General features: G+C 40.0%; 8 protein-coding genes and 1 long non-coding RNA gene across 12 annotated transcripts; 5 read left to right on the top strand and 4 right to left on the bottom strand.

Annotated features, from left to right (window-relative positions):
* Positions 1–1,997: 1,997 nt before the first annotated feature.
* LOC131448806 (uncharacterized) lies at positions 1,998–4,119 on the bottom strand. Its single transcript, XR_009234230.1, has 3 exons — positions 4,050–4,119; positions 3,608–3,665; positions 1,998–2,232 (listed from the first exon to the last, which is right to left on the bottom strand). It is a non-coding gene; the product is annotated as an uncharacterized LOC131448806 (long non-coding RNA).
* A 1,848-nt stretch (positions 4,120–5,967) lies between these two features.
* Positions 5,968–22,397, bottom strand: tom1l2 (target of myb1 like 2 membrane trafficking protein). 2 transcript variants are annotated; one of them, XM_058621038.1, is made up of 15 exons: positions 22,240–22,397; positions 21,710–21,794; positions 19,438–19,516; positions 18,990–19,139; positions 17,545–17,679; positions 17,311–17,460; positions 16,807–16,923; positions 16,556–16,689; positions 15,643–15,697; positions 13,203–13,362; positions 12,687–12,816; positions 12,308–12,380; positions 10,955–11,014; positions 10,569–10,605; positions 5,968–9,757 (listed from the first exon to the last, which is right to left on the bottom strand). In XM_058621038.1, the coding sequence occupies exons 1-15, from the start codon at positions 22,289–22,291 to the stop codon at positions 9,609–9,611; spliced, it is 1,566 nt and encodes a 521-aa protein (XP_058477021.1). In that variant the 5' UTR covers positions 22,292–22,397; the 3' UTR covers positions 5,968–9,608. The 2 variants fall into 2 exon arrangements, with proteins under 2 accessions (XP_058477021.1, XP_058477022.1); XM_058621039.1 differs by lacking the exon at positions 10,955–11,014.
* A 584-nt stretch (positions 22,398–22,981) lies between these two features.
* atpaf2 (ATP synthase mitochondrial F1 complex assembly factor 2) lies at positions 22,982–27,178 on the bottom strand. The gene is made up of 8 exons (XM_058621151.1): positions 26,799–27,178; positions 26,656–26,700; positions 25,629–25,777; positions 25,377–25,474; positions 24,973–25,053; positions 24,772–24,884; positions 24,504–24,619; positions 22,982–23,716 (listed from the first exon to the last, which is right to left on the bottom strand). The coding sequence occupies exons 1-8, from the start codon at positions 26,914–26,916 to the stop codon at positions 23,579–23,581; spliced, it is 858 nt and encodes a 285-aa protein (XP_058477134.1). The 5' UTR covers positions 26,917–27,178; the 3' UTR covers positions 22,982–23,578.
* Positions 27,179–27,356: 178 nt separating this feature from the next.
* LOC131448688 (glucose-induced degradation protein 4 homolog) lies at positions 27,357–32,774 on the top strand. The gene is made up of 6 exons (XM_058621346.1): positions 27,357–27,744; positions 28,897–28,956; positions 30,143–30,250; positions 30,341–30,442; positions 30,545–30,675; positions 31,357–32,774. The coding sequence occupies exons 1-6, from the start codon at positions 27,553–27,555 to the stop codon at positions 31,418–31,420; spliced, it is 657 nt and encodes a 218-aa protein (XP_058477329.1). The 5' UTR covers positions 27,357–27,552; the 3' UTR covers positions 31,421–32,774.
* A 16,503-nt stretch (positions 32,775–49,277) lies between these two features.
* Positions 49,278–53,965, top strand: noxo1b (NADPH oxidase organizer 1b). Its single transcript, XM_058621345.1, has 8 exons — positions 49,278–49,413; positions 49,521–49,601; positions 49,701–49,773; positions 49,892–50,075; positions 50,818–51,020; positions 51,103–51,210; positions 51,418–51,535; positions 52,180–53,965. The coding sequence occupies exons 1-8, from the start codon at positions 49,339–49,341 to the stop codon at positions 52,844–52,846; spliced, it is 1,509 nt and encodes a 502-aa protein (XP_058477328.1). The 5' UTR covers positions 49,278–49,338; the 3' UTR covers positions 52,847–53,965.
* Positions 53,966–57,341: 3,376 nt separating this feature from the next.
* Positions 57,342–71,905, bottom strand: tex2l (testis expressed 2, like). Of its 2 annotated transcripts, none has more exons than XM_058620207.1 (12): positions 71,066–71,905; positions 69,248–70,671; positions 66,758–66,958; positions 65,644–65,941; positions 64,164–64,438; positions 63,933–64,082; positions 62,552–62,651; positions 61,422–61,554; positions 61,102–61,239; positions 59,858–60,067; positions 59,636–59,756; positions 57,342–58,884 (listed from the first exon to the last, which is right to left on the bottom strand). In XM_058620207.1, exons 2-12 carry the CDS (start codon positions 70,628–70,630, stop codon positions 58,720–58,722), a joined length of 3,174 nt encoding a protein of 1,057 aa, XP_058476190.1. In that variant the 5' UTR covers positions 70,631–70,671; positions 71,066–71,905; the 3' UTR covers positions 57,342–58,719. The 2 variants fall into 2 exon arrangements, with proteins under 2 accessions (XP_058476190.1, XP_058476191.1); XM_058620208.1 differs by having other exon boundaries at positions 71,836–71,893.
* Positions 71,906–81,385: 9,480 nt separating this feature from the next.
* Positions 81,386–82,764, top strand: neurl2 (neuralized E3 ubiquitin protein ligase 2). Its single transcript, XM_058621383.1, has 3 exons — positions 81,386–81,511; positions 81,601–82,359; positions 82,572–82,764. The coding sequence occupies exons 2-3, from the start codon at positions 81,630–81,632 to the stop codon at positions 82,685–82,687; spliced, it is 846 nt and encodes a 281-aa protein (XP_058477366.1). The 5' UTR covers positions 81,386–81,511; positions 81,601–81,629; the 3' UTR covers positions 82,688–82,764.
* A 710-nt stretch (positions 82,765–83,474) lies between these two features.
* On the top strand, positions 83,475–85,953 carry msrb1b (methionine sulfoxide reductase B1b). 2 transcript variants are annotated; one of them, XM_058621309.1, is made up of 4 exons: positions 83,475–83,618; positions 84,548–84,690; positions 85,038–85,155; positions 85,293–85,953. In XM_058621309.1, the coding sequence occupies exons 1-4, from the start codon at positions 83,564–83,566 to the stop codon at positions 85,295–85,297; spliced, it is 321 nt and encodes a 106-aa protein (XP_058477292.1). In that variant the 5' UTR covers positions 83,475–83,563; the 3' UTR covers positions 85,298–85,953. The 2 variants fall into 2 exon arrangements, with proteins under 2 accessions (XP_058477292.1, XP_058477290.1); XM_058621307.1 differs by lacking the exon at positions 85,293–85,953 and having other exon boundaries at positions 85,038–85,169.
* A 26,113-nt stretch (positions 85,954–112,066) lies between these two features.
* On the top strand, positions 112,067–130,823 carry si:dkey-121b10.7 (heparan sulfate glucosamine 3-O-sulfotransferase 6). Its single transcript, XM_058622006.1, has 2 exons — positions 112,067–112,923; positions 128,983–130,823. The coding sequence occupies exons 1-2, from the start codon at positions 112,415–112,417 to the stop codon at positions 129,599–129,601; spliced, it is 1,128 nt and encodes a 375-aa protein (XP_058477989.1). The 5' UTR covers positions 112,067–112,414; the 3' UTR covers positions 129,602–130,823.
* Positions 130,824–144,179: the final 13,356 nt, after the last annotated feature.

Below are 144,179 nucleotides of genomic sequence, written 5' to 3'. Positions count from 1 at the left end.
TTTCAACACACTTAACATGAGTGGCATTTAATATAGCATAACACTTGCAAGGTGAGGCCGAAATGTGACCCTATTTAAATACAGTGGGGCCCCCGACTATGAGTCTGTGAGCCTCCGCGGCAGCAGCCCCTCCCCCCACAACACACACACACACACACACACACACGCTCACCTCAGATGCAATTATAATTAAACACCTTATGCCTCCTTTGCAAATGCCCCCTTCATCGATCTGAGGGTTCTTAACATTCGCCCCCCAGCAAACGTCGGTGGCGGCGCAAACGTTTATGGATCAGCAAGTTTCCATTAACAAAGTTGTTGATGTTGAATCGGCTGCCGCGGCGACGTCGTGGATAATATTTGGGTAAATTAACTTAGCATAAAGTGCTCTGAGGCTACAGTGGAGAAATGTGTGCTCGTGTTATGGAAATATGAAGCGACTGGAACAGCGTTCCCATGAATGGCCTCAATTAAAACCACTGTAAACTCATGTGTTTAGAGATGATCCAATAACAGATTTATTATCAGAATTATCGCTCCAATATTGGCCCAAATCACAGGACTGGATGTCAAAAATAATAATAAACTCTAAAATATGGCGTAAATGCTTTACTAAACAAAGACTGTCACGTGACCAGAATTACACTCTTTAATTGGGCTACTGTTCTCTTTTTGACAACTTTATTAATGGATTTTACAGAATATCATATAGATCAACTTAAACTGAAGAAACACTTTTCACTGTCCCTTAAGATTCCTACATGGACTCCTCCAGTCATGTGAGTTCTTTTGTATTCTGTTAAAAGCACTTTGAGACGTTTGTGGCTCGTGTAGGACATGTTTTTGTCTTATTTCAAGGAGAAACAAATGCTAATATTGTGTAACCTTTTTGATTTAATGCAAACTGTGGGCATGACGCAAACTGCCGATTTTTGCGAAACTGAATTTCCACCCCACTGGTAGGTGGCGTATTAAGCAGAAAAAACATTTCCACAACAGAAGTAGTCGTCAAGAATAGTCATGCGAGCACCGACCTTGCGACCCTTGAACCGGCTGACACCCCGGGCCTTTCATCTGTGAACCAGGTGCGTCCGAGGGAGCTGTAAAAAGTTGAAAAATATCAGTTAAAAATACTTGTTCCTAAATAATTAAATTAAGAACGGGACGATACCACGTTTTTGTGTCCGCTACTCTACCGATACTGATATTAATCCGATAACAGCCATTTCTAGACCATTTATGAACGTATGAAGACATTAACAACACATTTGTGTGACTTTTTATTTGCATGTTTACAGCCTGTGCACATACAGTATATTCAACATAATGTATAAATGATTTTTGGATTGTATTAGATTTTCCATTTTTTTCTGTCCGATATCCGATCCAGTGATTATGACCAATATCGGACTGATACTGACCGATACCGATTCCCATCTCTATCTTAAATACGATATAATATGTCCGCGCAAAATATCGCGATATTTCACTGTATCGGTTCCCAGCATCCCTAATATGAAAGTGGTTACAAATGTCTTATTAACATTAAAGTTGTAAAAAACTGTATCGGACTGATACTGGAGAGAATTCTTGGTTGCGATATCGGCATCGTTATCACTTGTAATGACGACACAGTTTATAAACACGAGCGTTTCTCATTTACAGCCGTGGTTGTTGTTTTTCCCGTGTTTTTTTTTTTGACATTTGTTTTGTTTGAGACTTCATTACAGCTCACGTTCACCGTCAGGAACGACGAGCAGCTCAGGGCGAGGAAAGAAAGGAAGAAAAAAACCCCGAGTGGAAGTTTGCAGGCAGAGGGAAAGCGGTGATCTGCAACGTTTGATATCAAATGAATCATAAACACAAACAGGTCGTTTAATCTGGGCTGCGTTTGAGAGGATTTTAGCACGAGGACTGTTTGAGTCTGTTTCCTTTGAGGCCGGAGGACGAAAGACGCTGCTATCGCTACGAGCTAATGAAGATCAGTGAAACAGCCCGAGGACTCCGACGTACACACGCGTGTCCCACCTTTGACATTTCCGTGGCGCGTGTGCCTGAGTGCAAGTTAGCGCAGGAATATGCTATTATTTTTAAATGGCTTCCAGTGTGTGTGTGTGTGTGTGTGTGTGTGTGTGAGTAATGAGAAAATCAACACAGCATGTCAATCACCGGCAGTTGGAGGATGTGTTTTCTTGTCCCTTCCAGGAGTTTGAGTGAGTGAAGTGACTCTGACTGCAGAAGATGGAAAAAACAGGTGTTTTAATAAAGGTTTGACATTCAAAAAATAACACAGAGAAATCTGCCAGACAGCTGTTTAAAACTTTCATTTTATTTGATAAACACGCACCTGTGGGGACGTTTTATACAAAATACAGAGAACTCTTGTAGATAAGGTGATTCATATACTTCTTTATTGTCAAAAATACACAATAATCTGTGTAATCTAGTAAAATAATCTCACAGAACAGAAAAACTGCACTAAACACTCACACACTAACACAGCCACTTTATTAGGAACACCTGTTCAACTGCTTTACAACACAAATATAATAAGGAATCAATCAATGAAGCAACTCAGTGTATTCAGTCATTAAAAAAGAGCTGCTGAAGTTCAAAGGAAGCATCAGAATGACGAAGAAATGTGGTTTCATTTGGTCTGACTGTTTCAGGAACAGATTATCTCGAGGGATTTTAACAAGCAAAAGGTTTGAAAAAGAGAAATCGAGCAGCAGGTCGGCCTGTTGATGTCAGAGGTCAGAGGAGAATGACCAGACTGCTCCAAGATGATAGAAAGAGACTCTAATAATGACCTTTTATGATCAAAGTATGAGGAAGTCTGAGGAAGTCTGAAGGTTCAACACAGCAGCAGAAAACCACCTCAGGTTCCACTCCTGACACTTTATCATGCCTCATGTCAACCGAACAGAAATGAGCCAATACAATACTCAGTATCAGTAGGGGTGACGGTGGCTCAGCGGTAGAGAAAGTCATCGTTCAACAGAAAGGTTGTGGGTTCCTTAATAAACTTAAATATTTCAAAAGATGTCAAAAGATGTGGCATCAAGAAGTCATTGTTAGGTATCAAAAGGATCAGATATCAGACAGATAATACTGGAAAATCTAATTCAAACCAAAAATCCATATATATATATACATATATATATATATATGACACAGTAGAAGAATTATTATGTCTTTGAAATGAAGCTTCATAAATGGTCTAAAATGACGGTTATCGGACTGATATCGGTCTCGATTCTCGAGTTTGTGATATCGGTGTCGGACACAAAGGAGGTCTATGGACGTCATTAGTTCCTACTGAAAATATGAATCTTTAAAAGGCAGGTCGTACATTTACTATTCTGTGTTCAAATAATAGAAGTCATATAACAGTTGGACACTATTTGTGTTAAACCTTACGCACTTTTCACAGAAGTAGATAAAGACACAGTTGCTGTTGCTCGAGTCGCGTTCAGGTCGAGCTCTGTGTCGCAGAGCAGATCCATCGCACTGAGTCAACATCACATGCAATGCAACTACAATGCACCACAGCTCCCGACTCACACTCTGACCTCTGCCGCACGACCACCAGGGGGCGCCAGCTCACCGTGTGTGAGAGAATGTGGATCGTCCATGTTTCTTCTCTTCTCTCGTGTCCAACACGTCTGCAACACAAGTTTTCATGTTAATATGATGCTAATAAGTGTATAATTTACATTTAAAGTCTAAAGTGAGTCATTTTTAACTATCTAAAGCAGTAAATATGTCAATAAACTAACGATTCATCTGTTACTTTTAATGTTTTCTTCTATAATAATAGAAAACAAAAATATTCATGTAAAAAATGAGTGTATAGGGAGAAACTGCTACGCAACAGGTTATTTGACTCAAGCTTTTGAATATTTTTCCTCAAACAGCAACAAATAAATCATAATAAGTAACAAAATTAAAGTTAAACTCTAAAACGATAAAAAAGTAAAAGTAACCACATTTTTTAACTTTTACCGAACATAGTGCTCTAAACTGCAAATATAAAAGTAAGAATTTACCTCACAGGGAAAAAATGCACCCGCTCCAGAACCAAATACACGTGTGTGTGTGTTCTGGTGTGAGTCCAGTCCACTCACTGTGTGACACAGACATGGACACAGGCATGGACATGGACATGGACCTGGACACACCCCCTGGCTCTGTTTGACCGGGAAAAAAACGCACACGCTCCAGTGACTGAGGCAGAATGTGAGGGGCCATGTTGTGGGATGAGGCGATTCCTGACGACCAATGGTAGAAGTCCGTGGTGTGTGAGGGGCCCACGGGGCCTCCAGAGAGGAGACGAGGGGAGGAGGAGGAGGAGGAGGAGGAGGACATGACGGGTTTACTATAGGTCAAGCTCAGGGATTACCACCAGAGGAGGAATCCCAGTGTGAAAAGAGTTGATATTTTTGTAAAAAACAGACTTCATTTCTGCTATGGATGCAAAAATTCATGGATTACTAACAAATTACTAAACTATTTTGATAATATAATGATCAGTTTAAGGGTTGTTGTTTTTTCAATAATCACAACAATTTCTCAGATTTTTCAGCTTCTGGGTTTCTTTTCTACGGAGAGCCGAAAGGGACATAATTACAAAAAAAAGAAGAAGAACTCACTCACATTTTACTGCTTTATCCTCCACATGAGGGTCATGGGAGGCGCTGGTGCAAATCCCAGCTGACATAGGGCAAAAAGGCGGGGTCAAACCCTGGACATGTCACCTGTCCATCACAGGAACACATGGAGACAAACAACCATTCACTCTCACACTTTCACACCTACGGTCAATTTAGAGTTTCCACTTTGCCTAATCACAAAATGAACTGCATATATAAATTTGTATACATATGTGTGTGTGTATCTGGATGTCCCTTCCGGGGCTCCGTATTTTACTCCATGTAAAACAGAAATCGACACAAATTAATCCTTTTTCTTGCCAGTATTGACCTTTAACCCACGTAGCACCGCCTTCCTCACACTGACCTCACATGAGATTAAACCGCGGCCATTAAAAAAGCGACTAAAAATAAAAATAAAACAAGCAGTGAACATAAATACAGATTTCCGTATTTAAAAAGCATCTGAGACATTTTCGCCACAAAAAGATTCACTTATGACAACATTTAAAACAGTAGCCTACAGCACAATGTTACATACTATAGCTTTAATGTTGTAGTTTTTAATATATTGATGTGTGTGTGTGTGTGTGTGTGAAGCAGAGGCGGCCTAAAGGCAAAAGTGAACTAAGCGCCTGTTTAGGGCCCAGTGACCACAAAAGGGGGCCCTACTAGAGAATTTAATTATCTCATTATTATAATTTTATTTAGCCGTTTGTGCATGATGATAACATAACAGCATCTTATTATTCAACAAATGAAATGATTAACTTCAAGTTCTGTCCAGGATCTAACAAAAATCACACAAAGAGGAACATTTTTAAACAAATATCATTAATATAAAAAAAAATCAAAGTCAAAAGTAATAATTAATTCAAGCAAATAGATAAAGGGCCCAAAAAAATCATACTTGAGCTGTTTTTTTTTTTTTTGAATAATCACAACAATTCTCTGATTTTCCAGCTTCTTCAATGTGAATATTTACTGGTTTCCTTGCTACGGAGAGCCAAAAGGGACAAAACTGCTGGTGCCTATCCCAGCTGACACAGGTCAAAAAGGTAGATATTTATATATAAGAAACGTCATTTCAGTAGAGACGAGAAATGGTCCTCCATTATATTATCAAAAATGCCACCAAAATAAAAATAAAGCAATCGTCAAACTTGGCTTACAACCTCATGAAGTCTTGGCGTTAAGCAATTTCTAAAGAGTTATGTTTTATTTCAATAAAAATAGCAATAAAGATTAATTGATAGATTGATGTATGTGGACAAACGCGCGCGTACACTCACACACACACACACACAGAGAAGACTGTGGTTCACACACTGCTGAAGTTTTATTAGAGTTCATGCACAAGTTCAAACAACACAAAGAGAAACGAGGCAAACGGAGGAAAAGCAGCAGTCACGCACGGCACAGCCTCCTTCATCAGCACCTCCTCCTCCTCCTCCTCCTCTTATATCTGTGTATCCAGTGAATTTTAAACTTTAAACAGAAGAAATAACAAAAACAGGCCTGAGATGGCAGCAGTGTTTCCCTCCTACATTCAATCTGCAGCAGTGTCCTAGTGTCACATGCAGTCGCTCATGATTCCAGCACCGAAAGCTGCAAATTAAAAATGATTATTACATCATTTCATTGAATAAAAACTAACTTGACTTGAACAGCGGAGATCAAACGTCACACACACAAACACGGAGGTTTAACACTAACAAAAATAAAGAAATAAAAAAAGGAGGTTCTTCCTTTTTTCTAATGTGCAACGTTGACGCTTCTTTCCAGCAAAGTCACTTAAACATCAGCTAATTCATCCTTCATGAAACGACCGCTTTGATTCTGTCTCGGCTACAAACTGCTGATTCTGATCTGATCAGAGACCATAAACGGCCAAAAATGATTATTAACCACAAAAACAATACGGTAAAGACACATTAGCCAGCAGTAATGTATACAAAGGGAAAATCGGAAAAACAAAAGCCAAAAAAACCACTAAAACATCACAAGACAACTCACTTTCAGTTTTTAACTTTTCTCTTTTAAATAACCCGATTAAAAATGTTGACGTGGAAAAGAAACACAAAAATATTTCCACACCTTTGCCGAAATATTCCCAAAATAAAAGGTTTAATCTGGACGATACTGGCTTTAAAATGTAGCATCAGATATCATCAGGCTCCCCATTTTTATTTATTCTGCACAAATGTATGCAAATCTACACCTGAACACCTCAAATGTCTTGTTTTGTCCACAAACCCAAAAATATAAATTTTTAATGATTCCTTTTTCATACGGAGCAAAGAAACCAGAAAATATCCTCTAAACAAAAAGAAAAGTGTTTTAATTAGTGAAAAAATCACTCAAAATAGTTGATAATTTAGTAATGGACTAATAATCAATTGCTCGTAGCAGCGCTGGACACACGTATGAAAAATTATTCTATTAATTTCACTACAGAAGAGGCTAAATGACCTTAAAAAAGTATGTATATCTGTGTTGGTTATCGGTCCAAGCTCTCCAGCTGTATCAGCATATCGTGCGTCCGTAATCTGGTTAAGTTGTTCTGATTCATTCTCTCGGGAGCAGAGAGGGGAAACGCTGCTTGTTTCCAGCTTGTTGTGATTGTGTAACACGTCACATTTATGACTGTCATGGGGAGTAAAATGATTTCTCATTTGTCGCGCTGCGTCTGCGGCGAGCTCATTTCTGAAAACAAATGTCGTGTTGAAAGGTCAGGCTTTTTTTTTTTTATAAAAAGGTGTCGGGCGTCAAGAAAGAAAGAAAAAAGAAAAAAGGAGAAAATAATTTCAAAGAAATAATGTGCTCTCTTGTCGTGTCATGACATCCCTACATGTATACAGCAGAGCTCGGAGTTCTGACATGGACCAGGATTTTCCCTTCAACATCCAGGAAAACAGCACAAAAAATCTGGTCCCTTTAACAGAAAACATACAGTATCTTATCTGACTGTGATCTCTCGTCAACACATTCAAAAAGCACAAAAATATCTTTGCATCCATCTTCAGCACAAATAGACATAATTACATCTACAGCGATAATCCAGACGGTGGAAATAAGATCGACGACAGCAGCTTCAGTTTAATCTCAGCAAAAAAAATAATCTCAATAAATCTGGTCTCAACACGTACACCATCAAACATCCACGCTTAGATTTGTGAGAGAGAACGATGCTAGGGATGAGCCGATAATACTTGGTATGAGTTTCAATTTCACACAGTACTTGTTTACGTACTCGGTATCACTATCGGTCAAATAAATTACTCAGTATTAGTGCAAAATAATACCTAGTATCGTTGTCTGTCTAACAGCAATAATCGGACCAATATAATACCCAGTATTGTTGTCTTTCCAGTACGATACCCAGAAACGATGTCAATCTGATACGATACTCTCTATCGTTACTGGTGCAGTATCGTTGTCTGTTATAGGATACCCAGTATCACCATCGGACCGATACAGTACCCAGCATCGTTGTCTGTCTGTATCGGACCGATACAGTGCCCAGTAACGCCGTCTGTCCATACCTGACCAATACAGTACCCAGTATCGATATTGGACTGATACAGTACCCAGTATCTTTGCCTTTCTAGTACGATACCCAGAAACAATGTTAATCTCTCTATCGTTATTGGTCAATACGACACTCTGTCTTACTATTGGTGCGATAAGATACTAAGCATCGGGGGTGTGATTCCACATATGGTATCGGTGAGACACGATACTCAGTATCGATTTATCGATCACATACAATACTTAGTATCACTACTGATTTGATACAATACGCAGTATCGTTGTCAGTCCGATGCGATTCTCAGTATTGATATCACTTTGACATGATACTCAGTATTGGTCTGATACAATACTCAATATCAGCACCAAACTGGCCAAAAATAACTGAATCAGAAATCAGGAAAAAGAAAATAATGAGTCCAATATGATCCATCAAATCATAAATATGATGTAAATGCTTAACGAAGCACACGTTACATGCTACATACGAGATATCCTGTTCAGGCAGGTGGCGTGTTATCGTTTATCGGATGGTTTAAGTCAGACGGTAAAGAGGGCGGACATTTTTTTAACCCAACGAGAAACTTAAAATCTAGCTCAAGTTCAAAATATACAGTCTAGCTGCTTAAAGAGGAGAAAGACCGCATCAGACGGAATTCAAGGTTTCGATATTGGTATCAGTGTCAAACACAAGTGGTATCGAGTCATCCCTATAATCTACGACAGGATTATTCTGTATGTGTTGATTTGTGATTCTACCAAATCTGAAAAAACGTTGTCTTTTTCCTGATTTAAAGCACGTCCCTTTTCTTGTACCCGCTCAGGTACGTCCCCTCGTGTCGGAGTGGCTGCAGACATCAGCAAATCTACATTTAAATCAACATCTCTTTCGTACATATTTGTAGCTTAAATATACACACGACTAATAAACGTGACTTTCTGTCATTTACAGATTTACAATTTCAAACTCAAGACTGATACAAACACTGAAAACTCTAACCGGGACGTAATGCTCAGTATTATTGTTTCTGACCCTTGTTTGGCTCTTAAAACTGTAAAATTATAGAGTGTGGGTTGCATTAATTCATGCTCTGAGGGCTCGGAAACAGAACAAGGAATCTTTGTTTATAAAAGTCTACATCTGATCATCAGGATTAGCTGCAACAAGAAGCTCTGCAGTCCACAGGAGGTTCTCCGCATGTAAAGAAGAAGAAGGAATAAGCAGGCTGCCTCATCGCCTCTGACACAGGGTGACATCTATTTGACTGCTGATGAAAATAGTGTTTTTGTTTTTCTGATGGGGGAAAATGAACAGAGCGTATGAATAGCTGTAGTGTAACTTCACTGCGTTGTGGACTAGCATGTGGTCAGTCCGTCTGCGGGTGATGCTGCTCAGGTCGTCAGGGCCAGAGGTGAAAGAAAGGTCTACATGGCAAACAAAGCGTCCTCTGGTCTGTCTGGCTTCTTACGGCTGGGGGTTCCCTGTGTTGCCCCCGGGTCGCCACTGGGGGGTGACGGTAGGCCGGGGGTCATCTCGGCAGCTTTGGCTCTCTCCTCGAGGAACTTGTCGAACTCTGCATGAATTACGGAAACAGACAGTGAGGATGTTAAAGTGAAAACTGGTAAAAACTTATATGCAAGACTTTTTAACCCAGGTGAAGCCACTAAAAAGATGAATATCACCATTATCATTAACAATGTTTAGAGCTCAGTGATGATGTTAGTACACATACACATTTAACTTAGTAGTACACAACTCAATAGTGAGTAAACGATTGTGTATCACTAATAAAATGACGAAAGATGGTAAAATCATTCATGACTAACAGCCTAGAGATGAATGTGCATCTTAGACATTATCCACACATAAATTTTCCCTTTTTTAAAAAGGTTTTCAAAGAAATGACATGAAACTCCCTGAAAACCACTGTAATGCTGTAGTATATATGCCAGGCCTGTATGTGGCGCCATAACACTGCTATATTCGTTTGTTCTATATGCGACACAAACAAACCAGTGACGAGTGACTTGTAAAGCACTTACAGCACAAATATTGAAGATTAACACACATTTTCAGGATTTATAAGTCTTTTAACTGATCTACTGTTGGGTTTGACTCGCGTCGGACGTTGTGACTCATGACCAATCAGTGACCGTGCAGTCTGTTAACGTCACATTTTAGTATCGGCTCAGCTCGCTTGGTACCTCGTTAGAGCAGGGACTAAAAGAAGCGACCGATACTATCATGGAAAAACAAAATAGATCCACTGTGTAGTGGGAACACAGTGGAGCCATAAGACAGAATAGTTTGACCTGGGACTGGTCAAGAACTAATTTAAACCCACAATTAAAACAGTTTTATTTCACTGGGAATGTCATCTTCACCTTCACTCGTCACTCCTTCCTCGCCTTCATCTCCCTTCTGTAGAGAAGAAAAAGACAAAGTCATACTGAAGAAATAACTGCCAAACTGGTTTTACTGCAAAACCACTGCAAAACAAGAAAAAACAATCTCATTCTGTTCACGTGTCTGACACCAAAACACCTGTGATTAGATATAATCATGACACACCAACACACACCATTTGTAAGTTAAAAGGTGAACTAGGATGTTAATTTTGATCAAAAAGTGAGGATTGGAAATGTGTTAGTGTTCGTTTAAAAACAAATTTAAAAAAGAAACAAAGGGATGCAACAGAGTGATAAAAGAGAGGGAAAGAGACGGAGAGACTGCAGGCAGAACTAAAATAAAGAAATGATGATGGGCTCACCACATCAGTACACAGCCACTCCTCTATGTCATCCATGACAGAGGACTGACGAGCGACGCCCTACAGAGCAGCGCCACAGATGACCGGAAACAAACACAACAAAAGAAAAAAACCATCCCCAAACAAAACTGAATAAATGACTTAAAAATGCAACTTGAAAAAAAACAACAGTATTTGTGAGTGATAAATAAAAGGAAATAAAAGGAATGGAAATGTTTGTGTATGTTGCCGTGACACGGGATATTTGTGACTTTTATGAGGAGCCTGTTCACAGAAACAAACACAAAAATGTCTCCTGCACATCACCAGGAAGCTGAGCTATTTTGATAATTGATTTATCAGTTTGAGTGGTTTTGTTGTACTATAATCCGTTGTGTTTGTGGACAAAAAAAGAAAATTTGGAGATTTGGGAAACAAATGTCCAACATTTTATGGTCTAAATTATTAATCTATGATGAAAATAATTGTTAAATACAGTTGTAAGCTAAAGTTGTAATGTTGGTGCATAGAAATACAGCAACTAATAAAAAATTCTCACTCTCAGTTTATTGTAGTCTCTGTTAATTGGTCGGTGCGTTCAAAAAAAACACTAAAAATGACAACATTTATCCATAAACTACAGCTTTTTCAGTTTACAATAACAGAGGAACAAAAAAAATCCCCTTACATTTCAGAGGCTATAATCAGAGAATTTTTGATCATTTTTCAAAATGTGATGATTTATTAAGTAGTTGATTAGGGCTGCAATCATTTTCATGATTAAACGAGTACATGTTAGGTCAAAAATAGTCAGATAATGTTGATCACTGTTCCCCAAAACCTAAAAATAACAAAATACTTTGTCCACAATCCAAAATGAATCACTTTTAATGAGTTCTTTGTTTATAGAGCAAAAGAAAAACTCAAAGAGGTTGTTTAATCATCTTTAAAAACACTCAAACCATAAAATTAATTATCAAAGTAGTTTATTAGTTTAGTAATTCATTAATGGCTGTAGCAGCAGCAGCAGCAGCATCATGTCCAACATCACAAGATAAAAATGAGCTGCGTCCTGCAGTGACCTGACCACAAGCTTAATCTACTGTTTAATTATACAAAAACTAGGTATTTAATTACAAAAACAAAGCACCGGAGAGAAACAACATCACAGTGGGTGGTAAAGCAGGCACAATAATGGGCAATAATGTGTTTCCTCTCATATTTGACTGAGTCAGTGAATGAATGCAGATTCAGGACAAAACTAAATGTACAGTGAATCATTCATCACCGTTAGATCATAGTTTACTCTACGTCATGATGGTAAACGGTACATGTCACAATATATACATACATACATGTTTTAAAGACACTCACCCCTCCTGCAGTCGGCTGTACCACGTCCAGAGTGGGCGGGTTACCAGAGGCACGGTTGTCTCCTGCTGCAGTACTGAGTCAGGACACAAGATAAATGTAAAGGACACTTAAATAATAAAATAATAATAAAGATCATAAAAATAGCCATAAAACAGAAAAAAGATCAAAAATAGGACATAGTAAAAACAGAACAATGTAATTACAGAGTATGCAGATTTAAACAGATGAGTTTTTAGTGGACATTTATGTAACAACGTACACTGGGACACTGGGGTTGAGGAAATCTTCTGTCTACTGTCTTAAATATGACTAAATGAGGGGAAAAATGTAGAATCATTGCATAAAAATGACTGAAAAGTGCTGAGTTGACATGTCTTACATCTTGTGTGGTTCAGACACGACTCCAGTCCTGGTCTGAGCGAACACGTCAAAGTCGTCCTGAGCAGGTGGAGGAGGTTTACAGCTGGACAGAGAGCTCAAGGTGCTGCTCACACTGTCTGAACCCATGTCTGCAGCAGAGAAAAACACTCTTTATTCTTAGTTTACACAACTATAAAGCTAATTAAAAGTACATTTTATTATGGAGGTTGTGCCACATATGGGCCAAACAAAAAAACAGAAAATATTCACATTTAAGAAGCTGAAAATTCCGAAAAACTGGAAACGAATAACAAACAAAACATTCAAAATGATAAAATCAATTATCACAATACCTGATTTATTAAATAATCGATTGTTTTTTATGCAACAGAACCGCAGCAGCGTCTCTGTCGCTCACTGCAGCTCAGTTATTGTCTGTTTTTACTTCCAGCTGTTTTTTAAACTCGGTTCAGAACTGCTGAAATTTGGCGATGAAAGTTACACACTAAAGCTTTCATTTTATTAAGTTACATGCCTAGACCAGCAAGGCGAGAGGCTAAGGTGGCCGGTGAGGAGGGTCCACCCGCTGGTGCAGTGACGCTCTGGGCTGGGGCCACATTGGACATGTTGCTGACCACAGCCGGGGAGCCTGGACCGAGGTCGATCAGGTTGTCCTCTGTAGCCTCACTCAGGACCTGGAGAAGGACGAGAGGATGAGACACACGATAGAAGAGCAGAGCGGAGAGTTTGACAATGGGAGGCTAAAGAAAAACCAAATAAAAATGAATACATGACACACAATTACACAGAAACTTGGAAAACATGTTGGTTAGCTCCAGGAAAGCATGAAAATGTCTGTGACTGAGGGAAGCAGGAAAATGACTCTGATAAAGTGTTTCTTAAGGGGCCATAAAAATACTAAAATACTAAGACACACCTTATATGTTGTGGGTTTTTCATTAATACACAACAATCCCCTTAAGAAGGTAGAAACACAGCAGGGATGGAGTCTGTTCCCTCGTCTGAGGGAACACACTGTGTCTTTGCAATCTACTCTACCACGATAGCGTTTCCAAATAAATGCAAGGAATTTCTGTCCAACAGGTCACTCGACAGGCTTCAGAATTATTAAGGTCACCAGTGTGTGCATTGACGACTTTGGCAGTTTTTGGACAAGGAATGCAAGAGATATGTCGCGAAAAGAGCCGCTTTCGCTTCCTACAACCTAATGTTTATTCCATTTATCGGTCTGTTAATCACATACATGTCCAACAGTTTACTTGACAAGCTTCAAAACACTGAAATATTGAGATACTAGATTTTTCAGATCACTGAAAAAGCAGGTGACCTGCTGTGGTGACCCCTAGAGAGGGAGAAACCTAAAAACTGCACTATTTTGTCAAATTGTAAAGCCTGAAAAACCTGACATGATGCAAACACATCATGACTGTGGCTGTGTCACTGTCAGTTTACCTCCAGGTTCATCGTATTATTGGCTGTTGTTGGGGCTGCATAGTCAAAACATGCTATATGGGACAGGAGGGGACAGAGGAGGGTGGGGGATGTATGTGGAGGTCAGGGGCCCATATTTATTCAGCCATGTTTCAACAGTCACTGTGTCGAGTGGACAATTATTATTTTCATACTTGCCTGTCTCAGCTTGACACAGACACAGAAGAACGGAAAAGAACAGAAAGGAAGAAGACAGTGAAAACCATTAACATGTGCAGGGGGACACAGTGTAATGGCTCAGTCACTATGGGACAAAATCCAGGCCGAGTGAAATGGAAGCGCACAGTGGAGCAAAGCAGGCGTCGACTGATGTGGGTTTGTCCTCTATGGCTGATGCTGATTTTTAGAAATCAGGGCAGACTATACATTTATGTAATTGTTTTTGGCCCATATACTTTAATTCTCTTTTTTTCCCTCCAGCTGAACAAAATATATTAATGATAACTAATAATACAAAACGGCTTTACTTCAGTAACCAGATTATGTAAAAAATGCAAAGCTACACCAAAAGAAAACTGATTAATCGGTTGGTCCAAATAATCAAGGCATCGGCCAATTATCATTTATTGTTCATCCAATTATGAAAAATTATGTATATTTGTTCTCAGAAACAAGGACATAATTACAACATCAAACATAGTTTGGAGAGATTATAATGTTGTTCAACAACTGGTTACTGAAGTCATTTTTGTGTTATTTGTTATTAGTGAACAGTTAAACGTTATCAGGAGGAAAATCAGCTAAATATACGGTATAGAAAAACCCACACTGGTCGACCTCTTTACACCAACAGCGCTCTTTTGCTTCATGTTTTCATTTTCATTTCAAGTGATATTGAGCTAAATATGAATCTGAATCAGAATAAATAAAAAAGTATAAAGTATTTTAAGTAGAGATTAAGATATTTTTGTTATTTTTCTAAAACCCCAAGATCAATTTGAGACGTTATAAGACTGGAGAGGACGTCCATCCAGTTTAAACAATAATCTCAGGTCTAAAGCGTTCTTTCTTTTTAGTCTCCAAAAGCTTTGACAACACTGTTGACTGTATGTCACTCTTGTGTGTATAATAATATGAGTAAATATAACCTGCCATGACTTTGCTTGCATTGTCGCAGTCAGTGTTTCCCCCTACTGGACAGGTCTTAATTGCATTATATTCATGTCATGATAAAAAGGATTAAACTTTATTTTAAAAATCCTTTGCCTTTAATGGGTTTCTGTTCCATTTGGCATGCACTTTGAGTAAATCATTAATCGGTGGCTGATAAATAACCACACTTGAAAGACGGACAGTGTTCAGTCTGACTGTACATGTAACGTGCACAAACACGAGTGAAACTGAAAAGCTGTGGACATGAGAGAATAAATACAGTAATAATAATAATAATAATAATAACAACAGAAAAAATAGATTAAACACAGTGATGTTGAATTGAAGACACAAAGCGTTTCTTGACTCACCCCGTTGTTGACAGCAGTCTGAGCTGAAGATCTCCCCGACCTAAACCTCTCATACCTGAGACAAAAAACATGACAACATTAAAGAGATGTAGGAGACAATGTAAAGTTCAGCTGATAAACATCAATGCAAACGTATGGTGCAATCAGAGTAGAGCATGGATACATGACCCAGGATTATCAGGCTCGGGTCAGGTTTAGTCAATTCAACTTCTTTAAGTGAAACAGAGAGTAAAATCGAGTCAGTTTAAATTATTTCAAATTTTAAATTGTGCAATTGAAAATACAGTGGAAACAAAAATCAAAGCATAAATGGATGTATAACAAGTAAAAAGTGATTGACCTAGTTACACCGTTTATAACCAGGTTTACTATTAACTACAGCACATGTTATCTTTTTCCTCCACAGCAACTCAAATTAAACCACAACAGGTGATTTATGTAAAGAGTTATCAGTGGTAACAGTTCAAGAGTTAATAAAGAACAACCAACAGTCATGACAGCCAGTGAAAATAATGCAGTGTTCACAGTGTGTTGAGCTAACAAGATGCATTCAAGAAACCTTGTTTATTTCATCACTTCTGCAAACACACATGAAGTCAGCAGCCACCTTGTGATAATAGATGATCCACAAATAAGCCCATTATTGTAGTAGAAAGACTTGTTTTTATTAATATAATAATTTATATAACATTTGTTTTGTATGTTTTCAAGTTGTGTGTATTTGTGCTTGGGTGTGTGTCCATAGCTGTTTCCTCCTGGGTGTAATGATAAAATACAGAACACTTGTTGGATTTAGACAGACAAATACGACCTGTCCCACACTCTATAACAGATTTTTGAGTTTTGCTTTGTGTGTACTTTTCAGATCGCATATCGCATGTATTTGTAAGTTCTCTCGTTGGCGTTCTCTGACCTTTCGTAGCGTAAGAAAATGTTGTTGAGGTCATCGTTGACGTGCAGCAGCTCCTCAGTCACAGCCTCGTTGGAAACACAGGAGATCAGCTCCATTATTCTGTGCTGCATGGCTCTGCAAGTCCTGTTCAGCTCCTGAGAAAAAACACAGACACATGAAGGTCTAATGTTAAGATTTTATTACTGATTTGTGCTGTGCAAAGATAAAAATTGTTTTTAACATTTGTTTATTGACACTGAGTGATTCCTTACCTGTAGTAGCTCGTAGTCTGAAGCGTCCTCCTGTCCTGGGACCATCTCTGTCAACATCTCCGACATCACCTTAGTGTTTCCGCGAACAACGTCCAACTCACTGCGCAGCCGACAAATCTGGATCAATCGGAGATATATGTGTATACCGTTAGTCATGAAAATGAAGCCATTTAGCTAAAAGTAAAAGATATGTTGTTGTATGTTAAAAATATCCACTTTGAAGTGAATTATAGTACTAAATAACAGATTAGTTTAGGTAGTTGATCGTGACAGTTCTGGGGTAAATTGGACAAAAAAGAGGTTTCCTCACACCAAATACTGTATGTTTACAGAAGGTGACTCAAACTGTCAGGAGCGTTCAATCACTTAGCTTGTTTTGTCAGGTGCACAAAGTACCATTTTGACTTTCTTGATGCTTAAGAACAAACCTGATTATGCAAGTACATTTTTAAGGAAACTGAAATCTCTTTCGGTTTCAGCCCACTTATGGGAGTAACACTGTACCTGTTCAGGTGTGGGATTAATGGCTCCAGAGGCTGGGAGGTTGGGGACCTGAGGGTCAGTGTAGGCCGGCGGGACAGTGTGTGGTGTGGGCTGAGGAGTGGCACTGAACTTGAGTACAGAGGAGTCGCCGCCCTCTGGAGCAGACGCAACCTAGAAGAGAATGTTTCAAAGATAATCTGACTCCGACTGTGGACGTAATCTTCTTCTAACCGAGCTACATTTGATGCTTCCTACCCGCTGAGGCGTGTGTATAGGCGACAGGGTCTCCAGGTCTGACATGGGGAACTCGATACCTTTCCTCTTCATCTCTTCATAGATTTGAACCACTCCCGTGAGGTCTGGACTGCTCCTGAATGCATCGGCCCACGCCTGGAGAGGAAGGCAGAGGAAGAAGAGAGTTCAAAGAAAAAGCCGGGGGAGAGACAGACACAACAATGGCTGACAGCGTAAACAAAGCAGGGGATGTTGGAGGAGTAAACAAGGCCTTTCCCTGTCATCATCTCTGTTTGTGTCCCTTGAATAAATTCAGTCAGTAAAACACAAAGCACCTGACTTCTCTTTGTCTCTGAAGCTTGAATGGGTCATTTACAGCAGCTCAAACTGTAGTAGTAGAGATTTATTATCACCGTACTTCACTTCGTGGAGAACGTTTTTATATCATTACATGTTTTACATATTATGTTGCTTCTCCACAAAGTTAAACATGTACACAAGAATTAAATATTGTATAAACACTGTAAAAGGTTTACATTTAAAACGTATTGCACATTAACAGATAAGACTCTTCAAAAAACAACACCACAAGGACTTTAATGGTGTTTAAGCTTATAATTTTATTTAAATGTACACAACACTACTCTTGTTTTGTTTGAAGATTGTCTGTAATTCCCACACAGTCTTTTCACTTGACTCTTTTGTAACAGACAGAAGAAGTTTTCCTTCCCATGGAACCATGCTGCGACTGTGGTCACATGGCTCCCCTGGAGGAAATAAGAGCAGCTCACATGAGCCTTGGATGGTTACCTGAGCTGTGGCAGCAAGTAACTGGAGCTGCTCCTCCTGGCTGCCACTCTGGAGACACTGAACTTTACCTGAGGCTCTGCCTGAAGGACGACAAGCCACGTCCTGTCACTACTGTACTAACTAATAAACACCTACACTAAAAAAAATACTCCTGCTACTCTTCACTCACACTCGAGCAGACAAAACAGGGCTATATCATTCAAGTTTTTGTTTAAAACACATCAACATGGGGGCTCTGTTTTTAGTCTGGTAAAAACAAAAACTGTGGAAAAAAAGGATGCAATGAAATGCATTCTCTTATTAGCTACAACTCAACTAAGTGCTGTGAATTAAAAAAGCTCCACAACACTAACTTTAAGTCTCAGTTTCACCTCGTTTTTGTACTTTTATTGCAAAAATATTAGTACAGTTGGGGAATTTTACCTTTGACAAATGTGTTTTAACAGCTCTGTAATTTAAAAGGTACAAAATGACTGTATAAGACTGAAAAACTAAATTAGAAAAGTGAAAAGTGAGCCATCCTAGTACAGATGCATATTACTTCTGACTCAGAGCTGAAATGATATCTGGAAGCAGGAAATGCCGTTTTGAAATGAAATCGGATCAGCATGGATGTAGCCAAGGAATCGGTGCATGCAATTAGAACTTTATCTCACCTGAATTAGTGCGAGTACTTTATCTTGAACAATTGTAGGTGGGTTGTTTTTAGGGGAGATGATTTTAACAAGCACGCCGTCAACAAAGTCCCGGCTCGTGACCAATGCATGGAAGCGGTGGCCGCAGTTCTTCACACACGTCTCGAGGACCTGGTGGGAAGAGACAGAAGAGGCTGCTTTTCAGGGAAAAAAAAATCATAAATCAAACATGAATTGTTCTGCAAACCAGACAGGAGCGGAGAGGACACTGAACAGCAGATTCTCTGCATGCAAATCAGTGTGATACAATCAGGACGCAGTAAGTGATTTGAGAACGTTTTCATTTCACCTGTGACTTATTTGCATGATGGTGGCAACACTTAAACTTGACTGTGTGGGAAAAAAACTATTTGAATATTTTGAACATTTAAACAGATTAAAGTGGCCTCCTCTGCCTGCCGACACTCACCGTTAGAGTCAACATCACTTCTCTGTAGTTCCTGTTGCCGTTGAGTCGCTTCTTAACTGCTCTAATGGCATCTTTTGGCCTGTACACACACGTAAAAGCACACATTAAAAACAGGAGGATTGCATAGTACAACTTAATAATTACAATGAAAGTATATCGAAGAAATTAATGGGCAAAAACTGTAATTTTCCTACAGTGTCCAGTCTAATCAGACCATTTTAACAACATTCCCAAAGCAAAAATGCAAATTTGCATTTTTTTACTTTCACAATAAAAAGTATTTTTGCAGTACAGCATTTTTCAACAAGTTCTATTTTGGATTCAGACCTTTGGTGTTCCCAGTCAAAAAATGATCACCATAGGAAATTAATGGGTAAGACCGTACAAACATCCAACCCTGGCAGGTTTGAGCTATTCATTTTTATAATCGCTTAATCGGCTTAAGATGTCAAGACATTTGAGATAATGATTTCAACGTTGGGGAAGCACAGATCAGCATTCCGCAACCATTTCTGGGCCAAACAACTAATCAATTAAAATAATTAGAAATCATCATTAGTTGCAGAGCTGCACTTCACTGCACAATATTCTGATAAACACAATTCACTACACTAAGTAAAGCAGGTTCAGGTGCAGAGAGGGAATAAAAGAAGCTCCAATCCCACAATAATCAAACAGAAACAGTGACCTATCAAGATTTAAAATAAGTTACGTATTGATGCTTTATTTGGCATTTTGCATGGCAATCATCAATGATTCTTGACTTTTCATCTCTCTTGCGTAAGACAGAAATAATAATAAACTTTCGATTTCTTTTAACAGCAGATAACAAAAGCTTCACAGTAATGGGCGTGTGACAGGCCTCACATTCCTCACAGATGAGGAAGAACTAAGACTCGGATGCCTTTTTATAGACTGATGGTGCACTTGGCTTAGACCCACTGAAGTCTGTTTACAACCTTCTAATCAAACAAGACCTGGACTTCATACACAGGCTTCAACATACAGTGCAAGGCTAATGGTGCAGAGAGATAAGCATAGTTCCACCACCATACAGAGAGCCAGAAATGGGCCTCGACACTAATGGCATATTGTGCTAGAGGAATGCTTTGTGTAAACATCACATGAACATGGAAGATGCATATGGAAGAGTTAATCAATAACATACACAAATAGTAAGGGTTCTTTTGGAGTATTAGGAATCATAGATGTTTGTAGAAATTTGTGATTATGAATAACATTTGCAGATCCAAATCTGTCCAGAGTTTGACATTTTTCACAAACAAGGAACAAATGGGTAATAGTTTCATGTGTGTACTCTCAACAGCCACTTTAATAGGCACATATTTGAACTGTTAAAGCATATATCTAATCAGCAAATCACATGGCAGCAACTCCTTGCACTTTGTAATAAGGACACGATCAAGACGAGCTGCTGACGTTCAAACCAAGCAACAGAACAAAGAAGAAACAGTGATTGAAGTGACTTTGAACACAGCCATTCATGAGAGCCAAGATATGCAGAGCAGCAAAAGAGCAATATCTCAAACAGTAAAATCTTAAAGCAGATAGGCTGCAGCAGCAGCAGCAGCAGCACACATGGGACATATCACTGGGTACAAATAAACATGTACAGTATGTGTCCAACCTACCTATCTTATCCCACAATTCTACTGTATTTATCATTGCTTTAGTGTTTCCCAAACTCTCTTCTTGACTAGATTATTTTTAAAACATGGCAAACAATCATGACCCAAATCACAATATCAGTTGTCACACAAGCAAATCAGTGTATTATGTAGAGACTAATTTACAGACGGGTTTTAAGTAGTGCACAAAATCAATAACAATTTCATTTTATGCATGTTATTTAAAACCATATGTACATAAATCATAACCAAAAAGGTTGGGACCCAAACAAATCTCCCAGGTCCCGCCCTAGTCTTTGGGAATCATTAATTTACTTCACTGCAACACACCACTTATTTCCCTAATTGCAAATAGGCCAAACACTGTATAAACTGTAAGATGCCACTGTATATAGTGCAGTTAATTCACAGCAAATACGTTTGAAAACCTCTGTAGCTCAGTTTATATATTAATAAAGTAATTTATCACCTTTTGTTGTCCTTGTTTCTGTGTATTTTGCACACGAAAGTCAACAGTCGAAGGCAAAGTTAATCTCCCTTTATGTTGACTAAATGAGGCAATAAAGCAAATCCTGAATGTTGTGTTTGCAGAAATATGGTAGTGTCGTCCTCTGGCTACTCACCCGTCCTCTGTTTCATTGATTATGTCACATATTTCCATGTTGAGGGTCCAGTCTTCATTTTGCAGGGAGCCATCGGTGGCTCTTTCTGTTAAAAAACACATTATTTTAAATACACTCAAATAAGCTAAACATAAATAAATAAATAAAAGAGGAGTGTCAGTGGAGCATAACAGTCCAGTTACATCACGATACCTGGCGGCTGGCTAACTGTTAGCTGACTTGGTGAATAATCTACCTTTAAGACATATATAATTGTTTTTTATTTTTTATTTTTACAGAGTGACAGTGTCAGGGAAATAGTTAATAACACGTAATGCGAGTACAGTTGACAGCAGGTATCAGTGGTTAGCGGTTGGCTTGCGGTTCCTCTCCAGCTGTTGTCAACTCATTCAGGTGCGTTAGCATGCTAAATTAGCAACACCGCAAGAGACTACCGCACGCGCACAAGACGCCATTTCAAAGGCACATAATAAAAACCGTCAAACTGCACAAACACACTGTCGTTTTCGTTTAAATGTGTGTTTACGCACCAATGCAGTGGCCCACCGGGGTGGTGTAAGGGTTTCCCAACAGGAACTCCATCTTGCTCGACAACAAACAAGTCAGTCCATGGGAGGACGAGGAGGATGACGACGCTGAGGAGACGTGAGGGAAACGTAGAGGAGGTCCCGCCCACACCGCGACGTAATTGGTCGGGAAATCGTGACCTTTAACGTGATTGGACGGTTCCAGCGCCCGTCATTGGAGATGGGCGATTGTAAATGAAAAAGCATCAAAGGTGACAACCATAAAACCCACAAATGACCCTTTTTTATGACAGTGACTCACTCAGACGTGAGATAATGTTCTGCCTAATTTAGGTTTTTAGTTTATATTTAACCTTTATTTCACAAACAAAAACGAGAAATTCAAAAAATGGCTGCAACAAGTCAGATTTTTTTTTAACAGTGAATTAAATGCCTTACTACGGAAGAGGATTAGGTCCAAATGTAAAAAAAAACACCCGAATTCCAGAGGTAGTGCTGTTACTTTAGAATAATGTAACAAATAATTACTTGAGTAAAAGTAATAAGGTATTTAATGAGAACTACTCAAGGACTCAGTAACTGCTGAGTAACGTCTATTAATTATTTTTTACCAAATAGACAAATATATCAGACAAAAATATAAAATAGGAATGTGTAAAATCCACTATTGCCCAACAATAACTAATACAATAATAAATGAAATCTTAATAAAATAAATCTTTATAAAATAAAGGCAAATTCAGGTGACAACGGCAAATGGTAATAAATAAACTCTTTGTTTAAACTCGTAAAACAGCACAACAGGTTCAGCAGGCTGAGATCACATGGAAAAACATGAACTCCATAATGTGTGTGCGTGTGTTTGTGTATGTTAGCCTATCCACAGCCAAAACAATAATAAAAAAAACTACGTGTTTTCTCTAGTTATATTTATTTATCTGCGGCGACATGAGAATGAAAAATGTTAATTTCAGCACAGAAGAGACTAAAATGACCTCTGAGCAGCAAAGAGTCCAATAACGTGCCTCTGTGGAAATACTTCCATATTAGTTACAGATATTTATTTGGATTTATTATATTCTAACAAATGTAAGTGACTACTTCTCAACATGCAGTGTTTTTTGTACAAGACATTGAGTCAATATTCCACCACTGCACAGACAACAGCTGCCAAAGTGAACCGAGCGGAAACGTCAGTGTGGTGGTGTCACACACAGAACTGAACACTGCAGCGGTCACAGCTAAATGGAGGAAACAAGGATTTGTAGAGCTTTTGTCTGCACTGATGTGGGAATCGTGGATAAAGTGATGTTCGTGGTATGTGTGAGTTCCCTGTCCTTCCTCAGTCCTGCAGAAGTTTACGCTTGACAGTCGAGCTCTCGGACGAGAGGTGAACAAACAGAGCTCCGGCGGCGGTCCGTGCCCGCAACTCATACATGTCGTAGTCGTGGGCCCACTCGACGCTTCCCCAGTGCTGAATCTGTGAAGGAGAGTTTGATATATTTAGTGTAATCCTGCTGACAAACAGACAACGTGTGGAAACATATCAATGTTTCAAAGAAGAAAGAACATTGTCTGTACAAAGAGCAGATGGTCTGTTTTGTTCTTTTCCTGAAGGTGACACACACAGTACAATCATTATCACAAGCAAAGAGAGCGTCTACAGTGCACTGTGCATTGTGTGCTGTAAGGTTAATAATCATGGGAAGCAATGAAAACAGAAGAGGGCGCCGTTTCTCTAGAAAGTTTTTTTTCTTCCGGGCACTGACAGATTCGGGACACTGTGATGCTAGAAATACATATACAAGCAATGCTGATCTTTAAAAATAAAAAGTAGAAAAACTGTGGTAAATAATTAGGTGGAAATGTCAAATTATTCTGTGATATCAGTTACTATGAAAGATTCTGCAAAGGTATTTTTGCTGTCCATTGTTTTACCTGACACACACACGTGGAATGTGATTTTTTTCAATCACCTAGTTTTGTACTAGGTGATTTACTAGGTAAAAAAAAATGACATGTAATGTACTGTTGCCTCATAATTAATATTTTATTTATCTGATTCAGAGACTGTCTTAAAAAGTACTATTCAAAGTACTTTGAATTGCCTTGTGTATGAATGCTGTTATATAAATAAACTTGTTTTGCCTTGGGAAAGATACTCAAACCCAAGTTGCTCCTGAAGGCTGTACCGTACCGACAGATTTTGTCACAAGTTTGTAAGACTTTTTTTGGGGGAAAAAATGACTCAGTGAACTCTCTCCCACCTGATATTCCTCCTCCAGTCTGGAGAGCAGCACGGCCTCTTCCACGCTCAGATGTCTGTCAATCATGGCCATCGACAGCACAACAGACTTCAGCTGTGTGATCACATACTCCAGCCCTGCACAGGAGAAACCGCATTACTGCACCTCTGTCCTGCAGCGGTTTACAGTGCGCACGGAGATATGTAGCTCAACACAAAGACATTCCATTAGAGGAATCGAGATGTATTACTCGCGGCTCTTATCTCAGATCAGTTCATGAATGTGTTACCTGTGAGAGACCAGAAATTGTAAGAATTCAGGTGCTGCTGGAACGTGTCTTTGGTGGCCGCCGGGATATCAGGTCCCAGAATACTGGACGAGGAGCCGATGGTTACATTGTACCTGCAAGAAAAAACGTGGGGAAATAAGTATAAGTAGGAAAAAAAGATGGTGCAAATACCTTAATGTGTGTTTTGCCAATGACAAATACCTGTTTTCAATCCACTGCAGCACCGGGTCCCACTCGTTCTTCTGTAGCTCGACTAAACCGTGTGGCTCGTCCACTCTGTAACTACAAGAAACACAAAAACTGTCAACAACTGTAAATAACTAACACTTAACAATGTCTTTATTCATTAATATTGTATTATATCTATTTTTTTTATTATGTTATTGTGCAGTGATTTTCAATGTTTATAAACCTTTAAACAATTTCAAGTAAACATTTAAAGTATTTCTGAATCTGATGCATAAATAATGGTTATACAGAGCTTTTCCTATATCTAAAATGAGCCTTAATCACATGAGGATATACTGAACATTTTAAATTATTAGTATGATCAATCTGATGATATAACAATTGTGATTTATTTAAATTATTTATGAGTTGTGTACCAGACAGTGTCAGTCTCCAGGAACTTCAGAGCAGCAGTGATCATTTGGTCTTTATCACGCTGGGTGGGATTGTCCAGCGCGGTGTTACACAGCGTCGTCTACAGTTCAGTCAAATAACAGACAATATAAGTTTCATCAGCTCGTAACAAAACCTATATTTTTCACATACATTAACAATAACAGTATTTGCTCTTTGTTTCTAGAAACACAGCAGAAATCCCATAATAAGAAACTGTCAATCAAAAACTGTACCAGGTGCATGGTGTAGAACTTGAGTGTGTCTCTCTGCACGTCCCACTCGGTTGCCACAGCAATGGCCAGGGCTTCATTTGGCACAGTGAACAGCTTCCCACCAGGTGTTTTCAGTTTCCTTCTGTCCAGGTTTATCTCATATAGACCACCTATGCAACACAAGTTTGGAGAAGAAACAATGCAATGATGTCAATATACCCGTGCTTAAAAACTCTTCTCTTTTAAACCACTACTTTTTTAATTATATTATTTAAATTTGTGACTATTAGGTGCTTGGGTTGCAATTTTGGTTGATGTTTGGAGATTTACAGCAGCCGGTTGTCTCCTTTCTGTGACTTCTGAACAGTTTATCACAATTTTACATATAATATAAAGAAGGACTGACCGTAAAGAAGAATTAAAAAGAAGGCAGTAATGCAACAGTATAGATAGTATCTGCTTTAAAAACAACAACATATAGTGTATATACTGCCTTGGAGCACCTGAGAGGAACACAAACTCTGAAGAAGAGGAAGAAGGGAAGGAAGGAAAAGTAATAAAGGAACTAACTACCTATTGAGGGTTAAAATAGGAAAACAATTCAAGCAAAGGTTAAAGGAGGCAGTAATGCAACTACCAAAAACAAACCAAAGAAGATGAAAAAATAGGATCAAGTGCACCCTGAGCAAGACAGAGGGAGTGTAAATATGCTGCATCGAAAACTCAGAGGTGCACAGCGTTCAAGCAACAAAATAAACATGGACACAAATCTATCTTGGGATAACCATAACAGATATGACAGAAGTGCTACTAACAGTAAAAGTAGCAGTGTTTATATGCAGATTAGCCATCTTGGCATCCTAACTCGGGTGCTCTGAGTTTCCAAAATCAGACATTACAACCATATTCTACCACTTTCTTCTCCACTAGAATCTCTGGGGGGGGCCAATGGATGATTACATTTCAATTATATCCAGTAATAGTAGTGAGCAGTAATGCATCACTGTGGATGCCAAACAATAACTAAATCATGCTACATGATACATACCTTCACCTTGAGATATGCTGACATCTTGATAAAACCTCCTTCTCTCTGGAGACAAAAGAAAACACCTCACCAGTGAGTTAAGTAGCAGACACAGGTGTTTTTACCACACTACTGTTGTTTTTCCTGCTGTTTTTAAACCTTACCTGCTATTGCTGAGGAGTATTTCCGAGCAAACCATAACTTCTGACTTCTTGTGCACACTTTACTAAGAGAAAGTGTGTTTCCAAAGTGACTTTGAAGTCTCAAAAGGCTCCTAAACATAGTGACAGTGGAGGGATGATGATGGTGTGTTAGCTCACAAGATGCTAGGCTACCTCCAATTTCAGCTCTACTTCGTTAATGAAGTGGATGTAACATTTTAAACGAGTGGCTGTTGTTCGTATAAGCACCAGTCCTATGAAACACTTCCCTGGCTAACTGTATAAAGTCGCTACTTCTATATGAACCACAGCGCGTTCCCGTTTCTGTGTTCAAAAAGCACGCTTCTCTGACCTTCCACTCTGTGCTGTGTTTGACAGACAGCCTACACACTGATAATAGCTGGGAGTTGTAGTGTTTAAGCAATTCCACGCACTCTTACAAAACGAGACAAAAACTACAATTACACACTCCCACAAAGTCTTCCGTGGTTCTAACCAATCAGCGTCAAGGATCTTAGAGCGTAACCTCTTTGGGCCAATGAGAGAGCAGCGTGCTACTTCCTACGTGAGCGCGTCCAAGTCCACTTACTTTTCGGGAGCTTGGTGCCTGGCAAACTCAACTCCAGAGGGGGAAAGTGGGGATTTGAATGTCGGTGGGCTTCACCGCTCGTCCTCCACCTCTCCGTAGACGCCGACAGAGTCCATCGCTGCGACGGCCAGGGACCGCGGTCGGTGTCCAGCCAGCGAAGCGGGAGCCATGCCTGTCCCCGCTGTGTACCTCAGCGAGTCCCCCGCCGCGGCCTTTGCATCCCCGGCCTCGCTTATCCCGCCGCCGCCGATAAACACACAGCAGCCCGGCGTCGTCACGTCGCTGCTGTACAGCGGCTCCAGGTTCAGCGGGCACCAGAAGAGCAAAGGGAACTCATACGATGTGGAGGTCGTGTTGCAGGTGAGACTGCGGAGCTTCTTATTCGACATTATTCGCTGTCCCGCCGAGCTGTCACAGTGTCCGGTGCTCCGTGAGGAACTGACAGCCTGGAAATCAATGGGCCCCTCGGCCCTGACGCTGCTCAGCTCGCTTAGCTTATGGATGTAGCCTACCGCTGTCATTAGCATCCCAATTCAACAGCAGTAGACCGTAAAACTTATTTTATTATTTATGTATTGTCAAAAAACATTATTACGTATTATTTTGAGAAAATGCTTCTTGTTTAGCTGTATTGCAACATTTATTCACATTTTTCAACATATATATCAGCAGGCTTAAGTTCAGATTTTTTTGCCATTTTGACAATTATTACAGATTATTATATAATTATGTAAGTTTTCAGAAGCTTAATACAGTACTCTTATTTAAGTAAAATGACAACTAGTTATTTTAATTACTTGTCATGTGTAATAAATGTTAGTTTATAGTTTATGAGCATAATTATTGTTCAATAAATTAAACAATGCTCTGTGTTCATTTGTTATTAAACTGTTACAGTGTCTCAAATGAAATGGATGAATGGAAGAGAACCAGGCAAAAATATGGATTCAAAACATTAGCATCATATATTTCAAAAGATTGGCATTGGTCAAAAACATCTGTAAATAGAATAGAATAGAAATACTTTAACAATTATTGTACATTTTGAGATTGTGTATAATAGGGCTGAACAATTAAACTAATTAAATTTGATTAAAATTGCAATACATGCTACGGCAATTTTCAAAAAGCAGGAGGTGCCAAAATGTGTGTCAAAATGACTGTTAGGTCAAATGTTGTCCTGGCCTATACAGGTTATACTTCACAGATTACAGACACAGTAATCATTTTAAATATGTTACCCAAATGAAAATGAGAATAATTACTTACTCTCATATTGCGAATCATATCGCAGTTTCAGTCAAAAATAATCCCAATTCGATATTTATTCTAAATAGTTCAGCCCTAGTGTACATGTGGAGACCTATTGACGTCTCAGGGTTTATTCTGGTTTTATATTAAACATTTAAAGCAGTTATTTGTTGCATGCCAGCTGTCTATGACAGTATTTGAAAGGGAAAGTGAAGTGTTTACTGTTGCTTATTTATTTATTGTTGTGTTTTCTTTCTTCAGCATGTCACCATGGAGGATTCATACCTGTGTGGCTACCTGAAGATAAAAGGTCTAACAGAGGTGAGAGAAGTCTGTCCCTGTATTAAACTGCACACACACACACACGCATAAATAAATAATTCACAGTTTTTCTGGCCTCTGCTCACTGTGTCTGTCTTCAAGACACTGGTACAGTCCAGCTCCAGTCGAGCCTCCTGGGCACTGTGTTGTTGTTTATAGTGTCGAGCAGGACTATTCAACAGACATTTTCAAACCAAGAAATGTAGCTGGGCTGGACATTTTCTGCAGCAGGTCATGACAGATTTAAAACGTACAAAAATTGCATTAAATGATAGAAGAATTAGCAATAACACCACACACCTCAAAGTGTGTAAAAAAAGTACACAGTATTAGCTGTAACTATTTTAAATAAAAAATAAATGTGTCTTTGTCATATCAGGTGCATAAAGTGCATATAATCAAAACGATGCACAATATTAGCATTTGTTTCGTCTTTGAAATAAGACAAAAATATGTCACATACGACCCACAGACGTCTCAAAGTGCCTTTAACAGAATACCAAAGAACTGACGCTGCTATCAGATCTATCAGACGGCTGTAGGAGTTGATGTAGGCATCTTGAGGGACAGTGGAAAGTGTTTCTCGAGTTATTTCTTCAGTTCCTTCTGGTGAAACCACAGGCTGGGCCACTATAAAGCTGGTCATGGGCTGCATGTGGCCCACAGGCCTCAATTTGGCAACATTTAAAGCTTTAAAGATATAGTTTTAGGGTTTAATTACGTTATGGACAATATGGCCAAAAACATTTATATTTTTACCAATACTAAACAATTGCCATGATTAATGTCACTTAATATGCCAAATATTGATTGTTTGATTTATTAAAGAGATTTCATTTTACCCAGCTGTTCTGCATTATACGGCATATTATTGTACAAGTAAAGGATGGTGTTTATTAACAAAGATGTTTCATTAGAATGCAGCATATATGACATTTATAGCACATTGACTATGTTTCTGTGCTTTAAATATACTCCCAGCTTCAATAAAACTTTTTTTTTTATTGATAATTCATGTTCCTAGTCCGTTTATAACCACTGAGCAGTGAAGTGTGGTACAGTAGCACTGGGTGTGACAGAGAGGAATGTGTGTGTGTGTGTGTGTGTGAGTGGTTTTCTGTGCCAGAGGGAGCAAAACAAAACATTCCTTTTTGTTTCTCAGCTGTTTATCCTCTCTCTCTTGTAGGAATACCCAACTCTGACTACATTTTTCGCCGGAGAGATCATCAGCCGGAAGCGGCCTTTTCTCACCCGGAAATGGGACGCAGATGAAGACGTGGATCGTAAACACTGGGTACGTTTCAAAGTGTAATTAATAAACATTAAGTTTCTTCTTGCTTTATTGTGATTTTTTAATCTTATTTCTGTGTGTTTTTGTGTGAAGGGCAAGTTCCAGGCCTTCTACCAGTACGCCAAGACGTTCAACTCGGACGATTTCGACTACGAGGATCTAAAGAATTCAGACTATATTTTCATGAGGTGGAAGGTAAGGTGCTGCCGAAGTAGAGCTTGACCACATGCTGTTGAAAAGCGACCTCTGACCTGCAGCTGCTGTCTGTCTGTCTGTCTGCCTGTCTGTCCCGTTCAGGAGCAGTTTCTAGTTCCCGACCACACAATCAAAGACATAAGCGGCGCTTCCTTCGCTGGATTCTACTACATCTGCTTCCAGAAATCCACGGCCACCATCGAGGGTTACTACTACCACCGGAGCTCTGAATGGTAACGCAGTGCATCACTGGTTATTGTCAAGTGAAGCAGTTGTAGTTCAGGAAAGGAAAATGTTGCTGGTTTATATTCCTAATTAAATTAAGTTAGTCTTTTCACATTGTGAAGCACAGACGATTTCCATTTAGAGAATCAACTCAACCTACATAACGTTTTTTAATCATAACCCTGACTTTAATCTCAGAAAAGATAAACAGCTGAGAGACTCAAATCTATTCAGACTTTAATCTCAGAGTTCTGACTTAAATCTCAAATTCTGACTTTAATCTATTGACTTTAATCTCAGTGTTTGTTCTGACTTTAATCTCAGAGTTCCGACTTTAATCTAAGACTCCCGATTTAAATCTGACTTTAATCTCAGAGTTTTGACTTAAATCTCAAATTCTGACTTTAATCTCGAGGGTATTGACTTTAATCTCAGTGTTCGTTCCGACTTTAATCTAAGACTCCCGATTTAAATCAGACTTTAAGAGGTCTCTCTGACTTTAAACTTTAATCTCATAGTTCTGATTTTAATTTCAATTTCTTTCTTACTTTAATCTCAGAATTCTGTTTTATTTTTTGTATATTTTGTTTCCAAAATATTTGTGTGATAGTTGGGGATTAATTTAGTAATTGATAAATAAATTGATTTAAAAATCTTCGTATATCTCTTATAATGTGTTTTCTCTGCAGGTATCAGTCTCTAAACCTCACCCATGTCCCTGAACACAGCGCAGCCATCTACGAGTTCCGGTGACCCCGGTCAGAACCAAGGAATCCTCTTTTCTTCCTTCCTTTTTCGTTTTTTCTTTTCATTCTTTTTTGGACGGACAAAGACTTCTGGACTTCTGAGACTTGTGAGTTCTGCGGACGCTGCCGAGGAGGAAAAACAAGGAGAAGAAGAACTTCAGCATGAGCCTGAGAGGCAAAGTCGTCGCGTGGCCTCTGTGGTTTTTGAGCGGAACCGTGGACGAGTGAATGTACGATGAGTGGACGAGACGGGAAGAAAGAAAGGGAAAAAAAAAAAGAGGTCGGGTTCTGCTCCCTGGCTGGAGTTTGAAGGGTCAGATTCTGGGTCACACTCACCGTGAACCTGATTCTTTTATTTTGTTGTTGTTGTTTTGTTTTAAACTCCTGGTTTTTAAAGAGACGCTTTGCTCAGAGACACTTTATAACCGAGCCCAGCCAACGAGGACGGAGCCGTGCGACGTGTTTGACAAGGACTCCTCTGAGGAGTCTGCTTTTGTGAACACCGTCTCGGATTGGAACTCAAATCGGCCCAGAATAAGCTAGAATAACAGTATTTTTATTAAAAACAAGAGAAAAAGCTAAGCTGGTTCTTTGTTCGATGGACGCAGAGTGGCAGACACAAAACAAACTTTTTACTCCCCTTGTGTTCATAAAGCTTGCTCTGGAGATTATCATTATTATTATTATTATTATTATTATCATTACTACGTAAACATGTGATTGCTGTGGAGCTTGACCCGTTTGATCACATTTGCACAAAGATGGACTTTTAAAAGATGTTATCGATGCTTGCAGTCTGGATTGTTTTACACTCACTACTGGCCCCAGTGCACAAGGTTTTCCGGGCGGCAGAGCAAGCTTTTTTTTGTCTGGTTTTGGAGCCAAAACAATCACATAAAAGTGTTAAAAAAAAAAAAAAGGATTTTCACGCTTTACCTCCTACTGTGTCGTTTTTAAATGAAACCCCCTCCACATCTACATCTCCTCGACTATGCAACCTCTCCAAACTTTAAAAACCTTCAGTTTTCAGAGACAAACATTTTTATTCTATTGTGAAAAGAAGCACATATATACATATATATATATGAAAGTAAAGGGGTATTTTTGTTAAAATTGCCTATTGAGGAAAGAAAAGAAGAAAACAACACTCCTCTCCTCTTGAATCATGTTTTCCCTTCTCCATGTGACAGTGCCATCTTTTTCAACATGATCATCAGAGTTGTATGATAATGATATAATTATAGATCAGACTCAGTGTGTTTGTTTGTTTGAGAATAAGCCTGGATTTTAATGATTGGTTGATGGTGTGACTGTAAAGATGCTGTTCGGGGACAAAAAAGAAAAAAGTCCAATCAAAAACACTCGTTTCTCTGTGTCTTTAATGTGTGACTGACACGTGACCTTTACCACACACATACCAGGGGTCACACAGGTCCTTGAAATCCTGAAAAGATCATTTCAAGGCCCTTTGAAAATTGCCATAAATAGACATTGATCATTGAAAGTGTTTGGATTTTGTGTAAGCTTCCCACAGGTCATTTGAATCCTTGAAAAATGAATTTCAAGGCCCTTGAACGTTTTTGAAAATCACCCCAAACAGACATAGGTCATTGAAGGTGCTTGAATTTTGTACGAGGTTCCCATAGGCCCTTGAAAATTTTTGAAATTGCCCCAAATAGACATGGGTCATTGAAAGTGTTTGAATTCTGTGTAAAGTTCCCACAGGTCCTTGTAAAACTAATTTCAAGGTGCTTGAAAGTTTTTAAAAATTGCCCTAAATAGACATGGGTCATTAAAAGTGCTTAAATCGCTCTTTCAATGACCCATGCCTATTTATTTTATTTTATTTATTGATTGAGTTATTGAGGTTTGTCTCAGTTTGTCCAGAAGGGGGTGTGAGTGTGTTTAGGGTTAGTGTGTTGTTATTTTTTAAATTAGTTTAATTTAAAACCTCACGATGGCACCAGAGGAACGTGCACCAACATCTCAGAACACCAGAGGATTTATATTATAAAACTCATTTGCAAAAACATTTCAGTTCAGATTTATGCACTAATTATTGTTTAAATATATATATATATTATTATTAAATTAATAATTTTATATAACATACATCATTTTCTAGAAAAAAACTGCCTTTACAGGTTAAAGGCAGTGGTTCCCAAACACTGGGTAAGGACCCATTTGTGGGGCTCAGAGGGTTTTTTTTGGGTCCCCAAATAAATTTTCAGGATTATTTTTTTATTTTCTTCTTAATTATTAAATTATTAATTTTAAATTGCATGCATAAGATGAAGTTTAAATTAATAATTTCTTGGGAATGATTTGTTTGCTGATTTGATTTAAAGTTACATCAGTTAAATGAGTGGATACCTCACGATACGATACGCGACACATGGTCCACGATACCAAAAACATCACAATACAACAATTCAGTGATAATCAATACATTCCAGGATGATCATAAATCACGATATCTGTCTAAATGAAGAAAATAAAATTGTCCTATTTGTTCACAACATGTGCACAACAAGTGCATTCATTAACAAGCAGTGGAACAGGTGTGCCTAATAAAGTGGCCAATTTAACCAAACCTATTTTAAGCTTCAAATGAATCACCAGGCTGAACGTGCAGGAGTTTAATAAACAATAGGGATTATTAAACTAAATAAACTGTTCATGAATGGTGTGATTTATTAATAACACGTGGCACAGTATGACTGCCAGACTGTACTTAGAGTAGACTATCAAATAATAAATCCTGTTTTTCAGCTTCTTATCCTTTTGTCTATTGTTAGACACTTTTTTCCTTGCAGGAAGCATTGGTGACATTCACGGAAAAAGTCAAAAGTGTGCCATAGAACGAGGTCAAGAGAAGAGTAATGGAACGGGGCCCAAAGCTTCCTCATCCTTGGTGTGGAGCGGCGCTGAAAACTGGTTTCTGGTTTGAACTGGATTCACACCAGGTTCAGGAAATTCACACGTCTGCATGGAAATAAACTGAATATAAGAGTAAAGGTAACTTTTCTGCACCAGAAATTGATTTTTGTAGTATATTATAAAAACCTTTATACTCGACTGAGTTTCACTTGGCTGGCCCCCTACTGGCCACACTAGGTACTCATTGGCCCCATGCAGGTCATTTGAGTTTGACCTAAAAAAATAGGTCAAATAAATATAATTATATTCATATATAATCATGGACATGAAGACAATCACCTCTAGTAATTCAGAAATAGGCAACAAAAATGTATTTAATTTCAATCTGTCACCGGATAACATGGATGACAGAGTGAATAAAAATCCCATAGTTGTGATATCATGATATTTCCCTATAATAAGTTAGTTTTTTTTAGCTAACGGTTGATAATTGATGCCAATAATTCAACATTTTTGCCAATTTTTCTTTGTTTTTTCTTCCATTTGATACCAACAAATATAATACAAAAAAATAAGGCTTAACAAACTTCATGTCTGCACTGCAGTGTAATTTTATACAGTTTTTTCGATAAAAAAAATGTATAAACTAAATATTTAATGCAATGAATGAAACAGGTCGTCAGGAAAAACACAAAATACTGTTTGGATGGAAAAAAAAGGTTTTGTGACTTTCTGAGAATAAAAATGCATAATTTGTAATAAATGGCTCATTAATAAATTATATGTAATTATTAAAACATGACAAATAGCAAGTTTAATACAGTAAGTGCTTACTTGAAGCACTTGTTTGTACCCAAATGTTTAAATGCACTTATTGTGAGTCACTTTGAATAAAAGTGTCTGCTAAATGACATGTAATGTAATTTCTAAGGTGTGGTACGTTTGACCTACAAAACTCATCCACGAGCTCAACTCCTGTTACAATAGATTATTTAAAAATAACTGTGGGATTATTAGATAAAAACTGTGCTTCTCCATTTCAGAGATACAAAAGAAAAACAATGAAATATCTTCTGTCTACTGTTAGTTAAGTTTCTGACCAGGAAGAATCTGTGTGGCTTTCTGGTAAAAACAACAATGTGTCACATCACCACATAAGCCAGGTCAAAAATAATCCCTGTGTAATAATAAAGCTAATCCGCAATATTACCTGGGATAACATCAAAGCAAAGTTAAAATGCCACTGTGACTGTGTAACACATGTCTGCACAACTATATGACAACATGTGATACTCAGTGTCCATTCTGGTAAAAAATCACTGGCTCTAATATTGAATTGACCTTGAATTTCCTGAACCTGGTGTGAATCCAGAAACCAGTTTTCAGCGCCGCTCCACACCAAGGATGAGGAAGCTTTGGGCCCCGTTCCATTTCTCTTCTCTTGACCTCGTTCTATGGCACACTTTTGACTTTTTCCGTGAATGTCACCAATGCTTCCTGCAAGGAAAAAAGTGTCCAACAATAGACAAAAGGAGAAGAAGCTGAAAAACAGGATTTATTATTTGATAGTCTACTCTAAGTACAGTCTGGCAGTCATACTGTGCCACGTGTTATTAATAAATCACACCATTCATGAACAGTTTATTTAGTTTAATAAACCCTATTGTTTATTAAACTCCTGCACGTTCAGCCTGGTGATTCATTTGAAGCTTAAAATAGGTTTGGTTAAATTGGCCACTTTATTAGGCACACCTGTTCCACTGCTTGTTAATGCATGCACTTGTTGTGCACATGTTGTGAACAAATAGGTCAATTTTATTTTCTTCATTTAGACAGATATCATGATTTATGATCGTCCTGGAATGTATTGATTATCACTGAATCATTGTATTGTGATGTTTTTGGTATCGTGGACCATGTGTCGCGTATCGTATCGTGAGGTATCCACTCATTTAACTGATGTAACTTTAAATTAAATCAGCAAACAAATCATTCCCAAGAAATTATTAATTTAAACTTCATCTTATGCATGTAATTTAAAATTAATAATTTAATAATTAGGAATAAAATAAAATAATAATCCTGCAAATTTCTTTTGGGGCAGCCTGAGACCCACAAATGGGTCCCAACCCAGTGTTTGGGGACCACTGCTTTAACCTGTAAAGGCAACAACAGTAATAATAATAATAATAATAATAAAAATAATAACAATAATAATAATAATAATAAAACAATAATTAACATATACACATTAACCTTCGTTCCAATTTTTGGAAAAATTCTGCAAAAAACAAATTTGGGCCCCCAAAAAATCTCATGTGACCCATTTTTGGCTCTCGGCCCAGTGTTTGGGAACCACCGATTTAGACTGTTCCAATTAAACAAATCTACATGTTTCTGGACTGTTGGATGAAGACGCAGAGAGAAGATGCAAACTCAGGGATCCAAACTGGTGACCTTCTTGCGGTGAGGCAGCAATGCTAGCCACTGCACCCCAGGGCGTGACTCACTTTATGCCTAAAAACATTTCCAACATGTAGAAAAATGTCAGAATTTTTACAATAATACCTCACATAATCATAGAATTGAAGACAAACACGTGTCGTGATGTTCACTGTATTTGAGCTACAGCGAATACGAGGCAAATCTCATCATTCTGACCTTTAAAGGTCGTCATGACGACGTCTACGCGAGTCGATTTCATTTGAACAGTGGAGGAGGTGTACCTAATAATGTGGCAGGCAAGTGAGCACAAACCCAACCTGAGTATCAGTGACAGTTACAGTGTAGTTTCTACAGCGTCAAACAAACCCATTCATTCATTCATTCATTCAGTCAGTCATTTAGGTTTCTTCTCTCTTTTGTTTGAGGTGAAAACAAAACCAAAAGTGTGTGAGTGCAAATTCTCATGTCCCTCATGGAGGACATGCAGGAATGCGTCCAGCCTGAAGGAAGACCAGTGTGCAGGAGGACATGTCACACACACAGGTCCTTGAAAAACTAATTTCAAGGTCCTTGAAAGTTTTTGAAAACTGCCTTAAATAGACATGAGTCATTGAAAGTGTTTGGATTTTGTACAAAATGTCCTTGAAAAACTAATTTCAAGGCCCTTGGAAGTTCTCATCATTCTGACCTTCGAAGGTTGTCATGACAACGTCTACGCGAGTCGCTTTCATTTGAACAGTGGAGGAGGCGTACCTAATAATGTGGCCTGCAGGTCAGCACAAACCCAGCCTGAGTATCAGTGACAGTGACAGTATAGTTTCTATTCATTGTGGCGAGTGCAAATTGTCACGTCCCTCATGGAGGACATGCAGCAGGAATGCTGTCCAGCTTGAAGGAAGACCACAGTGTGCAGGAGGACATGTCACACACGGAGACACTTTTTTAAAAGGGTTTGATAAGAATCTTGTCAGGTTTCCTCACAGACACATTTCCTGGTGCTTTTGTGATTCCACTGTTTTTTTTTTTTAATTTGACTTCGGTCTCTTTTCTTAAAATATTTGACCTAATTGCGTGGCACACTTTTTGTTTTACCAGCAGTCAAATCATGCTTCCTTGCCAGGACGGATGGTGACTAACAACAGACAAAAGAACGGAAGCACGTTTTTCCTCGTCATGTAACAGGAAGTCACTGTGACACGATTCTCTGCAACGTTACATAATCTACTGTAAGAGGAGTTTGTAGGTCACAGCTGATGAGTGTTGTAATGTCACAAAGTACAGACACGTACTGTTACTGTACGTATCTGTACTTTACTTTGTTATTTATACGGTATTTCTCGCACCTTTAACATTTCCTATAACTATCTTTGTTCACACGCTGTGACGTGGGGTTAAGTGTCTTTGCTCAAGGACACATGTAGACTAGTGGAGCCAGGAATTGAACCCACAACCTTCCAGTTTGAAAGACAACTCTCCCTACCACCATGAGTCACCATGGCTCAATCTTAACTCCTCACTTTTTTAAATACTTTTACTTCTATTAATTACTAATCAATTACTTTTTGATACTTAAGTACAATAAACGTCATATACGTTAAGTACTTTTACTTAAGTAATATTATAAAAAAAAAGTGACTTCAACTTCAACACATTTGTACTGTTTTGTAAGAAATTAATGAATAAATATCGTTGGTAAAAAGAACAGAATACGATCAAATCAAGCAACACAAAATAAGGTTAAAAACCTTAAAATGTAGAATGAATTAAAAAAGAAACCAAGCACTGGTTGTTGAATTTAACCACTACACCACAGATTTCTCTCCCCCAATGATCAAATTAAATTAAGTTAAGTTAAGTTAAGTTAAGTTAAGTTAAGTTAAGTTAAGTTAAGTTAAGTTAAATTAAATTAAATTAGTTTTGTTCAGGTGGCAACCAGTCGTGACATCACCCATAATAATCTGAAGTCCCACTTTGAAACCTTGAGGTTCACAATTTGACACAGAACCAGCGTAACTGTCCAGACAGAGCTGGAGAGTTACACTGAAACCAATCAGAATCAAAAACAAGTCAAAAATAATGATGTAAGGACAAACTAAAACCCACATGGACATGGACAGACAGAAGTCCCACACCTGCATGAAGACAACCTGGATCTGAGAGTAAATGAAGCACATTTATATACACACAGACACAGGTGCAAGTAATCAGGGCAATCAGAGTGGGAAAACTTGACAGGATGTGGGGGAAATGAAAACAGACTACCAAAATAAAACAGGAACAAAAAAAACCCCAAACAGAAACAAACAGAGATTGCTACAGTTGAGTTTCTGAAATCGACACATGCCCCGCACAGACCCCACACATCCTATATCAAAATGTGCACTTTGATCGGGAATAGTGTGCTGTGACTTTTCTAAGCGTTTCAAGTAACCACGGCGACAGAATTAGCAAAAAAACTTTAAAGCATTTCCACATACACATGATTTGGAAACGGTTGAAAAAACGATTTCAGCCCAGCCCACTTTGGAGCCTCACAGTGTCGTCAAACTTCAACGTAGAGACGTGGTTGAAACTTTAAACGGGTCACATGACTTGGAACTTTTCTCACCTAAATTCCCATTTTGATACCTACTACTGTTTTAAAACAATCACTGTTTAAGTTTTGCACTTATCTTTGGACCTTGTCAGATTTTATAATGAGAGTGTACGTTAGCGCCGTTAGAGTGGCACATGAAAAATAACCACAACAATCTCTCTTTTTGGCAGTTAGATTGGAAGGGGGAGGGAAGCAAGTTTTCAAGTTTTAAAGGTTTTATCCACCCAAATCGGCACCAAGAAGCAGGCACGATCAAAATTTAGATTTTGATCCTAACCTTACCTCCAACATGCATGTAGTATTTTTATATTCAGGGCAAATTTGCCACAATTTGTTCCATTTGGAGATTCCCAAAAATATTATTTTAAGTGTGCTCCGACTCATTTAATTAGCGTATAGTTTGTTTGCCCAGGCAAACATTCCGTTGTTCTCCGCCTCTGTGACTGTAAACGTGCAGAGTTTCGGTGTCACCAGCCAAACTCACTTCAAATATTTCACCTGTTCCATGACACACTTTTGTGTTACCAGAAAAGACGACGGATGCTTCCTTGCCAGAGCAAAAGACAGGAAGTGACTTTTTATGTCACGGTCTGACTGTAAATCGAGTCCGGTGGACGAGTTTTGTAGGACAAAATGTGCCACGTCTTATAACTATATTACAGTTTTAGAGTTTTACACATGGTCAGTCTCAAGCTAAAATGAATCGTCTCCACTCTTTAGTATAAATTCAAATCCTTGTCCTGTTATCCTTGGGGTCAGTTTGACCCCATTCAGTATTTTACATCTCTAAAAGGATTTTATTTATTTTATTATTTATTTTATTAAGGATATTATTGTCTTCATATTTAATGACCGAAATGAAATGCTATAAATTAAAAAAAATTGTATTGCATATTTTTCCCCAACTGTGTAAAAGGTGTGTTTGAGTTGAGGTATTTTATTTAAAGGGTTATATAGACACTTAAAACACCTGACACATAAACGAAATTGCTGCGGTTAAATTGAATAAAGGATTAAATTTGTTGTCAGCAAATGTGAGGACAACATGAGGCTTAGATGTTGTGATGTGTCAGGTACGGTGGCCTGGAATTGCGTCTTGTAATTTTGTTTCCGTAAGAATTGTGTCTTTTGTTAATTTGTTTTGTAAAAGTGTTTTGTAATAATGGTTTTGCTATTTCACTTCCAGGCCACCGTAGTCAGGTAATGAGTTGAAGTAAAGTTGACTGAAAAGTTGAAACACAGAAGCAGGTGATCATTTATACGTCAGTGAGAAAAAGATCAAATGATTTAAAAACAGCATCCTCACTTAACTTTGACATCTGTCATATAGTGAAAAGAATTAATTGTTTAATTTTATTTTAACTCAAAAACATACATACTTCTAAGTAAAAATGTCTAATGGCCCCAAAATTCCAAAACGAAAGGAAAAATGTGGGATTGGACTGAAGTAAAACTAAAGACAGAATTTATTCCAATCCAATTTCATTTATTTTTAAACAAAAAGTGCAGTGAACAAGATACAACATCAACAGTTATATGACTAAAAAAAATGTATTGACAATTTATATTATTATACTGAATAAATAAAAGGATAAAAGAGCGTGTGTTTATTTCAAGAAATAAAAAAGGGCATTTACATTTACTTTTTCCCACACAATATTAGGCATTTTCTTTTTTATTTTGTGTCCAATCCCTTTGTCTCTTGACGTCAGAGTCTATCAGCTAAAAGTCACCCATAGACCTTTGAGGTAGCATGTTTTTTTTTTTATTATTTTTTAAAAACTTAACAGTTAAACTGTTTTTTTTCTCCTGTCACTCGTATGTTATAAACTCCCCAATGAGATCATAACATAGCTGAATGGTTTCAGGAATGGAAAGAAACATTTATGGGACGTGTGCGGTACATGTGCAACACATTTGTAATTTCCCCTTTGTTTCAATTTTGTCAGGTTCACTGTGTAATAACACACTGTACTGAACGTGAGGTGTGCGTGTGTGCTTTTGTGCGTGCGTGTGTATTTGTGTGGGCGTGTTCTAAACCTACCAACGATTCACAAACTAGCTTCGCTATAACAATGAGGTTTATTGATGGTTGTGTGACTTCCGTCTACTCGTGATAACAACTTTTTCAGGAAAAAGTCAGCGACAGAACTCTTATCTGCCGACTCGCCCCCTCATCTGTGACTGATTGCAGCTACTGGACACAGAACCTTTGACCGTTTCTTACAGAAAAAAAGATTTAACGGCATCACGCAACAGTTTTTCAAGTTGATCGAGTATTTTCATCTGTCGCTTACCTGTGGCACATTTTCACAAGCGTGTGTCATCGTGGCAAAGATCCCAGATCTTAATCACACACACACCTATGACTAATTGATTTTGGCAAGAGGCCCAGTCTCTGCAACAACCTGCAATAATCGCATTATCTTGTTTGTCGTGTATATATCACGCTGAATGATGACATTAAATTGAATGATTTCATAACAGGAGCTTGACGTTTTAAACTCGATGGGAATTAAAATCTTAATTTAAAGGTGAGGCAGTTTCATTTATGTGTTGAACACTGAAGCATTAAGAAATACTGGATTTAAAGAGGCCATAGTGCTATGGCCTCTTTAAGGTTCTTTACTTCTGCAAACACAGCAACACAAGCACAATAGCTCCTAAAACATATACTAGATCAAACATCTACTTAATACACTGATAACATTCTGCACACTCACTCAACAACCCATATCACGTTTGATATATTCATTTGTCATTTAGGTGAACGTTCACTTGTACAGCGGTGAGCGTAAACAGAGCCGGATTAAATAAATGGACTGTACTAGGCAGACTGTATTTTTTGGGCCCCCCTCCATCGATGTTATTTATGAATTGAAATCTGAAACTTACCAAAGTTACTAATAAAAGTTAATTCACATTTTACATAGTGTAATCTTTGGTTACGAAAATAAAATAAGTCATGTGTCGTATATTAAACAGTCTATCAGACTATTTTTTGATTATTATTACTGTATTTATACGTTACTACAAGGCTCTATTAAATGCTATTGAATTATCCTTATCTTATCCATTGAGAGTGTCATCCCCTGGACGTTTTGTGCAGATCAGTCAATATACAGCAACGTCACAGGCCACTTCAAAGCCCGTTCTTGTCTTTGCGAGTCCATCGTGAGGGAGGAAAGCTGTTTCTTTCAGAGGTTCCCCAACTCTGGAGAGAGGTTCCTCCAGCAGAACATTCCTCCAAAGCACATGACCTGTCATGTCCAGCCCAAAACCTCTGGAATGAGGAAGATGGATGGTCAAGTCATAGAGTGTTTGCACCTGGAGAAGCAACATTTCAGTAAATGCCAGGATTCATTATTAACTACAAAAGTACAATTTGAGTATAAACTATTTTCTTTACACTCTTTGAAGGTCTGAACTCGTGGTTTTGACCAGTTTTCATTTTCTGCAAATAGTGAAGAGTGTGGTCTCTTCTGCTAAAGAACATTGTTTGTTGCTTCTCATGCTATGTTTCCTGAAAGGGTTTATCAATGTTTGTCAGAGGCTGTGCTGAGAACCATAAACACTGATTCATGTCATGGCTTACGGGCAGTGAGACATTTATTCTTTTTTTTTCCTTCTGGGTTTGACAATAAACTCAGTTACCTCTAATATGTGTGCACGTCTAATCACAAGAACGCACTTGAACAATTGTCTGTCACTGATTAACACAAAAGACGTCTGATTTCCTCCCCAATCCCAAAAAAAGGCTGGACACACTGAAAATGTTGCTTCCCTTTCCTTGTTCGTCACTTTAAATACAAATGGTCCACATTGTAACTTCATCTTTATTTATTTAAGATGGGAATTTGACAAACATAATGCTCATACCTTGACTAGAGGACAGAGGCTGCACCTGGAGAATTATTCTGACTTCACCACTGTCAGTTTCCAGTTTGCTCTTTAACAAAGAGGTGATTGTGAAGCCAGGGCAAATCAAACCAAATGACTCTGCGTGATGCAATGTGGAGAATCTGGTGCCCACAGACAGGCCCTGTCAGATGGAGGCATTAATATTAATCCTAAGTAGATCCTTTCATTCCCACAAATCCCACAAGATAACAGTGAAATACTCAGACCAGCCCATCTGACCCAACAACCACGCCACATTCAAAGTCACATAAATCACCTTGCTTCCTCATTCTGATGCTAGGTTTGAACTTCAGCAGCCATTCTTGACGGTCTACATGCACCGAGCTGTATATAGTTGTTACACTGAGTGAGACGTAAATGTCACCCAAGAGTCGCAGACGCTGGAACCATGTGGTGGAACAGCCTTCCAATGAGAGTCAGCTTAGGTTTTATAATGATTTATATATTATATATATTAGTGCATTCAGTTTATCCTTAAATTAAAGTGATTTTTTAAAATTACCCGTTGAGCTTCTTGCATTAAGTATTAACCAGCCAGTAAGTCAGTCAAGCAACCAATCAACCATCTAGTCAGTCAACAACCGTCCAACCAATCAACCATCCAATTAGTAAACATCCAAACAGTCAACCAACCAATCAACCATCTAGTCAGTGAACATCCAGTCAGTCAACCAACCATCCAACCAATCAGCTATCTAGTCAGTCATCAACCATCCAACCAATCAACCATCTTGTCAGTCAACCAACCATCCAACCAATCAGCCATCTAGTCAGTCATCAACCATCCAACCAATCAACAATCTAGTCAGTCAACAACCATCCAACCAATCAACCATCTTGTCAGTCAACCAACCATCCATCCAACCAACCAACCATCTGGACAGTCAACAATTATCCAACCAATCAACCATCTTGTCAGTCAACCAACCGATCAACCATCTAGTCAGTGAACATCCAGTCAGTCAGTCAACCACACTTAGTGTTATGTGACATCATGACGTAACTCAGTCATATGTTGTTGTTATGAAACACAATTAAACACACATACCTGTTTGATTATACATATTATACTAATGTTCAGTTTGTATAATATAAAAGTACAATATGTTTCCTGTGTCCCTGAGAGACCTGCATGTCTCACGCTTCTCCTGTGTCATCAACAGACGGACAAATATTCACGTGGTGATCATCCTCAGTGGGGGGGGGGGGGGGGGAACCTCACGTGCCGCTCCACACTCAGGTGTTGATGTCTGCTCAGGTCACACTCTGAAACTGGACAGTCCTGACCTTTTACACTGTGACACATGAGTGTGTGTGTATAAAGTCCTGGCATGGCTTCAGACAAGGACTCTGGAGTAACCCCTCATAAAATCCTCACTTTGATGAAACACCTGCTGGCTCCCATAACATACACACCCTTAGGTATTTTTGAAAAGTCTCAAACACACACACACACACACCTCTCCACACTAGCCCCTGATAAGGAATATTGCTGCCAGATGACAAGTGTAAAGTGACTGCACGTGCCAAATAAGTCCTTCTTATGGGAAGTGAGGATGCACCAGGAAACCAAGGGGGAAAACAGAGCAGCAACACCTGACACTGCAATAAATCAATAAATGTGAGAACCAAAACATGTTTACTTGCTTCAAAGAGACGATTTATAAAAAAAACAACCTCTTCTAAAAGGTCTATTGAAATAAATTGAAAATTGAAATGGTCAGAGAGTGTCGTCATTTAAAAAAAACAAAACAAACAAAAAAAACATGTTATTTGTGATTCCTGTAAGGTCTACTGTCCACAAAAACCTTGATGACTCCTGTTTTGGTTCAATTCTATTTCTATATTAACATTTTAGTATGAAAAAACGTTGGAAACTATTATACAGTTACCCTGATTATCTTTCCGACTGGCTCTAATGGGACATGATTCAGCTGTGAGCAGCAAGACTGTGGATGAAATTACAGAGACGGTTTCTGACTATGTTAAATTTTGTGAGGAGTTATGTATCCATAAAAAATCTATCTCCATTTTTCCTAACAATAAGCCATGGGTCTCAAAATCAGTCAAAAACACTATTAACAAGAGAAACATAAGTTTTAACATAGGTGATATGGATACATACAAGGAGCTACAGAAGCAGGTCAGGAAAGAAAAAAAACTTGCCAAGCAGCAATATAAGGATAGGGTGGAGAACCTGTTCAGCACTGGCAGTGCACGCCCTGCGTGGGAGGGGGTGAAATCCTTGCTGGGGACGCAGCCCCATAAGAGTAATATCTCCCTAAATGTGATGTCTGATCACGACCTGGCAAATGAATTAAATATTTATTCAGACCGTTTTAATGTCCACGATTTTAGCAATGAACTGTCTGCGTTCATGAGCGCTACGCCAGTGCCGGACAGCACTGTGACGGTGCATGTCGACCAGGAGAGGGTACAGCGAGTGTTCCAGAGGGTAAAGGAGAGGAAAAGTCCAGGTCCTGATGGGATTGGAGGTCGGGTCTTGAGGAACTGCGCCGAACAGCTGGCAGGAATCTTCAGCTTTATTTTCTCCTGGTCACTCCAGACTCACAGTGTCCCCCGCCTGTGGAAGGACTCAATTATTGTCCCCGTGCCCAAAAATAAATGCACAAAGACACTGAATGACTTTAGACCCGTTGCTCTTACCTCCTTGGTAATGAAGTCTTTTGAGAGGATTGTGAAAGACGAGCTCATGAACACTGTGCAGGCAAACTTGGACCCTCTCCAGTTTGCGTACCGGGCAGGGAGGGGGGTCGATGATGCAATAATCACTCTTATTAATATGATTGTGGCGCATTTAGAAGAGGCCAAAAGCTTTGTTCGTCTGCTTTTTATTGATTTTACATCTGCCTTTAACTGTATCCAGCCCCATATTTTAGCCGAGCGTCTCTTAAATTATAATATCGACAGGAGTCTTATTTACTGGCTGATGGATTTTTTAACTGTCAGATCACAACGGGTCAGGGCCAATGGCGTTCTGTCTGATGTTCTCTTCTCCTCCACCGGCTCTCCTCAGGGATGCGTCCTCTCCCCTCTCTTATTCGTCCTATACACGAATGCATGCCGGAGCTCACACGAGAAACGCCACATTGTAAAGTTCGCTGATGATTCAGTGATTGTGTCCCTCCTCAGCCATGATGACCCGGTGCCCGGCCCTGTAGTGGAGGATTTTATCCAGTGGTGTAAATCGTCTTTTCTCACCATCAATGTCTCAAAAACGAAGGAAATGACCATTGATTTTAGGAAGTCCCGCCCAGCCACTGTCCCCCTGTCGATCAACGACCAAGCTGTAGAATCTGTCCAGCAGTATAAATATTTGGGGACAGTAATTGATGACAGGCTGTCCTTTGAGCATCAGATTGATGCAGTGTGTAAAAAGGCCAACCAGCGCATGTACTTTCTCCGCAAGCTCAGGAACATAAACATGGACTCTAAATTCATGGAAATGTTTTATTCTTGTTTTATCGAATCTGTCCTGACTTTTGCTTTTATTTGCTGGTTTGGGTCAATTAACCTGAAGAACCGCAACAGACTTCAGGGCATAGTCAGAGTGTGCAGTAAAATTGTTGGTGCTCCACTGAAAGACATTTCCTTGCTGTACAAAACTAGGGCCCTGAATAAAGCCAGACTCGTCCTGACCGACCCTAGCCATCCCTTGGTACCTGAATTTAAACTGCTCCCATCCAGACGCAGATTTCATGTGCCAAGATGCAGGACCAACAGATTTAAAAATACCTGGGTTCCAGTGGCCATTGGCCTTCTTAACAATTGACAGCACTGTGGTCACTTTAAATCCTGTTTCTTCCAGGATGGCATGGTTGCACTTTATTGGTTGTTTTATCTATTTTATTAACTATTGTTAATTGTTGTCCTGTGTATGTATTTTATTGCTACTTCTATTATTAGCGTATGTTGTGTCACTGTTGTACTTGGTTTTTACTGTTGTCTTATGCTGCTGGCTGCACTACAAATTGCCCTCCGGGGACAATAAAGATCTCTTGACTTGACTTGACTTGTGAACAAGAATATTTGCCAACACTTACTTTAAGTACTTTGTTCTCTTTTCTTTGTTTCTTGTTAGTTTGTACTTAACAAATGTCTGCAGAGGAGAAAGATAGACTTTCTGTTCCAACATGACTGTGTCCCAGTGCACAAAGAAAGGGCTATTTTATATTTCATTTATCCGTTATTTAGCCAGGAAGAGATCCGGATATCATATCTTAGTATAAATAGTTACAGAGATGAGACTATTTCAGACATCGAAACTCACAACAGAATATAAAAGTTAAAAGGAGGTCATTCAAAGAAATAAAAAAGAGCAATATAATAAAGTAAAGTGCAGAAAGGATATAAACACACCCACAGTCAGCTATTTAATGCTACCATTGTGCTAATCTAAGTGTCTGCTGACCTCATTAGCTTTAGCCAGAAAGACAATTTAGATATGTTTTCCAAATAAACGACAACAGGAGATCAAAGCAACATGGACGCAAAGCGGCAGGTCTCAGTTCTAAAAAAGAATTAATAGGACATGTTGGCTTACAGGGTGTCTATGTATGTTAGCTGCTGTTAGCTTGTAACGGAAAATTCCCAGGTCGAGACATCATGTCGTCGTCTGCCAATATCTCCATGATGAGAGATACAATCAAAGAATGGAGACATCCTGCGTCATACCACAACTGATAGTACAAAGAAGCTAAAATAGTTTAAAATTGTTTTACTACATTCTGAACATTCTGAAATATAGAGATGGCTAGCTAGCTAGCTAGCTATCTATAACCAGTTGCTAGCTGTTGAAAATTTAAAAAATTCTTTCTTTCTTCTTTTGTTTGTTTGTTTGTTTGTTTCTTTCTTTCTTATTTAACGTGTTTTCAATAACACGTACATTTAAAAAAAATAATAATAAGTTGCTTATTATTATAGTTGTAAAAATTATATATATATATATATGTAAGGTGTTATGGAAAAAGACACATTTGCTCATGATATTATTTACATATATTCTAAATTGAGGAATTGAAGTATTGCTGTAAATAACACAAACAAAACAAACCTACAGTTAGTTTTTTTTGTTGGACATTTGTATGCTAAACGTTAACGGTATTGGACATAGCTGCAATTCAGAAACACTTGGAAATGTCACCCTCCCTTCTTTCTGGCACAGTGGTGTGAGTGACAGATGAGTGAATTCTCACTTTCAGGTGAGCTATCCATCTAAGGTGCGGCCGCTATAGTCTTAACAAGACAGACAGCTCATCAGACCTGTGATGTGCTCCCTCTTGCGTTCCCTATGTGGAAGAGTTTCTGGCACAGGACAAGTAGTCCAATGAAACCTGGTCCTAATGAGGCAGAACTTCATTTTTGAGGAGCTTTTGAGCAAATATTTGAATTGTGGTTAGACATTAACTGGTTATGGTTAAGGTTGGGGATAACACAGTCTTGGTGAGTGTGTGTGTGTGTGTGTTCTTGTATGGTATCTTTGTGAGGACCAAAAAAACATACAGTACCTAAGGACATTTTTGGAAAGTGAGGACATTTTGGCTGGTCCTCAAATTCTGACACCCCAGGGTTTATACCTGGTTTTAGGGTTAGGGTTAGGGTAAGGTTAAAGGGTCAGGCACATAGTTGTGATGATTTAGGTTAGGGTAAGGGGTTAGGGAATGTATTGTGTCTATGAATGTCCTCACTATCAATGCTACACAAACATGTGTGTGTGTGTGTGTGTGTTTGTGTGGCCTACTTGGCATCATTTTTCACCTGAGTTTTTTTTTTCCAGTTCTGCTTCATTCTGCTGACAATGATTGTAAAACATTTCCCTTAAACAGCAGCGGCTGCTGGGGCTGCTGTTTAAGGGCTGGACACGCCTTAAAGATATTTTCATCCTTTCAGTCCTGCAGCCATCAGGTACTACCCGGCTCCTCCTCTGCCTCCTCCTCCTCTAGTGCAGCCTCCTCCCTGTCCAGACTGTATTTAAAGCAGTCGGCAGGAGTGAGGTAGACAAGCAACACAGGGTCTGCAAAGCCTCTAATTCCTCCTGCAACATTCAAAGAGACACACACACAATGACTGCTGACCAGCGCTGTGTGATCACGGCCCGGATCATTGGAGCCGTCCAAAAAACCAAACCAAAACTCAAGGTGAGTCTTTTTATTTTATTATTTCTGATCATTATTTGATAAATTAATGTCACAATTTGCATTTTTTCTGATCCACTGTTAATATGTGTGTGTTTTTTTCCTCCCAGACCTTCATGATCAGTGTGTTATGGTCTGATAACACTGAAGTGATCGTCTACAGGTCCTTCCAGGATTTCAAGACATTCCACGTAAGCAGCAATTCATTCCAGTTGAAACTGGTTTGTCACTGACATTAACATGTATGTAAAATAAGTAATGTTTTTTGCTGCTGTTGTTGTTTTTCACAGAGGGACCTGAAAAAGAGATTCCCCAACATGAACCCTTTTCAGAAAAAGAACAGAGTAATCCCCAAATTTCATGGTAAGATAATCATTATATGTGTTTTAAAAAATCTAGAGCATGTAAGTATTTAGAAAACAATTAAAATTGTATTTTATTCATAAGTAAATGCTTCATAAACATCTTCTCCATTGTCCAGGAAAGGCCAGGAGAAGCAGTCTGCCACAGAAGGGATCCAAGCGATCTGTCCTACGCATGAAGTTTCTGGAGAGTTACTGCGACAAACTGCTCCAGTGCGAACAAAACGTCATCCAGAGCTCGGAGGTGACGTACTTCTTCACACCCAAAGACCAGGACCTGGAGTCAGACTTCACCACCAACAGGTAAAGCCAACAAGTCCAGCAGTGAAAGTTCAGTTTAGAGCGAGTTAGCTAATGTTTAAAGTGAAGTTCAAAGTTGGGGTTCAAATTGAGTTCAGTTCTAGTTTGATAATCGCATTTCACATTGAATTGCATTTTGTGTTTAAAAATCAGTTCAAGTTCAAGTTTAAGTTTCACAAATTGAGTTGAAACTTGAGTTCAAACATTTTTGAAGTTTAAGTTCATCTTTAAAATTCAGTTGGTCAGATGAAGTTTGAGTTTAAAATCAGTTCACTTCAACTTTGAAGTTGAAATTCAGGCTATTTCAAGTTTTAGCTCAAGCTGAAAGCTAAAGCTCAAGTTTGAGTTCAAGTTTCATGTTCACTTGAAATTTGAGTTCTAAATCACTTTGGTTCAAGTTCAAGTGTGAGTTCAAGTTTCAACTTAAGTTTGAGTTTACCTTTTAATGTTTCAGGTGAAGTTCAAATTCAGTTCAAGTTAGAGTTCAAATTCTGTTTAGTTTTAGTTCAAGCTCATGTTTCAGGCAGTTAAAATTCAGGTTCAGTTCAAATTAAGTTCAGTTGAAGTGTGAGTTGAATTTAAGCTTAGATCAAGTTTGAATTCAAGTTCAATTTAGTTTAAATTCAAGTTTCACATTCAGTTTAAGTTCATATCAAGCCACAAATCACGGTTTGCTCATGAAATAGCCTTCAAAAGAAAAGTGACATTTTCTAAGCCAGACTTCTGTCTTCTGTCTCTTACACAGCGTCATGATTCTGCTGTCCGACGACATGCCCAATGGCGGCAGTGGAGGAGACATGAGTCTCCAGCACACAGGCAACGTCTCTCACCCTTTCGTCACCCAGACTTACCGCTGCATCGCCCCCTATGAGACAAAGGACACCAAGAACCGAGCGTTCAACGTTGATGTGGACGAGAGGCTGGATGTCCTGATCAAAGACCCTGCAGGTCAGAACATTAACCAAAAACATTTAAATTAAATACGACTATTATCAGGAAAAAACACTCATGACTGGGTTTCTGTCTTCAGGTTGGTGGCTGGTGGAAAAAGAGGATAGGCGAATGGCCTGGTTTCCTGCTCCGTTTCTGGAGTTATTAGAGGGAGAGGATGACGACGATGCTGGATTCCAGCTGGCAGGTGAGTTATCAAATCATCAGGCTGCGTTCGTGTCGCTGTCTGCAGAGGCACATATTTCAAAGCACATTCCTTTCACGCTGACACGCTTGTTAATGACTGCACTTAGACTCTTGTCAGCAAAAGTCACAAACAAACAAACCTGTTTGGACAATCTTCCACCTCAGCTGCACGAATCCCTGCTTATGTTGTTTTTTATTTGACTCTTAGGTTCCCTGTATTGTGCCGTGAGGAGTTACTCGACCAAGAAGGAGGATGAAGTGTCCGTGCCCATCGGCTCCGTGGTGGAGGTGCTGAGAAAGTCTGACAATGGCTGGTGGCTCATCAGGTACAGGCACTGCAAACAATACATTATAGAGTAAAATATAGAGATGGAGCGATAACTTGGCTACAATAAAACTCATTGGCATTTCAATGACTGAATCAGCTTGGCATTGTTAATTACATTACATTGTCTTTGTCATTCCTGCATCGTTTAGCGTGGAATGCTATGAATATGCATTCACCCTACGGTCTTTAGCATAGCAGTTAGCAAAAAGTAAACAGTGAGCAAACCTCACTTTTTACAACTTGGGTTAGCTCTCAACAACAGCCATCCTTGCAAGGCAATTGCCCCATTTATGGGGGCTTGGGACCAGCACTGGGAATATGGGGGTGTTTATATGGGGGTCAATTTAGCATGTCCAATTAACAATGAGCAATGGGGATCAGTTACCTTGCTCAGGGGGACCCCAGTGCCCTTGATCTAGCAGGGACAGGAACTGGCAACCCTTTGGTTACAAGCAAAGTTCCCTTTCCGCTTGGCCATTTGGGTCAGTCCTCAATACCACCGTAAAACACACCCATAAATACGTGTCTTGGGTGTTGGTGATATTTTCTTCTTCCTCCAACTTGTTCAGTTTACAACACCTGCTAATTTTATTGTGACAGAGTTTACTATAAACTATATCTTTTCCTTGCCATCCTCTCCAGGTTGAATGGAAAGGCAGGGTATGTCCCCGCCATGTACCTGAAGCCCTACAACAACCCACGAGCAGGCATTTTCAGCATGCAGAGAAAGATGCATAGTTCCACCCTCCACCTGGAGAGCCGCAGGGAATCCGAGGCTTCTTATTCGTCAAGCATCACTGAGGAAACCAACCCAGGAAGAGGTCAGCCAACTGTGCCTGGCAGGATCCACAAGGCCCGCTCTCTCGATGTCCTCTCAGAGACCTGGCTGCAGGGACAGGCGGCTAGAGGTGCCTCCACCGCAGACAGTCGCAAGTACAGCGCCAGCACTGAGTCCACCTTCTCTGGGCTCTCCTCGAGCAGCGAATCCAGCCAGTCCCTCTCGCAGAGCCCCGTGTCTGTAGATCTTCCCTCAGTCTCACCGCAGCCCAGTACCAGCTCCCATGGCAACACCAGCCCAGATTTCAGCATCTCGTACCAGAGCGACTCTGACTTGCAGAGGTCCAAGAGCAGCGACGGGGCTCCGAGGGTGCCAGCCAGACCCAGAACTGAGGAGATTCTGACCCGCTGCACCACCTTGACCCGCAAGGCGGCACTGGTGACCAAGACAGTGCTGAGAAACCAACAGTTTGAAGCCTCCATGGCTGACAACTCTCACCACGGCCACTCAGATAAGATACATGTTCTCTGAATCAATAATTTATTAATGTATTTATGGTGAACCAGGATTTACTTGCTTGTACTTTCTAAGAAACAACTCTTGGTAAGCTCAACCTTGAATTTTGAAGGGTTAAATGAGGTACCGAGACAAAGTAAAGACCAAGTCAGAGCAGCCTCATAATACAGATGCCACAAGGTTAATTCATGTAGGTCTTAGTCTCATTGGTCAATGTCGGCTTTAGTACAAGCTGGACGATACCATCAAGAGTTGGTGCAAAGGTGAAGGATGTTTTTGCATTCCCCGTTTCAGGAGATGAAGGATGAAATTGGTTGTATATATTCAATTTAACACTTAACAGTCACATGTTTATTGTTTTTATTTATATATAGATAGATATGCAGAGGCAAATTATGAGTATTCACATGTCATGAATATATTTTTGATAGTTTTTAGGAGATGAGGGCTTGAAATACTCATCATGAAAGAAGACCTGATTATATACGATGTATATATTCCAATTAAGTTGATCTGATATGAAGAGATTGAGTCTGGATGTCACTGTATTTTTTTTCAGTTTTTTTTGTTTTGTTGCATATTTAGATTATATTATATTTATGTTTTGCTGATTTTTATTATGTTTACCTGTAAAAAATTGAACCTCTTTGGCCCCGGACGGTCCTTTAGACGGCTCTATCAATCCAGGACTGTTTTTATTTTAAATCTGTGATTAACGAGAAGAAACACGAAATCCCATCCAGTAGAATCAAAGTGAGCATTGTTATCTTGGGTGTGTGAATATTAGACTAGTGTATTAAACAGATTGTAGCTTCAGTGAAGTATTTATGCAGAGAAAAGGCATGTGACATTAAAGAGATTAAATATTTACACTGGCTGTTGTATAAAGAAATCAGTGCAAGATGAGGAAGTACATTTATAATTCCACCTATATATGTATATATATATATATATATATGTGTATGTATGTATATATTCATTTTTTGTATTTGCTTTATCACTCACAACTGTACCTTCAAAGCTTGTAATAAGATTCCTTTTGATCAAATGCTGAATTTGCCAGTTGTGGTTAACAATATATTATGTAAATTTACCACAAACAAGAGAATAAAGTCACAAAATTGCACATAAAAATCTGCAGTTTCTTGTCTTTTCATTTGCATTTTACAAAGTAGGGCTGCAACTATTCATCAATTATTAATGAATTACTATCAATCAATCACGCTTCATTGATATAGCACTTTTCATACAAGGCAATGCAACTCAAAAGTGCAGCGTAATCCAAAAAAGCAAACCAATGAAGGAAATGCATTCATGGAACTCGCAAACTAAAAATACTGATGGACGTTCTAAACAGGAGGTAAAAGAAGGTGAAAGAGAAATTAAAAACATGATTAGTAACAGATAAAATGAAATGAGAGAGATAAGTACATAAAATAAGTAAGTAAATAAGTGAATAAATGAGGTGCAATGAGCAATGAATGATAAGATAAACTAGAACATGATAAAATAATAGGTAGAAAATGTAAATTTGGTTAAAAGGACAATAAAGGGTAGAATAAAATAGTTTGTGTCAGACCCTAAAATTAAATAAAACAGTACAAATGAATGAATAAAAGGTTAGAAGGGTAGGTTAAGGTAAGTTTGTTTTTAAAAAAAACTATGAACATTCTCTGCTACCCTGAGGTCTTCAAAGACGAGGGCCATGATAACAGAAACAATGGTTCTAACTTTGGGTTTAATTTTTAATTGCTATGAACTTTTGTGAGTTCAGACATGTTTGCTCATGCGTTAATCTCATGTTTTTTCGTCTAACTGGGCCTGAGTTAACACACAGTGACAGGATTCTCTGTATCTATTTTGAACATAGGCGTTGGCTTGTTAGCTCTAAAAGACAGATACATAACTTTCTGTATGGATCGTCCAACAATTATCCAATTATTTCTTCCTTTGGCTATATCATACATCATCTTTCCACCCTTCTCAAGTTCAGCTGACGGACAGAGCAAACATAACCTCCATGGGAGAGACACTTAATGACTAGATGAATTACATCGTCTTTTATTTACTTTACAGGAGGTAATTATCTTGTAGGAACAGTATGTTACCTGCATACCTGCACGTATACGCACGACAAAGTCAACAACATCTTTGCAATCTACACCACAGGAGCTTGTATCCAGATGATCGACTTTAGCAGATAAGTATTTAGAGACACATTTTTTATGTGTTTTTTTATGTTTACACATAGCTACATAGAGCTGGAGAGTTTATATTGATCCGAAATGCAATATTTTGCATCAGATGTGGTTGTAGTTCTATAAACATGTCTTGTTATAAGTTATACAACAAGTTATAAGTTGTTGTCCTTCCTTCTCATCCCCCACCTCTCCTCTGTCCCCCATTTTTTCATTTCACCCCAACCTGTCTAGGCAGATGGCCGCACATCTTTGAGTCTGCTTCTGTCAGAGATTTCTTCCGGTTAAAATGTAGTTTTTTCTCTCCACTGCTTGCTCAATGTGTGAACTGTTGGGTTTCTCTGCTCTCAGTGATGGTGTCTATGTACAGAACCTTAAGATAATGTATGCTGTGAGTCGGCGCTATACAAATAAAACATCACAATGATGTCAGACAATGTTGCTCTAAAGAGGAACCATCAAGGCATATCTGCGCCTCCTGAAGCTCTTTTAAATTTGAAAATAATTTCTAGTATGGTACAAAAGTGATAGTTTGGGTTTAAGTGTTGTTGCATGAGGTGCTTAGTTTTTATGGAATTAGATTTGTGTCAATATTAGCCGATATTAAAATGTGACATCAACAGACTGCCGGTCACTGATTGTTGAGTGTTGAGCGCGACGTGCTAAACATTCCTGTGTTTGGTTGCTGACGAGAGGATCCAGAGAGAGCTGGACGGAGTCACCCGAAGATAGAGAACGCACTCACGTTGAGGAGTTACTATGAAGTTAAGGAAAACAACATGCTAGAACTGTATAACAGAAGTTCCACAAGAGTGAGTATGTGGGTCTCAGGCTGGACAATAAACGGGACAAACACAGCACAACACTGATGACGTAGCTCACACAACTAAAACACATTATGCTTCCGTCTTCATGGACCGCTGTATCTCACTTCACCATCGGGTGGCGGTACAAGTCTGGACACAGGGAGAAGGACGCATTCTGACCAAAGAAGAAGAGAACGATACCGGTTTCTTCTGTTGCCTAAATGGTTCTAATTAAATAAGTCAAATCTTAGACCCTAAACTCAACCAGTTCCTCAGAAATGAGGTTCTGCCTCATTAGGATCAGGTTTTGGTCTCCATGAGGACTACTGGTCCTGACAAGGTCAGTGTTTAGGCCAGATAAAAAGGTCCTAAAGAGGTGACAAATACAAGAACACAAACACACACAGAGAAACACAAACACAGAGCCACTGTGTGCTGTTACTCACCTCATGTTTCCTTGCTATTGTTTGAACAAACCTTAATTGCGCTGATGACTCTTTTTACACTCGCTAAAGTAAACAGAGGAGTCACCGCACTTCTCGGTAGGAAACGTGATCATGAACCTGCCCTAGTTCCTTTCCTGCATCAGGAGACTGTGTCTCTTTTTGACCAAATATTCATTTTGTCCAGTGTTCAAAAAAAATCAAATAAGACCACTAGTGTTGGACATGTGTCCACTTTGGTGAAGCCATCTGGCCGCTGGGGTCACATGAGGTGTCCCAGCATCCGTCCAAGCCGCCCTGCACACACCTGTCTTTGTCCGGAGTCAGCGTTTTAATCCCGACAACCTTAAACGAACAATAGCAAAGGAGGAGAAAAAATATCTGAGTCACAGTTTTCTCGTTATGAGGAGATAGTTCCTCATATTTACTGATTGATGGATTGTTGCGAGATGTTTGCATCACAGCGGGATGAGTCTGAAGGTTCTCCGAGGTTTCACAATGATGTCGCTCCACAATCAAACAAGGGGTCACGTGAGGTGTCCAGACACACCTGCCTTTGTGTGGAGTCAACATTTAATCCCGACAACCTTAAATGAACAATAGCTGCTATTTATACGTGATTTTACAGAAGCATGGAACTGCTAGAAGGAGGAGAAAACCAATCTCCACAGTTTTCTCGTTATGAGGAGATAGTTCCTCATATTTATTGACTGTGAGATGTTTACATCACGTAGGCATGAGTCTGAAGGTTCTTCGAGGTGAACTTTGTCGCTCCTCAGTTTGTCAGATCATACCGAGCGTCTCCTCAATAAATGTGATCTTCTTCCAGTGTTAAGAAAGAACACAATCAATCGATCAAATAAGATCACTAGTGTTGGACATGTGTCCACGTTGGTGAGGCCATCTGGTCGTTTGGGAATATGCCAGAAGGAGGAGAAAAATATCTGAGTCATAGTTTTCTCGTTATCAGGAGATAGTTCCTCATATTTATTGATCGACTGTTGCGAGATGTTTGCATCACATAGGGATGAGTCTGAATAAATGAAAGTTATGTGATTTAGAAGAAGTGACTGTGATCTTCTTCCAGTGTTAACAAAGACCACAATCAAACAAGACCATGTGTCCACTTTGGTACCATATGCATTATTTTAAACTAGTACAGTACCTCTCCTGTTTCTTTTTTTTGATTTTAAGCAATTATTGTCACATTTCTACCAGTTTCTCTTGCATTTCTAGTCCAAACCACGTCAAATTCAGCACTGCACATTCTGGTCATCTGAGTAATCCACCTGTGTTTATAGATACATGTCAAACATGCAACATTAAGGAGGATTAACCGGCAGAAAGTGAATAAGCTTCCTGTGATATTTAGTCAAAGGCGAGGCCTACACAAACAAACAAGACAACTGCAGTTACGCAACACATTAGAATGTTTGAAATGTCACACGCTGCGATCGAGATGACATCAGCCTCGTGAACACATGAATGTTTTCATGACGAGTTATACTCAACGTCAACAAAGTTTCTTTCCCATAATTCCATTATTTCACAAGTGCTTTTTAAAAACGTTTTATTACATAATTTCCGTCACTGTAAGTGACATGAAGTTGTAAACATCAAAGCAGCAAATAATACATAATACATACATAATGAACACATGAACAAACCCCAGCTACAGAGTAAAATGTCTGACCTTTAGTAAGCATATTTAGATTTTAGCTCATGAGATCTACACCTGCTTCCATCTGTTATATCTTAAAGACACATTTCTTGCCGTTAGACAACTTTTACTGGCTGAAAACTCAACGTTTGTAAACTGCACTCTCCCAGCACCAAAGCCCATAGAGAAAATCATCAAATTTAAATCCCATCACACAGGAGCTGTGGATCCACTGCTGCATCATTCACTTGGTTCACACATGTTATTTTATTAGTCCAGTGTTTGAAATCCTTCATTTAGTTTGACACAAGTGACGCAAACTCATCAAATAAGGCAGCAAGAGACCAGCAGCTCCCGTGTCCCTGTGAGCGTAAAACGCTCATTTTCTCTATGAGGTTTGGTGCAGTGGTTTGTTTTGTTTTGTTTTTTACAAACGTCAGTTCCCAGCCACAAATAGGACTTTTAATGGTCTTTTGTTGAGTGGCTGACACCTGTCCTTCTGTCCTTCTGTCCCTCTTTCCCTGTCCATCTGTCCCTGCTGGCAGTCATGTGTCTTGGTCCCATTATTTCATACAACTGTCCCTTTATACGTCTATAGAGGCAAATAATAAACCTTTATCTTCTGTTTGCTGACATTCAGTTTCCCCTTTGCTGTCTTTTACTGTTAAAAAAAGATATATATATACATACAGTATATACACATATATACATATATACACATACATATATGTATATGTATATATACAGATATATATATACACATACATATATATATGTAAGATTAGTCCGACTCTGTCCCAGGAATCAGGGACGGGATCCTCTCGATGGACTCAGTGGAGGAACAGTGGGACTGAGTGGACAGAGGCTCAGACACTTGAGGCGGCTCCATCCCAGAATGCATCAGCGGTAAACAGATGTCGTCCATGTTTGGCAGAACAAACACTTTCTGGAGAGGGAAAAACAGGATGAGACTTACTTATTTACTGACTGTCTGTCTGTCTGTCTGTCATAAATAATTTAGAAATGGAACAACATACGATTTCGCCTTGTCTTGAATTGCCACAAGGGGGCGCCTGCACCTGAACGTCATGGGTTAATGATCGTATACTATATATGACTCTTATTATCCACCTCCATGTCTGTTTATATTCTGAAGTCACATTAAATACTCGAGTTTCTGTGAGATCCCAAATCTACGGTGTCCTGGAAGTGCAAACCCTGATAATATTTAACATACTATATTTGACATAAAAACCACAGAAATGAGGCTTGTGGAATGATATTAAAAGGTTTATTTTATCTTATAGAATTAACTCATACAGTGAATGTTATGGTCAAAGTTTGGTATACAGTAAGAAGTAGTAAAAAGACAAAGTCAGTGGCTCTTATTTTGAAAGGCAGGTTGAAAGGAAGTGGTGTTACATAAGATTCCGGTCATCTGGTCACTGGTTATTTTGTTTATAGCGGAACAGCATCAGTGAAATTTGTGTCGGAATTGTGGCTTTTGTTCATTTGTTTAAAAGTATTTCACGTTCTGTAATAATGGGTTTGCTCTTCCAGGCCACCGTACAAATCTCCTCCCACAAGTGTGTGGTCCTGCATATTGCTTGGATCTCAGCATTAAAACATTAAAAAGTGGTCTCCCAATACTTAAGCAGTAATCACAGACATTTCTGAGTAAACATTGATGATTGAACCTGAAACTCGTCCTGCAGTTTCCTCTCGATCCACTCCGTCACGTGACAGAAAGTCACTTCTCTTTCTCCCAGTTTAGGTCGGACGTGCAGTTCCAGTTTGGGCGGAACACAGAAGCTGTACCTGCACAAGAAAACACACTGTTACTGCAGTTTCTGTGTATTTTCTTTCTCTGTTTTGTTCTTTTTTTCCCCCACAAATAGTCGTTGGCATTTGGATCGTACCATATCCTGTCAGTGGGGGGAGGCGGGACGTTGACGACCAGCGTCCCCGACAGCTCCTGGACCTCCACGGTGAGGAGCAGAGGCGTGTTGGACACATCCTCAAACTTCTTCCTGATGAACTCGTTCTCCGTCGCCTTCTGGAAATACTTGGATTTGGCAATCTTGTCCACAAATCTCAAAATCTTCCGCCCGGTCCTGCCTCCCCCCGTCCTGATAGAGCAGATCGGATTAGATTAGATGAGATTAAAGAGACGAGAGGGTGTTTGGATCATCTTGTGTCTGTGAGGAGATTTTTATCAAATCAACATTTGAGGAGCAGAAAAAAAAGAGGCTGGAAATGTAAATGAAAGCCATCTGGAATGAGACGTCGGCCAAGTTTTCACATCACAGACGTGTTTGTGTAATAATTCTGAGATTTTTTCTTTGAAATCACACAAAATATAGCTGTTAAACACTGTCAATGATCCTGTTTTTGTCACAGAGCTGGAGTGAACTTGTATTTTTAAAGGTGAAACACAAATAAAAATATCATATGTCATGATATTTTATTTAAGAACGTCACAATTTTAACACAAATTCCTTATTTTTTAATAGTTTAACAAACTCAAAGGTCACATAAGCATAAACAAATGTGCAGAAAGCAAATGCTTAAGAATAAAAATGACAATAAACGTCCAAAAACAGGTGAGAACACAAATAAAAACAAAGAGACTGTGACGAGGACTTTTATAGTGAAGTGAGACAAGGAGACACAGGTGAGACTGACGCAGCACAGGTGAAGGTGATCAACTAACGAGACAGGAGAAAGACACACACAGGAAGTAAGGATACAAAATAAAACAGGAAGTAAAGGCAACAGTGCATAAACTACAAAATAAAAATAAACTTGAAAAAATCACTTGAATTTAATCCAGGTGTAGTTTTGAAGACGATACTTTTTAATGATTTGATTAATTAAACTAATGATGAATAATTAGCAGTAATTAATTATGTTACATAATGTTCTTCCACCCTTTAATGTTATTAATGATTATCATGTAATTATTACTAATTATATTATTGTATATTATATTAGTATATTAATTTTCTACAAAGCACTCATTAAAGCAGACGAGTTCATCACTAATGATGATGGACTCTAATGCGTGACCATGTCATTTAAGCACTTAATAATGATTGATAATAATAATTGAGAGTAAATATGTTATATAGTCAGGGTTGTTTTTTGTTTTTTGTTTGTTTACCCTTCAGTTCCTGCTGTGGATCCTTTGTCTGTGAGCGGACACTGAGGCTCAGAGAGAAGAAACTCTTCTTCATCAGAGGATCCAGCGCTGGACGATTCCTCGTCACTGTCGGCCAACACGCTGAGGACGGACCTGCAGCTGCACACGCACGCACACACACACACACACACACACTTAAGTTAAATGTAGGTTAAAGGTTAGGATTAGACACTTAGTTGTGATAGTTAAGGTTAGAGTAAGGGGCTAGGGAATGCATTATGTCTATAAAAACATGTTTGTTTGTGTGTGTGTGTGTGTGTGTGTGTGTGTGTCTCACTGACCGCGTGTTACGTGTCTCGCTGCCAAGCTCCGCCTCCTGACTGCCGTCTTTCCCCAGCTTGGACAAGTTAAACTTGGTCTGCAGGGTCATCTGCAGGACGCCTGTGTAGACCAGCTGCAGCTCCACCCACACACCTGCAGGGGGCAGCACAAGTCACTGTCAATCCACCGCCCCCAAATAACACATACTAACTCGCTGCCTAATCTGGACACCGACTGCTGTGGAGGGCAGATTAACTGGGAGGATTATGGAGGCGGGGAATTGAATTAGTAATAAATGGTGACAGATTATATAAATCTGACACATGTGGACTGAACAGGGCAAACCTGAAATGAAGGTAATCTAGTAGCCACAGCAAAGATTCCACAGCAAAGATTCCACAGCATCATCCCTGAAGCTAGTACACTGTTTTCATTCTTAAAATAATGAAGTCTGAGTCTAATCATTGTTTCCCTGTAGCCCCTTACCCTTAACCGGCCTTTAATTAACTCTTTATCTAAACCTAATCTAAGCCTAAAACCAGGTCTTAAAGACACTCATACAAGAACACACACATAAACATGTAATTCATTCCCTACTCCCTTACCCTAACCTTAACCGTCACAACAAAGTGCCTTAACCATAATATATCCCTTAACTTATACCTAATTCTAACCCTACAACCAAGTTTTAACCCTTTTTTACATTATTTGGTCCTCACAAAGATATAAATACACAAGTACACACACACACACACTCACACGTACCAGCCAATATGGTCTAAATGTCAAAAGTCAAAGATTGTGGTGTAATGGCCGCTCTGCTCTGAGAGATTACAACAGGATAACAACGTCTGATCTGATGCTCTGCATAACTCTGCTCTTATATCACATGACCACAGTCCATACGTGTGTGTGTGTGTGGTAATTCCACGACAATAAGGTCCAGTTCACGCTGGACATGTGGTGTGACTGACAATAACAGGAAAGTCACATGATTTGTAGATTACCTCCAATTTCTCCACATCAAGCAGCTTAAATATATAACATTTATGTTTTTCATGTAACTGTTTTATTGCTTATAGAAGTAGTCGATATCATTATCAACAGATCTTTTCTGTGCATCAAAACACAAGGATCAAACCGTGCTCACCTCTGTGGTTAAACGCTGGTTTGGAGGCAGCAGTGATGTGAGGCATCGAGCTGCCCATGTCCAACTCTGTCAGAGTCAACTCGTTCATGAAGTAAGGCAACTGCAAGAAAACAAGACCCACAGAATTCATCATTCACCTGTCATCTGTCTTCATCATTCATCTGTCCTTATCATTCACCTGTCCTCATCATTCACCTGTCATCTGTCTTCATCATTCATCTGTCCTCATCATTCACCTGTCCTCATCATTCACCTGTCATCTGTCGTCATCATTCATCTGTCCTCATCATTCACCTGTCATCTGTCTTCATCATTCATCTGTCCTCATCATTCACCTGTCATCTGTCTTCATCATTCATCTGTCTTCATCATTCATCTGTCCTCATCATTCACCTGTCCTCATCATTCATCTGTCCTCATCATTCACCTGTCATCTGTCCTCATCATTCACCTGTCCTCATCATTCATCTGTCCTCATCATTCACCTGTCATCTGTCCTCATCATTCACCTGTCCTCATCATAAATCTGTCACCTGTCCTCATCATTCACCAGTCCTCATCATTCATTCACCTGTCTTCATCATTCATTCACCTGTCTTCATCATTCATTCATCTGTCTTCATCATTCATTCACCTGTCCTCTTCATTCACCTGTCACCTGCCCTCATCATTCATTCACCTGTCCTCATCATTCATTCATCTGTCCTCATCATTCATTCACCTGTCTTCATCATTCATTCACATGTCCTCATCATTCATTCACCTGTCTTCCTCATTCATTCACCTGTCCTCGTCATTAATTCACCTGTCCTCATCATTCATTCATCTGTCCTCATCATTCATTCACCTGTTCTCATCATTCATTCACCTGTCATCTGTCTTCCTCATTCATTCACCTGTCCTCATCATTCACCTGTCACCTGTCTTCCTCATTCATTCACCTGTCCTCATCATTCACCTGTCATCTGTCTTCCTCATTCATTCACCTGTCCTCATCATTCACCTGTCATCTGTCTTCCTCATTCATTGACCTGTCCTCATCATTCACCTGTCATCTGTCTTCCTCATTCATTCACCTGTCCTCATCATTCACCTGTCATCTGTCTTCCTCATTCATTCACCTGTCCTCATCATTCACCTGTCATCTGTCTTCCTCATTCATTCACCTGTCCTCATCATTCACCTGTCATCTGTCTTCCTCATTCATTCACCTGTCCTCATCATTCACCTGTCATCTGTCTTCCTCATTCATTCACCTGTCCTCATCATTCACCTGTCATCTGTCTTCCTCATTCATTCACCTGTCCTCATCATTCACCTGTCATCTGTCTTCCTCATCCATTCACCTCTCTTCATAAATGTGTCATTAACGTGCGCTCACTCTGATTTTGCTCAGCTTCTTCTGGATCTTCTGTGAAACGGCATCGGCCCAGTGTTTCTCCCGCAGGAAGTCCCAGAAGATTCGACCAATGAGGGCGTCAGCCCACGCGGTCTGGCTCCTCCCATGATGCTCTGCTACATGACATGTGCACTGAGGAGAAACGTAGTAGCTTCTGTAACATTCCCCCTCTGGAATGTTTTCCTTAATTTCATCTCTACAAGCGTGACTTACCTTGGCTCTGAGGGTGGGACTCGTCCCTGTGCTGCTGTCTCCTCCAGGACTGGACAGTGGGGACATGTCCTCTGTGGCCAGGAGACGAGACATGTAGCTGGGGTAGTCGAGTGGTGCCGGGAGGTTCCTGGTGCTGCTAGAGGTCTGAGTGCAGTGAGGAGCAGGGACGGAGGGGGCTGGAGGAGGCGTGCAGGGGCCATCGTCGTCACTGCTGTCCACTCTGCTGGAGCTCCTGTTGTTTAGGATGTGACCTGTCTGTGCTGGTGCTGGATCTCCTGCAGAAGCAACAAAACACTCACCTGGTTGGTCTGGAAAACATTCAGTGCCTTTTATTTTCAACAAAGCCAGAAAAAGCTACATTTCCAAGTTGAAAGGAGAAGAAAATATGGACTTTGCTCTCACTGAAAACATGAAAATCAGATTTAAGCCACAAAACATTAACCTGACAAAAGCTAAATCTAAATCTAAATCTTTATCTTGTTCTTTGATAGCTTTTTTTTCCACCAGGAAACTGAAGTTTGTGTCACTTTGTAAATCGCTCACTCTCCCGCACCAAACTCCATAGAGAAAACCAGCGATTTTTACATCACCGCACACAGGAGTTGTCAATTCACTGCTGCTTCTGTCAGTAAAATCAAATGAGTTATTTTGTTGAATTCTGTTTGAAATTCTTTGCTCAGTTTTACCTCAGTGACCCAAACTGACCACACGAGGCAGCAGTGGACCAACAGCTCCTGTGTCCATGTGAGCTAAAAACGCTGATTTTCTCTATGGACTTTGGTGTGGGAGAGTGAGCGATTTACAAACTTCAGTTTACAGTTGGAAAACACACTTTTCTGATACCATAGACCCGAGTGTGGCATAGATATTATGAGGTGATACTTTTACTTAAAGGTCCCGTGTGTAAGAATTAGTGACACCTAATGGTGAGACTGTAGATTGCAACAAAATGGAGGAAGTAAAAACACAACAACACAAGATGGTAGCTTCTGTAAAGAAAGGCCCTTGCTTAAAATACATATAAATTGTATTTTAATACTATAAGGGTTAGCCTAACCCTAACCCTAACCAAACGTTTTTATCCCACTGTAATAACACACTAACAAAAACATACTTATTTACTTGATTTATTCACTTTCTACCAATAAAACCCTTCTAAATGTTATAAACTGGCCCTTTAAGTGGCTGAAATTAGTTAATCTTGGTGCCACACTTCAACAAAAAAAAACCTGAACTATCACTTTAAGTAGAAGTGTCAATCCATACACTACCAGATTAAAAAAAAGGACAGATTAAGATTTGATTCCACGTCACCAGACTATTGTGGGATTTGTGTGTTTCCTCTAAGGGAATCGGCTTTGAAATGCAAAGAATGAGAGCTTGTAATCCATAATCCACACACACACACACACACACACACGTATAGATGCCTTATAGAGAAGCCTTCTCATCTCTAATGCATTATCAACATTTGTCCTACCCGATCTGGACACACATCTGTCACGTCTCTGTCCCTCCGCCTCCTTTTCCCTCTCAGTGTCCACGGACGCAAACAGGAAGTGACGGAACCACTCTTCTTTCTCACGTCCCGTGCGGCTGAAGAGGTAGAGAGAGGTCGGGAGGTCATGGACGTGTTTCCGGGAGCTTTGTTTTGGACTTGTAGATTCATCTGGTTCGTCTCCCTCGTCCTCCTGCACTGCCACGGACAGTTGGATGCAGATGGGATATTTTGGGTTCCACAGCCTCTTATTTGCCAACACAGATGGAAGCAGAAAGACCTGTGAGGAAAGAGTCGCCAAACACAACTGTTAAACTGACAGATATCTCACTTAAAAATGGGTAATAAACATTTCATAATTTGATTACTGTTTATTTATTTCCAGTTTACTATTCTCTATATATATATCTTTCTTGTGGTTTTCCAAAGCAGTTTTCAAAAAACAAAAAAACAAAAAAAATAAAAAATCATTACAAGAATATTGCAGTGTCTGGTGTAAACATGGGACTAAAAAAGCTTTTATTGTATACATAAAAAATGTATACATTTTAATAAACATTTTAAAAAAACCTATGCTAGCAAAAATATTAAAAAAAATTTAAGTTACAAAACTATGTCACTAACACAAAATGTACTAAATATCTTACAACGTTTTCTTTACTTATGCTAACAAAAAAGTTACCAAATGTTGAAAAACATGTTACAACCTTTAAAAAATATCATGTATGTTGCAAAAAAAATAAAAAATGGGGCAGTGTTACAAAAATCTTTTAAAAAAATCCAAAAATGTTGTAAAAATACTTGTGCTACCAAAATATTTGCTATACAGTACTATACAATATACAATACATATATAATAATATATAACATACAAAACGATGTCAAAAGTTTCTTTACTTACGCTACCAAAAAAGTTACATTACGTTACAAACTGTAAAAAATATGATGTAGAAACAAAATAATTGTCACCATTATCTTGATAACAGTAATTCAAGTTTTTTTATCGGAATATGCAAAATTTTTGCATATCGCTCCATTCTAATTCTAATGTACTTTCATTGACTGTAAATGAAACAATAAAACAGAGTCGTCATACTTTACTGTTTGCGAGCTGAAAGCAGCGTGACTTGACAAAGACGGCCTCGGGGACTCTCTCGTCGTAAGTGGCCCTGCGGCTGACGTTGGTCCTCGGGGAGTCCAGTCGGAGACGGGAACCCTCCAACGTTGCAAACACAGAGTGAGTCTGAGCTGAATGGAAGGTCTCAGGGTCGTAATCATGTATCTCGTTCATCCAGCCCTGAAAAAGACAGACGGTAAGTGCTGATTTAAATCAACACCACACACAGTTTCAAGTGAGTAATAAAAAACACAGAGCTGAAAACAGGTGATGTTTCAGTGCTCGAGAGCTCAAAGCTCTAAATTACAGATGGTAAGGATTTGGAATGTGTCACAATTATAAAACAGTTTGTAGAGAAGGGAGAGGTTACAATGTTAACAAGCATGTAATCCCACATAATCCTGTGTTTACAGAGGTTAATTGTCCGCTAACTCAGTTTCAGTTTCAGTTTATCGAGTAATTGTGAGTTTAAAAAGAAACTGAGCCTCTTCTTTCTGATTAAATACTCAATAATCTAACCCAAATGGGAGCCAGGGCAGTAGTTCACTGCCATCGGGTGCAGAAGGAAAAGCCTTTATATCTTGACAATATGTCTGACACATGTTCTTGCTGTTAAACAGCCTTCTTTCTAATTGTAAAGTGAAGTTTGTTTGGTTTTGTCAAGTTTTCACTCTCCTGCACAAACTCCATGTACAAATCAGTGATTTTTACATCACAGCACACAGGAGTTGTTGATTCAGTGCATTCTTTAATGAGTTCAAATGTGTAATTTTGTGACTCCAGCATTTGAAATCCTTCTTTCAGATTTACCACACGAGGCAGCAGTAGACCAGCAGCTCCAGTGTCCTCACAAGCAAAAAAACATTGATTTTCTCTATAGGATGAGACTAAAATGAGATTATTTGCTTTTCTAATTAACATGGTCTATGCTAATGTCTTAACTAAGCTAATCTATTGACATTGTGTATCTAAGCTAAAGCCTTGTAACTACATAACAAGATCCAAGTTTGTTAATTATAATTGTTAATTATTGCATTTTAAACATGGGATAAACTTATGTTTACCCCCTCTTTGCTAAGCTAAGCTAACTGTAACCACAGAGTAGAGTAGAAACATACAAAGACCCTTTTCACGGCAGCCATTTTGAGAGGGAATAAAGTTTTAATGAAGACGGTCCGTGTGCCAGCTGAAAGCTTGTTACACAACTTCCATGATAGCGACTGCAGATGTGCTTGTTTGTAATATGGCAGGTCACAGACTGAAGCCAAGCTGCTTATGATGAAACAAGGGAATTAGTTTGAACCGATGACAGAAACCTCCCTATTTCATTCCCAAAAACAACTCTCCATCCACCGGCTGCTCTGTACCCTGACAATTTACAGCTCTCCCCAGCTTTTATCTTCCACTAATTGCCTCTGGAGCTGACAGTGTCTGGGTTTTAGCCGTCCTCTGCAGTTGCCCTGTGTCAAACTCAGCCAGGAGAAGAACAGTAATTACCTCGACATCTCCAGCACTTTTTATATTATTATCAAAGGCTTTAATTGCATTCTTGTCCCCTCGTGTACTTTCATGGAACGTGTCGAGGAGCAGATTCTTGTTAATTGGCGTGGAAGGTGTAAGTAATTTATTTTGATGGACTATTGCGCTGCATGTCAAAGCCTGCAAGTGTTATTACAAAACAGTCAGAAATATGATCAATTTGAATTTGTTGTAAAACCTTTCTTTTTTTTCAGATAGAGTTATCTTATACTCCCTCAATAATAACCTTGTCTTGAAGTCTCTTGAGGCTGCCTGGCAGGTTTCCTACAGATTTGTTACCCAAAAAGCGACTCCTTGCAGAGACAATGATTGTCTTTATGATGGAGTGAGACTGAAATAACTGAATGTAAGGTGAAAACGAGGTGACAAATTCTTCCTTTAAAAGGTGCCATTTGCAACATTCTGCATTACAATATGGTAGAAAACAAATATTAAATCATTTGTTAATACAAGGACTATTATCTTGTCTGTGTGTTGGTGTCAGGGCACCATTTTTGGTGGTCGTAGTTTTTGATCACCACAGAAAATGCAAGATGCATGTGCTGCATTCAAGCTGCAGAAGTTATTTGTCTAAAAACACTTTGGCCAAGGAAAGAGATAAAACCAGGGTAAATGTTGGTTCCACAATGGAGAACAGTACGAGCCATGAAAGGTCTTCATCATGACTCAAAGCTGGCCTTTCTCCTTCTCTTTTCTGACTAGCTAAAGTAGACATGATAGCTTGAAAGTGTTTTGCTTGATAATTGTCAACCATTTTGCCCCCTGATATTTGCCCCTCAAGCTCAAATCCAGATATTGTTTTATAGCTTTGTGCAAGGCCATATTTGAATAAAGGGTTTTGAGACATATTTTAAGGTTTTTATGATTCCTGCTCCATGCAAGTGTCTGAAGAAGGGAAGGTTTGCTTTTTTGAGGTATGGTACTATTTACCTTGAGGATCTCAGGCTCGGTTTGAACAGCACCACTTGTCGGAATCACCTCCCCAAGCAAGGTCTGGGCCCGTGTGTCGGTAGGAGCCTGACAACGAGACCTGGAGGAACCTATCCTGACGAGGAACAGTCCGAGCAAGAAGCCCAGTGCTAATCCCAGCGCCAGACCAGAGAGATACGGACTGAGAGGAAGGATAAAATATCCATAAGACAACACTCCCACACAGAATAAACTCATGCATGGCAGAGGACGTGGTTGCTGAGTAGGAGGTGAGATCTGTTCAAATGGTGCTACCGGCACCTGGGAGCCAGCAGCTGGTCTCCTCGCCTGTCTGTGTGTCTCTGTGGCAAATACTTGCATTACATCACCTTCTGTGCATATTTCCAGCTCTTCATCCATGTGATGTGGTCTCTGGTGATAAACCGGACACGAGCTGTGGTGAACTCTCCCGTGACCTTTAAGAAAAGGCCAGTCAAACACGGGCAACACTTCAGAGTCTGTTTTTCTAACGTTCCTCACAGGCGACTCTGAAAGATTCGTATCTGTGCTGCTCTCCCGACCCAAACCTCTGGAGCCGACTTGGTGACAAGACTGCGTCTTGGACTGGTGTTTGGGGCTGCCTATGCTCTCCTCTCTCATGATCTTACTGAACATGTTGCTCAGAGGTTCGTGCATGGCCTCCGAGAGCTTCCTCTTGGTGTCCTCCAGTTCCAGTTTGAAGAAGCCTCCCCTCAGAGCCTCTCCACTTGGGGAGAGGGAGCTAGGAGAAGGGGGCGCAGTGCGAGAGTCCCCGTTGCTGCGAGATTTCGGTTGAGTCAGCTGCTTCCATAGGTGTAGGTTGAGGCGGGAGTCTGACTTTGACTGCGATACCTCAGGTTCTGAGTGGGTAATCTCTGTAGAAATCGACTTCACGAGGTTGAGAAAGGGCTTGGGTCTAAGTTTGGAGCCTTCTTTGAGCTCCAATTCCGTGGAGAGAGACTTGACCAGGCTTGACAGAGGTCGGGTGGTAGGTGAGGACGGGCCCGGAGAGAGGAAACTGGGTCTAGTGGCAGAGCAGTTCCCCAAAGAGTCTGGCGAGGATGGAGACAAAGGGACATGGAAAGACTGCGACTGCAACCGTCCGTCATCTTCCACAGAAAGATGCCTCTCTTTAGAGAGAGATATAGAAGGGTAGTCCTCATCATGGTCCAGGGAGAAGATAAGCTCACTGTCATCTAAGCTGTCCCATTCTCCCTCTGTCCCAGTCAGCTGGATCACAATCCCTCGAGGTAGATGCCTTCTGGTCGCCAAATAGGAGCCACCATCTGCGGAGAGTTTGTGTGGTTCATCCTTGCCTTCTTTATCCTCACTTCCTTTCTCCCCATTTTTTCCATTATGTGCCATTTTTCCACTTTACATCGCACAGCCGTGGCACCTACAAGTCACTGAAAGAGAATAAATAAAGATAAACATGGTCAAGCTACCAGAGTAGGACATTATCTGGAGCAAAATGCCCCTTTATATCTGAAATAAACCTTGATATTTGCATGTTGGGGCTTCTATAAAATCTTCAAATATTGGTCTGTCGTGTAACATTGCTTGGTAAATAATATTTATTTATTTTATTTTAAAAATAGGGACAGAACACATTTTAATGAACATTCTCTGTAACGTAATTATTTAGTCTTGAGAAATCGCACTTTTGGTTTTAAAATCCAATCTGATCCTTATTTGTACCATTCAATCTGTTATAGTGCAGTTGGCATCAAATTCCACTTTAAGTGGCTTCAAAAAGGTCATAAAAAAGTGATTAAGTAGAAATTAGAAAGCTGGCAGTACCTTGATACGAGGTTCTCTGTTTGTTTCCTTGGAAAGTTATGAACAAATCCTGTCAGCAACATTATGATACAGTATTCCACTGAACAATTAAAAGGAGTCAGAGAATAAGCTATGAAGAGAGAGACTGAGACAGAGAGAGATAGAAGGACATTTGGTTCTGCTTCATTTCCACAGCAACTGCTTACCAGCGTCTGCTGCGTGTTATTGTACGATTGTTGAGCAGTTGAGCTGTGACGAGTTAAACAATGTTAATCTGGAGGCCAGTGACTGTGAACCGGAGCCAAGTAAGCGCCTCTCCCTTAGCTGTCGCTCTACATACTACACAGACTTTAGAGGCAACACCACAATAGACAGAATAGATTTTCTCCCCCAAATGTTGCACAAACAAGGGCAGCTTCGGCTTGGACCTGATGTTGTTCGGGGTTTGATTGAGCGTCCTTGTCCCACTGATTCATGAGTGCATGAGGGAGCATTTGTGTCATTAATATATCGTAATAAGTCGTAGAGCGACCAAGAAAACACGACATATGTTGTGTGTGTGTGTGTGTGTGTCAGTAATCACAAGTTGCCACGTTATAAATTATGTTGTCAACACCAACGCACTCATCAACAGATCAGTGGAGACTCAGTGGAGAGAAACTGTGTTTTTAACCAGACGTAAAAACACTTCCACTCCTCAATGGTCACATTTACATAACTGCATTACAGCGCTGCACGATGTCAACCCATTCCACAGCAGCTGGTGGTTTTTCTGACTAATCTGCTCTCACCCAAAATGGAGGGTGAGGGAGATCAACGTCACAGAGACAGTCAGGCAGCATCAGACCTTCATCATCAACAGCATCAGACCTTCAGCATCAACAGCATCAGACCTTCAGCATCAACAGCATCAGACCTTCAGCATCAACAGCATCAGACCTTCAGCATCAACAGCATCAGACCTTCATCATCAACAGCATCAGACCTTCAGCATCAACAGCATCAGACCTTCAGCATCAACAGCATCAGACCTTCATCATCAACAGCATCAGACCTTCTTCATCAACAGCATCAGACCTTCTTCATCAACAGCATCAGACCTTCTTCATCAACAGCATCAGACCTTCATCATCAACAGCATCAGACCTTCTTCATCAACAGCATCAGACCTTCTTCATCAACAGCATCAGACTTCTTCATCAACAGCATCAGACCTTCATCATCAACAGCATCAGACCTTCATCATCAACAGCATCAGACCTTCATCATCAACAGCATCAGACCTTCAGCATCAACAGCATCAGACCTTCAGCATCAACAGCATCAGACCTTCATCATCAACAGCATCAGACCTTCTTCATCAACAGCATCAGACCTTCTTCATCAACAGCATCAGACCTTCTTCATCAACAGCATCAGACCTTCAGCATCAACAGCATCAGACCTTCAGCATCAACAGCATCAGACCTTCTTCATCAACAGCATCAGACTTCTTCATCAACAGCATCAGACCTTCATCATCAACAGCATCAGACCTTCATCATCAACAGCATCAGACTTCTTCATCATCAGCATCAGACCTTCATCATCAACAGCATCAGACTTCATCATCAACAGCATCAGACCTTCATCATCAACAGCATCAGACTTCATCATCAACAGCATCAGACCTTCATCATCAACAGCATCAGACTTCATCATCAACAGCATCAGACCTTCTTCATCAACAGCATCAGACTTCTTCATCAACAGCATCAGACCTTCATCATCAACAGCATCAGACCTTCTTCATCAACAGCATCAGACTTCTTCATCAACAGCATCAGACCTCTTCATCAACAGCATCAGACCTTCATCATCAACAGCATCAGACTTCATCATCAACAGCATCAGACCTTCTTCATCAACAGCATCAGACCTTCATCATCAACAGCATCAGACCTTCATCATCAACAGCATCAGACCTTCTTCATCAGCAGACCTTCTTCATCAACAGCATCAGACCTTCATCATCAACAGCATCAGACTTCTTCATCAACAGCATCAGACCTTCATCGTAGCTTGTTCTTTAGGGTGAGAAGAAGAACCTGAAGTTTAATAAACACACAAAAGTGTTTCTATTGTAGTAGATGAATATAACAGGTTAATGACGACACATTTTCATGTTTGTGTCTCTGTAGTTGCTTTGATCTGTTTGTGTCTCTTTGTAGTTGCTTTGATCAGGTTGTGTCTCTTTGTAGTTGTTCATTTTGCAACTCTTTGTAGTCGTTTTAAGTCTGTTTGTTTGTCTTTGTAGTTGTTTTAAGTCTAGTTGTGTCTCTTTGTAGTTGCTTTGATCTGTTTGTGTCTCTTTGTATTGCTCTGTTTGCAACTCTTTGTGGTTCTTTTAAGTGTGTTTGTAGTTCTTTTAAGTGTGTTTGTAGTTCTTTTAAGTGTGTTTGTAGTTCTTTTAAGTGTGTTTGTGGTCACTTTATGTCTCCTTGTAGTTGTGTTGTGTGAGTAAATCTTTATTAGCGTTATTATCTTGTTATTTTAAGGGTGACAGGGAACAGTCTCTACCATGTGAGAGTTTCTATTTTCAGCGTCGACCACTAATTTCACGTTTGTAAAACAGCAACACGTGATGCTCAGAGATAAACTCCTGTGAGAATGAGTGCGGCGACAGAGCGGTCAGTGTTCCATGAGGCTGCGTGTCAAACACGACGTGATCACATGACGACTGTGACATGAAACATAACATCTGCTCAGAGTGTCTGATTACTTCTTTACTTTTTCCCTGGCATTGAAACTAACAGCCTGTCTGTGACTGGTTTGTGAGTATGTGTGTGTTTGTGCGTCACCCTCTGATCAGACACCAACAGTAACAATCTCAGATTAACATTAATGCAGGGATTTTACTGTGAAATCTGACAAATCACACGGCCGGATTATGGGCTAAACCAACATTTGGTGGAATTTGTTTCCAAACCGGCTCGTCTCTGTGACCCAGGGTTGATACTGTCAACCGTCTCACTCTCCATTTTTAGAGCCTAGCCCACTCTAGCTGGATCACTAGTGCAAGTACCTACAAAAACAATGAGCACATGATGCATTTTATTATATCTAATTAGTGGTATAATGAAAATGATCCCTATCCCCACAGTTTATTAGCAAAAACAAACAGCTTGAGAGCAAAATCTGTCAAAAAATGGCGTCTATAATCTATATATGGGCAGATTTAAGCAGATATACGGAATCCTGGCTCCCTTTTTAGCTATGTGTGAGCCATTAGTGTTAACACCAAATGTTAAGGAAAATTCAGTGTAGCAAGCAAAATAACTGTTCTTACTCACACACAAAACCCCCTTTTCTTCGGGTTGAATAACTTCATCTTTCTTTTATCTACAGACAGTAAAGTTCGTCCCTCCTGGAGTCAGAACTTACAAATATAAATGTTCCTTTTGTTCCGTGTGCAATCAACTCTAAATTGTTTTATTGTTTTGTTTTGAGTTGCCAACTGCAAAACAATTTCCCCCCTAGCTCCTTTTTTAATTAGGAATTTTAGAATCAACATGTGTAAACCAACCCCCTTGAGGAGATTTTGAACCAAATAAAAAAAAAGAAATTCTCTACAGGAAATGTTTGTGCTATTATATAAATCAGTCCCTTCTTTGAATGTAGTTAAATGTGAGTGGACTGTAAGATGAAGCGTTCCATATTATATTTATGCCGCTCTCTCATTATAATAATTGCTGTAAAACATATGAATGATTTCAAGCTCAATATTAAACAACAAATACAATATTTTTGGTACAGCCATTTTCAATGGAAACTTTTTCTTTTTGTCACATGTAAATTAAATTGTTCTATGTAATATAATAATGCAAATCTTGTATACATCACACTGGGCTCTGGGGAATTCAGTGATATGTTAAAAACAGACTATTAAAAAATGTAATGGCTGAATAATCAAGAAAATAATATTTAAAAAACATAATTGATTACATTTAGCAGACACTTTTATCCAAAGCAACTTACAAGTGTATTGAGTACAACCTGCCAGTGAAACCATGAAGTCTTTTGCACAGGGTGCCGGTCTTAACCACTGAGCCACTCCTCCCCCAGAGAATGGTGCCCCGTTCCTGGTTACACTGGGCCAACTCAAGATCTTGGCACACAAGTTACTTGTTGTGGTGCCATGTTTTTAAGTGTGCCTAACAAAGGCTGCTGCTGCTGATCACCTCGGTCCAAGGTGATCTAAGTGCACCACTGAGCCTTGACACACAGCTGCTTGACATTTGACACACAGCCATACAGCAAAGCCCACCAAAAATAACTGAAACTCATGAACGTTCCTCTCCACGGAAGTCTTTAGTAAAAGGCAAACAACAAATTGATAATAAAAATGATATAAAATTATGTTTTTAATTGCACACACGCATGATTACTTGGTACTTTTGACATAAAACTGCCACTTCAAGATGTTTCATGTCAGGATCTGTTTTTTTAAAAATGATTATTGTTTTGTATATTTAGATTTTTTTAACACTAGATTCTGATATGATCACGGACACTGAGGATTTACAGACAGACACAGACAACACTGAAATACTGAAATACAAGCACAATAAAACAAACATCGCTGCTTCATTTTAGGATTACATGCAGTGTAATCCTAAAATGAAGCAGCGATGACAGGATGAAATTCAAATTGACACATTGTTGGATGACTGACTGTGACGTGCAGATGAAGTGGAAGTTAAAAGAGATCGTTCTTTTTTTTAGGAGTAAAATCACAAACATCTGCAGCCAAAAAGAATCAAAACAGCGACGAGGAGATGCTGTTACTTACCAGAGAAATCAAAGGCATCACACCCACCGGTGTTCTGCTGCTCTGCTCTCCATGTGAGCGAGAGAAGACTGAGGGAGGCTCTCTCCCTCTCTCTGTCTCTCTGTCTCTCTCCCTCTCTCTGTCTCTCTCTCTCTCTCCCTCTCTCTGTCTCTCTTCCTCTCTCTGTCTCTCCCTCTCTGTGCATCCAGATGTGTCATGTGCTGCTGAGAATCACAGCTCACCAGAGTGATTATGGAAAAAGCGTGGCTGCACTACATAGTAATCCAGATTAGGAATCCTGCAGCCCCAACACATGCACACAAACCCACTCAAACACATGCGTTTGAGTGTAAATGGTGTCTAATGGCATCTCAAGAACTTCACGGGCGACAACAGAAGTTCACAACCCCTCGACTGTGACCTAGCCTCCATGCCAAAGTGAATCAGCACTATTAAAGCTACACAATGTAGGTAGAGTTTAATCTTCAAAAATAAAGTCTCCAACATAATTTTGCTGATACATGAACCCACCAAAGCCTGAGCGGATCCACATCACATTCAGGTCCCTGACACAAAAATAACCACAACATTCTACATTCAACATACATTATGTAATTATATTTGTAAAAAAAAAAGTTATAACATGGGCTGATGTAGCTGGTTTGTTGACATTTACAACAATTGTAACAGACAATACTGTTTTACAACTGTTGGTGGAATCCGAGAGCAAACCCTGCATTGACTTACTTTAACAACAATATCGGACTTTAATCACATTTAAAACCACCGTCGAGTGTGGTTTGAATTACAGGTCTCCAGACTTTCAAAACCAATCTCAATACAGGTCTGCACAATTATGCAACAAAACCTGATTTCTTTCTAGAAGCAAGTACAAGACTTGTCTAGTTCTGGACAGCAGGGGGCGTTGTAAAGCATGTAGCTGCGTCATACCCCCAAAAATCAGGCTACGCCATAGACCTTGATTTAAATAAACATAGTCTTCCAGGTTTATCCTAAAGCCAAATAAGAAGCAGAGCATAATGAATAGCCACAAGGGGGCGACTCCACTGGTCACAAAAAGAGCTCAGTTTGAATGGAAGTCTATGGGAAAATGAACTTCAGTAAAGATTTCCCTTGAAGAGTTAATGGTCTTTTTTTCCCTCTTCTTCAACAGAACATGATATTAAATTTGTACAAAATTTGTTATGTTTCCATTTAGGTGAAGCTAAATAATAAAGTACGACACATATGAGTGCGCACCAGTGTGATTGACAGTTGGTATCATCTAATAGGAGAACTTCCTGAACTTCTGGTTGCAAAACTGTCAAATGGCCAAATTGGTAAAACTCAAGGTTTCAAAATCCCAAATTCCCACGACTGGTGACATCACGACTGGTTGCCACTTGGGCTCCACACACACACCAATCTCTGCTAACATCCTCAGAAGATTCCATCAAAATCATTCCTTACATTTTTAAGTTATGTTGCTCACGGGCTAACAGAAAAGAAACTATAACCTCATATCTCTTTCATAAGAAAGAGTAAGATAAATAAATTCCCCTTCTTCTCTTTTTTTCTCTTTCTCTCTCCCTCCATCTTGGCCTACATTCGACTCACTGGAAGCCCCAGAAATGACAACATGAAGAAGAGAGCAGAGCGGCGCAGGGCTGCAGCTGAGGTGAGCGAAGATAACCTCCATCCATCACTGACTGACGAGGACAAGCTCACGGGTCTTGCTGTGATAGAAGTCATGTGACCACTGTGCAGCGAATTAACCCAGAATTATTCCCACTTTATTATCTGTTAATTGTTACCTCCGCCAAGGAGGTTTTCTGTTTTCATCGTCCTTCTGTCAGGAATTTCCTGTAAGGTGATCACTTACGTACATTGTAGACTTCGACAGTTACAGTAGCTCCTCAAGTGTGTTCTTGACTTGGCTGGATGTTGTAAAAGGGTTTTTCTTCACTGAAGACTTGACTTGTCTTGTCTTATTTTGGTTCCAGGTCTTTTGGTGGTTCTGATTTCACCGGTGGATTCCTTTTTTTTAAGAACATACCAAATTGGTTGATTCGTCCACACCTAAATCTATAGGTTTATTTAGTTTCCTCAGTCGCCTGAGGGCCTTCTTCTCTGGCACTGACAACTCTTTGGACCTCACATTGAACATTTCTGTTAAAAAAAAAGTGTCACCAAACACAAATTCAACACTTGCAGTCAGCTGCAGAACTTAATCTTCTTGTTCTGACAGGGATTAACGAGGTAACGGGCCACACCTGCCCATGAAACACACCTGGCTTTTTAGTCATTTGCACAATTTTTTTCTTTTTGGGGAGCCCCTGAAAATCGACAATAATGTGTAAAAATGTTTATGGTTTAAGCGATTGTTGTGTTCAGTCTCCTCAATATTTAATTTCAAATACATTGTGGTGTTGTACAGAGGAATTATGGTAATTGTATGGTAATGGTAAATACGAGTTCCCAATGCACAAAATGCACATGAACGCCCCTCATGTCATGATTTCCAATGGGAAATTGGGAAATAATTTTGATTTTGACAATTTTTGTTGTGACAATTATTTTATGATAATTTGAAAAGATTTTTTTGTCTTTTCATTTAGTCTATAAAATACTTTAGGTTAATCATTGTACATTTTGCTGCATTTTCCTCACACTGTAGCAGGTGAATTAACAATGCAATAATTGTTTTACCCAAGAAGTAGGTAAGGATGAAATGTGTTATTTTTAATTTTTCTCCAACAACAAAAGCATTTGTCCAGATATATATGTGGGTATTACTGGTATTTTCCCCATTACATTTTGGTAAGAATTTACCCACTGATGCTCCTTCTCTAGTCTCTGCTTCTGTGTCTCTCGTGTTTTGCAGAAACAGAACCCTGAAGGCATCACAGTCAGTGTTTTGTGAGGAAACAGCTGGACTCAGCATGCAGAGCAAATCCAGTGGAAACATCACTGTGGCTCGCAATTTTTTTTTTTGTTTTTTTTATCTTTTTTTGTCTGATGCAACAGAACCATACAACCACACAACCTTACAACCATACAACCACACAACCTTACAACCATACAACCATATAATCATACAACCACAGAACTATAGAACCACACAACCTTACAATCATATAACCATACAACCACAGAACCATACAACCACACAACTATATAATCATACAACCATAGAACCATACAACCACACAACCATAGAACCATACAGCCACACAACCATAGAACCACACAACTTTACAATCATATAATCATACAACCATAGAACCATAGAACCACACAACCATACAACCACACAACCATACAACCATACAACCACAGAACCATACAACCACACAACCACATAATCATACAACCACACAACTATAGAACCACACAACCACACAACCTTACAATCATATAATCATACAACCACAGAACCATACAACCTTACAACCATATAACCACACAACCATAGAACCACACAACCATAGAACCATACAGCAGCAGAAACATTCATGCTGTTGTAGTTGTATATAAATAATAAAATGTGATATTGAAGATTAAACTAGTTTCTCTCCTTTTTTACTGCTTTTTTGGACATTGGGTTCATTTGAAAAAACAAGACAAATAACCATAAGACAATTACTGATTTTGGACACACATGGATGTTTTATAATACGCTCACAAATTACAAAAAGATGCACCATTGACGGTTTATGCCAAGTATACTTTACTAAGAATTATGCTGATGCAATCACAGCTGGCTCTGGGAATAGGCCAGATAGGTGGTCACGGTGCCATCTACTGGAGGAGACTTTGGATGACCACAAAAAAAAGATATATATACTATATGTGTGTGTATATATATATATATACTGTATGTGTATAAATATATAGTTTTCTTTAAGACAGAAAAAAGAGTGTATGGAAGTCCAAATGTGTCAAAATATGTATTATTTCATTTACTTTACCATATTCTATATGTATCATTAGAATTGCCATTTACTATAATTTATTACCATGCAGAGTATGTTGTTATTATTATTTGTCAGTTAGTCTTGTTGTAAAGTCCAAATGACTTCACCTCTTTAGATATAATGATTATTCACATTATTATTATTGTTCTATAATTCCAATATTATAAAGACATACAGTAGTCTTCATATATATGTATATATTGGAGCTGGTATATGACTTTAAATTGCTATCTTACATAAGAGCCTAGGTTGTATTTGCATATGGTCTATATTTGGAGTAAAGTTATGAAAAGGCTGGCGTTTTAAATATATCTCCAGCATATGGTATTATGATAATTATGCAGCACATGGTATTGTGAAATTAAATGAGTGCTTTGACCCAGGGGGCTTAACCGTCAACCATTAACCACTGTGTGTGTGTGTGTGTGTGTGTGTGAGAGAGAGAGAGAGAGAGAGAGAGAGAGAGAGAGAGAGAGTGCTGACATGTGCAGAACGCCCACCCCCTGCTTGTATTTCTATTTTCATAACGACTCTCATTGTTATAATGTATTCATTGGTCTCTTAAGCTTGGTTCTAACCTGAATCTCAGTGTCTAACATTTGTTTAAATCAAATAAATTCAAACAACTCGTCCCAATGGGTGCAACTAGTGTAACACATGTATAACACCAGGAGTCAAGTAATTTGCCAGTAGTTTCTTAATGAGTATTTTATAGTAGGAGAATGTGGGTTAATCTGTAAGTTTGTTCATCCATTAGCAACTTCCTGTGTTCAGTTTTTGACAAATCAATGTGAACATTTTTGGAATTGGTAGGTGATCACCCACGTGTTCCCATTCAATTTTGGTAAGAATCTTTTGATGCCACAAAAAATGTATCAAATTCCCCAAAAAAATCCCTATCTCTGGACTGGAATGTTTTCTTGAAATCTGACACTACGACTCCTATGTCAAAATAGGACAGAACAAGACAGAACATAAGACAAGTGCAAGTAACAGATCAGACACCATCAGAATTAAAAGCGAAAATTGAAAAGATTAGACTAGATAGATCATGTCATAAAGTTCATTTATCAATAGAAAGAGACATGGTGTAGGATGGGAGACTGTTCTAGAGCTTTGGGGACTCTATCAGCTTTAGTTTTGCAAGGAAATTGCAGGCAGAATCAGTCGGGTTCACCCAGGCTAGATGTTAATGCCTAGTCTGAAAAACCTCTAGACCAATCTAAGAGGGTCCAAAAGTCATTGAATTGTAGATTTCACCTCTCATCCAAGAGGAATTATTTTACCTCTGTGAAATCTTGAGAAAGAACTGAAGAAGAATTTTGGATAAGAATAGAAACGTCCTCAAGAAAACTACAAGTCCAGTTTCCACTGATTCAGTGACTTTTGTAGAACTAGTCCCGATTTGACCCATCCTGACACTGGTCCTCACAGAGATGGAAGTACAAACACACAAACACCCCACCACACACACACACACTCACAGATACCTTACCATCTGTTGACACGTGCAGCTGTTCAAAAATAGCCCAGTACCAGAAGCTTCCGTGAGTGAGCAGCAGATAGGCAGAGCAGGCCTCTTGTCGAGTCTGCTCAAGTTTTTGCGACCACACAATGAGTGCGTGTGGGACAGAAAGTCAGAAATGACAACATGATCGCTTGATTTTCCGTAACATTACCGTAAGTCTGACTCCATGTTGTTGCGTGTGCTTTTTTAAGTCCTCAACTGTGAATTTCTCGTACATAGTCTTTTCTTTTCACTTCACCAGAACAACTGTTTGAATCCGTGCCCGAAAAAATGGACCCTTTTCCTGACCAGTTTATGGAATTCCACCCCATCCACGGTACCAACGTGAGGCTGGACCAGTCAGGGACGCAGGCCACCCGGGTGGAGAGCTTCGCCAACGGGGTGTGTTTCAGCAAATACCCTCTGAAGCCTGGGGAGATATTTCTCATAGAAATCGAGGATAAGGAGCTGGGCTGGTGTGGTCACCTGCGCATTGGCCTGACCGCCAACGATCCCATGAGCTTAGAGGTAGTACCTGAGTACTCCATCCCAGACCTCATGGACCTCGGGGACAGCTGGGTTTTTGCAATCACCCGCAACCACAACAAGATCACAGAGGAGCCCGAAGTCCAGGAGGGAGGACTGAGGCTTGGACGAGGGGAGGCTGAAGAAGGACACATCAACACGGCTCCAAAGACTTTCTTTACTGACTCTCACTTGCACATTGAAAATATACGTATCCCCAGAGACAAATTGGTCGGAAGGAGCCGACCCGGACGCTTCAGTCACATTTTGGACGACCTGTACAAGACCAACGTGCTGCCTCCCACAGCCAGACGCAGCAGGATAGGTGTCCTGTATGTGCCTAAGGGGAAGGACGTGGCAGACATGCACATTGTCATCAACGGGGAGGACATGGGAGCTTCTGCAAAGGGCATCTCCACCATCCAGCCTCTCTATGCTGTGCTGGACGTCTTTGCCGCCACCAAGTGTGTTCGAATCGTCCAGGTGGAGTATGGATGTGAGTGTCACACTGATTCTTATTGTCAATGATGGATTATGTCTCTGGTCTCACTGTCTTTGTCAATGTTTTTGTTGTTGTTTTTTGGGTGTGTTGTGGACATACAGCAGCATTAGCTCAGTGGTCATGGTCTACTTTGGTAATTTCCTGTCAATACTTTTGTTTTACTTACCCACTTGTCTCTCTTTCCCATTCATGTTCTGCTGCTTCAGTCTCATCCCTGCAGACGTTGTGTAGGAAAGCCATCCAGAAGCACATTGTCCACAGGATGGCCATTGACTGGCTGGAGCTGCCTGAGGCGCTCAAGCACTACTGCAAGTATGAGTGAAGGACGAAGACCTGGAAATGGACAGAAATATTATTTCCTCTCCACTCAGTTTCTACAAATAAAATGCAATATTTTTTGGAGATTCTGCTCGTCTTATTTGCTCTACATTGACAAAAACTGATATCATTTGACAAGACAATTACAAACTGTTGGGACTGTTCATTTTCCATCAATGTTTGCTTGTTGGAAATAACTCTACAGATAGCATTCACTTAGCACTGGAGGCTAACGTCCCACTGAATACTCAAATGTCCTCACCAAATCACTCTACTAAATCCCAAATATTCTATAGCTGTCATTTTAGATGCATGCTCGAGCTCAGTCTTTCCCAGAGACTACGTCAGAGATCAGTCGCCAAATAAATTAGCACATATGTTTCCAGCTCTGCTGTTCTAGTGTAATCTTATTTATCTCCATGACCTCATTGTTTGGCAAAAACATGGTATTATGTTATTTGTTGCTGTTGTTGCCATCATGGTTGAACACTGTAAAGATTATGACAGATAGTGAATGTTTGTATATTTACAGATTAGAATCTTTCTATTTCAGATCTATTGTTCTTTTAGTAACACGTTAATACAACCTATATATAGGATCTTACATGTGTGATACTGCATTGTCTTTGAATCCCAGCACATTATTGTTCCTCTGTATCAATACTACTGCCACACAGCTGGTGCCTTTTGTTGCCAGACACTGCCCTCTAGTGGTAATCTAGATAACAGCAGTGGGCGGAGTCTGGTCTGGAGTAAATCCCCAGGCAGGAAGAAGAAGAATAATACGTCATACACTCAAGAGGAAGAGAAAAACAGACGTCCTGCTACTGCTGAAAGGAGAAACCGGATTATTTCTGTTTTCGAAGAGCAGAAACACAACATGTCTTTCTGCCAGTTCTTTGGCGGTGAAGTGTACAAGGATCACTTTAAGCCAGGTGAGCAGGAGGAGACATGTGATGTAACATGACTGTAGTCTGGATTATGCAACCAACTGTAGTTCTCTTTCATAATATACAATCTGAATATTTCCCAGGTGAAGAGACATTCTCCACAGAAATAGCAATATCACATTTTGTTGATAGGTCAAAAATTATTAACCTATCATTTTTATTACTATTATTATTGCTGTTATAGTAGTACTAGTGCGAGTGGTGTGTATAAGTGTAAGAAAAGTAAAAAATGTTTTTAGACTAAATTTTATCTCACTCATATTTGATATTGCCTTAATTATAGTTGTGTTATTTACATCAAGCCTTGCTGTTGTTTTTAAATCAGAGGGCACAAAAGGGCCTGAGCCATTTGCATTTTTATATTCAAAGTGAAGCCCTGAGTATGGTGATACTAAACTTGAATTAAACAAGTAAACCAGTTTAATTTCATTGTTTTTTTTAAACTTAATACAGACATGTGCACTAAATGAGCAACTACAAAATAAAAGCAAATAACAGCAAAAAACTTAAGCCGTATTTGTGGTAAATGTCTATAATATACATTCTTTTTAACTTTTTATAGTTAATATCTTTGTACTTTCACATTATGTGGCAATGCACATTTATTATTTATAATCTTCATCTTTACTGTCTTTGCTGCTGTGACAATGCTAACTTCTTATCTTATACATGTAATTATATTTAAAGATACTTACATTTCTTTAATATGTTAAAATATATTTTTGTTCCATTATGCCTTGGCCTGACTCGCTGATCAACAGTTAACAAAGTAATAGATGATCAAGCATGCTATGCTCAGCTCTCAGCCCACTTCTTGGCATTTTTCTAAATCAGGCATAGAGATGGAGTTAGCTCCAGAAGAGATTTGTTTAAAGTTCCACATTAAAAAAACAAACACATGTCCTCTCCTGCAGGTATGTACGTGTGCTCCAAGTGTAACCACCCTCTGTTCTCCAGTCGCTCCAAGTTCGCCCACTCGTCTCCGTGGCCAGCATTCACGGACACCATCAGAGAGGACAGCGTCACCAAGATGATGGAGACTCTCACCGCCTACAAGGTCAGGGATCTTGTGACATTGTAAAGTTCACATTTATCAATCCTGATCACCAGTCAATACTGAATGAATTATTGCTTTGTGTATTTTATAACCCACACGACCTGGAGTGATAGTTTTAGTTCCTTACACATGATCTTATTAAAATCAATCATACATGCACATTTACAGCTATATAACACTTATTAATTACCTAAAATGTTGACAATTAAAAACATGTATTTATTTAAATGTAATGACCTTTCATGGTCCACCTGGAGTAACGTCATGGCACAATAGGGGGGCGTGACCCACACTGTGGGAATCACTGCTCTGAGTCGATTGGAAATGAATGAATACTTATTTTTCAGGTTCTGTGTGGGAAATGTGGAAACGGCCTGGGCCACGAGTTTGTGAACGACGGCCCTGAGGACGGAGTCTCACGCTTTTGAATATTCAGTCACTCTCTCAAGTTTGTCCCCAGTAAAGGTAAGAAGACATGACGTGAAGTGAAGCATTCTGGGACTTAACTGCAGTTTCACAACAGTTTTGAAATTTTGATTTTAATTAAATTTGACTGTACTGGATGGATGTTAATAAGTGTTTCACTTCTCTTTCTATCACAGGTTAAATACAAACAGTAAAGAGAGAGAAAAAATACTTGATGTATTCAGGTTTGAGCTTCCACTCCCTGCTGCTGCTGTACTGTATCTGCTGCTCGGTCCAGAGGTCGGCTCAGCGTGTGAAGGGACATGGAGAAAAGACCCAAGTGGGACGTCCTGTCCACTGAAGAATCTTTGACCGGCCTCTGACACTGGGAACAGAAATCACTGCATTTACTTCACTACCTCATGTTTAACTCCATGATTATTATCATTATTATTGTTATTAATAATAACACTGTGTTCATCAGGATAGGTGCATGTCACTGGAATAAGAAATTAAGTTCTGCAAAAGTTTCCATTAATCACACATTTCTTCCCTCCAAACCCTCCAAATGAACATTATATTATCTGTATAATTAACGTAATGTTTATTTCTGAAAGGTAAATAAAGCTTAATCTATGCACTGATAAAATCCACATTAGCCTGATATTTTTGTATCAGTTTAGTTTGTCAAACATATACAGATTGTTGTGTTACATACTATGTACCACTTATTTACTTGAACGGCAAAATGCAAAATATGACTCACATTTTTCTCATGTCTTAAAACAAAATGTGTTTGATTTATCTGTCATTGTAACGGTATTGATCAAGGTACAAACAATAAATTATAGTTTGATACTTGTGTGCTTGTGTTAATTTATTTATTTTCCAATTTTCTTTATTTACTGTACTTTATGTTACCTTTTTTGGGGTAAATATTGTAACACGTAATGCTTGTTTATTTTTATTTTACTGCCTGTTTTTTTTTTTACCTTCAAATTATAAATTAAAATGTTGTTGTAAATGATGAAGAATGTAAATGTTCACACTTTTTTTATTTCAAAATAAGAGTGTGCCAAATTATCATTATTTCAGAATATAAAAATACCACAATATTTAAAATGTATATTGTATATTATACTTATTTAGTTTCACCAGTGTGTTTTGTACGAAAACCAACCTTTTTAGACTTTTAGATGTAATTCCTAAATGTACCACAAGATGATGCTGTGACTCTTACAATATAACACCACACATAGAAAGTCTACTGTAAACAGTCTGATGGTGTCTGATCTGTGCAAACTTTGCTTGATGTGAAAACAAACTACATTCATAACATGTTTTCTTGCATTAGTTATGACATTTATGATAGAGTAACAGTCATGGAAGCTCCAGTAGTTGACAGGGTCTCAGTCTGTGGGAGCCTGAGGTTTAAAGGAGCAGCCTGACCACCTGGTCAGGGACTGAGGGCTATTATTATGAAGGAAGTACACACACACACACACACACACACACACACAGTGTGGTTTTTCCATAACTTCAGAGGACATTGACTTTTCATTCATTTTCAGGAGACTAATCTTAACCTTAACTACTACTGACCTAACCCTAACCTCATCCTAACCGTACAACATGGCTTCACATGGGGACTTTTTTTTTGTCCCCATAAAGAGGACAGGTCCCCATTGTGTGAGTGTGTTACCTATTTTAGGTCCCCAGCGATGTTTCCCTGCTGCAACACACCTGATTCACATGAGTCATTATCAGGCTTCTGCAGTGCTTGCTGATGAGCTGACCATGAGTATCAGGTGTGTTGCAGCAGTAAAAAAAAAAACAGGGCAGGGCAGTGGGTCACCAGGATCAGGAATGAGAAATCCTGCCTTAATCTAACCACAATTCCAATCTGAATTTAACAACACGTGGACTCTAGAGGTAAAACATGTGCACAAATTCTAGTATTTCTATCAATTTTAAGACGCATTGATTTCCATTCACTTGGACAGCCTATACTTAGCCATGAACTTAACCAGCTCCTCAGAAATAAGGTTCTGCCTCATTAGAATCTGGTTTTGGTCTCCATGAGGACAACTGGTCCCGACAAGTGTTAAGAAAATGTCCTAAAACGCAGTTGCATACTCTTGATTTGACAAAACTTCCACTGTTAATTAAGACTCATTCCACTTCATGTTGTCACATGCATCTCCGGGTCACTTCCTTTATGCACACACAGAATTCCTACACACACACACACACACACACACACTCTCACAGAGGCAGTGAGGGACAAACATGACCCTGGGGCCATAGCGCACAACCATAAGCAGATATTACCATGTCAAAAAATTAGGTCTCCATGAGGACTACTGGTCCTGAAGAGGTAACAAATACAAGCACACACACACAGAGAAACTAAAACTTTTTTTTTATTGGTCTCCACCACAAACAAGTAAAGTTTGAAGCCTATTTTCTCTCCAAACATCACATCTCACGGCGTACAATTACTGAAGGTCATCACAACACTGGCAGATGTCGCTGACCTCGCAGCGTCAGCAGTTTATATCCTGCTGCACCAAATCCACAACCATCAAACTTCACTGCCGCTGCTGCACTGCCAAAGGTATCCACACGGGGTTCAGGCCCGACCTTGTCCAGGCTGTTCTGGCTGAGTAAGTTTCCTCTTTCGCTCAGAAGTTTATTCTTTTTACAACATAGCACAGTTCATTTAGTGGTTGTTCTTAACCCAGACTTTCTTACTGTACTGTGAGTGAGTGCGTGCGTGCATTTTTTTAAACAGAGGTGGTCCTGCCGGCGATCAAACCCACAACCTTGGCAGGGGCTTGTGTTGTGTAATGCTCTGCCAATCGCGCTGAAAAGGAGACGCTCCCAAGCAAAAACAGGCTCAGGAGAGTGTGTTTGCTGCGTTATTACATAACACACGAGGTCTGTTATGACAGAAAAATCTGTTTGTACTGTTGCTGTCACTTTCTTTTTCACTAGTGCACTGTACCCTGTTTTTTGAGGGAGCAGAAGCGGCTGTTTTAGTGATATATCCGTCGTGTTTCTACCGATATCTCTTGCATTTCTTATCCAAACAAGACCAAAGTTGGCACTGCACACACTGGTGGCTCTTTTAGCAAAATATCTGCCACGTTTTTACCGCATTTTTAAAAAAGTTTTTTTTTTTGGTACGGATCAGTTCTGCACGTCGGCCCAATTACCTTCTCACGCTGCACACAGGAAGTGGTTTCATGTCAACACAGACAGAGGATTCCTCTTGTTTGGTTTAGTGCATTGTTGTAGGTTTTTATACATGTATATATATATATAAATATATATATATATATATAGATATATAAATCACTTCTATTCACCCTTTGCTTGACTTCACTCATCACAACATTGTAATTGTCATCTAATGAGGATCAAATTGCTCTGTTGTGTTTACAACATTTCTTCCCATCTTGTGTTGATGTAAAAACAAAGATTACGAGCAGTTGACAGGTTCTCTCTGTTTGTGTAAAGTGTCTGATCCACAAATAGATCCACTACCAAACTGGTTTGATCACTTCAAACCACGACTTCCTCCCATCGTTTCCGGCTCAACAATGGCGAGACAGATGCACCAGCAGACGCTTATCTTCTCATCTCTGACGACGTCCGCTTGTGATTCTCATTCTCACGAAATCTGGAGTTCACGCTGACAAAATGAAAAAGGTCGCTGTAAAATAATGTGTTTTCAGGGCAGACAGAGCTGTAGGTTAATGGTTAATATCCTCAAAGAGCAGATGCTACATTGTTACACTGGTATTAACCTGTGATGATTTAGAGCAAGAGGTTAATGTTTGAGTCAGTGGAAGGAAATCTCCATACAGGCAGGAGAGAGTGGAATAATTACATGATATCATAAAAGGAAAAGTGGATGCAGACGACAGCTACTTCGTCTTATTTTTGACTGCCGTGTTCTACTGCTCTTATTTTAGCACAAAACCTAAATCATCACATGTGAATGTCATCGATGTTTTCTACCGCTGATTCGGGCCCGGGTGGCGGAGCCAGTAGTCTCATCCAGCTCTCTTGTTGGGACACAGAGGCGTTCCCGGGCCAGTGTAGAGATATAATCTCCCCGGAATGTCCTCGGTCTGCCCCGGGGTCTCTTTCCGGTTGGACATACCCAAAACACCTCCCCAGGGATACGTCCAGGAGGCATCCTGACTAGATGCCCACAGCATCTCAATTGGCTGGATGCTAAGCCTCTCACCAATGTCTAAACTCCTCCCCCTATCTCTTCAGCCGTGTTTCCACCAAGTGGAACAATTCTGTTCAGTACAGTACAGTACCTTTCTTTGGGTTACCAAAATAACCAGCCCCAATTGTTCCATTCTTTGGTACCCTTCCCTTGGGGTACCAGGGTAAAATGGTACAGTGTGGTCGAGCCACTGGACACAGCCCACACCCTGCCTACCAAAAATGGTACCTTTTTCAGTCGAAACACTCCCTGACCCAGGGCTTAACCATTCCAAACCGAACTGCACCATGATGGAAACACAGCGTTAGGTTGAGCCCAGACATGCTGCGAAGAAAACTCAATCCGGCCACTTGTATCTGCAATCTTGTTCTTTCTGTCACGACCCACAGTTTGAGACCAAAGATCAGGATTGGAGCGTAGAGTGACTGGTAAATTGAGAGTTCATTTTTTGGAGTTTCCAGATCACGACGGATCCTCCCACATGAGGAAGTTACTCCCCACTAACCTAAGGTGTCGGTTCACCTTTTTCTAGCTGAGTACCTTGGCCTCTTAATCCTAATCCCAATATTGTAACATTGTCTTACCCATTCAGTCATTTTTGAAGATGTGACAGCAGTTTAATTCATTCAAATACTCAATGTGGATGATATCATGAGGTCTTGACGCTTGACTTTTCCTTAAGACAGTTGTAACATTGGTCAGAATTGACTGACCACTGGGGAGAGGGTTAAATTCGAACAGTTTAGGGGGAAATTGCACACCAAAAAAAACGATTTAAAGAGTAAAATAAACCATTTCAGTGCATTTCCATGAAAGAAAAATGTTTCTGTACACAAAACAAACAATTTTCCAGACTCAGTAAATATTGTCTTAGAGCAGGTTAGTGGTAAAAAACCTCTGTTGAACCATTTTCCCCAAATGTGGATAAACAACAGAGTATAAACTTTTCACATTCATGGTTTGTGATTTCACGAGGTTTCAGCTCACATGAGCTCCAGATCTGATAAGACCATTATGCCAAATTGTTCCATCAGTCATCGCCGGCCCCCGGAGCCAAAACACAGGTGGATGACATCACGGTTATTAAGGCATATTAGAGCGTCACGACGTGCCAACACAAACACAAACATTAGACACGCATGCACTCACTGATAATAGTTTTGTTTTGGGACAGTGAGACGTTGTGTTGGAGTTTTGGAACAGTTTTTTAACGTAGCCGTTGAAACACTGACAGAGAAATGCTTCCTCTCATAGGGGCAACTGCTAAACACTGCAGGCTTTATCTCACCTGCATCATTTGTGATTTCCTGTCTGACAGTACGACACACTCACCTTTACTTTACTGGATCTAAACCTTAAATGTTTTGAAATGTGGATTTTATGAGGTCTATGATATCTTAAGTATATTTTCTCCTCTCTTTTTGCCCCTTTTCAGCTGGAAAGTGAAGTTTTTTTGTTTTGCAAACCGGTTCTTTTCCCCACACCAAATCCAAATCATTGGTTTTCTTAATGGACTTTGGTGCAGGAATGTGAACAATTTAATACATTAAAAAAAATACATATTTCTTAAGATATCATAGACTTAAGATGGCACAATTATAATGTTATTATTCAGCCACTGTTTGGTCCTCATGAACATAAATGATGTGATGTTTGTTAGAGGCAATACTATCAGACCTGACAGAGGGAGCATTTGTGTGTATACAGTGGTAGAGCAGGGACGTATCCCATCAAACTGCTAAACAACCAGGTTTTTTGAGGAAAAAGAATTCACCTTTGAAATCTTTTTTGGACGTTTCTTTGTGTTTTCATTTGTACTCCAACGTGTTTGTAATTACTTTATCAGCACAACGCTCCCGTATGCAGCTCAGGAATGTCACTTGGCATCAACACCCGATCTAAACACCGCTATCCTGAGAAACAAAAAGAAAGTTGTGGAGAGTTGGTCATGAACGAGATTGCAGGTACAAACGGTCTAAAAGGTTGAGAAGCTCAGCCATCTGAGAGGGACTCGCTGATCCTGACATGTCCAACTGGAGGGAGACCTAGGGCCAGACCAAGAACCAGGTGGAGAGATTATATCTCCTTGCTGGCGTTGAAGCACCTGGGGATCCCCCAGTCGGAGTTGGACGATGTGGCCAGGGAAAGGGAAGTCTGGGGCCTCTCTGCTCGAGCTGCTGCCCAGTGACCTGATCTCGGATAGGCAGTTGATGATGGATGGTGTTGAGCTGGTAGACTTAATCAGCTTTGTATGAACTCATTTGATGGTTGGTTTGAATGTAACAGACATTTGCTTATATTTAAAGCTTACACACGACAGCTTTAACTGGCTCCAATCTCAGTTTCCCTCGTGTGTCCCACCTGGCAGCCAGTCACCACCTCATACAACCAGGCATCCAAAGAAGAAAAAACAAAACTTGGACGATCCCTTAATGAATGGGAAGTGCGGTGGTGAAATGAAAGATCTCTCTCCAGTTTGTGTACAGTAGACTCTGGCAGTGGCAGCTGTGAGTTTGGAAAAGTACAGGCCTCTTAGCACAAGCTCAAGTCTGGAGTGGAAAAAAAAGTGTGTCTGTAGCCCCCTTTCCCCCCGGTGTGTGTGAAGACTGTGTGGTCAGAAGTTAAATCACAAAGTGGCTGCAAACAGCACCAGCCCGCGGGCACCTAAGCAGTCACTCACAGGGACGTGAGTCATTCAGCATCTGGACTAAATTACGCTCCGTCGTCCGGACGCACGGCAAATCTCCACCATCCATCTTGATGCCCTGACATGATGTGGAGCCCGTCAGCTCGGCCGCTCCGATGCGTCCCCGGTGTCAGCGGCTTCTCTCAGCTCCCTGAGGACGGCGCACATGTATCACCATGCATCATACGTACAGAGATCAAGAGCATTGAGCTGCTGCTCAATAAGTCAGCGGACAGACAGCGAGGTATCGACACCTCTCAGCCCCAGATGGGGTTTGAGTTTGAAAGCAACAAAAGGGAACTTGAGTTAGTGCGTGTCTCACAATAGCCCGGACTCTATAAGTTCTTACGTGTGTACAGTATATAAAGGTGAAGCAGTGTTTCACGACACTGCTGCTGCTGCTGCTGCTGCCACTGGAGAAGAATTGATTTCAGACGTACTGCACATTTATTTTGGGTACATGGAGTTTTCAGGAAACCAAAGCTGTAAGCAGTGGGAAGCCTTAAGGCCATGGTACGAAAAGTGTCGTCTCGCCACGTCTGAAAGGTATAATTAGACATTTTTCCAGTTGACCATATAGTGAAAAAAAATGCAGGGTTAAAATCCTGTCACTATAAAAAAAAGGGGTGAGCAACAGGATTTTGGTCAAATGAGGATAAAGGTGTTTTTTTTTACACGTGCAAGTAAAAATAACTGTTAGTCGCACTTTTCAGATGCAGATTCTCCACTTTGTGATGTTTCATGAGAAGGATATTAACCGTGTAACACTGATTCACTTGTTATTACATGATTACATGTTACATGATTAAGGCGTCTTTAAAGAATGAAAACAAAACGATATAAAATGATAAGACTGTCATTAGTAGTTAGGGTTGCTGACTTTAAACTTGTCAGGTCACTTACTGAAGGCTCCAGTGTGTGCTTCGGTGTCTTCTTCTGTGGTGTTTGGATACGTTTGTTTCACTTATTATCTTCAGCAGGTCAATTAGCATTGTTCATGCCATGGATTTCCGGACGACTCGCCTCCAAATGTCGCTTTAGGTTCGTCGTGTTTCTTCTGTAACATCGTACATGAAATTCAACCTCATGTCGTCACTTCTCTTTCTTCCTCACTCAGTCATTTTTTGCCGTTTTCTGTGCCGTGTGTCCTCCTCTGTGTTGACATCCAGGTAGATCAGAATAAGAGATTAGTCTGATTGGTTCTCTTTATTCGTTGATGTCAGTAGATTTCATCGTAGTTTTTGTAATATCGACTTTATTTTTATTTAATTAACATCTTGTTTTCATTGGTGAAAAAGGGTTGTTCATTAACCCTGGTTTCTTGTGCCCAGGATTACATTTTTCTACGATTCTTATTCCAAAAGTATTCAGTGCAGCTCAATGAAACCTTATTTTGTGGAGTTCTGTCTTTAGCATTGAAACAGTTTCGTATTTTGTTATCTGAAGTATTTCTGTCAAGTGCTGGAGTTTTAAAAAGTGTCAAAACAGAATAGCTTAAGTTCAGAGAGAGAGCGAAAGATCTCTGAAACCCCGCACAAACACATCAAAGCTGCTTTTCATCTTGTAATTTGGGGCGGACTTCACATTTAACAGGCGTCCAGCTGCAAACAGGAGTAGATATGAGTTGATGCAAAGTTTACACAAAGTGTTTTGTAGCGTGTCTGACAGCAGCAGGTAAAAAGCAGCTCCACGTTTTCCAGCTTCATCTGCCCAATCGCCTCCCCAATCTGATTCTACCGTCAGCCGAGCCGCAGCTCTCGCTGCCTCGCAGTGAATTCCTCCTGACAGAGCCACTGACTGTCTGTAAACATCGCGTCTGAGTGCCGTCTCACCGCGTTATCTTCAGTCCTGGGAGCAGATAACCTGCTAAACTGTGCAGCCACAGCTTCAAAGCTCTGAAATGATTTCATCAGGAGCTTTTCTCTCTGCCTCTGCCGCAGACCTGGAATGATGATACGCTTTGAGAGCAGACGTGAGTGTGGCCGTGATGTTTGGGGAGGTCATGTTTGTTTAGGCTGGGTGTCTGTTTGACTGGATCAGGCTCTGGATCATATGAGTGTAATTGTGTGGTGAGACTGATGATCTTACAAGGTTTCTAGGTTTTAAAGGGATAGTTTGGGGTTATATATAGGTATTGACACATTATCAACACTGATTTAGCCAACGCTGCCACCAAAGCCAGCTGGAGACATGGCAGCATTGCTGCGAGCAGGGAACCACTTAATAAAATCTGTGTCTGCTTCAATCTATGATCGCTTAAGAATATGTTTGTAGCTTTATCTCTCTGGCAAACACTGAAAAACTGACATTTGTGAGACTTTGTACACCGTTCACTCCTTGCACCAAAGTTCAACCCCTTGAGGCACCCAAGACCCTGAGAGTGCAGAATGCAGCCGCAACATCAACCATTCAGTTTCAATTCCCCCAGCCTCCACAGTGATGCCAGAGAAGCTCATTCAGAGGTGGAAGTTGAAGTCTTCTCAGACCAGGACCTCCAATAGACTTTCCCAGTGTACCTGCACTACCCGTTTGGGCTTACCAGGCCTGTCCAGGGGTTTCCCCTGCCATCTAAGCCCATCAGCGAGTGCAATGTGGCCAGGTCTTCCACGGGGCCCGGGCCAAACACAGCCTGAATTAGTAACGTGAGTAACCATGCTCCCCTATTCTGTGGACCCACCATGCACAGGCGAAACTGCTGGGGTTGGATAGTTTTGGGCCTCAACGGCCCAGAACTGGGCAGCAGAGGTTAGCTCTGTGGACCTGGAATGTTACCTCGCTGGAGGGGAAGGACCTGGAGCTGGTGTGGGAAGTGGAGCGCCATCAGTTGGAGATGGTGGGGCTTCGCTCCATGCACAGCCTCGGCTCAGGAGCCGTACTCCTGGATGGGGTTGGAGTATTTGGCCTTCTTGGAGACCCTGAATGGAGTCCTTCATAGGGCTTCAGTAGGGGACTCCATAATCCTGTTGGAGGACGTGAATGTGCACATGAGCAATGATGGCGATACCTGGAGGAATGGCCTCCCCGATCTGAACCCAAAGAAAATGCAGTTAAACATAGTAAGTACCAAGCATGAGGTTTATAGCGATTGCTAATTTGCAGCTCTAGTCCCTTGTTTGGCTTTTATATGAAAAATACATTATTTTTAAAAGAAAAAACAGTACCTCATTATAACCAAAAATAACTCAACTATCTCTTTAAGTCGTCCACTCCACTGAGTTTGCAGCTTAAATAATCAAACAGAGGACTGGACTGCACCTCGACCGAGTTAGGACTCTGAAAAAGATCCTTCACAAATGCCATGTCGGAGACCAATGTTCTCATTAGTCATTTTTATTTTGTCGTTGGGCTCCGCAACTACCTATCACATGCTGCGTGTGTGTCTTCTATATTTACTCCTACATCCAGCTCTCGATATATATCATCCTCCTCGGTGGAATTCCACAGCAGAGAAGCAAAGTGACCAGAATGATTATAGGGCCAGTCTTTAGTGCATGAATGACATCATGACTGAAGATCATGGAATTGGAAGTTCTCTTTACATGGAGCACTAAATGGCGCTGTAGCTGTAGCATGGAAGCCAAGATCCTTGGATAAATGTTTGGATTAGATGCGGAGGAAAAATGGACGATCATCGAAGGGAAAGAAACACAAACTGTGTGTGTCCGTGGTTCTCCGTTGTCATGATATATTCATATGAAGCCATATTTCTTATTTTCATAAAACACTAAAGAGTATAATCACTCAGAAACACTTCATATTATTATACTCTCAATCAATTATTAATGTCAAATAATTCCAAAGAAAATACAGAGCCAATTACCACCTTCAATTTAATCAATTTATACCAGGTTTTAGACATGTATTAGTGATATATATATATATATATCACTAATACATGTCTATCACTAATATATATATATATATATTCATCTTCTCATGTCAAAACAAACTCTTACTTGCAAATGTTCAAGTGTTTTTTTCTGAATCATTATTCACAACTAGTTACTTTGTTGGATAATTATATGTAATTTACTACTGCTAATAATCAAAAAGTGTTGTGTATGTTTTTTGCTGACTCATCATTTGTTAATAATCTATCTGTCATATCTAGAAAGTTGTGTTAAGTATGTTTAGTTTTGCCTTCTATTTTTTGTCTTGTGACTTCCTGTTTTATTTTGACATCTCTCTTTCCTCTTGTTTTAGCTAACTTGCCCTTCCCCTGTAGTTTTCCCCCAGTCTGATTATCTTCCCCGCCCTGATTGTTTCCACCTGTTCCCCATTACTTTGAGTTCACATATAGCCTGTGCTTCCCTTTGCCCTGTGCCAGTTCGTCTTGTCTGTCATGCCAGAGAACCCACGCCAATCCATGCCACGTCAATTGTTTGTAAGGTTTTTGCTTTTCTTAGTTGCTACTTTGTTTTGTCCCTTTTTGAGCCATCAGAGTTTTTTCCTCGTGAAGAGTGATTTTGATTTGGCACCTTGCCCAGACCTTTTGTCTCCTCCCAGTGAGTGATTATAATTTGTTACTTTTGCCTTTTTCTTATCTAGTGATTCCTCGGTAGAGTGATTTTCTGTTGATACTTTTCCTCCTTTTGAGAGTGATTTTTATTTGTTACTTTGTCCAATAAATTGGAATATTTTTGGAAGTTGTCTCTGAGTCGTGCTATTGGGTTCAAGTCCTTGTTCGGTTGTGACATTACGAACTGGCCAGCATGAACCCAGCCGACTCAGAACAACTGACAGCGGCTGTTCGCTCCCAGAACACCCGCCTGACTCAGCAGGAGGAGCACATGGCCTCTCTGCACAGTGGTGTGAAGGGAGTGGCTAAAAGTCAGGAGGAGTTCAAAGCCTCTATAACAACCCAAGTTAACCTCCTGGCAAACCAAGTACATCAAGTCCTTGCTCATCTCACGTCTTCCTCAGACACCATGACCACACCATCTCCGGCGGATGCCAGAGCTTCATTGATCTCAGCTCCCCATGCCACGACTCTTCGCCTTTCCCCCCCAGAAAAGTTTTCTGGTGAGTCAGGAGGATGTCGGGCGTTTATTGTGGACTGTGATATGCATTATGAACACTTGCCCTCAGCCTTTCCTACGGAACGATCGAAGGTGGCATTCATGATCTCCCACCTCACCGGGAGGGCGAGGGCATGGGCTACGGCTGAATGGTCTCGGGATTCAATGATCTGCGGATCCCTCAAGGAGTTCAAACAGGCTCTGCGGAAGGCTTTCGATCCCCTCTCATCCGACAGAGAGAAAGCACGTGAGTTGAGCAACATCAAACAAAATAGAGACTCTGTTTGTGACTATGCTATCCGCTTTCGCACCCTAGCCACGGATAGCGGATGGAATGCCACGGCCCTGTATGATGTTTTTCTCAAGGGACTTTCAGATCAAATTCAAGACTTGTTAGTGCCCCTAGATTTGCCTTCTGATCTAGACTCAGTAATGACTCTGGCCATAAGAACAGACAACCGCTTACAGGAGCTACAACGAAGCCGAATGGCCTCTGCAGCTGGTCGTCATCAGGGTCGCGCTGCGGTCACTACACCCAGTTGGCGGAGCTCCTCACGTGCTCCATCACCCATTACCCGGAGGGAGAGGCCATCCGAGGAGGTGGAGGAGCCCATGCAGCTGGGGCGAACCAAACTGTCCACAGAGGAGCGCCGTCGTCGCCTGCAGGAAGGCAGGTGCTTCTATTGCGGACAGCAAGGGCATCTGCTAGCAGCGTGTCCGGCAAAAGGCACAGGCTCACCAGTCAACAGGGGGGTACTGGGGAGACGTTTCTCCTCCACGGAATTCCCTCCTCGAGCTTTAACCCAGACTAAGGTGAGGCATCACAACACCACACTTAGTTTGGAGACTCTCATTGACTCGGGGGCTGATGAAAGTCTCATGGACTGGGATTTTGCCATGAGACTCAAGCTAAAAACAGAACAATTATCTCAGCCTATAGAGGCCAGCGCTCTCGATGGCAGTCTGATTTTTCGAGTGACACACAAGACTGAACTGCTCACAGTTATCATTGATAACCACTATGAACTTATGCAATTTCATTTATATAACTCTGCCCAGTATCCTCTCATTTTGGGTTTTCCCTGGCTGAAGAAACATAACCCGCACATTGACTGGAGTACTGGGAGGGTCTTGAACTGGGCAGAGGAATGTAAAACCAAGTGCTTAAAGTCTTGTCATAATGTGAAAACTAGTGATAACATTGCCTCTGTTCATGTCACAGACTCTGAAACTCCTGACCTGACTTCAGTCCCAAGATGTTACCACGAGTTGAGTGAGGTATTTAGTAAAAAGAAGGCAACCTCCCTTCCTCCCCACAGGCCTTATGATTGCCCCATTGATTTGATCCCGGGGTCCCCTATTCCTAAGGGTAGACTATATTCCATCTCTGGCCCCGAAAAGAAGGCTATGACCGAATATATTGAGTCCTCGTTAAAGGCTGGTCTTATCCGCCCCTCTTCATCTCCAGCGGGGGCAGGGTTCTTTTTTGTGGGAAAGAAAGATGGGACACTTCGACCATGTATAGACTATGCACCACTTAATGACATAACTGTTAAGAATCGGTACCCTCTGCCACTAATGTCATCAGCTTTTGATCAGCTTCAGCAAGCTAAGGTTTTCACTAAATTAGACCTCAGAAATGCCTATCATCTGGTTAGGATCAGAGAGGGGGATGAATGGAAAACAGGCTTTAACACTCCTAGTGGTCATTACGAGTACCTAGTCATGCCGTTTGGGTTGACCAATGCTCCTGCTGTCTTCCAAGCAATGATCAATGATGTACTGAGAGACTTCCTGAACCACTTTGTGTTCGTGTATTTAGATGACATATTGATCTTCTCCCCAGATTTAGACTCTCATGTGCATCATGTACGGCAGGTTCTCCAGCGACTGCTGGAGAACCAATTATATGTCAAGACAGAAAAGAGCGAATTCCATGCCGACACTGTATCCTTCCTTGGCTTTATCATAGCCCCTGGAAAGGTGCAAATGGATCCGGCTAAAGTTAGCGCTGTGGCTCAGTGGCCAACACCTGATAGCCGCAAAAAGGTTCAACAATTCTTAGGATTTGCTAACTTTTACAGGAGGTTTATCCGAAACTTCAGTGCCACAGCTGCACCTCTACATGCACTTACCTCTCCTCAGTCTCCCTTTTTGTGGTCCCCTCAAGCTGAGGAGGCCTTCCAGCAGCTCAAAGTGCGATTCACTACTGCCCCCATTCTCACAGTTCCTGATCCCAGCCGGCAGTTTGTGGTGGAGGTGGATGCCTCCAATAATGGAGTGGGGGCAGTACTCTCCCAGCACTCTGAGAAGGACAACAAGCTTCATCCCTGCGCCTTCCTGTCTCATAAACTCTCGCCGGCAGAGAGAAACTACGATGTTGGGAACCGTGAGTTATTAGCAGTGAAAAAAGCTTTGGAAGAGTGGAGACATTGGTTAGAGGGCGCACAGCACCCATTCATTGTATGGACAGATCATAAGAATCTGGAATATATTCGCAAAGCAAAGAGACTGAACTCTCGCCAAGCCAGATGGACATTTTTTTTTAACAGATTTAACTTTGTTTTGTCTTATAGGCCGGGGTCCCAGAACACCAAGCCTGATGCCTTGTCCCGTCTGTTTGACCCCGAGCCTACTGCCAAGGAACCGGAGCCCATCCTACCACTGAACCGTGTGGTAGGAGCGGTGAGTTGGCAGATAGAATCTCAGGTGAAGCAGGCTAATGGTGAGAATCCGACACCTAGTGGTTGTCCGGAGAATCGCTTGTTTGTCCCTGTTGTTATGCGTCCACAGGTGATCCATTGGGCTCACACCGGACTGCTCACCTGCCATCCAGGAGTTAAGAGGACCATGTACGTAATTTCCCAGAGGTTTTGGTGGCCCTCCATGGAGAGGGAGGTTCGGGAGTATGTGGAGGCGTGTTCCATCTGTGCCCGCAACAAGACCTCCTCCAGAGCGCAGATGGGGTTGCTGCAGCCACTCCCTGTTCCCACTCGTCCATGGGCTGAGATCTCACTCGACTTCGTCACGGGGCTCCCGGTCTCTGAAGGAAACACCACTGTGCTCACAGTGGTAGACAGGTTTTCTAAAATGACTCATTTCATAGCATTACCCAAGCTTCCATCTGCCAAAGAAACGGCAGAGATTATGATGACTCAAGTTTTTCGTATTCATGGTTTTCCCAAAGACATTGTTTCAGACCGGGGGCCCCAGTTCATATCCAGGTTCTGGAAAGAGTTCTGCAAGCTCATCGGAGCCACCGTCAGCCTCACCTCTGGTTATCACCCAGAAGCCAACGGCCAGACGGAACGTCTCAACCAGGAGTTAGAGACCTGTCTTCGATGCCTGGTGTCGCAGAATCCGGCTTCCTGGAGCAAGAAGCTGGTGTGGGTGGAATATGCCCACAACTCTCTTCTCACCTCGGCAACTGGCATGTCTCCATTCCAGTGCGTCTTCGGCTACCAGCCCCCTGTCTTCTCCGAGACAGAAAAGGAGATCATCGTCCCGTCGGCCCATGCCATGGTCCGGCGATGCCACCGCATCTGGGCAGCCGCCCGTAAGGCACTCCTACGCAGTGTGGACCGCATGAAGAGGGCTGCTGATCGGAGGCGCCTACCTGCTCCTGTATACAAGCCTGGCCAGAGGGTCTGGCTCTCTACGCGGGATTTGCCTCTCCAAGTCGCCTCCAGGAAGTTGGCTCCACGGTTCGTGGGGCCTTTCCCAGTGTCCAAGGTCATCGGCCCTTCCGCTGTCCGTCTGCGTTTGCCCCGGTCCATGAGAGTCCACCCCACCTTCCACGTCAGCCGGGTGAAACCGGTTAAGGAAAGCCTCATGGTGCCCGCGGCCGTACCCCCTCCACCTCCCCAGATGGTCGACGGCGGTCCTGTCTACTCAGTCAAGGCTCTGCTGGCGGTGCGCAACAGGGGCCGGGGCAGGCAGTTCCTGGTGGATTGGGAGGGCTACGGTCCAGAGGAACGATCATGGGTTCCTGCCAGCTTTATTGTGGATCCTGACCTCATCACAGACTTTTACAGACGCCACCCTCAGTTATCTGGGCCGTCAGGAGCCGTCCCTAGAGGGGGGGGTACTGTCATATCTAGAAAGTTGTGTTAAGTATGTTTAGTTTTGCCTTCTATTTTTTGTCTTGTGACTTCCTGTTTTATTTTGACATCTCTCTTTCCTCTTGTTTTAGCTAACTTGCCCTTCCCCTGTAGTTTTCCCCCAGTCTGATTATCTTCCCCGCCCTGATTGTTTCCACCTGTTCCCCATTACTTTGAGTTCACATATAGCCTGTGCTTCCCTTTGCCCTGTGCCAGTTCGTCTTGTCTGTCATGCCAGAGAACCCACGCCAATCCATGCCACGTCAATTGTTTGTAAGGTTTTTGCTTTTCTTAGTTGCTACTTTGTTTTGTCCCTTTTTGAGCCATCAGAGTTTTTTCCTCGTGAAGAGTGATTTTGATTTGGCACCTTGCCCAGACCTTTTGTCTCCTCCCAGTGAGTGATTATAATTTGTTACTTTTGCCTTTTTCTTATCTAGTGATTCCTCGGTAGAGTGATTTTCTGTTGATACTTTTCCTCCTTTTGAGAGTGATTTTTATTTGTTACTTTGTCCAATAAATTGGAATATTTTTGGAAGTTGTCTCTGAGTCGTGCTATTGGGTTCAAGTCCTTGTTCGGTTGTGACACTATCTTTCAATGATAATTATCTGTTAATAAAATAACAATTCAACTACTGCTCATAAGAATGATAATAATGATGTACAATTCCTACAATAATTGCCTATAATGTTATCCACATAGACCATATACTTTTTTTATTAAAAATGTATTATTATTTTTCTCATATCAACAAAATTCAAGTTCCATTTCTGTCTTCACTACAAGAAAAACAAGAAAATAAAAAGAAACTTAATTATTAATTTTGAACAAAGACGTATTGACGAAAAGCAAAAGCAGTCCACAGATTATTTTTTTAACTGTACACTCTCTCCTGAATATAAATGTGTTGATAGATTACATTTACATTTATTTATATTCTCAAATGATTCCAGAGGTGATGCCTGGAAAACTGATCTGATTATCTTGGCTCTGGAGGCTGGAGAACGTCTGGTGTGTGTGTGTGTGATGGTTCCAATCATCACGTTGTACCGCGGTGGTCTTATTACCATGTGTTACATCTGCGTGATAAACCTATCAAAGACCAATGATTGCTCACTTCTGTGGAGCAAGCACGGAGTAGATGCCTCGATAGTTCTGCTGGTATTTGAAGGGACTGACGTCGACGGTGTTTGTTCCTCGTCTGTTTGTTCCTCGTCCGACTTGTTATTGTCACAGTTAACAGGAGAGAAATAGTTTCAGAGGAATAATAATAGTGCTGGAAACACATGTAAGCATTAGCAGATTGAGTGTATATAAATATTTGTACCTGTGTTACATTTGTATAGTCTTGTATCAAGTACATAAAAGGGATACTTGAGTATGTTACCAGAAAATGACTTTGATAGAAGTTGAAGTCACTTTTTTATAATATTATATATACATTACATATACGTAAGTATATATGTGTCCTTGAGCAAAGACACTTAACCCCATGTTGCAGCGTGTGAATGGATGAAAAGTGTAGTGTAAAGCAGCTCATCAAGACTAGAAAAGCTCTATATGAATACAGACCAACTCTTCTTCTTCTGATTTTATATGGTACTAACGAAGATAGTTAGAGGAAATGTAGTGGAGTAAAAGTAAAAGTTGCTAGAAATATAAATAAAGTACAGAGAAACAAAAAGTCCAAAACTGAATAAATGTCAAGCAAAAGTGGACGAATGGAGACCACATATGGTTCGTCATGTTCCTCAAAGATGAAAGTTGATTATTCAGAAATGAAATACTGTATTGTGTTTGTGTTTTTTATATATATATATAAGCCTGGATTTTCTTGTATTTCACAACGACTCCTAAACGCCGGCTGATTTGTAACATTTGGCCTCGGGCACTTTCTTCTCCTGATCTCACCGTGAAAAGAGACGTCAGATGTCAGGAGATAAAAGCTGATTTCCTTCCATGTTGTTTTGTCTGGATACTCAATACTGTATAACACACCTGAGGCCTTATCTGCTCCTGTATTGTTACTCTGCAGAGCTTGGATATTGGCCCGAAAAACGCTGCGGGAGCATGTGATATGTCAGCACAGCTCACTGTGGATTTCCCCTGATGATTACACCGAGAAGACTACGTTCATAATGATCTGGATTAGAGTCAAAATAAAGGTCTGAGTTGCCAAAACTAGAATTAGTTCATTTGTTTCTCCCCCTCTTATAACCTCAAGGTTTATTTTCTTCACTGTTTTTAGCTGGAAAAGTCTTAAAACTGCTCTTTTTGCATTTGAGAGTTTTATTAGAGACCATTTCAACACCGAGCGTAACTTTGCACAAGCATCACGGTAATTACGTGACGGTTTGTGCTATGGGAAACATTCCAACGGTTTCTGAAAGCGGAGAAGTTGCATGCCAAACACCAACATGTGTTTATTGCGATAATTTCACTTACGCTGTTGCAGGAAGTCGGCAAATCAGCGTGTTTGTCACCAGAGAGGAGCGAGTTGGAAAAACACCTGTAGACCACGTAAGTTTCTTTTTTGAGAGGCCTGTTTTTGGACATTGAGACAAAAACTCGGGGGGGGGGGGTTTACATGTTGAAATTTCAAATTTAACGTGCAAAATCTGGTGTTCATGCAACAGTAACACAGTAAATTGTAAATAACTACCAGATGAAGGTTATTCTGGAAAAATGGGCAAAAAAGCACTTACTCATGGGACATCTCGTTCTTTCTTTTTATTGTTGTTCCTTTCATGAAAGTACAATACAGTGCAATGTGACACAAATGCTTAGTTACACTTTTCATGATTAGAAAGGAGAAGAATATAATTCTCTATAATTCTTATTTATGTCTGCCCCTGACTTAAACTCAAAGACTCTTAGATGGTCTATCACTTCAAACAAAACAACCCATAAGTATTCCTAATCAAGACCAAAACAACTCAAAATTCAAACATCCAGTCAAATTTCCAATGCATATCTTATCATATGTTTGTTAAAGGGTTAACCACAATGCACTGCAGTAAGAGTGTATATATGATAAGACAGGTATGCATCAGGCGGGCACTCACATGGACCTTACCTTTCTAATGACTCAGTGTTTAAAGTAGTAAACACTCAAATCAACATTGTTCTTATGTCACACAGTGAGGCAGACGCTCCTGCACAGACACGCCAGCCATTTAACTTTACGTGTTTTCCTTTTACTCCTTACTCCTCAGTCTGCAAACTTTTTTTTTTTTTTGCCTCGTAGCCACACCCATTTGATAATGTACAGTTGCTGCTGTCGTGCCCTATACTTACCCAGCTCACCGCAGAGCTCTGCCCTGCACTTATGGCTGAGAGTATGGTCCCCGACACTGGCTTTCACACAACACACACTCACAACTCTGCACACAGATGCTGCCACTGTCGTCGGGTTTGTGTTTATGTGCATTGTTTTTGGTAAATCGTGTTTAAAATATGTCAGGGTTTGTTGCCTCCGTGACATATTTGGTGCGGGGAACAAAATTCCTGCAATATTTTCGAAGGAAGCTGCCAATCATGTCTTTTTCCTTCCTGTTTTCTTTTCATTGGAGCAGCTTATACCCCAGATTGTGTAGGTAAAACATGTTTATCTTATACATTAGAGATTGTATTCAAGCAGGAAAAACACACAGAGTGACCTAAAAACTGTTTTTAGTGAATAATAATGCAGATTTTAAACATGCAAATGTGAATTATTGTCATTTATAATTTATAAAAGTCTTATTATTGTTTTGTTTGTTAAAGTTCTTCATTTTATTTGACTGATAAATTGTTGAAATATTTGATAGTTGCTGAATTGATATTTTCAGTGTTTTGTGAGACATATCGTATCGGCTCACTCCTTGCACCAAACCCCATAGAGAAAATCAGTGATTTTACAACACAGCACATAGCAGCTGTTGGTCCACTGCTGCCTCCATTAGTAAGTTCAAATATGTCATTTTGTGACTTTGGTGTTTGAAATCCTTTATTTAGATTAACCTCAGTGGCACAAACTGACCACATGAGGCAGCAGAAGGCTGGCAGCTCCTGTGTTCCTGCAAGCTAAAAACGCTGATTTTTTTTATGGACTTTGGTGTAGGAGAGAAAGTGCAATTTCCTCTCAGAAAAGGGCTGTCAAATTTGAAAATAATTAACAAAAACATTCTTATTCACTGGTAGACTTAAGCAGGAGTAGATTTGTTAAAGGTGTAATGCACACATTTTCAGTATAGCAGCGTTTACCAAACTTTCCACTCTAAAAAGAACAGATTATTAAGAAATTATAGATTTAATCAGGTGTAGAGTCTAGTAGGTGATCCTCTTGTTGTTTGTATGTTTTCAGTCAGGATGATTATTCATCATGCCTCACAAATGTTCGCAGCTATGACGGCAAACACAGAACAAACAGGCGGACGGTCCCATTAGTCTCCATGGAGAAATAGAGCTTTTATTTTTAAAAGCTTCACCTGAACTTTAGGTTGAATCTGACAGAATCCTTTTATTTGCCTGCAGGGGTTTGGTGACAAACGTGTGTGTTTGTGTGTGTGTGTGTGTGTGTGTGTGTTCGTGTGAGAGAGACACACATTCCATCCAGGTGAGTATAGCAAGAGTCCATGTGAAGAGCAGCTCTTTGTCATCATTGTATCCTCAGTGTTCCACTTCAACACTGAGACAAAGCTCCGTGTTTCCGCCGCTGCAGTGACGCTGGTCTGGTGTATTCACTCTAACCTGAGAGGGGAGAGCAGCTATTGTGAGAAACCCGCACAAAAAAACAACTAGAAAACCTTTTGTAAGAGATATTCTGTTCTACACGTCTGTGGAAACACGTGACATGATTCATTTTACAAACTGTTTGCTTTGGTTTTTGCTTTCCCTGTAGTTTTTCCTCAACTTTTATTTACATTTACTTCATTTTTCTTGTCCAGTTTTTCAACTAAAGGCCCAGTGTGCAAGAATTAGTGCACTCTAGTGGTGAGATTGCAGATTGCAACAAACAGGAGACTCCTCCTCCTTCGCTCACCTCTTTTTTTCCCAAGTGCGTCAAGCAACTACGGTGGCCTTCACAAACCAAACACGTGCCATGTTTATTACGTGTATGTTGCAGAGTCATTTTTATGCAATTTGTGTTATTGCAACATTATTTACCACGTATTTCTGCCGGACAAAAGGAGGCGGAGCTACATGATTCTAGAGCCATGCCTTACAACCATGCCTGAAGTTACTCAGATTAGCTAAAGTAGTAGAAATGGTGTAGAAACATGAGTGTCATTGGTGAAACTTGGATCCTAGTTGGTTGTCACGACACTATTTCATGTGATTTTCCAGTTGAAAAACCTGCGCGCTTGACAAGTGCAAGCCCCAAGAAAGCTAGTTTTATTATTATTATGCATTTATACACTTATACAAACCTTCTTAGAGGTCGTATATTCAAAATCTGCCAACATAAATCCTTTAATACCATAAGATCTATGTACTTTGCCAACAATTTCACATTGCGTTCAGTACCACATCAGCTGGATCTCGTGTGATGACAGCGAGCGATCCTGAGACTTTTTAGGATGCCGGAATGAACGTGTGAAACAGATCCCGTCTTTGAAGGCGCCGTGGGTCATCACAGGGACTTTACCCCGGGATTACAGAGCACAACAGTCACGGCTGAGCTTTGTGCAGCTGTCTGCCTTCCCACAGACACACACCTTACACAGGTGGGCAGGAATTCAACGCTGAGTATGTCACTCACTGGCACAGGTCTGTGTGTGTGTATGTGTGTGTGTGTGTGTGTGTAAACTGACTTTCCAAACATAAGACAGTCATTAAACTGTCATTCAGGATTAGCCAGGTTCTGTGCGTGTAAATCAGGCTAATATTGGCCCCAAAGGCAGGAGAAGGAAGGTGTGCTTTATTTTGTCCACAGATACAATAAAAACAACCACTTTAAATATTTTCTCTGCACGTTATTCACAAATTTGTAGTCGCTTTGGTTTTGAGAGTGTCATGGTTGCAAACAAAAAACACGCTCAGGGGGATTCAAACATGTCAAAATGTAAAATGTAGTTGGACGTGGTCTTTTGTCATCTGTTTTATTTTCAAGAAAACACACGTTGCCATAAAAACAGCCCTATGTCATAGCTAGCCGCAGTTAGCTTTTAGCTAACTTTGATAAATCAATACATTCTTAGCTGCAAATGCAAGAAATATTGCGGTAAGGTTTGGTAAAAGTCATGTTTCTTGTGTACGTGTTCCACCTAAATGTAAAACATCGTCTGTAAAAGGAAAAATAAAGGCGAACACTTATGTGCAGCTAATGCTAATTAGCTTAGCAAAGAATGTTCACCCTGTCCTAGTTGTCAGAAAGTCAGAAATGCAAACATATGAGCTAGCCATTGTTAACAAGGTAGTTAGTCGCTCTAAGAAGGTGTAGCAACATTAAGAGCACTGTTTTACGACTTATTTTTGTGAAACAAATACGTCAGAAGGCCTATTAACAGTAAATCGTGGGGCTGGTGAGGTTGCTCTGGGTTGGAAATCCAAGTTCAAAGAGTGTTCAAGCTCGGAAATTCAAAGTTCCATTTCAGTCTTTGGCTTTATTCTATATTGGATAACTGCCTTTAAATCTCATATTAAAATATTAATAAATATATATAAACGCAAACGTATAAATGTTAAAATGGTATTCAACCTCGGAAATCCAGAGTTCCATTTAAATTTCAATATGGTGCTGATAAATACCTTGAAATCTCATGTTTAAATGTTCAATTACAACTGGGAGTGTCAGCCTGTTTGAGTTGAGAAGTCAGAAATGCAAACGTATCTCGAGCTAGCCATTCTTAGCAATACCAATCGATAACAATACTCTACATGGTATTTCGCGCACACAAGAAGTGTACCAACATGGTCTATGGTGAAACAATCAAACAGCGCTATGTGTACGACTGGTTTACTGTGAAACTAATACGTTAGAAGGCCTATTATATGGTGATAACCATCTTGGAATCACATGTCGGGGCTGAAAATCCGAGTTCAAATGGCGTTTAACCCCTTTAATTTCCATTTAAATGTTTGACTTTATTCAATATGGGGTGGATAAATACCTTTAAATCACATATTTAAATGTCCATTTACACTGGTAGTGTCAATGTGTTCTAGTTGAGAAGTCAGACACGCAAACGTATCTCAAGCTAGCTTTTCTTAACCATTCTTAGCCATTGTTAGCAATACCAGTCGATAACAATACTCAATACTCAAACACCAACATGGTCGACAGTAAAAAAAAAGAAAAAAAACAGGGCAGGGTTGGAAATCCGATTTCAAATAGGGTTTAACCTTGTAAAAATTCAAAATGTTTGACTTTAATTAATATGGGGTGGATAAAGGCCGTTAAATCTCATATTTAAATGTTCTTCATGGTCCATTTATTCATTTATTTACTATATAAACGTTGAGTTGCAGCAAAACAAAGGTTTAGTTTGACCCATGGGGCGTAAATTAGCCAGGATTGACAGGAAAAGCTGTAAAAACACATTCAATTTGCAGATTTTAAAGACAAGGGAGGGGACGGTGGCGGGTCTGTATCTTGGCAAACATTAAACAAAACAAAGCGAGGCCCACGTTATTGATCACTCTGAATACAGAGTGACACGTCTCCAATTGTTTTTCAACATTGCGGGCGGATCAATACGGAGGAGTGTTCGCGGGGAGCGGCCGAGCTAAATGATGCCTTCTCTGTTCAGAGACTCGGGGAAATTGACATCCTGCCACGTCGGAGGAGGCGCCGGTCAATAGGTATCGGCCATCTCGTTCAGATTTATCATCTGTGTGGATGTGCTGCCATGTAGCCCCGCACTTATTCTCCAGCACCAGAAGATGAAGCTGCCAATATTTGGATGATTTATACAGTTACACGTGTTATTGTCAGAAACAAGATCCAGTGTCCGACAGCATCTCCGTAGAATCTCACACTGAAAAGGTCTTATTGGTGCTTGGAGTAAACTTGTTCAATTCAATATGGTCATTTTACTCCATATTAGACCATTTTTAAAGTATTTGGAAAAGACTACAGTGGAAATACTACAGTCTCGGTTACAGAATGGAATTTTGCTAATACTGTGGTTCTTGTAGTGTCATGTCTTTTTACAAATAGTTCTATATTTCACAAATTTCAACAGTTTTTGATTTTTTTACTTTTTAATTTTACTACAAGTCATCACATTCATGCTCAAGCACATGGTCTTTGCCAACTGAAAGTGACAGGAACAGGACAGAATGTTACAAATTCCACAATAAAATCAATAAGCATAAGCATGAGAATACAATTTGAGTAATAATACTTGAAAATAGTAATTAAAATGAATAACGAATATACATATATGCCTAATTAGTAAATAAAAACACCATAAAAATAACTGAATAAATCTACTTTTATACTGTATCTTAAGGCGTATCATGCATACATATTAAAATCAATATACCGCACACTAAATTATTATTTTATATAATATAAAATAGTTTTGATATTATTGTAAAAGGTTTTTTTATCTTTTGATGTAATAAAAAAGCTAAGGAACATAAATAAAGTACAATCTAAAACAGAAATATGTAGATGTTGTTTGTGACAGTTCACAGTGATTCTCGGTTGTTTTTCCCACTGGTGTTGTTTTCATGTCATTTCTTGTCTCTTCTGTGTCATTAAGTCATCGTCTTCACCTGCTGATCTTCAGCTCTGCTCCTCACCTGCAGATCATCTTCTCATCAGGTCTTCACTTCAGAACTTCCTCTCATTCTCCAGACTCATCAGTTCTGTGTGGGTGATTCATTTCATCTGTTAACGTCTCTTTACTTTGTTTTGTTCCAGGGTGGAGGTTGTTTTTTTCAACCATAAAATAGTTATAATCTTTTTATTTTTTGGCAACAACCAAAAAGACTTTTATATAAATATAAAAGTATGTCCACATACATATATATTTCTTTGAGTTTATCTCCCAGAATGTCTGTAATTTTGCCACTCACAAAGATGCCACTCCCTTAGACCCTAATTTGAGTTGTTCTTAAACAGTGTAGGGTCCCCCAAACAAATTAGCAGAATTTTCCTAATTTTTTAGTCAGGATTTATGTGTATATGTTTAAAATAACATGCATAAAATTAAGTTACCAAGCATATCTTGAAAATAATTTGTATAATGATGTTGAAGCTACTTCACAATTCATCTGATTATAAAATTGTATACAGATTAAGTCTTGTTCCACATTTTAATGAGTCTTTATATAGTGTCTTATACACCTACACAGAGGGTAGTGTTCATTTTCAATACACTTACCAAGAATAATGATAAGTGGCATTTTGCTGCAAAAGTGAAAGTAACTGCAAAGAGAATGTGATGGTGATCTTAATTTAACCATGTTTATGTTTAAGTCACACACACACACACACACACACACACACTGGTGGTGTCCCTGTGAGACACCTGTCTGTCCCTGTTGGACAGCAGAGTAAAGGTTAAAGGTTAAATGTGTGTGTGTCATGAGTGGCTCCACAGGAGTGTGTGGTCAGGAGAAAGTGCAGACAGCAGGTGGACATTCACACGTTCACATCTGACCAAGATTCTCACTTCACTCATGACGTTTTACTCTCTAGTTTACTCTATATTTAGACTTTAGTTTACACTGTAGTTTATTTTGTAGTTTACACTGTATTTACTCTGTAGTTTACTCTGTATTTACTCTGTAGTTTACACTGTAGTTTACTCTGTAGTTTACACTGTATTTACTTTGTAGTTCATACTGTAGTTTATTTTGTAGTTTACTCTGCATTTACTCTGTAGTTTACACTGTTTTACACTGTATGTTACACTGTAGTTTACACTGCAGAGTACATTGTTTTACACGGTAGTTTACGCTGCAGTTTACTCTGTATTTAGACTTTAGTTTACACTGTAGTTTATTTTGTAGTTTACACTATATTTACTCTGTAGTTTACGCTGTAGTTTACTTTGTAGCTCATACTGTACTTTATTTTACACTGCATTACTCTGTAGTTTACGCTGTAGTTTACACTGTCGTTAACACTGTAGTTTACTCTGTAGTTAACACTGCAGTTTATTCTGTAGTTTACACTGTAGTTTACTCTGTAGTTTACGCTGCAGTTTACACTGCAGTTTACTCTGTAGTTTACGCTGCAGTTTACGCTGTAGTTTACGCTGCAGTTTACACTGTAGTTTACTCTGTAGTTTACATTGTTTTACACAGTAGTTTACGCTGCAGTTTACACTATAGTTTACTCTGTAGTTTACAATATAGTTTACTCTGTAGTTTACGCTGTAGTTTACACTGTAGTTTACTCTGTAGTTTACACTATAGTTTACTCTGTAGTTTACACTGTAGTTTACTCTGTAGTTTACTCTGTAGTTTACACTGTAGTTAACACTGTAGTTTACACTGCAGTTTACATTGTTTTACACGGTAGTTTATGCTGCAGTTTACACTATAGTTTACACTATAGTTTACTCTGTAGTTTACGCTGTAGTTTACTCTAGAGTGTGTCCTGTGTCTGTAATAAAACACTAATGTCCTCTCACTGTATTGTTTGACATTTTTGATTTTGTCAGGACATTTGGATTGGGGGTTAAGACCTGGTTTTAGGGTTGGGATTAGACCTGGATTTAGGTTAAGGGTAAGGGTCTATGGAAAGCATGTTGTCTTTTACGGTCCTCACTACGAATGCTGCACAAACACAATGTGTGTGTGTTTTCTTGTATTTGTTACTTCTTGAGGACCTACACGTGTGTCATTACTTATTGTCCTGTTGTGTCAGTGTGACACGGGCTGTGGATGGAGGGGGCGTGTGTTTGATAAACAGGGGCGTGGACTTGGCAGAGTGGGCAGTGGTGTTTCCACGGAGCTTCCTCCACAGTTGATCCACGGGAGCGCGCAGTCTGGTCACAGTCACAGCTCAGCCCCTGTGTGTGTGTGTGTGCGGGACTTAAGTTCTCTGAAGTCATGGAGGAAGATCATAAGTTGTTTTTGGATCATTGATGAACGGATGAATCCAGAGAAAACCACAGAACCATGTGGAACCTTTTTACGCGCAACTTTTGCGCCACTTGCTGCAGTGGCGCGGAGGCGGTGGTTGTTTTAAGTCGCTCCCACTTTGTTTGTTTGTTTGTTTAGGAGTGATGATGATGATGATGATGATGAAGATGATGAAGATGATGGTGGGGTGCTTCGACGTGCCGTGTTTCCTGCCTTGTGTCCTCGCGCTCAGGATTGCGACTCATGGGATGTAGTAAATGGAGAGCTGCGTTGAACGTGGGACACCTGCGCGTGCAGTCCCGGCTGTCCGTCTTCTTGACCATGATCGTCCTCGTCACGTACCTCTTCTACTGCCTCAACGGACTCTGTGACTCTGTGCCCAGACCCGTGTTCACGCAGCGAGCGCATCTCCACGAGAGGATCAGCGGCAAGAATGAGGAGCAGGACGCGGCGCAGGACGCGGCGCAGCTCGGCGGCGGCGCCTTTAACGCGTCGCTGGTGCGGGACTTGTCCAACAGCGACACCAACAACAACAATAACGAGGACGACAACAACAACAACAACAACAACAACATGTCTATAGCGAACACTTTCGGCAGTAAGAAGTTCCCTCAGGCGATCATCATCGGCGTGAAGAAAGGAGGAACCCGCGCGCTGCTCGAGTTCCTGCGCATCCACCCGGACGTGAGGGCCGTGGGTGCGGAGCCGCACTTCTTTGACCGTTTCTACGACAAAGGACTGGAGTGGTACAGGTACAGATGACTTTGTTATTAGTATTAGTATTATTAGTATTAGTATTAGTATTAGTATTAGTATTATTAGTATTAGTATTATTAGTATTAGTAGCAGCAGGACATTTATATCCCTGCTGAATGTCCTCAGATGTTGGACAAACCATCATATTTCAATAATACAACACTTACTTCAGTCTGGATGACATGGTTTATGAATGATATTTCGATATTGTTTTTGCTGTGTGCTCTACAAATCATCATACATTTCGATATATCTGACATAAATCTGTTTCTCTGAGCTCATGAAAAGTTTTCTTCTCAGAGGAAAAACTCAAAATGACTGTAAATACATGTATCCTTAAAAAGAGAAGACAATAATCTCTGTATTCTAGCTGAATTACTTATATATATATATATATATCTATATATATATAGATATATATATAAATTATATATACTAATTTTATTTTTGAGTTTCTAAATGATATTTACATGTGCAAGAAGCAATATAATTACCTCTAAACAGTCACATTATTGCTGTAACAAATAATTAGGCTCACATTTGGATAGTTGTTTAATGAATATTTAAATTAGTCTCATGAATATTCATAATTATTTGATGATAAACCTCAGTATAAGCACGGCAACGACTTTTAAACCAGGAAATACTGACTCGTGTCTCATGTTATGAAATTGTTATGTTTCAAATATTTTGCTCAGGTTTTTAAATGAAGTTAAAGTTTATTATTTTTATACAAGGTTGTCCCTTTATGTATTTATTTATTTATTTATTTTGAAAAAATACATCATTCAATTGAAATACTTAAAACAGGTCGTCAACGATGAAATCTGAACATTTCTACAGTGCGACTTTGATGAATCTGTGACACTTTTGTGATTTAAAAATACTTCATTCATTCATTCATTATTCATTCATTCGTTCCTGAAGGGGGCAGTGTGGAGGCCAGCGTGTTTGTAAACTAACAAAAAACAAACAGTGAATAAACATCTCGTCGTTGATGTTTGTGAAAAATGACAAGAAAAAAAAAACAAGGAAAAAGAAAATAAATGTCACATAACGACGTTTGTTTAAGGATCAGTTTAAGGTGAAAGGTCGAGTGCCAGTCATTAAAAAGTGAACAGTCAGTGATCAACAGTCTCACACACACACACACACACAAAATAAACAAAGCCTTACCCTTAACCTTAACTAACTGTCCTTACTTAACTTCCATCTCATTGGGACCAGGTTTTGGTTTCCTTCATATAAACATTTTCACCTGCTGCTGGTTGTAGGTCCCTCTCCTCTCCTCTTGATTTCTCTTTTTCCTTTCCTAGCCTTTTTTCATCTCCTCTCCTCTTGCGTCCTCTCCTCTTGCGTCCTCTCCTCGTCAGTGTTGACAGTTTTCATAAATGACAGAGAGTTGAGTAAAGTGGTGTCACGCTGTGTTTGTCTCCTGAGACTCTTCGTCACGTCCAGCTCTGATCACAGAGGGACGATGGTGGTGATGTTGTGGACAGTGGACAGCTGACGATCGTCCAACAACAAAGAGCTGATCTTAAACATTAATGAATACATTAATGCTGCTGCAGCTCATCAGACACACAGATGAGGACAAAGAGACAGAGGGACGGACAGAGGAGACGCATCAGGAGGAAGGATGAGGGAATGAAGATCTGAGGAGAAAATGACAGTTCAATGACGGAGGAGAGAGCGATCAATACAAATGATCACTTCTCTGTGAGGTTCATGTTGAACAGCATTAAGTGACATCAGAGTGTGTGTGTGTGTGTGTGTGTGCACGTGTGTGTGTGTGTGTGTGTGTGTGTGCGTGCGTGCGTGTGTGTGTGTGTGTGTGTTAAATATAAGAGCAGATAAAAACACATTTGTCACGTTAGAAATAAAGAAAGTTTCTCAGAAACTTCAACACGTTTTTCTGACATTATCTGTAAAATAATGCTGAGATTTGAATAAAAACAGTGAATGAACGCTTAGTGGAGGAAACGTGACGTTTCTTTTCAGTTCCTTTTCCTCGCTGTCAAATCACTTCATACATCGACACCACAGAGAGAAAGAGAAAGATGAAATGAAGTAAATTCAGTCTAATAATGTGTTGAGTATTGATTGACACATCACACACATCACACACACCGTCCGCCTGTCGTCACCCTCCACGTACGGATACGTCCAGATATCGTATGTTGTTGTAAAAATATTATTCATTTAGTGTAATTACACGTTAAGTACGCGGTGATTCGCGTTTATATCAACGTGAAACAGAGCCGTCGCATGTGGAGCCAACAAAACCATGTGAAACCGGGGCTGGAAAGTATCACTGAGAACGACACAGCTCCTCACTCGTCTTCTTCTTCTTCATCCTCTTCATCCTCCTCTTCCTCTTCTTTCTGTAAGTGCACATGTGCGTCTCTGAGACTTGGCCGTGGTCGTTCTGCTGCTAACCAAGTCAAACACATGGACATCCTTAAAGGAAGCATTTGGCAAATTGTCTGAGAGAAAAATGCTTATATGTGGAAAAGCTTTGGCTTTGCCACCGACTGGAAACGACAGTGTGGTTTCAGTGGTGGAGAATGAAGCTTTAGACAGCCAGGGTGTGTGTGTGTGTGTGTGTGTGTGTGAGTGAGTGGGTGAGAGAGTGAGTGTGAGGCCGGATTCATTCACACGACTTCAGCACCGCCTGAAATCTGTCCACCCAGTTTCCTCTCACAGCCTTTTTCTTGATCTTTGGACGTCACGGGTCACGTTGGCAGAGACAAGATTTCCTCCAAACAAGAATATAAACAAGATGGCCGACCCTGTCGTTGTAAACAACTGCAAACATAACCAAACAATGAATATTGACGTCCCAGTTTTCTCTCTCAGCCTTTTCTTGACACTATAGACCTTTGGACGCCATGTTGGCAGGAAGACAATCCTTTAAAAGACAATACAAAACAAGATGGCTGACCCTGTTGTTGTAAAGAATAGAAACAATTACAACTTTTTTTCTTGACACTATAGATCTCTAGATGTCATGTGACCCAGTTTTCTAACGCCGCCATGTTGGCAGGAAAACACTCTAAAAAGTGTCCGTTTCAAGCTCAAAGTGTTCACGGGGCACTTTAAATCCACGATGTCTGTCCTTATACTTATACTGCCCCCTGGTGGTGTTCATGAGTATGGACATGATTCCTCACCTGCAGCATTACGACGTCTTTCTGATGAGACTTTCCGTCCTTCTACATTTACAAATCGCAATAAAAGCACGTAAGAAAAAAGATATTTAAGTTAGTTAGCGTCGCTGAGGTGACGCGCTCATTTTTTTTAGCCCTAACCTCACGAACACTTTCGTTGCGCTAAATACGAACCTTTTGGCCGCTTCCTGCCAACATGGCGGTGTTTTGGCAGGAAGCGGCTACATTCACACACATTATGGTGTTGCATGATGGGATATAAATGCCATTTCCATGATATTGATCCCCTGAAATAGGTTCCCTCTCTATTGATCTGTGTGTTTATCACGCGGCCGCAGCAGAAACCACTTCACTGCGCTGACGCTCAATCTTGTCGACGCGGAGCCGTTACTCTCGTGCGCCGCTGACATTTACGCCGCTCGCCGTGTGAGTGGAGCCCGAGTGGATTTATCGTCTTGTTCGGGTCACTCACACTGTGTGTCATGTAAATCTGCCCCGGCAATATTTTTCCTCTCCATCTCTAAATCTTCATCCCCTCATCAACTCGGCCAAGACCTGGACGAGATACCGAGACAGGAATGTCCACGTTTTTATTTCCTGTTGGACGTCTCCAGCTCTCACGGGGGGATTCTCTGCATGAATTCCTCTCGGCTCACATTCTTGGACGCCGCATGAAGGAAAGACCTGTGGGTTTTGTTTTTTTTGCTTCGTTTTATGGGGGTGAAGAGAAGATTTCAGTGGGGAGAATTTGGGAAAATTGGGAAATTTATGGATCTTTTTTGGCTTTTGTGCATGAGACAAAAGCTTTGTGGGTGTTTGAAGATGCAGAATGTGATGGAAGGAAAAGAAAGTAGTTGCTTTTATCAAAGAATATGAGCAACATTGTCCTTTATGTCAATAAATCACATTAAATGTGAATTCACCTGGAGAAACTTTGAGTAAACGAACAAAAAATGTGAATTAATCTATGGAAACTTTCAGTAAATTATCAAAAATTACAAAAATCACGATGTATCACAACTAAAAAACACAATTTTGTCAAAAAACACATACATGTGAATGAACCTGGAAAACCTTTGAATAAATGATCAGAAAAATATTTAAAGTTCACTTACTGAGGTCAATGCACTGAAAACCATCAGATAAACAAGGAAACAATTATTCTAAACAAAAAAATCTACTGCCACTTAAATCTACAAAATCTTAAGTATGTCTTCACTCCTTTATCTTGTCTTCACTTTTTCAACTTTAAACTAAAGTTTGCGTCACTTTCAAAGTCTACAGCTATTTCACATCAATCATCCAAATATCACACGAATGAAACTGTAGAGAAAAAGACAAAGAAAACAAAAAAGTGAGGCTTAAAGGGAGCATCAAATATCATTATTGTCTACTTTTCGTCTTTAAAACAGGACTTTTTTTGAAGTTAAGTGAGAAAGTGATGAGGAAATTAAAGGTTAATGCAGAATATTTACTCAAACACACACACACTGTCCTTACGTGAGCGTGTGTGTGTGTGTGTGTGTGTGAGTCACTGTGTGTGTGTGTGTGGGAGCCGTGAGAACCAAATCCACCAGAGAGAGAAATAAACGCACTTTTCTGCGTCGGCTCCTAAAAAAACCTTCCTGTGTCAGTTTTGACGCGACCAACTTAGCGAAATTCACTTAATTGTAGGTGATGCCTGCGCTGCCCTCCAGAGGAAATGAGATTAATTACGCCTCAGACTCAGTGAGCGCTGGAACCAAACATCAAACGCTGCGTTTTGACTGTAAATATCCTGCGTTAGATGACGTGTGTGTGTGTGTGTGTGTGTGTGTGTGTGTGTGATCAGCCTCTGATAGATGGCACTAATGGCACACTGGACCAGTTCCAGTTGTCAAAGCCGTCATTTCCATTTGTCCCTGAGAAACAATGAGCTGAGAAACCACGAGGAGTGTCAGACTCACGCTGCTCGGAAGGGGTTTTTGTTTGGTCGGGAACCTGGAGAGAAACCAGACGAGCAGAAAGAGTCCATGTTGACTCCATTAGTGTGTCTCTCTGAGGTGTGTGTGTGTGTGTGTGTGTGTGTTGTTTCCTCTGTCGCCTCGACACAGAGTCACAGTGTAAACACCACGTGTTTAATGTTTCACTCCACAGACTCAACTCTGAGTCCACAGCTGCAGACGTTACTGTGTTTATGAACACATGAGTTTTCATCCACACACACACACACACACACACATTGAATCCACTGCTGTAGAACTTTATTTTACATAAACTCACTCAAGTCAATAAATTCATCGTGATCAGTGAAGGTGTCACTGAGATGAACACATGTGAACCTGTGATCTAGATGATGGGGTTAGGGGATGACAGGGTGAAACCTAGTCACATTAGTGACTTTTGGCAGAGACATGATATTTTACAGTTGAAAATGTTATCATTTGTGTGACATCATCAGTGAGTCGATTCTTAGCAAAACTGATGGCGAACATTCTTGGATGGATATTTACTCATCACAAAAAATCACATCAATCTCATGTGATCGTGCGATGAAACTTACTCTGATGCTAGAGTTTCTATTTTTGCAAACATTTACCAAATTCCGCTCAAATCTGACGTTTTGACATTTTACAGTTTGCCCGTTGAAATAAATAAGGATTTTTGTTTAGAAAAATAACTTCAATGATTTACACATGAACAAAATGAAGAACTTAAGAAATCAACAGTTTTATTATTCGCCTGCTCAGTGTTTGTTACGACCTTCTTTCTTTCTTTCTTTCTTTCTTTCTTTCTCTCTTTCTTTCTTTCTTTCTTTCTTTCTTTCTCTCTTTCTTTCTTTCTTTCTCTCTTTCTTTCTCTCTTTCTTTCTTTCTTTCTTTCTTTCTTTCTCTCTTTCTTTCTTTCTTTCTCTCTTTCTTTCCCTCTCAGTCTTTCCTGTAGATGATGTTTATCTTCAAAGAAAATGGATCTTAATTTAAATAAATTCTGTTGATCTAACGTCAGTGTGAGGTTCAGGAAGTGTCTCTCTGTAATCTACATCTCATCTACACGTCCGTCCATCCGTCCATCCGTCCATCTGTCCATCTGTCCGTCCCACTGTTGATGGGGGTGGGATGGGGGCCCCTGTGTCCCCCCGTGGCCCCCGGTGGCTCTTAGATAAAACCCCACATGTGGGTCACTGTGGACCGAGCAGGAACCCGACTGTAGATTTTCCCATTCGATAACGAGCCGTCAGCAGCAGACACACACACACACATGTTTGTACAGCTATTCTTCTCAGGACCGTGCATTGACGTCCACTCATTTGTAAAACTTTAATCTTATAGTCCTGAACTTAACTTCACTTCCTCAGAGATGAGAAGGTTCAACTTCATTAGGACCAGGTTTTGGTCTCCATGAGGTCTACAGGTCCTGACAAGTACCAGGTTCTTGGACTGAAAATAAAGTTAAATGAAGAACTTAACTTAAAACACACGCTTCATATGAATGAATGAATGAATGAATGAATGAATACATTTGACTTGAGTTTCTTTTGTTCCTAACAATAGTATTAATAATAATAATATTAATAATAATAATAATAATACAAATTAGAGTGAAATAAAACTGACTTCACCACAGTTTGAACTCATTCAGCAGAACAAAGACTTGAATTTGAAGCTCACATTTTAATTTCTTCCATGTATTAGTTGATCTATAGATCGTGACTTCCATGTTTCCCTGATCGACGAATAAGACGAAAGGAATAAAACCCAGAATGGTTTTGTAAATAAATATTTACGTTGGATTATTGCAGAATCACAAAATATCGTCACATACGTCGTGTTTTCCTGTCACATTCTGTACATTCTCTCTCACACACACACACACACACAGATCTCCCTCTGTCGTCACCTCTGCCCCTTGTTTACCAGAGGAAACTCTGACTGACCACTTCACCACTTCACTCATCTCTCCCTCTTTCTCTGTGATGTCTCCATTCTCGGCTCCGCCTCTCTCTCTCTCTCTGTCTGTCTCTCTGTCTCTCTCTCTCTCTGTCCTCTCTCTCTCTCTGTCTGTCTGTCTGTCTGTCTGTCTCTCTTTTCCCCCTCAGCAGACACATTCTTCTGCTCTTTTCCTACCGACCTACACCAGTGATACAAACCTCCTCAGTAAAAATACTCGTCACCCGCCAGACACCAACCTTCACAGTGTGTAACCGTCCTCCGCCACACACACACACACACACACACACACACACACACAGTGTGGATATTGTGTAACAGGCCGACGTTAATAACTTAAACAAACATCCAGTGTTTATTCAGAGATGGTTTCCATGTGAGTTTTATTCTTTACAAGGAAACAACTTATTTTCATACAAAAACATCTGCATTTGAATGAATTACTTTGGCCTTTATGGGATAAGTTAAGGTTTTTGTGTGGATGTGTGGATGTGATTTAATGTAATCTACACCTGTGTGAGTCTACAGTATCTGTCTCACCACAAGACTTCTCCTTTTACTCTCCTGCACCAAACTCCACAGAGAAAATCAGCGACACAGGAGTTGTGTGTCTACTGTTTCACCACATCACTTACTTCAAATGTGTTATTTTGTGACTTCTGTGTCTGAAATCCTTTATTCAGATTTACCTAAAAGACATAAAGTGACACAAAGTTTCCAAATGAGGCAGCAGTCGACCACGAGCGCCTGTGTCCCTGTGAGCCAAAAACACTGATGTTCTTAATGGAGTTTACTTTCCCACTCTGTTTTACATCAAGATCAAGTCGATGAGCTGCTACTCACAATTATTTACATAATCAACTCATTTGTCAGTTATTTTCTGTGAACTCTTTTTGTTATAAGGTTAAAATCTCTATTTCTTTGCGTCTGTTATCAATGAGAACGTTTCTAGGTTGTGTTACTGATGTGTAAATACGTCATAAAAACCACTCTTACAGACAACGCCGTCAAAATCAAATCTTCAGGCTGAAACTGAGGTTTTTCTTACTTTCTTTTCCTTCTTAACCAAGGAAATGATACATTTAATAAAAGGGCTTCGCACACACACACACACACACACACACACACACACACACACACACACACACACACACACACACACACACACATATATATGTTGTCCAGAAACAGCGTCCAACTAATGCAATGGCCGACCTCCAACAGACACAGAGAGACGCGCCACTTTACCTCCTCTTTTATTGAGCGCTGACTTGTAATCAGCCCACAGAAGCTGCACACACACACACACACACACACACACACACACACACACTGTGATCTGTCTTCATACGTCCATCTGCAGTGCTCCGGGATGTTGAGTGTGTTTTAAAATTCCTTCACACATGTCAGATATATTCATAACAATCTCACGTTGAGGGATAAAGCCGAGGCCAAGTGGACGCTTTGAAGTCGTGGAAGGCAGAAAAGTGGGGGAGGGAGAGAGAGAGAGGGAGAGAGAGAGCTGCACATGATGACACGTTGCATTACATGATCCCCCGTGATCCCTGGTGGTCTGAATCACAACCATCTGCCTCTGACCTTCAGGCTGGAAGAGTCCGTTTCCGTGCAGTTGCACTGAAGGCTGGTGGGGATTAGCAGGGTCCGGGGGTCCAGAGAACTCTGAGGGGAAACTTCCCCTTAACCCAGAAACACTTCCCTCATCTCCACGCACGCACACACACACACACACACACACACACACACACACACACACACACACACACACACACATATGTGCACAAACTCCGTCCGAGGCTTCATTGCTCCCAGATGTGGATCCATCCTGTGCTCGGCCTCGTCAGACGCTTCTCTCTCTGTTTGTGTTTGTGTTTGAAAAAGACGACTCAAAGGGATTTGGACACAAAATAAAAATGTCAAAATAAATAAATAAGTGGTTAATATAGTGTGGGAACAAGTGAAAGTGACGTGCCCCTTTTATTTATTTTGAGATAAACACACAACGCTTTGATTTCAGAGCAACATCAGAGCAGGAGCGACGAGAACAAACAAAACTGTGACATACCGAGGCATGGTTCTCAAACTGTGGAGCGCTTCCTCTGGTGATCGGAGTGCAATGATTGCTCAGTGTGAGAACCTCTGACATAGGAATCATCTGGAGCTTCTTCTGTCATGAATTGAAGGGCTTTTTTCGTCTTTTCCAAACAATATTGTTGCTTAAATTATTTTTTTTTTTTAAAACAAATCTATGATTTTTCCAGGTAAATTTAAAAAATGTACATCACCACCTGAATCAGCAGTTTAGCACACTGTCACAGAAGACACATCACTTGTATGTTATGTATTTCAGACTTAAAGTGCAAAGTTGTGTTGCATAAGTAATCTCAGTTTGTGTTCATCAAATAGATTTCCTTGGCTTTACTTAGTAGCATTGAAAACACTTAAACCTACTGTTGATCCTATTATAAATGCATTGGAGCTTTGTTTGTCAGTGTGTGGTTTCCATTCAAATCAGGAGCGGATTAAGATGTAATTACACCTAATCTGTTGATCAGATTCTTCTTCTTCTTCTAGTTTTTCTAGCAGAAATTCATCCCACAGCTTAAAAGAAAACCTCCACAAATTACACATCAAAACATGTGGATCACCAGGACTCATGTGCTCTGGGGTTTTTTTAGTCTATGAAACTGAAATAAGGACAAACTTGATGTTTTCCTCTGCAGTTTAAAGCCGTCTCGGGCAAAAGGAACTAAATTTACCTTTAACTAATGGAAATAACCAGATTTATCTCATATAAGTGTCTCCCTGTGGCTACAGAGACTAAAGGAAGCGTCTCAGCGAGCCTTAAATCTGCAGTGCCGTGTGCCGTGTGCGGTCCGGCTTCATTTTTAGCTTCTTCGTTTTTTTTTTATGTTGCTAATTCTGCGTTGTCGTGTTTTTATGGAACGGCTGCATTTTGTTTGCCATGACTCGTTTGTCATGTTGTAAAAATGTCAAAAAGAAAAAGATCCTGCTATCAAGTCACTTCTGACCGCACGCACAGTTACTTACTGTGCCTTTAAACGTCCACAATGTGTGGCTTTTTACACGACAGAGAAAGTCCTGTTTCCTGTGTCCACACTAAACTGTCCCTGCTGCTGCTGCTGCTGCTGCTGCTGCTGCTGCTGCTGCTGCTGCTGCTGCTGCTGCTGGTCAGTGTGGGCCGGTCACAGTGTGTGTGTGTGTGTGTGTGTAGTCATAAACAACAGCCACTCAGCCTGCAGTACTTTAACACACACACACCCCAATAAAGCTCAGCCCACCCACACTGAAAAATCACTGTGTGTGTACTTTATGTCTCTGTGAGGACTTTTTTTTTAAGTGCCTTTTTCCCCTCTTAAGACCTTATTTTAGGGTTAAGGTAAGGGTAAGGGAATGTGTTATGTCTATAAGGTGTCCTCACTAAGATATAAACACAACGTTGAGTGTGTGTGTGTGTGTGTGTGTGTTTGTGTTTGTGAGGACATGAACAAACAACACAAAAAGAGATTAGACGCCTTCAACGGGAGGATTTTGTGCCTTTTATTTCTGTTCTTTTTTTAAGCTCTTTAACCTCACACCACTCCTGGTCCTCTGAGATTCACTGTGCTCCATGTTTTAGATGTTTCCCTGCTCCATCACACCTGATTCAGATAAACAGCTCGTCTTCAAGCTCTACAAAAGCCTGACTGAACAAAGCCCTCGTTTCATCAGGAGGGAAACATCTAAACACTCCTGGCCTGTCAGCATTCATGTCCAACCCCTGTAGATGAATTCAAGTTTTATAATGTTGTTTTTATGATTATTATTTGCTTTTCTTAACAAAAACAACAAAGTCATGCAGAGTTTAGTGGCCTTTATTTTGAAAGAAAGAAGATTTTGTCTTCAAATTCAAGTGAATTTTCTTTTTAAACAAAAATAACTCCATTTTTTTACTAAATTGAATAGTTTGGATTCGAAGAAAACAGGTTTTGTGTGATGAAGACGAGTTTTTTTGCACGGAATCAGTGAGAATGTGAATAATCCCACGTTTTTCTCGGATCAGCCTCAAACATCATTGTAAACATGATGTCAAAGGCAGCAGCAGCAGCAGCAGCAGCAGCAGCAGCAGCAGCAGCAGCAGCAGCAGCAGCAGCAGCAGCAGCAGCAGCAGCAGCAGCAGCAGCAGCAGCAGCAGCAGCAGCAGCAGCAGCAGCAGCAGCGCTCTGCCTCACATGGAACAAGAGTGCATGACATTAAACACACACACGTTCTGAAAACACCAAACACCATCTCAGTGTTTTTGTTTTCAGAATTTTCACTGCGAGAAAACCACAGAAAATAGTAAAAAAAATGGTCTGGCATTGTTTCAGTGTTTTTGTTTAACGGCTTAAAAAGAATGTAGGTTTTTTGAGAGATAACACTATTTTTCTGGAATATCAACAGCAATCATGAGCTTTTTGTAATCTGGTTGTGACACAAGGAACAACAGATTATAGTCAATTAACCAAAGGTTCACCTGTTTAAGTCTACACAGCTTTATTATTCAGTCATCATTATTCAGCTTTTAGAAAAGTGACATCTGTAAACCGCTCACTCTCCTGCACCAAACTCCATAGAGAAAATAGGCTTTTTTAGCTCATAGAGACACCGGAGTTTGTGGTCTATTGCTGCGTTATTTGGTCGTTTGCGTCACTGTGGTCAATCAAACAAAGGATTTCAAACACCAGAGTCACAAAATAACAATTGAAGTCACTGATGGAGGCAGCAAGTGGATAAACAACCCCTGTGTGCTGTGATTCTCTCTATGGAATTTGATGTCGCAACACAAACTTCAGTTTCCAGTTTAAAAAATACTATATAACTATGAAAAAAAGATATTGAAGACTTCAGCAGGGATATATTTTATGATATAAGCACTTTGTTAAGTGGCTAAAATCAGTTTTTCCTGGTGTTCCCAATGTCAGCCATGTTTCCAGTGTGTTACTTCATCACACAACCACAATTCAATTCAAAAAATCCTTTTAAGGCAGAAAGGTTGGTTTCTAAAGCCACGAATGTTCAAAAGCCAAACTGGGAGCAATTTATCTGAAAAGAAACCGACTGGAAAGCATCGTTTTTGAGGCACCCAGGTGCACTGCAGCCATAAATGTGATGATTAAAGAATGCAATTTTCCTTTTTTCTCTGCTGAAATATTCCCTTAATTGCTCAGGTGCTGTTGTTGACAGTGAGTCTGGGAAACGTAGGACACAAAGGTAGAGCGAGGCAGGTCGAGGTTAAGTGGATGCACCAAAACAAGCATTTCCACAAAATAACCCCACAGATTGACGACACATGTGAGTAACAGTATCCAGGGGCAGGAATTTCCTCTCAAAGCCAGAGTTGTTAAACTTTCCTTGGATCCAAATAAGAAATTTAGCCCCTTTTTTTTTTTCTGTGTGGGACCGAGATTCATAAAAACTATACTGCCGCTCATGTGGTGACCAGAAAGAAGCGCGTGGCCCCAGAGGCTCTGAAACTTGGCCCCTGACGCGGAGGTCGTCACGTCAACAAATCATAGCAACATAATTGTTTCCTCTTTTGGTTTTTACTTCATTTATTCATTCATTTATTCACTCATTCATTCATGTGTTTATTTATTGTGTTAGAGGTTTCCACGGAAGAGGATGAGGGCCACATATGAAGATGTTTTTGGTAAAAAAAAAAGAGCAAGAATTCTAAGATTAAAGTCAGAATTCTACGGAAAATAGTCAGAATTCTCAGATTTAAAAATAAGAGATTAAAGTCAGAATTCTGAGGGGAAAAAAGGCAGAATGCTCAGATTACAATCAGAGATTAATGTCATGATTCTGATATTGAAATTAGAATTATCCGATTAAAGTCAGGGATTCTGAGGAAAAAAATCATTCTGATATTGAAATCAGAATTCTCAGAGGAGGAAAAAGTCAGAATTCATTACATTTACATGCATACAAAAAAACAAAAAATTTATTTTGCTTCCAGTTTTTTCTTCACGTGGCCCTAATAATCCTCTCCCGTGGATTTCTTATGAATCCCATGAGTTGTGGTTTTTTTTTTAATGTTACCAGAGGACATGAAGTAGGATTTGGAGTTGAGTGAGTGAGTTAGATCAGAGGCAGAGTCGTCTCCATCAGCACACAGCAGAGCTCTGAGCCTCATAATCTCCTTCACTCACAGACCAACCACGACGAGGAGGAGGAGGAGGAGGAGGAGGAGGAGGAGGAGGAGAAACATGGAAATGATCCCAGGGATCTTTCCCAGTTGCAACAGTGACATTCCTGCCTGCTTAGTTTATGTGCACATTACTCCATTAGCATTAAAAAAGACATCAGTTCTGCCGTGGATACGCCTTCTGTCCACACTAGCCGGGCATTTTCACATCTGTTAGTGTAAAAGAGTCAAATTCACTCTGACTCTGACATTACATTAACACAATGTGGATTCTCAGCTCCACACGACTCTCTCTGTGTTTGTCAGCAGATCTCGTGTTGCCCGTTGACATTCCCGCACAGGAAGCGATAGATTTAATGCTAATTTCAGACGACTGTAAACAGGTTGGATTTTGACTGAAAACACAAGAAAGCGTCCACGAAAAATATTGTTGAATAATAATAATAATAATAATTATAATGAAATTTTGTGTTTGTGCGTAGAATCAGACACTCTACCAAGAGACTAAATTTCACCCCAACCACCCCTACAATCTCCATAATCCTAACCCTAGTCCTAATCCCATATGTTTGTCCTGTTAGAAACTAATAAAAAATAATCTCTATCTCTTATAATGGGCAAAACTGTAGAGAAATCCTCTGATTTTAACAATATTTGGTGTTTGTATAGGCTCAGACACCAAGAGACTAAACTTTCATCCAGATTATGGATTAGGCGGCAGTTTAAATGTGGATAGTTCAATCCCATTGAACCAGATCACATGTGTATATATCTCAGCGACATCTTAACAGATCAGGATGAATGTTGTCATGTTCATGTAAGATGGTAAAAGTTAAAAAGTTCTATTCTGGTGTTTAAACCTCGGTGGAGATCTGTGATCTCTGAGTGCTCCTGTTTTTCCCTTATTTCATAATTCTGATGTATCTTCTCGTCTTCTGGATCATTCATTCACAAGAATCTCTTATCTAATCTTATCGATGGAGGCAGAGGAAAATCTAGAACTATGGACGGTCGTTGACTGCCCAACGTCAGTCCTTCCCAGGCTTTAGTATGAATGCAGATGACCTTTGATGAAGAGATACGGATCAACATTTTTAAATGAAAACACAGAGGATTTTTATGTAAATCTTTTCTATAAACTCTGAATGTGTATATTCTTCACAGAGTGGAAACCTGGCAGGATTCTATTTTCACAGCGGATGTTATTAGATTCCATTTTAGCGCTACAGTAGCGTTTGAGTAAAACAAATGGCACAAGACAAATAGGTTTTCCTTTCCCTCCCATTTCCTCCGCTCTATATACAATCTGCTCTGGCACGTTACGCCGACTCTCAGTCACACACACACACACACACACACACAGGCTTTATTTAGAGGTCTGTTGATCTTTGGCGAGGAACGACTGCGTCCCTCTCGTGCAGAGCCTGAGTCATCGAAGTCGAGGTGAAGATCAAGAGGAAGAGGGCAACCCGGTCCTGAGTGTGCTTAGAATACCTCAACCACTGATGATAATAACAACGGCCGCGCCAAAGGCAATAACCAGCGATGAACGGGAACACATGGCCGTCCATGTTAAAGGACACGTTTGGACACGTGCCTGTTTGTCTGGTATTACAGCTGCGGCCAGATATTCATTTAATAAAGGGATAATTCCAGTTCATTACGATAATGGCCCCCGTTTTGTCCATTATTTTCCATCAGTTATGACAACGCAGTAATCTGCGATTGCTGCGATCTGGGAAGCAGAGAAAGACGAGTGGTCAGAAAGATCACGCTGTAAACAAGCCAAGTGTCTTGCCAGACAGTCCAGAGCTCTGTGAATGGTTCCCCACTTTAAATAAGTTTGCCTAAGTATGTCTGATTGAGTAATTGGTCTTTTTTTTCTTCTTTTTTTACTCAAAATCAAATCAAAATTGCATGTAAGAGCACGAAAATTAGCAAACCGCAAATGCTGCAATTTGCAAAAAAGAAATGAATGCACACATGGTGGAAACAATTCATATTCTCAACCTTGCCATCAACAGATATTGAAGACAATTTTCAAATTCTGCTGCCATTACCTGAAAATGAAAAGCTGTTGTGTTTTCATTACCTTCAGGCTTGTTGGAAGTCTAATTTTGCTCTTGTAGACACTTATTGTGTCAGCGTGCATTTGAATAAAAGAGCAGGGATGTTACATCTGATCATATGTGATCACAGGAAGTGTGAACAGTCGTGCATGTGGTTGTCTACGAGTGATCGAATCAGCGAGTACGGACCCAACACTGAATATTTATGATACTATTTACAAACGTGGAAAACCAGGAATTTCAGCAGCAGCAACTTCTTTATGACGCCAACAGTTTGACATTAATGTGTCTGTTATTTCACTCAAGGGACACGCAGTCTGTTTAGGAGGCAGCGGGATGAGAGGAAATTACTTTTCTGAGGTTAATATAGCCGTGTGGTTTTCCTACAGTAGCCGACTCAAAGTGCTGACACGGTCACTCCATCAATGCCAGCAGCTAATGTCATGTCTATCTCCCTGTAATCACAGATTTGCTCCACTAATTACACAGCAAAATCAAAAGGCCTTGAAGGCAACACAGGAATGCTCATAGAATTATGAGGATGTCAAGGGAGTGTATTTGATTTTTGTTTTTCATAACATAGATGTTATTTTTGTCATATAATAAAGTACATAATAAGCAAGTACAATCTCTGTGGACGTTTGGAGTCCAGTTTTATTAACAGAGTTTCTCTTTCACACAGAAACCTGATGCCTCGTACACTGGAGGGTCAGATCACCATGGAGAAGACCCCGAGTTACTTCATCACCAAAGAAGCCCCCCGACGCGTCTTCGCCATTAGCCGCCACACCAAGCTCATCGTGGTGGTGCGCGACCCCGTGACACGGGCTGTTTCCGACTACACCCAGACTCTGACCAAGTCTCCCGGGCTCCCATCGTTCCAGAACCTGGCCTTCCGCAACTCCACCACCGGGCTCATCGACACGTCCTGGAGCGCCGTACGCATCGGCATCTACTCCAAACATCTAGAGAACTGGCTGCGATTCTTCCCTCTCTCGCGCTTCCTTTTCGTGAGTGGCGAGCGCCTCGTGACGGACCCGGCAGGCGAGATGGGCCGGGTCCAGGACTTTCTAGGACTCAAGCGCGTGGTGACAGACAAGCACTTCTACTTCAACCAGACCAAAGGTTTCCCCTGTCTGAAGAAGCCGGAGGGAAGTAGCAGGCCGCGCTGCCTGGGGAAATCAAAGGGTAGGCCCCACCCCCAGATCCCCGATGGGGTCCTGCTCAGACTGAGAGACTTCTATAGACCCTTCAATCTCAAGTTCTACCAAATGACAGGCCACAATTTTGGCTGGGACTGAGTGCTTACTCACCAAAGCTCCTGAAACTGAGTGAAATCCATGTTCAGCCAACTTCAAAGGAAGACCAGGCAGGGATGCCCAGTTTCCACCAAGTGGTACAAGTTGGTAGAGTTTGTTACATTGTGCAATTATCTTGATTCTGGATACCAAAGTATCTTTTGGGCACCATTTTGTTTTGGGGTATGTCGACAACACACACACACTACAGTACTTTTGGGCAACAGAGAATCCTCAAAACTGGGAGTCCATGAATAATGTCAGTACAGAGCAGAGTTTACTGTGTTGCGTTAAATTAAATGGCCATTTATTCTCTGCCGCACTGGTACGTAGTCACGCTATTGACATTGACAACCATTCCAAACCTTACCTTGGCAAGCTGAAGTGCATTGGTACCGCTTGGTGGAAACGCAGCTATAATGTGTTACCAAAGCTTTCACTGTTTGTATTTCCTTAATTTCCTATGTTTTAAACGCAGCGTCTGCCAACACATTAACCTTGTTTGGATGTCCAGGTCTGAAGCAGCCAGCTTGTAAGAGCTTCAATCAACACAAAACCGAGTGAGAAGCATTGGTTGTGGCTCATACTGCAAACCCTTGGGCACCGCAAGAACCAGAAGTATGCTAAGCTCTTATTGCCATCCAAAACACTTAACAGCATGATGTGTGTATCAAAAATAACATCAGAGAGAAGGCTAAAGTTAAACCAAATGGCATAAGAGTAACAAGCTTTGACTGTCGGGCAAAGCTACGATAAACCAAATGACGGTTAGGAGCTTGGAGAGGGACATAGACGACGAGAATATAAGCGAAGGGGTTTCAATTCTGCACAATAGTAGCCATCCCTTAAAATAAATGTAAATGTATTCATGAGATATGAATGGTTTAAATCAGCATTGTTCATTTTTGCCTTTATACGGTGTATGCAGTTATTTTTTTTAACTTCTCGTTCTGGATTCTTTTATTGTATCAAATGTAAACACGTGGGTTACTACATGTGTACTACAGTTCACAACATGCTGTAAATGTGCTGTTATTTATGTCGTGCTTCGTCAACAGACCACACCTTCATCTGCAATGACCTCCAAAAATGGTACTGACACGCAACTGTATATTTCTAAAAAGCCTATAATTTATAAGATGACAAAACTATTGTTGAGATGTTTACTCTGAGACTTTTGTATAAGAAATTCTGCTGGAAAATTATGAGTAAAACTTTTATTCTACGACGTGTTCCAGACTCATTTATACATTTTATTTCTCAAAACCTCTCCCAATATTGTCCCCTTTGTGCAAGCCAATGTTTTTGCTGCTGCAGAGAATAAGAAATACATCTGCTGGGCAGATGACGACGTGTATTTAATCACTACTGACCCATTTCAGGAGGAGATTAGTGAGATATTTATTCCGTGTGTGTGAAACTGTTGTGAATTACTTTAGAATTCAGTGTTAAAAACTGCAACCAACCAACAAGTACATCAAGAAACTTTCATGTCCACTTTAAGCTACATTGACCTGCATTGGTTTGGTTAGCTTAGCATAAAAAACTGGAGAAAATAGTTTGCGAGCTAATATGATAGCACAAGACAAAAAAAAACAACTTACGAAACTCTCTAGCAACATGTGTCCTCATTGTCAAAGGATCTAGCTTTATGAAATACACTTCATTAGCTTCTTTTTGCTGAGTCAGTAGATACAACTTAGCTGAGACTTGTAGCAGCTAGGTTTATCTTAGACAGGCTTTGTGAAGATCACCAAATAACCTGTTAAATCCTGTTTTGTTTTTTCAATCTAGATTTTATTTTCCTGCCTGTACACAAAGCTAACTTAGCTTTATTTTCCCTGAGTCATTATGCTGAGCTAAGTTATATTGTGGCCTTACGTCGAACAAACACACAAAACAAAACACAGCAATTTTTTAAAACCATTTCCAACACATGTCCTCATTGTCAAAGGACTAGCTTATGTTATGGTAAATACACTCAATTGGCTTTTTTTGCTAAATCAGAAGATACAACCTAGCTTAGACTTGTAGCCGCTAGGTTTATCTTGTTAGCCAAACTTTGTCCAAAAGTGACAAAGCACCTTTCAAGGTCAATAAATAACCTGTTAAATCTTGTTTCGTTTTATTTTGATCCAGATTTTATTGGCCTTACTTTAAGCTAAGTTAGCTTTATTTTCCTCCGAGTCATTATGCTGAGCTAAGCTAAAGTGTGGCCTTATATCGAACAAACAGACACAAAGGTGGCATCAATCTTCCTGCTCTGGTAGGAAAACAAAACTCTTCCTTTGGTTTTTTTAACTGCGGTTGTGTCGACAATGATTTTGCCACATGTGCTGCCATTTCCATTTACCTGAAGGTTTGACACTCTCACTGGCTGCCAGCAGGGTGAGACGGAAAAACACATTTCAGAACAGGACCACCTAATAAAATCTACACCAGTTTAAGTCTGCAATAACATATTCATGTGTTTGCTGCTTTTTCTTTCTTGGACTTTAACAGCTTTTTTTGAACTGAAATTTGTAAACGGCTGACTCTCTGAACCAAAGTCCAGAAAGAAAAACGGTGATTTTACTTCAGGTCACACAGGAGTAGTAGATCTATTGCTACCTCCATAAGTAAGTTAAAATATGTGTTTTTTGTGAATATAAGTTTGAAATATTTTGCTTGAATTTACCTAAATGACACAAACTGACCAAAAGATGCAGCAGTAGAGCAGCAGCTCCTGTGTCCCTGTGAGCTAGAATTGCTGTTTTTCTCTATGGACTTTGGTGTGGGAGAATGATCGCTTTACAAACTTCAGTTTCCTGTCAAAGAAAGGCTGTGCTATGGTGAGAAAAAACAGCAAACGTGTTGTTAAGGGTTTGGGGGGGGGTCTGTGAGATTTTTTTTCACGTCTTATGACCTTATTACGAGTCTGAATTTACAAGACTTTGGACCAACTCTGTGCTACTGTCTCTGCATGGAAATGACCAATTTACTATCTCGCGGCTGGGGCTCCGTTACGGAAAATGGAAGCTTCTCAGCTCATCTCATGCATTCAGAAAAACTGATCCCTAAAAAAAGAAAATCTCACAAAATTCAGACCAAGAAAAATAATTCAGACCCGAAGAAATTATCATAAATGTGCTGTCTTGTTTTTACAACATAAACACATGAATTCAGACCCGAAAAATAAAGGAAATTCAGACCCGAAAAACAAATCTCGGAATTTCAGACCCAAAAAAACAAAAACTCATAATTTCAGACCTGAAAAAAACGAAATCTCTTAAATTCAGACCAGAGATGTTTTTTGTGAATTCAGATCTCATAAAGACAGACCTAAAAAAAATTTGTAAAGTCAGACCCGAAAAACAGCCATGTGAATTCAGAACCGGAAAAAAATCTCGTAGATTCAGACCCGAAATAGCAAAATCGTGAAATTTAGAGCCGAAGAAAGATTTTGTGAATTCAGACCCCCAAAAGTGAGACCTGAACAAAATCTTGTAACTTCAAACCCCGAAAAAGAAAAACATGTGAATTCAGACCTGAAGAAAAAAATTTGGTAAGTTCAGAACCAAAAAAAACAAACTTGTAAAAACTGATCATTTTATCAGGTGATGCTTTATTAAATAGCTAAATATTTAATATTTTCTTCTTCTTGTCCCTGTCAGCGGCCATGTTGTCCTGTGTGTGTGTGTGTGTGTGTGTGTGTGCACAGAAACATCAGCAGTGGTTGAGGTTCTTCTGACCTGAAAACCCGGGGACTAAATTAGGAGCGGACGTACAACAGAGCAGCAGCAGCTTTTTCTGATGTGTAAGCAATCAATTCACCGCAGTGATTGGTGACCTCTTAGGATACGACCTCCTCACTCCTCACTCCCCCCCTTGACCTGTGAGCCTGCTCGTCATAAACTACCGACCACCACCACCACCACATTGGTTAATGGAGTCACTGAACACACACACACACACTCTGATCCATTAATATTGCATTCTCCGCCTGTGAGACCTCCACTGAGGATCAATAACCGCCTGTTTAGTTTATAGGCAGCGGCCGTATGTGCTTATACGCGTACCGTGTCCCTCTGTCACTGTGATTTAACTGCAGGGTCGAACGCAGGTCGCTATCACACATTTGTAAAATATTATTTAACACCTGATCTGTCTAACGTACATGTGTAATCGATGCAGGAGGCCTAACACACACACACACACACACACACACACACAGTCTAATCTCTCCACCGCTGCTGTGACATCCATCTACGTTCTTATTTATGTGGTTGTTAAAGTTCATATTTCATTTCATTACATTCTCAGTTTGATTCAGTTCCCCCCGGGTTAGTGTTCACCTCCATGAAGTTACAAGTGGAAAGAAACCCAACAACAGCAAATATGATCATTATATATATATATATATATATACATGTTTGTATAAGCTGCTCAAATCCAGTGTTTTTATATTAAAATGTATCAAATTATTGTAATTAAGGCAGTTTTATTTAGAAAGTAGGGCAGCAACTAATCATTATATTCATAAATTATTCTTTTTTTCTCATAATCAAGGTCCACAAAATGTCAGAAAATATTATCACGCGTCTCATTTTGTCCACAAACTGAAATTTAACACTTTTAATAATTAATTTTTCCTTAAATGGAGCAAACAAAAAGTTTAAGTCAAATATGATAATATATTGAGATAATGATGTTTTGTTGAACACTTTTATATAAAATAGTTTAAATGTAGTAAAACTTGTGATATCAACTTTCAGCTCATTGTGTTTTTTTTTTTCTTTTCCCACCAGAAACTCGACTCTCTCTCTCTCTCTCTCTCTCTCTGTCTCTCTCTCTGCTCTCAGTTACCTGAGCAGAGCCGCCCGCTGCGACGTGATTGGCCGACGGGTCGCTTGCGTTAACGAGCGGTTGAACAGGTGTTCCCACTCACACTGAGCGGCCGAGTGAATGTGAAGAGAAGAGCAGACAAGTGTGGGTGTTGTTCCTCTTAGAATGTCCCCCTGTGTGTGTGTGTGTGTGTGTGTGTGTGTGTGTGTGTGTGTGTGTGTGCGTGTGTGTGTGCGTGTGTGTGTGTGTGTGTGAGTGTGTGTGTGTGTGTGTGTGTGTGTGTGTGTGAGAGAGAGACCTGAGACAGCAGCAAATCTCTGGTTCATCAGCAGAGTGAAGTTATTGAGGCCTGAGGGCATTGATATGCAAACAGGCTGAAGAAGAGGCTTCATGATACATTTCTGTGTCGCTCACACAATCACCTCACTGTCACTGTCGCTGTCGCTGGTATAATGTGGGAAAGGATTTAGACAATCAAAAATCTAACATTAACTTTGTAGATGTATGAAATGATCGTAAATGATTAGAAGCAGTGCTTGGTTGGATTGTCTGAACCAGATTTAGTCGTAATCCGTGCATGAGGCCGAAAAAACCACAAAACCACAAATCTTAACCTCATGGTGGAAACAAAAAAACGTCCTGGGAATCATCAAAGTCATCGAAAACAGCTTTATTTATTTACTTATTTACTTATTTTAGTCCGTTTCGACAGTATTTACCCCACATGACTGATAAATGATGGTAGTGGAGGTTGAAATAATAAAAAATATGGTTCAGCTTCATGTCCCTAAAATGTTCAGAAAACACAAAACGCATGGTGGTTTCTTTCTGTCCACTGAAGTGACCACAGCAACTGGTCACTGCTCTCCTCCTCCTCTACAGGGGAGGTCAAGATCCAGCCACTTCTGGCCTGCACAGAGGTCAGAGGTCAAAGTGCATTCCACCATCACGGTCGTCATGTACTCGATAGTCGAGGGTTATTCTGAGAAAGTGATTCATCTGCGACTGTCACTGTGTGTTTAAGAGACTCATCATATCATCATCATCATTATTATTATTATAATTATTATTATTAGAGTAAATAGTTCAGGGAGAAATCTATACTAATATTATTATTATTATTATGTATGAACCCTGATGTTTTCACAGCTGAATGTGAGTGTGAATGTGATGGAATTTCATTATTTTATGTTTTTAATTGTATTAATATTTCAGTCTCAGTATGAGAAAAAAAACATAGTAAACAAATTGTATAAATGTTTATAAATGGCGACACTTTTTAAACATGAGAAAAAGTCAAAGAATCAGAACAGAATCTGTGTGTTATTTTACATTTATGACTATTTTACAGCCATTTCTGTAACAAAGTCTTATTTTTTTTAAATAGGTAAACCTGCCATTTTCAATACATACGTATTTAAGTAAGTAAAAGACGAGAAAATATTATTTATTTATACATTATAAGTATAACATATATTTTTATAAACTCGACCCAGTCTCTGAGATTTACTGATTTTTAGCAAATTGAGTTTTTGTTTGTTTGTTTAAAAAAAAAACATAACTCAAAATATATTTATATATTAAAAAAATTAAGAAAAAGAAAATAAGAAAGACAAACACAAAAAAAACCTGACTGTGTCCTCATCTTGCAGGTTGCAGGATCCAGATCCAGTTTCTAGGCTACTTTTATTATTATTATCATACTTTATATCATCACCATTATTGATCATTAAATGTAACGTGACCTGAGATTAAGCAGATTTACTGAAACAACTGCCTGTCAGTGTGTGTGTGTGTCATGTGATAGAGGGGTCATCTGTTGACCTTTGACTGCTAAGTGTGAAAATGTCAGGAGAGTCTTCTGTCAGCCGCTCAGACCTGAGTGTGACACTTTAATCCCGTCACTCTCGACACGGCGATGCTTCACTCACACGCTGCACATTTAATCTGACATTATATTTGTTTGTTTATCTTTGTTGTTGCTAGGTTACTGCTGATGCTCAGCTGTGGCCATAATCCACGGTGGGATTATACGTACGTGCACAAAATCTGGGGCCAGAATTTGTGCCACCTGGAAATAATTCCAAACATTGCGTTCAACCTTGTTCCTGCTGTGTATAATCTGTGTTACAGGGATCAAAGGCAGATGAGGAGGAGTTGGCGTCCTGAGTTAGCGGCAGCGTCTCACAGCTGCGTTGGCGACCAAACGGTGTTTCAGCCTCGACACGCAGTGAAGACTCGAGCCCAGTCGACGCTGCTTTGACCTTTAATTATTACATTAACACTGAGCCAAGGAAACTTCAGCTGAACCTTCAAAGGTTTTCTTGGCAACAACAAACCCCAACAAACCCCAAAAATAGAAATACCTGTAGCCTGCGGCGCCTGTGTAGCATATTTGTTACAAAATAAGCAACAGAACAACAAAGAGAAGACGGTTGAACGTATTAATATTTATGAAAGAAAGGCAATAAATCATCACAAATAAGACAAAGTAATTACCACAATTAATGAATAATTACCACAATTGACCACAGAGAGACAAAAAAACACATCAGAGACACGTGCAAAACAACTACAAGAGACATACAATCACCACAAAGAGACAAAGAGACATACAACTACCACAAAGAGACAAAGAGACATAAAACTACCACAAAGAGACATAAAATCACCACAAAGAGACAAAACCACCACAAAGAGACATAAAACTACCACAGAGACATAAAACTACCACAGAGACATAAAACTACCACAAAGAGACATACAACTACCACAAAGAGACATAAAACTACCACAAAGAGACAAAACCACCACAAAGAGACATAAAACTACCACAGAGACATAAAACTACCACAAAGAGACATACAACTACCACAAAGAGACATAATACTACCACAAAGAGACAAAACCACCACAAAGAGACATAGAATGGACAATGCAAAATAACTGGTACAACTAGATGACAACAAAAAGAGACTAAAGAGTAAAGAGACACAAAACCACCACAAAGAGTCAAACTACAAAGAGATACACAATGACAAGACACAAAACAACGATGCAAAGTGAGCACGGAGACAATCGTTACGATAAAACCACAACAAAGAGACAAACTACAGACAGACACAGAACAACCGCAATTCAACCAGAGACACAAATTAAAATGAAATTCAGACAGAAAACCGTCACAGAGAGACTCAGAAATGACAGAAATTCAAAACAAAAACAATGAAGACAAGGACAAATCATATTATAATAATCATAACATCGGCCGTCTCTCGTCTGCAGGTTCTTGTTATAAATGGATGACACAGTAACTAGAACAGAATGTAACACATGAGATTGTGGACGTCGCAGTTTGACTTTGACCTGTGGACAAACTGCTGCGTCTCAATCTGACTCAAATCAAAGCCTGGAACATGGAATAAATAAGTGTCGTCCTCGCTCCTCGCTCTGTTTATTGTAACGGCCTGAGAATGGAGCCAAATCACACAGTGTGTGCTGTGATGACTTTAATATGAGGCCGCCTCCTCCTCCTCCTCCTCCTCCTCCTCCTCCTCCTGCTCCTCCACTCTTTTAACAAGCAAAGCTTCAAATTAAAAGAAGCTGGGGCTCTGGCACGTTTATGCCGGGTGAAGCTTGAGAAGATTTGCACCCGCGTTTCCTCTCTAATTATCAGATCAGAGGAGGAACAAAGACGTGTTTCTGTTGCGTTCATCAGTCCATGTGCGGCGTGACACACTCCTGTGTGTGTGTGTGTCTGTGTGTGTGTGTGTGTGTCTGTGTGTGTGTGTGTGTGTGTGTGTGTGTGTGTGTGTCAGAGCGACGAGCGTCAGTGCCGTAAACGTGTAAATGTGTTTGCTGGCTCCGACTTTAACAACGTTGTGTTATTATTCCACTTGGGTTTGTCTTTGTGAACAGGAACAAGGCAACATTGTGCAGTCTTGTATAAAGTACCTTAAAGGTGATACTTTCAGAGTAAAAGTACAAGTATCTGACATTTACTGTACTTATAAATGTCATAACTGTGTCTTCTCCTCTGTCCTCCATTTTTCCTTTCACCACAACCGGCCGAGGCAGATGGCCGCACAGTTATGACCAGTCTTGTATGAAGTACCTTAAAGGTGATACTTGTACAAGTATGTGACAAGAAAATGACTTTGGTAGATGCTGAAGTCACTTTTTTTTATAATATTACTTAAGTAAAAAGTACTTAAAGTTTAAGACATTTACTGTACTTAAGTATCAAAAAGTCACTTACTAATAGAAAATGTACTTAAGTTTTAATAGTAAAAGTATTAAAAAAGGAAGTTAGGAGTTAGGATAGAGCCATGGTGGATCAGTGGTGGCCAAGTTGTCTTTCAACTGGAAGGCTGCGGGTTTAATTCCTGGCTCTGCTAAGTCCTTGAGCAAAGACACATAACCCCATGGTGTGAATGGGTGAAAACTGTAGTGTAAAGCAGCTCAACAAGACTAGATAAGCTCTATATAAATACAGACCATAATACCAACCCTTCTTCTTCTTCTGATTTCATTTGGTAGTAACGAGTCACAAAGAGAGTTAGAGGAAATGTAGTGGAGTAAAAGTAAAAGTTGCTAGAAATATAAATGAGTAAAGTACAGATATGTGAGTTTTATACTTAAGTACAGTAACAAAGTATTTGTACTTAGTTACTCGCCATAAAATATGACGTCAACAGGCAAGAAACTGTAGATCAGTTAAAAAGACTTGAAAATGTGTGTTTATCTCCACCATTTAGCAAGTTGTGTTTTTGTATTTGGGCAATAATCCTGAATAATCACGAATAATCCTGAATAATTACGAATAATCCTGAATAATCACGAATAATCCTGAATAATTACGAATAATCCTGAATAATTGTGAATAAATCATTTAGTGATCCACAGCCACAGTTCATTATCAAAAATAACTGCACAGCCCCAGCAGGAGCCATATCTGTTTCAGCAGCTTGACATGCACTTTCAGGGTCAAAGGTCAGCCGTAGTAGATACCCACTGAAGGGTCAGCTCCCTCATTACATGTTAATGACCTCCTCCTCCTCCTCCTCCCCCTCCTCCTCCTCCCTGAGGACAGGTTTGTCCATTCTTAACTCAGCATTTTCACAGTGAAAGAGAAACTCATTCTCTGAAGATTCACACAACAACGTCCATTTTCAATCAATTGTTTCAGTCATATTCAAATCATATTATATGCAGGAGCTGAGGAAACTGAAACCTCCTCCTCCTCCTCCTCCTCCTCCTCCTCTTCAGTGTTGATGGTCCTGCTGTGTGAGTGTGTGAGACCTGCCGTCCCACAGCTGGTTCTGGATCCTGCTGCTCTCTCTCTGTCTGTGTGTGAGTACAATCACAGGCATCATGGGAGACTAGACTTCAGTCCGTACACACAGATGCTTCACAGGTGTCATCTCTGCCAAATACTCAGAACACAATACTCAAACACTCAGACTCAGTTCATCACTTCCTCTGCAGGTTATTTATGTGGCATTAAATGTCACGTGATGCATTAAAGGGAAATAACAGTTCACTCGTTGTTTCATCGTATTTTTAACCAACACTGATTGTTTAAAGTCCTTCTGTGTGTGTGTGTGTGTGTGTGTGTGTGTGTGTGTTGTGTGTACAGAAAGTTGTGGTTGTGTGTAAACATGAGTGTGAACTCATGCCGATGAAAACCATGTGAGTTTATGTGTGAAAGAAAACCAACACTTTCTCTGACTGAGAGGCTAAAAGTGAACTTAAAAAGACTAAAAACATGCTGTAAAAATGAATTTTAACTCCAATGATTGACACCAACAGATAAATATTGAAGCATTTATTTATTTTATATGGGTTTGTTTGTTTTTCACATTTGAAGAAGTGGTCAACATTTATTCCAGATTTATTGCATTTGGCTTTGTGAAAACTCCTGAATTGAAATGTTTGGGTTGAAGGTTCAAGAGCGTCGCGTTGATATAAACAAGCTGAATGTCTGGATTATGGTTGAAGAGAAACATCTTCATCAAAGCTCGAGCAAGTCCAGTTTCTTTTTAGGAGTTGTGGTTTTAAGGATTAGGAGTTAGGGGTTAGAAGTTCAGGGTCAGGAGTTAGGAGATTAGGGGTTAGGAGTTAAGAGTTAAAGGATTAGTAGTTTGGGGTTAGAAATTAGGGGTTACAAATTAGGAGTTAGGGGATTAGGGGTTAGAAGTTTGGGATTAAGAATTAGGGGTTAGGAGTCAGGAGATTAGGGGTTAAGAGTTAAAGGATTAGTAGTTCTGGGTTAGGAGTTAGAAGATTAGGAGTTAGGGGTTAGGGGTTAGGGGTTAGGGGTTAGGGGGTTAGGGATTAGGAGTTAGGAGTTTGGGGGTTAGGGTTAAGAGTTATAGCATTAGTAGTTCTGGGTTAGGAGTTAGGGGATTAGGATTTATGAGTTAGGGGTTAGGAGTTAGGGGATTAGGATTTATGAGTTAGGGGTTAGGAGGTAGGAGTGATGACGCTCATAAGCATACTTTGTTTCCTAGCCCCCAGCCCCCACAGTAACACACCTGACTCTAATACTTAACCTAAACCCAATTCTAACCCTTAAAAAAAGTCTTAACCCTCAAAAAGCCCTTTAGTTGTGAGGATCAGACAAGAATGTCCTCACAAAGATAGCTCTGAATAAAATCTTCTATTTTACCATTTCCCTCCATAATTCTACACTCCTCCCCCCCTCCCTCTCTCCCTCTCTCCCTCCTGTCCTTTGTTTTTCCCTCTGAGCCCAAAGGTAAATTAGATGCCATTCCACATACCAGATGTCCGGGGAGTCTTGTGTACTCCGCTCTCTCTCCCTCTCTCTCTCTCTCTCCCTCTCTCTGTCTCTCTCTCTCTCTCTCTCTCTCTCTCTCTCTCTCTGTCTCTCTCTCTCTCTCTCGAATGCTCTCTTGTGGTCAGATGGAGTTTCTCCTGAGGTGAAGGAGAAACGTCCTCAGGGACCTGATCGTCTTTCAGCAGCTGAGAGGAAAAGCAGAGATGTAAATATTCGCTCATGTGGGAAACAAAAAATCAAGCTTTTTTATTGCGTCCACTCATCAATATTATTGCCGCTGCTGTTGCTGTGGCCGTTGTTAAGTTCCTTTTTCAGTTTATTAGACAAAGTGATCGGTGATTTGTGACTTTTCTCGACGAGCGTGAGGTAATCTGTCCAACATGTTTGTCCTGGCGTCTCGGGGACGGAACGCTGGTCAGAGCATCACAGCAATATGTTAAAAAAAGAGAAAGAGAGAGAGAGAAATATTGCAGATATATTAAAAGTTATGTTGTAATTTATGTGAAAACAATATCAAAGACAAGAACCCCCTTTAAGACGTGAATTATTGGCACTATATTGCAGCGTTATGTTGTGATTTATGTAGTAACATAAATTAAATTATCCTTTAAAAACACCTTTTAAGACATTCAATTCTGGCACTATTTCACCGGTTAGGTTGTGATTTATGTGATAAAACATCTGATACTCCACTTTTTAACAGTTTAATAGTAAATAATAACAATAAAGGACTCAAATGTGGATTTCAGTTTTCAGGAGTTAGGGGATTAGGAATTAGGGGTTATGAGTTTGTAGTTAGGAGTTACTAGTTAGTAGTAGTAGTAACTTCTCAGGTTTCAAAAACCATTGGATTTGTTCTGATAGCACAAACCGTGGTGTAATGACGGTAATGCAAGATGTCGCCTGCCATGTGCTCTGTGTTAAAGGGTTAAGTCTATTTATTAGAAAAACAGAACAAAATATATCAAAAATAATGTAACGTTGTTCCCATGAAAACTTCTACAATTGAGTGTGAAATAGAATTAAGATAAAATAAATGTTACGCTTCATACTTTTTCTGCTTAAAACAACTTTCAGATTCAACAGAAACCAAGCAAACAATGAGATTCGACTCATATTATTTCCATTTTTTTGAAAAGTGTTCTCATCCTGGCTCTCGCTCTCCTCTCTCTGAATGCCAGTATTGTCTCTGTCAGAATGAAGAAGAAAAAAAAGATGATGGAGCTTTATTATGTGCAGTGATTACCCGAGCACAGTGGAGACTGCAGCGTCCTCTCGCTGCTGTGCCGCTGGGAGCCAGGCTACAGTTAATTCCCATTTTGGAGCCAGAGATGGGAACAATATCACATCTCATCCCCTCGTGGGGGCCCTGACATCGGAGCACATCACCTCCCTGGGTCTCATTATTCAATATCAGGGCGCTTTACTCGCAGGGCTGCAGGGAGGTCAGAGATTTATGTGTCAGTGTTCGATAAGAAGCAGAGGGAAGAAAACAGCAGCAGCACATGTTTGATTCAGAGCGACTGATGCAGATTCAGAGTCCAGGTCAGGCCTTCAATTCTGGGGGAAAGATTCAGGTGCCAAGAAGAGAAAAATTGAAACCACACGTATTTTCCATCACACACTCGCCGATATAGAAGATCACCAGCTCAATCGCCATGGTAATCATTCCCAATTTAAATCATCAATAAAAAACAAAGAGGACATGGTCGGGGCAGTGCAGTCGTAATTACTCCTGTAAGCCTGTAGAGTTGATATTCACTCTGAATGATTTCCTCATGCATCACAGCAGACTGATATCATTTGGTCTGCAGGATAAAACCATCAATTACCAGAAAAAAGAAAGATTACATAAGCAGCCCATTGTTCTGCCATTTACTCCCAATGAAAATAAATAGTCTTGAGTAGATAAGAAAACATTATTACAGTATTATAAGAATTTACTGCTCTGATTTTACTGATGTTCCCTGTGCTCAAGCATCCATTTCACCAGCAGGCACATACTATATAAACATATACAGTATATATATATAAAAATATATATTACAGAGGGTTAATATAAGGCAGTGATGCATGAACATGTTCCACAATGAAGGTTCACAAGCGACAAATCGCCCAGAGGTGAACTTTCCTTTCTCGGAAACAGACAATAAGCTATAAAAAAGAAAAATGGACTGAAATACCATATAAAATGTATAAAATATGTTATTATCCAGTTATGGGGTTCAACATTTTGGTAAAATGCTGACTCAGCTTCACCGTATACACGACAGACATGAGGATAATGTCCAGATGTTCCCACTGTTTACGACCTCATTGTTCTCTACGTGTACCTTCTACCATAAATAATATGTGTAAAACATCCTCATGAAAGAAAAATGACTGTTTGATAGTTTGCACGACCGCCTTTTAGCCATGCTAGCCCCATAATCACGGCAAACACTGTATGCCCTGCTAACATCACCATAGTAGCATGGTTAGCATTCTGACACTGAGCATCAGCATAGTTAGGACACGTGTATAAACTTAACATTTCAGTGAATCATGTTCTACTTTAAATGTTTAAATTACATAATGCTAGTATTCTAACAAAGTCAGGTAGCTTTTAACATGGAACCTATTGTTTGAAATTGAGCTAGTATTATAACAGAGCTATTTCAGATAATGTATGAATATGAGGAAACATGGCTGTTTAAAAAATATTAATCGTGGTGTCATATAATGAAGATAAACAGGAATTTTCTGCTTACATCAACATAACATGGTTAGCATGTTACGTAGGCGGTTATGTGCAAAGAAACTTGGGATTAGCCTTAAAGTGCACTTAATTTTATATCATTGTTTCATTTGTGTTTAGATTACACAAGCACTAGTATTCTAACAAAGTCAGGTAGCTTTTAACATAGGAAATAACATTAACAAGCTAGTGTTAGCATTTACAACTGTGACAAAGTCTGA

Source organism: Solea solea, chromosome 21 (assembly GCF_958295425.1).
Source record: "Solea solea chromosome 21, fSolSol10.1, whole genome shotgun sequence".
NCBI classification, from domain to species: domain Eukaryota; kingdom Metazoa; phylum Chordata; class Actinopteri; order Pleuronectiformes; family Soleidae; genus Solea; species Solea solea.
This window is presented reverse-complemented; position numbering and strand designations above follow the sequence as displayed.

What these genes read in the sequence shown, in the direction of transcription:
- atpaf2 (XM_058621151.1), bottom strand. Translation starts at nt 26,916, where the DNA reads ATGTTTAGGAGCCTTTTGAGACTTCAAAGTCACTTTGGAAACACACTT. An exon ending in CAGCATATCTCAAGGTGAAG is followed by an intron (nt 25,778 to 26,655) that starts GTATGTATCATG and finishes TGTGTTGCATAG; the next exon opens with GTGGTCTATATGAGATAAAC. An exon ending in CTGGAGACTGACACTGTCTG is followed by an intron (nt 25,054 to 25,376) that starts GTACACAACTCA and finishes TGTTTCTTGTAG; the next exon opens with TTACAGAGTGGACGAGCCAC.
- tex2l (XM_058620207.1), bottom strand. Translation starts at nt 70,630, where the DNA reads ATGGCACATAATGGAAAAAATGGGGAGAAAGGAAGTGAGGATAAAGAA. An exon ending in CCCCCCACTGACAGGATATG is followed by an intron (nt 59,757 to 59,857) that starts GTACGATCCAAA and finishes TTTCTTGTGCAG; the next exon opens with GTACAGCTTCTGTGTTCCGC. An exon ending in AACTGCAGGACGAGTTTCAG is followed by an intron (nt 58,885 to 59,635) that starts GTTCAATCATCA and finishes TTCCCTCTCCAG; the next exon opens with AAAGTGTTTGTTCTGCCAAA.
- tom1l2 (XM_058621038.1), bottom strand. Translation starts at nt 22,291, where the DNA reads ATGGAGTTCCTGTTGGGAAACCCTTACACCACCCCGGTGGGCCACTGC. An exon ending in ATCAATGAAACAGAGGACGG is followed by an intron (nt 19,517 to 21,709) that starts GTGAGTAGCCAG and finishes GTGTGTGTACAG; the next exon opens with GCCAAAAGATGCCATTAGAG. An exon ending in AGACTGCTGTCAACAACGGG is followed by an intron (nt 13,363 to 15,642) that starts GTGAGTCAAGAA and finishes GTCCTTCTCCAG; the next exon opens with GTCCTGAGTGAGGCTACAGA.
- neurl2 (XM_058621383.1), top strand. Translation starts at nt 81,630, where the DNA reads ATGGACCCTTTTCCTGACCAGTTTATGGAATTCCACCCCATCCACGGT. An exon ending in CGTCCAGGTGGAGTATGGAT is followed by an intron (nt 82,360 to 82,571) that starts GTGAGTGTCACA and finishes CTGCTGCTTCAG; the next exon opens with TCTCATCCCTGCAGACGTTG.
- noxo1b (XM_058621345.1), top strand. Translation starts at nt 49,339, where the DNA reads ATGACTGCTGACCAGCGCTGTGTGATCACGGCCCGGATCATTGGAGCC. An exon ending in AAACCAAACCAAAACTCAAG is followed by an intron (nt 49,414 to 49,520) that starts GTGAGTCTTTTT and finishes TTTTCCTCCCAG; the next exon opens with ACCTTCATGATCAGTGTGTT. An exon ending in TGCTGGATTCCAGCTGGCAG is followed by an intron (nt 51,211 to 51,417) that starts GTGAGTTATCAA and finishes TTTGACTCTTAG; the next exon opens with GTTCCCTGTATTGTGCCGTG.
- si:dkey-121b10.7 (XM_058622006.1), top strand. Translation starts at nt 112,415, where the DNA reads ATGGGATGTAGTAAATGGAGAGCTGCGTTGAACGTGGGACACCTGCGC. An exon ending in AAAGGACTGGAGTGGTACAG is followed by an intron (nt 112,924 to 128,982) that starts GTACAGATGACT and finishes TCTTTCACACAG; the next exon opens with AAACCTGATGCCTCGTACAC.
- LOC131448688 (XM_058621346.1), top strand. Translation starts at nt 27,553, where the DNA reads ATGCCTGTCCCCGCTGTGTACCTCAGCGAGTCCCCCGCCGCGGCCTTT. An exon ending in AGATAAAAGGTCTAACAGAG is followed by an intron (nt 28,957 to 30,142) that starts GTGAGAGAAGTC and finishes TCTCTCTTGTAG; the next exon opens with GAATACCCAACTCTGACTAC. An exon ending in ACGTGGATCGTAAACACTGG is followed by an intron (nt 30,251 to 30,340) that starts GTACGTTTCAAA and finishes TTTTGTGTGAAG; the next exon opens with GGCAAGTTCCAGGCCTTCTA.